The sequence below is a fragment of the Misgurnus anguillicaudatus genome, chromosome 19, assembly GCF_027580225.2.
Source record: "Misgurnus anguillicaudatus chromosome 19, ASM2758022v2, whole genome shotgun sequence".
Lineage (NCBI taxonomy): Eukaryota > Metazoa > Chordata > Actinopteri > Cypriniformes > Cobitidae > Misgurnus > Misgurnus anguillicaudatus.
In genome coordinates, this window is record NC_073355.2 from 26,129,102 (window position 1) to 26,265,900 (window position 136,799).

Sequence of the window (136,799 nt, forward strand, 5' to 3'; positions counted from 1 at the left end):
ATAAGTGTTCAGAATGTTGTGTGTGGTTTCTTTTTTCAAAATGTGTTCTGTGCCTGCTGCACACGCATCAAAACAGTTTATGATAAAAGAGATGCTCACGTTCACAAAATACACACAAGACATTAAATTAAATTAATTAAATTAGCCTTTGCTTTGTTGTTTCAACCCATGGGTCAAATGTGGATGATTTTATTGGAGAGTTTAACCTACCTGTTAGTATTGTCCATATTTTATCCAGCCATGGACTGAAACAACCCATTTAGTAACTTTTTTAAACTGAACCTTGTTATAGCAATTGCCAATGTGGTAAGGCAAAGGTAAAAATTTGTAATAAGGGAGCCAGGTGAACTAGGAGTAACTTTTTTTACTTTTCACACAATGTTGTCTAAAGTAAGAGAAGTTAAACTTTATTGTCCCAAAGGAAATTTGTTTTAGACACACAATATGGCAGCTGCACAAAGTGCACCCTATGGGCCTTAAAGGTATAGTTTACACAAAAATCTGTCATTTTCAACCTCAAGTTACTACAAACATGTATACATTTTTTTTGTTTAACTAAAAGACTTTTAGCAATGTCTGTAACCATACATTTTTTGAGCACAGTCTTTAGTATTTTTTTTTCTTCCTACTATGGAGGTCAATGGTGCTTCTGCTTCCTGCTTGACTACAAATATCATTGTTACTTCTGTTTTGAGTGGGACACTAGTTCAAGAAAAAAAAAGGTTAGATGCTAAGGTTTCAGACCAGCTTGCTAGTTAGAGATGTGTTGCAATCGCTAATGAAATACTTCTCATTTTGTGCAGATGAATGTCCCAATTATTACAAGTTTAATTTCAATTTTATTGTTCTCTATTTGGTGGGGAAGATAATCAGTTTTGGATGTTAGGAAAAAAGGCAAGTAATATTTAAGAACAATATATTTATTTTCCGGTAACATAGCCAATTCCTGTTACACTTGTCCAGAACCATATTGCTTGACTGCGATGGGTCCGACAGATACACTCTGCCACCGTGGGTCTGTAGAGTGGACAAACGGTAAGTACAAGGCATACAGTATGGCTACCAAACCCACATTGCCCCTTGCAAATTATTAACATGCCTTTGAGGGCTTGATCACTTCCAGTCCTCGTACCACAATTTGAGTCACAGCAGCCACACACTTGGTCAGATTCATCGGCAGACACCCACCTGTCAGAGAAACAAAGTGAAATTGTCACACACAGATTTATCCCAAAGAACTTCAATAGAAAGTCCACATACCTATTAGCAGCAAATGAGCAAGCCTTTTGCTCTGCATTAGTAGGGGTGGATGCTTCAGCCACTTTCAGAACACAAGTGATGTAAACCTACAAAGAGACACTTTTGTCAGAGCATCTCATGCAACAGGTCATCTAAACTTGTATACACATTCATGCATACCAGCCCACTGTTCTCTTGCTGGAACCTGAAAGCCTCTAGTTGGAACTGCAGCTTGTCGTTTTGAGTTCGGGGCAGGAAGTGAGAGCTGGAGCCAGTGATCTTAGCGTCAACCAGACACCTGGAAAGAAATGTGTAACTTGAACACACCTTGCCATATTCCTTTAGGGTCATTACATGAAGAACTTCTTACCCATTATTCTCAATAAAGGAGTAACTGGGCACAGCATTGATGTCAGGGACTCCTGTAGCCACACAGTTGTCCACAAAAACACGGAAAGGAACGTGGTTGTACAGCCTCACTGAGGCTTCAATGTTGATGAAGTCACCCAGGAAATACTGGTGAGAAGGTCTCTCAAATCTCCAGTCATCAGTCATGAGCTTGAGAGAAAAGATCAAAAGTTCTTCTGCAAACTTAGTAGCGGCATATGGCACCCAAGAGGGCATTAAGGCATTGCTGCTCACATCATGGATTCTGTAAATGGAGGCAGTAACACCATCTGTACATATGATAAATAAGCATATCTATAATCCAAATAAATTTAACAATTACCTTGGATAATGACACTCAATACCAACCATTGCGCTAGGGCTTCTAACAATCACACTACCACTTAATGCATCTTGAGGAGTGTAAGTGAGGGAGAACGTATAAATGAGCTCATTCTCAGTCACCTAAACAGAAGGATTAGCAGAGGAAACATAAGAAAACATACTAATAAACAATTACCGCTCTACAAAAGACTCACCGTTGTTTTGCTTCCACAGTCTTGCAGTTCTGATTCAAATATAATCACTTGAGCAGTATTGTCCTGGCCTACTGGAGCACAGCCTCCCAGTGTAAAACCAGAAACCATTAGTGGATGCCCGGTCCCAAAAAGGTCCTCCATTACTTCCACATACACTGAATTCTCTCCACATTGAGCTGCTACGCTGTTGATGGGGACAGGCTGCCGCAACTGAAAAGGAATTGCTGGCTGTTCAGGTTCTTCGGGTAGTTTTGGAAAACTCCATGTCAGTTTTTCTACTGGACCTTGTAAAAGCTGTTTGGACTGAACACCCACAGGATCCCGACCAGGTAATTGAGAAGGAAACCTCATTGGTGCAAGCATAGGGTTGTTGGACTTCTGGTTATTTGTTGAGCCTCCTCGCCATTGTGCATCAGAGAAGCAAACTAAGCTTATAACCACCAACTGAACTACTCCTAGCCTCAACCCCATTGTCAGCAATTTTAAGATCCTTAATGTTATGGTTTTACAATCTCTTTTTGTATGGTGGTTAGAACCAGATGGCTCCTCCTCTCTAACATCAGCATAACGTTTCCTTGCACTTATTAACTTACAGGCTCACGTGACAGGTGAAAATCTTTATCTCTTAATGAACTTGAGGAAATTGTGGGAGTGTGGTGTTTGTGTGGAAATGCAAATTGGAAAGCCAGGATGAACATTGAGGGAAAATAGCAGAGCAGCACATGTAAATGATTACAGTGAACAAAAAGCACATTTCTAAGAGCAAGCTCATCAGTCAAGGCAAATAATTTCCAACAAGCTAAACGGCAGCTTATTTTAATACGTTTGATAAATGAAAATGAAAATGGAAATAGAGAAGGTATATGGTTAAATCCAGAGTGGTGAAGCCACCTTAATTTGCAAATAAACAAAAATGAAAGATTATAAAGAGTCAAGATTTGTAAACCTTCAATTTAATGATAGGGTTCAGGCATGTAGTATTTGGAGTGTTCATGTTTATGGTTGGTTCATTTGAAAGAAAATGGAAAGATAGATCAAGGGATAACCCAGAAATGCTAAAAGCTTAACATACAGCTAGCTTTTTACTGAATCAATGATGTCTCTTGGCAATAATTTGATAGTATTTTTATTAGTGAATGAGGTAGAGAACACTAAAATTGTGCAAATTAAAAAATGCAGGATTCTTTCAAGCTGCTGTTTCTCCAATTTTTATCCTAACTGGTATTGTTGCATTAATAATCAAAGTGGATTATAAATTGTATTTAAGAGCAAAAAGCTCCACATTGTCTGATAAGGGTTAATGATCTTCACCTATGAAATGATTATGTAAGTGAGTGATTGTTAACAAGTTAACAATTTGCTTTGCTGTGACTAAAGAGGCGGAGCTATCTTGATCTAACCACTATTCAAAAAGCACACGTGGCAACTCACTGCTTCAGATTTTTTTACGTTTTTGATAATGGGGCAGAAGCAGGCTGGAGTTGGTTTAGTGGTGATGCTGCTTTTATTTTGCTTGTCTGAAGCAGAATGGCGAGGAAGATCAGCTCATAATCCGAGCCCAACTATGTTAAGGCTTCAGTCACAAATGAAAGTTCCTCAGCAGAGTCAATCTGGGATGCCTCTGTTTCCCCAAAGCAACCCTATTTTGGCACCACAGAGGCTTCCTTCTCAGATTCCTATTCAGACACCTGTTGTGAGTGGTGGAAGGCCTGGTCGGGATCCTTTGGGTGTGCAGTCCAAACAGCTTTTGCAGGGTCCAATAGAAAAATTGACATGGACCTTTCCAAGACTACCAGAAGAACCGGAACAGCCAGCAATTGCATTTGATTTGCGGAAGCCTATTTCTGCTAACAGTGTAGCAGCTCAATGTGGCGAGAATTCTGTATATGTGGAAGTGATGGAGGACTTCTTTGGGACTGGGAAGCCACTAATGGCCTCTGCCTTTTCACTGGGAGGCTGTACTGCAACAGGGGAGGACCACACTGCTCAAGTGCTTATCTTTGAATCAGAACTGCATGGATGTAACAGCATGTCAACAGTGAGGATCTTAAACATTTGTTCCTGTTTATTGGTCTTCTGAAGAGTTTCTGAATGTAACCTATACTCTCTTGTTAGATGACTGAAGGTGAGCTCATCCATAAGTTCTCCCTCATCTACACTCCACAAGATGCTGGACCTATTTTACGAAGTGGTGGTGCAGTGGTTGGTATTGAGTGTCATTATCCAAGGTGAATGTTTATTTTGTTCAGATCTGACAAAATTAATCATGCACTGTAATGAGTATTACTTTTATCATATACAACAGAATGCATAATGTAAGCAGCAATGCCTTAATGCCCACTTGGGTACCATATGCCGCTACTAAAGTTGCAGAGGAACTTCTGGTGTTCTCCCTCAAGCTCATGACTGGTTAGTATAGTGCAACAATCCCCAATGTCATGTGTGAACATTGGTTAAGATCTCTTTCTTCACAGATGACTGGAGATTTGAGAGGCCTTCTCACCAGTACTTCCTGGGTGAGTTCGTGAATATTGAAGCCTCTGTGATGTCGTACAACCACGTTCCTTTCCGTGTGTTTGTGGATCACTGCATCGCTACTGCAGTCCCTGACATCAATGCTGTGCCCAGTTACTCCTTTATTGAGAATAATGGGTAAGAAGTTCTTCATGTAATGACCCTACAGCAGGGATGGGCAACTTCGGTCCTGGAGGGCCAGTGTCCTGCAGGGTTTAGATCTAACTTGTCTCGGCACATACGCCTTAAAGTTTCTAGTAAGACCTTAATTGGCTGCTTCAGGTGTTTAATTATGGTTGGAGCTAAACTCTGCAGGACACTGGCCCTCCAGGACCGAAGTTGCCCGTCCCTGCCCTACAGGAATATGGCAAGGTGTTATCAAGTTACATTTCTATCCCAGGTGTCTGGTTGATGCTAAGATCACTGGCTCCAGTTCTCGCTTCCTGCCCCGAACTCAAAACGACAAGCTGCAGTTCCAACTAGAGGCTTTCAGGTTCCAGCAAGAGAACAGTGGGCTGGTATGCATGAATGTCTATAAAAGTTTAGATGACCTGTTGCATGAGGGATGCTTTGACAAAAGCTTCTCTTTGTAGGTCTACATCACTTGTGTTCTGAAAGTGGCCGAAGCATCCACCCCCACCAACGCAGAGCAAAAGGCCCGCTCACTTGCCGCCAATAGGTATGTGGACTTTCTATTGAAGTTCTTTGGGATAATTCTGTGTGTGACAATTTTACTTTGTTTCTCTGACAGGTGGGTGTCTGCTGATGAATCGGACCAAGTGTGTGGCTGCTGTGACTCAAACTGTGGGACGAGGATTGGAAGTGATCAAGTTATTAAAGGCATGTGCAAAATTCAAAGCTTGTGTTTGTTTTCATGTGCTTTTTATTGTTCTAATTGTCAGTCTCAACAGATCTACGATCGGAAAGCGCATCCGTTGGTCCTATCAGCGTAAAGGAATATGGCTTTGGCCATTTGTAATTTTAATGATTTCATAATACCAAATAAAAGTTCCTTAATCATGATTTGAACTACTGGATATGTTTTGATAATGTGCTATTCTACATGCTGTGCATTTCCCTTCAGAAAGTGAGTTTAGTTTCCCAACTGTAATGTTGGTGTCTTCCCACCAGATGGGGGATGTTGAGCTCCCATTTTCTTCCAACTACAGAAAAGTGGTTTAAAGCAGTAGTATAGTGCAGGTATATGGAGTATACAGACTTTATTAGGTGCACAGGGTATACCCACTTCTAATTCTAAAAATTAATTAATAATATTAATTTCATAATGAACCTTATGCTGAAGTTGAGCAGCAGTGACAATACTAGCCCACTTTGGAGTGAACTAATTAATCAAAACTTCAGACGTCTTATCAGCCGCACATGCGTTGTCGCATTGTGCAGAACTTTCGGTCTCAGTTTAATGGTCTGACTAGTAACTAAACTTAACTCTGGAACAAATACCTCCTTGAAAATAAGTTTTGGTTTTCTAAAGACAAGGGGAGATTGCGATCAAGGATCATTGCCAAGGGATGTTTGGCAGCAGATCTGTGGTTAACATTTGATTTCATTGTATAGTACACATTTTCCAAAGTAATATTAGCTCTGTGGGGTCTTTTTACGCTTTAGCTATGATGTATGAACTACGGTAATCTACTTGTCATAAATATACTATACTCTAGAAGGACTCTTGTTGATTATTTGCGGAGTTTACCAGAAGTTATGTTTGTTCCACAAAAGCCATTTATGTTATTGCTGAAACCATCTATAGTCTTACATGTCACTGTTTCACTGGGTGTTCAACTTTAGTTCGGCTTGGGCCGCTTTAAAAATGAGGGTGTAAATTGAAGAGTAGGCTATACCAACTTCTCCAGGCACAACTTCACTACTGGTTTACAGTACCACTTCCTTTTCTGAGCAAAAGGTGACTCCTGAACATCTGTTTCCAATTCTGCAAGCCATCACTAACTGCATAGTGGTGACCAGCTAATGAAGACATGCTGAGGGCATTCTCTTCCTGTTTCTGTTACTTGTGGTTTAAGATAAAATAATGCCTTTTAGCCATCTATTGTAACTTGAAAGAAACATTTAATATTTTAAACTGACAACCATATCCATTTTAAGGCAAAACACTTTTCAACATTGCTGTTGTATGGAGTATATTGGTAATGGCAACACTATTTAAAGTGGACACATCATGTAAAAAAGATCAACCCCGTAACTTAGTTTTGGTAAACCATCTCTGCAAGCGTGTGAGAAAAGGCTCATTCCCCTGTGATGTCAGAAGGGGATAATACCGCACCTTAATCTGCCCTATCCAACCACAGCACTGCCGGCACAGTGCAGAGATCAGCTCATTTGCATTTAAAAGTACACGCCCATAAATGGCACATTTTTCCTCACACCTACAAAATGCCAATTTTAACATGTTATAATAAATTATCTGTGGGGTATTTTGAGCTAGAACTTAACACATACTCTGGGGACACCAAAGATTTATTTGACCTCTTAAAGTCTTGTGAAATGTACTCTTTAATGTTTCTCCAAACTGTCTCATGACTGGAGCAAGATATTTGGACAGAACATTAACACTTTGCAATACATTACATGTAAACCTTTCCAACTGTTTTCACACAAAGGCGGTTGTAGAAATTTTGGGTTTGTTTGTAACACGGTGTTGGAGAATGAACTTGGGACTCAGAGGATTGCATGCTATTATTTGTAGACTACACTTACTGCTGTTTCCTTGCTTGTATGCCATCTCATTTGGAAGTCACTTTGGATATAAAGATCTGCCAAATGAATAAATGTCATGTAAATGTAAGCTTTATTACTGGCCACTATGAATCAGGCAGAAATTGTCTGTGTAATAAAATGTAATAGTGACCACTTTTAACAAGTTTAAAATGATGTCCTTAACCTTCTATATTTTAGCCCATGTTTAAGTAAAATCAACAAAACCAACAGCTTGGTTTAAATAAACCTATGCTGCGTTGTTTTAGTCTATGGTTGGGTCAAATAGGACATTTTCTAGGTTAACTCAAATTAGCTGTTGGGTTTGTCCATATTTTACCCAACCATAGGTTGAAACACCACAGCATTTGGGTGTGTGTGTAGGCAACATGTCAAAATTATAAATAATTATTCATCACCGATCATTCCTTTATTTGCCATAGTTTGTTTGACCACCATGTTATTGTGAATGTGAAAATTCTTCATGTTCTCCCTTTGTGGTCCAATAACAGCACAAAGGGAGATAATGAGTTTTGAATGACACCAGGAAAGGTAAACATGATAAGCAAACGTATGTTTAACTATTCCTTATCATGTATTACCCTCAGAGCAAAATACACACTAGCGTCAGCCAATTATGGTTTGGTTAGGCTATACATAAATTGAACTTACCTAGTGTGTTAACTTAGAAATTACTCAGGATTTGGAGAACAATGTAAAAACAGCAAGGGTAAGTATAACACGGAAACAACATCCTTGAGGCAATACATTTTCTTTCGCAAAAGTGCCCTCAGAAAAAACTGAATGCTGAGGTGGGAGGAGAGCGCGAAGACGCTGCTAGCGTCATCCAATCCCGTGCGACATCCTGCTGAATAAAAAAGGCGTAATGAAGGGGAAAAAACGTCCGTTGAAAAGAGTGAGGTGGGGGTAAACACGTCCAGACGGCTCGGATGATCACAGCTTGCGCTGGTCCGTGTATTCGGAACTGAAGTTCATCATTTTTACGGCATATTAACAGACTCGTGCACAGTGCACATTGAGTGAACGGCACCGGGCGGCGGATCTCTCATCCTCTTTCTCTTCAGCAGGCTGATAAGGAGACACAGATGGTGAGTTTGTCCGCTTTGATTCAGCAGCAGCCAGTGAACCCAGCGACCCCCTCCGCCTCTATTGTAGTGAGGTGCAGTACGCTAGCATGGGCGCTAACAGTGGGGTATTGATTCAGAAACTTTATGGTGTTACATTGATAACACCACATATGGATTTTCTGCAGTCGAGATGCTTTTCTGTGGATGTTCATATTGGATGAATAATGTAAACGCGGCAATTCATCCCACCTTATGTCATGGGGGGCTAGTTCTTCTCAGGACTGTAACGCATCTTCTTGGAGATGCATATTTTTAGGATATATTAAGGCTGGGAAAGCATGAGTCTATTGTACAAAACGATGTTCAGGTTTTTAACACCGTGTAGCAACTCGTAATGTAATAAACTAAGCATAATGTAATACATTATTAGTGCAATGAAATGTTCATAATGTAACTTATGTAATTTAATGTAATGTGATGTAATTTTTTTTCCAAAATGTAATAAAATCTTGGAGTCTTGGACTCATAATTTAATAATTATTTTTACATTATGAGAGATGTTACATTTTACACTCACTGTACATGGCATGTATATAAAAGGCATATGTAAAAGACATTTGGTTTAAAGAATATAAAAGATTCTATAATTTGAGAACAAAAAGTTATACTGTTAAATGACAATAACAACATTTATATATATATATTTGCTATTAAAGGAGTTAAAGGAGCTGTATGTAACATTGACTAGTGGTTTAAATTGATACCGCAGTTTTAAGTTCAAAATTTTGGACATGTTATTTCCTTGCCCCCCTCTCAGCTTGCCAGACACATCAGGGGCTCAACTGACATAAGTTTGTCTGCTCATTATTACGTTTGCAATGTTTTTGTTGTCTGCGGATTACAAACCCACTCGCATGGATTTTTATAAGTCAATATGGCTTATTTCAGATGTTACATCCATTGGAGGTCACATTTGGTTGTATTTCAATTGTATTTGTTGAAATACTATACTGGGTAAATGGCCAGTGGGCATGATCACACTGACCAAAACAAAAACAGACATTCTGGACCAAAAGGCGGATTTCAAAAAGAAAGTAACTGGCTACAGCAGTTTTTCAGAGATATGGAAACGTGAACTTGCCACGTTTCCTTACTACAAAATATCCATGGATATTATTTTATTTAGTACAGTCAAATACCTACATACAGCTCCTTTAAAGCAGCCACATCTATGGTATAAAGCCGAAGTATGGTCCCCTTTTTACGCGCATGTGAGGGTCTGCTTACAATGCGCGTGAAGCAATTTTCAACATCAGACTAGTGTGCGTGAGTTTTGAACGTATGTTGCGTATGCGCATACAGGATTATGTAGGCCAGGAAATGCATTGCATTTTGTCGCAATGCGCATGCGTCGAATGTCTGTATACACATGCGTGTACGATCGCATACATGTAAAAACAGACTATACTCCGGGGCTTAAGAATGGAGGCAACTAACATTGAAATAAATATTACATTATGAACATTTATGCTACTTTATTCAATATGTAAGTTTATTACATTATGCTTAGTTATTACATTATCCCCCGGTTTCACAGACAAGGCTTGAAACTAGTCCTAGACTAAAACACATGTTTGAGCTGTCTCAATTAAAAATAACTTGCCATTGATTTGTCTGAAGATACACGCCAGTAACGTATTTTTCTAAGGCATGTATATAAAATCACCTTAATTTACATAAGGATTAGTTAGGCCTTGTCTATGAAACCAGGCCCTTGAGTTGCTACATAGTTTAGAAGGTGGAGGGGGGGTCATCTGTGTTAAAGCAGTACTTTAACTCAGAAAGTAACCATAATATAATACAGAACCCATATATTCACACGACAACGAGTTCAGCCTCGTGTTTCCTGTCAGTGTTGCCGTGCATCACCGACTCTGTTTTGCAAGACGTGTCATTCAGCCAGATGGGTTTTAAGTAATGCTGGCAGCAGATTGTTACTGTTGGGGTCCTTACGTGCTTATATCATGCTCGATTTATTAAAAGTCTTTGTGTCGCTATTCCTGCTTCCTCCTGATTATTTGCATTTACATTTAGTCATGTGTCAGACACTTTTATACAAAGTGTCTTTCAGTAGACCCGATATGTGAATGTGTATGCAAATGTTTGATATGTATACCAATGATTCCCAACCTGAGGTTGTCACGGCGACATGGTTGTTGAATATATGCACATGATGATGGAAACATGTATGTAGAATATTTTTGGTGTAAAGGTTTGGACAATCTTCTTCATGAGGAAACTGATCTGTTTTTTTTTTGCTGTAGTTGTTTGCATGGGTACACTGTGGCTAAGCAAATGGTACAAATACTGTTGATGACATTCATTAATGTTGTCTTTAGAGACATCAGTCTCTGGTGCACCGAGCGGCTCAGAGCAGACGGCTGCGACAGGCCCTCAGGGTTTCGAGATGAAACACTGCCCAGGTGATTGTGAACACAGATTATTCACGTGGAGATGACAGCCTGCGGCATAACCTGTCCAGTTGTCAGAAGTGAATGTGGAGGCACGTTGATCCAGGTGTTTCAACAAAATGTTGCAACGTGTTGGAACGTAAAATATGAAGGTCTTTGTGAATGGCTCCAAAGATGTGTAGCCAACTTAGACTATATAAAGGACAACTCTCTTTACTTCACTAATAGGCCTGTTGTTGTGAGAAATAACCATTTAGTAAGTCATGGTGATTTGACGGTTAAGTTCTCTTTCATTCTGATCATCATGGATAAAGTAGTGTGCTGTTTATCTAATCATTCAAGTCGTTTCAAGTCTACCCATAGCCTTAAGCACAGTTTTTTTTCTCCTGTGCATGCATTTGTAAACAGCCTTTTCGAACTGTTAGCTGAAAGACACAGAACAGTCCTATGCATGGTCTACTCTTTGACTTTTGACTATTCTTAGAGCTTCATTCTAATGAAATTATGCCAACAAGGACTCTGGGACAGTCGCTGCTGAGTGATAATGGATCTTTTTCTTTGCAAAAATTTTACCTTATATGGCAACAGAGAAGACATTAGGCTTTTTTATAAGCTTAAATATAACTTTCCACTGAGCACCTAGCCACAGTGCAGCACCTGATGCACTTTGTGGTATTATATGTGTTGTATATTATGATACTCGTGTTTTCCCATCATATAATTCAGGTAATAATGCATTCATTCCTTTGCTGATGTCATTAAATCCATGTTTTGTGTTAAACTCAAGCAGTTAATAGGCAGTCTTTAATCCTCTCATATAGGGGATCTGTAGAGTTAGTTTAGTTTTTGTCTGGGAGGCAAACATTTTCCTGTGTGAAAGTATGCATGTGAAATGTCCTGCAAAAGGTCAAAGGAGGAAAGGTTGGCAGTGTGTATGTTTGTACAATCCCATGTAAAATGAGCAGTGCATCTTGGTTTTATCTGTTGGGTATGGTGGTTTATCGTTTCTGATTGCAAAACACTTTTTGTAGTGATAAGATCGCTGTGTGGAAGATTCCGCTGGCTGTGTTTTGTACCATCTAGTTTCAACTTGTGTCTGAACATGTTTTGAAAGTCTTCAAAAAGGCATGTGCCTGCTTTGCTGTTTCAAGTGAGTCTTTAATGTACAAACACTAAAAACAATTGCCTGAATGGTACAGACAATATACATTTTAAGATTTAAAGTTTAGTTTTATTTAGGGCTGTGCATATTAAAGGAAAACTGTGAAATGCGGAAGCAAGCTAAAAGATGCAAATTTGTAAAAAATTATATACCAACATATGTTTAATATTTCTGGGAAAAGAAACATTACAACTTCTGAAAGTGAACAGCTATGTTTTACAGTTGCACGCATGTAAATCTCAACTAGCATCCACATGGCAGATCGTATATTATCTGCATCTGCCTAAAACTTTGACCATACATTACTTTTTTAAAGCATTAAGATTAAATCGCTTGTTTATCGCAAACCACTGTGATATGCATATCACGATATTCACATTTGCAATATTTCTGTGATTCTGATATATTGGTCTGCCTTAGTTTTATTTTCACTTATGTTTTGTTAAAACAGACAGATCGGGTTGATGTTATTCTCTTAACGGTGCACTGTGAAATGTAACACAATGCATTTTCTTTTGGTCAAAAGCTTACTTGTGAAACATTAGACTGTTCCTCTTAACCCCTGCCCACAACCTTTCTTTCTCACACATACAGTACAGACACCTTCGTTTTTTCTGCCTCAACACATTTTGTTTCACATCCGTGTATTTGCCCCAATGTCAGCTTTTGTCTGCAGCTCAAGACTTAGGTTCTTCTTTGTTAAACTTTTAAACCTTACTGTTTTCTGCATTGTCATGCTGTCAGCTCATTTTCCTTGACTACTGTCACATATTTTCCAAGAGTTAAATCAGCTCTGCCATATGAAAATAAGTGCTGTAATGGCTAGATAAGCTTTTACAACTAAGGAAAGTGGCAACAAATGTACTATGAGGCATGAAACTTGAAATTCTTGAAACATTTAAATGTTACTTAAGATCTGAACAGGTAGCTAAGATTGGCTGAGACAAACTTAAGTCTTTAATTTAAATTTATGTAAAACAGTGAGAAAAGAACTTTGTTCGTTAGATGCGGCACAAGTGACTGAACCTATTGATGCAAGTGGAGCCAACAAGTTCTGATTCCACTTGCTAGATTAATGTCTTCTGTGTTTTTGGTGCTCAAGGGCTCATTTTTCTTCGTTGTTAGTTAGAAGGAGATCAATCATAACTTGACGTTTGCAAAAATGGCCCTCCAGCATTTTTTTTATGCAAGGAGCTTAAACTGATTCAGTCAAAATGGCTGAAATTGTAATTTTTCTTTAAATTTTGGTCTTTGAATAATTTAACGAGAATTGCTATAGTTCCTAAAGAATTTAAAGTATTTTTGGGATTTTATGGAAAAGGGATCCCAGTCCAAACAGTGTTTAATATAAAATGTGTGCCGTTTGTATAGTAGGGTGACCATACCTGCCATTCTTCCCGGACGCGTCCTGTCCAGGATTTCGGTGCGTCTTTCGGAAGTCGTATTTGTTGACCGCATATCCCATTCAGTTAAACATAAGACATACAATCGTAGTTTCATTCTTACCTTAAAATTTAACGGTTGCTTTTCTGTAAAAATAATAATAATCCTCTATGACGTATGCGGTCGACAAATACGACTTCTGGAAGAGCACCGAAATCCTGGACAGGACGCGTCCGGGAAGAATGGCACATATGGTCACCCTATGTATAGTGATTTGTGTGTTCCCTACTGAAAAATCCAGCTAAGACCAGCATAAGCTGGTGAGCTGGTTTTAGCTGGTCTCCTAGCTTGGTTTTAGCTGGTGTAGCAAGCTGGTCTAGCTGTGTTTTGGTCACTATTTAAGCTGGTCTAGCTGGACTTAGCTAGTCCGGCTGGAAGACCAGCTGACCCACCAGCATGACCAGCTTTGCCAGGCTGGGTGGACCAGCTTAAACCAGCTAGTGCCACCTTAAACCAGCTACCAGCTTATGCTGGTCTTACCGTGGGTTCACACCAGTCGCGTTTGAGGGGTCAAATTTGCGTCTACCGCGCCTTGTTTGCAGCTTGTACAGTTTGAGTTTACTAGCTTCATTCGCGCGTGAAAATTCTAGTCATCGAAATTCTAGTCATCTAATGAGGCGGAATCGTGTCTACCACGCTGGACTATCCTCCTCATTTGCGCCGCGAGACCTCTAGACGCGCGTTAACGCGTCTTTACATTGACTTAACATTGAAATCACTCGCGCTTGACCCCACATCCACGGTTGGTCTGAACCGAGGGGCAACCTTCCGATCTCTCTGATGAAGCCAATACGGAAGTGACTTAAACTGCAATTAATCAACTGACTGCTTGAGACTGGCTCCAAAAGGGAGTCAATTCCCACCATGTTAAAAGTGCCCAACTTTACAGTAGAAAATAATATGTTTACAGCCTGGTACAAAATGTGTTTTTGGTCTGTATAGCTAATTTTGCCCTTCATGAGGGGGGTGCATTTTTTTGTAACTCATCCGTTTAAATTATATTAAGCCTTAATTTTCTGCATAATTAAGGGCGTGGCTACTTGATTGAGGGGTAAATGGCCACTACTGTCACTAGAACCGAGATAGGCGGGCGTGGTTTCAGCAACCAGTCACCTTACCCCACGTTCAGACAGCCAGCGACGTTATCGCTGTGTGTCGCTTGTCTCTTTCAATGAGGCGTTTCTAAATCTGCTTGTCATAAACAAACGAGTACCATTCCACGCCTGTAACTGACGAGAGAAGGGTGACGTGAACTCCACTGCTTTGTTCTCATTGGTAGTCGCTCCCGAAAGTTGCTCGACATTTGCATAAAGTCAAACTTTTCTTAACTTTCTCGCGTCGCTGGACACGCCCATACGGTCACCAACGGTCACTTTCGCTCGTGTCGCCAGAAGTCCCAGGTTTCCATTGAAATGAATGAGATCGCGTCGCTCTGCTACTGCTTGTCGTTGGCTGTCTGAATGGGGCGTCAGCTTCACCCATGTCCCGCCTCTTTACCCATTTTTGATTTTCCGCAAGTGATTCATGGTGACGCAAGGCCAAGAAGGCGACGGCAGGCCACGCCCACTTTAAGCTTCAAAAGCGATCTTCACAAACCAATGGGTGACGTCACGGACACTACGTCCATATTTTTTTATGGTCTATGGTCTGAACGCAGCTTTAGTTGGAATTTTCAGTAGGGTTTATAATAAATGCTCCAGCATTAATATTTTAGTGCTCATCAACTGTATTCCTTTAATTATTCCCTAAACCAATTTAATATACATGTTGTTTGTCTTTAAAGTTGTACTTGGTCTGCTTTTTGGTGCATCATGCTTTTAATGTGTAAGGGAAGAAGTAGGTGGGTGAAGGGTGACCCCATGAGTGATGTTAACTCCTCTCAGTCCACTGAACTCCTGCACTGACTATCTGCACCCATGGGAGCAGCTGATGGGATTTTGTTCAGCTAATGACATTTAAGAGCGTCTGCAGTCTACTACAAGAGAGCGAGAGAGAGTAATGGAGAGTAAATAGGGGTGTGTGAGGCTGTGGGAGAGAGTAAAGTACTGACCTTTGGTAACAGCAGAACATTACAAATCAAACTGATCTGACAACGTCTGAGAGGGAAAAGGGTTCAAACATGTGCAGCCCTGGGTCACGGTTTGTCTCAGTGCCCATCTGGTTCCCTATAACTTTTTAATATTGTTTAAAAATATTGTTGATTCTTATTTCTGAACCTAAAATATGATTCTTTCACAAAGTCTAGATGCACACGTTTAAATTATAAAGGTAACCTTTACTGAGCATTGGTGTATTTAAAAGCCTTTTCTAGTATATTACATTCATAACTACATTGTGTGTGTATCTTATCTCTAAAGCCGAGATTGTGTACAGCAGGGTCTTATTGCTGTATATAGACAGCTGGATAGCTGTGAATCAGTGTATAAGTCATCTAATGGCTGATTTTGAGAGTCTCTATGGAGGGTAAATTGGTCCCCAGCATCGTAAAGTGCATCAGAGCAGAGCACAGGAAGAACGTGTCATCACTCCTTCCTGCCACAGTGCAGACGGTTGGGCAGCACTGCTATCTGCATGTGTGTGTTTTTCTCCATCTTATGTACAAATAAGGCAAAAAAAGGGCAGATGGTTTCAACCGAAACAGAGTCTTCCTCGATTGCCTCGCGTGCTTCACTCACGTCTTTGTGGTTGTGTGTGTTAACACACTCACACATTTGTAGTCTTGTTTTTGCCACCATTTAAACTGTGACTTATGGAGCATCTTGTTGTTTTGGGTTTAAGCAGTTTGTGATGTCATTTTGTTGCAGACAGATAATTTCGTCCTGAAATTTTCTAGTGAGATTTTTGTGTAAGGTTCTTTGCTGTAATTGTACTTGTGTAGTCACCACACACGCACTGTTTCGTGATGCTTTTCATCTTGGAAAATGGCATCCCTATGGAAATGATGTTTTGAGATATTTGTGTGTTTAGTGAGCACATGTAAATGACTGTGTCAGAACTACTCCTGTCTCTAAAACAGGAAGTGGGTTGAGGGTTGTCTTGCGCTTGGGTGTATACTGTGCCTTTATCAGATGAAGTGTAATCTTGCTCAAGTTCTCGTTTAAGTTTGTAACATTTGATATATAGTAAAATAAACCTTTTATTTATAGTACAAAGAATGACATTTATAGAGATTATGCAATAAAATGTTACAGTAGAGAAAAACACTCAAAATAACATTGTCATTTTGTAATTATTATTATTATAAATTATAATGATGAAAGATACTCGGTTTGTGCTGCCCTGTGATGAACTGGTCATCTATCTAGAGTGACCTCTGCTGTGACCCTGCACAGGATAAGTGGGTTTGGAGAATGAATGGAGGTTAATGCCTGACACTGTTGGCCATTTCAAAAAATTTACTTGTTTTTGGTTTTGGACGCTGAGAGGTTGTAATCTTATTTCAGAGCTTTGATAATGTTGTTTGTGTGAACATGTGCGAGCGTTGCACTTGATAATGGATTTAATTTGTGAAATGTGTTGCTGTCGGATCTCTCTGGTCTGATGGGCAGCACTGCTACGTGTACAGACTTTCAGAGGTGAGCAAATAAACCCGGGGAATATACACATTTGAAGGCAAGGTGATATTTTTACCTCACAATATACTGTTAATAGTTTCACACCAAAATGTTTCGTTTGCAGGTGAGAAAGATATTGAACACCATTCACAGCAAGGCTGGGAGAAAACACAACATACTATAGCATTATGTCAATACACTTATTTATTTCCATTTAACCAAAATAGAAGGTAATTGTGCCAATCATGAAGTAAAAGATCACAATACATCAATGATTTTAACAACTATACATCAAACATATACACCAAATATAGTTAAAGCGTAACTAAACCCCTGGTCAGAGCGTGACTCCACCCACTGGCAAATTGGCAATATTTGAAAAATGCAAGAAAAGTGGGCAGATCCCAACGGAGATAGAGTGGACAAACTAAGTGTGTGCTGAGATCATGACAAGGGCGTGGTGAGCTTGAACCTGCTTACGTCACGAGGCATTTTTTGGACCCAAAATCCAATAGGAAAATTCAACTGCAGTAGCCACCGTTCGACCTGTAGAGGGCAGCACTCAGACGTTTTTACACCATATATTGTAGTATTGAAACACTTTATATCCAAATATCAAAAAACTTACTAAAATCAATGAACAGCATAAAGCCCCATTCTTACAGATAATTAGCTAAAAAAACTTAGTTTAGGGTTTAGTTACGCTTTAATGGGCCACATTCATGAAACCTTCCTAAATATATGAGTAAATTCAGAGTAATTTTCATGTAAAACAAACCTTTCTGAAACCTTTTACAAATACTTTGTAAACATTATATATGTTAATACATTTCTATAAGGGGCGCACATGCACACTTACTCCCAGTTAGCATAATGCCACCTTTGCACTACAGCTACGCAAATTGAGTATCTAGGAATGCTGTAATCCTTTGGACTACATTCTCTGGTTTGACTACATTATGTTTCATAAGTGTCTGTGACATTACCCCTAGGTTTCTCTAGATCGTTTTTGAAGCCAACAGTAGGTGGTGCAGCCTGCTGGCACCATCTTGGCCGCGTGTCACCGCACATCACTCACGAATATCTGAAAATGGGTAAAGAGGCGGGATGTGGGTAAGGCTGAGGTGGCTGGTTGCTAAAACCACGCCCGCCTAGCTCGACACTAGTGACAGCAGTGGCTGTTCAACCGTCATTTAAGTGGCCACGCCCTTAATTATGCAGAAAGTTAAGGCTTAATATATTTAAACAGATGAGTTACAAAAAATTCACCCCCCTCACAGTTGTCATAAAGGGCAAACTTAGCTATAGAGACCAAAAACTATTTTTGTACCAGGCTGTAAACATATTATGTATACTATGGGAATTAACTGCCTTTTGGAGCCTGCCTCTAGCGGCCAGTCGATGAATTGCAGTTTTAGTCACTTTTCCGTATTGGCTTCATCAGAGAGATCGGAAGGTTTCCCCTCGGTTAATTTCAACTTCTCCATTGTTTAGTTGTACAAATATGATGGTTGGTCAATGTAGTGTTGTCCCGCCCCTCCTCTACTGTGATTAGACGGCTGTGTAAAAAAAGGATAGTGACGAGCTCTGCATTTTTCCCAAAGTTTACAAAATTAAAAAAGACAGGGCTAAAGAACTGGTGAAATATCATTATGATACATAGTGCATCAAAATGCAGTGTTATCAGTTTGTTTAAAAGAATACAGAACGTTTAAAAGTTTTACGCACCATTTTCACGGGAGCACGTGTAAATTTCTTTCGTACCACTAACATCCCGAAAATTTACATGAATACAAAAATTTACGTCAGAATGACTTTACGAGAAATTCACACACTAAATCATTCTGCTCGTGTTTCATGAATGAGGCCCATTATGTGCGAGGTAATATTGAGGTAATAGCAATTCACCAGGTCCCTGCTAATTCATACCAAGTCAATGTGTAAGCTGTTAAACCTGCAGATATGTCAGTTTCTAACTTTATACAGAAAACAAGGAGAAAGAAAGCTGCTGTAGTGGAGATGGAGAGACACTCTTGGCAAACCTAAGTAACCCTTAAATACAAATTTGTCTGTTCAGCATTTCACTCCATATGTGTGCTAGCTTTAAGAGTAAATCTATTAACCAGATGGTTTTTGTACTGCATTGCTATATGGCTCAATTTTGTTTGCCGGCCTTTTTAAACCTCTTCCATTCAAATTCGGACCCTGTCTTTAGCCTTTTGTTTAAAGGCCTTCTTAAATTCTTTGTTCTGGAGTTCATAACATGTAATTTTGTCGGACTGTAAATGTTGGCAGCTGTTCAGGCACACAGGTTTTTTAATTTAAGTGAGCTGTGTGTGGGACACGGGCTTGTGTTATGCAATGAATGTCATATTATAGCTTTAGACTATGTGTGTGTACACTGCCAAAATACGACCAGATGGATATGGGATATAGAAGGGTGTTGGAGGAGCGCAGAGGGAAGCTTTAGGAGTGACGTCAGATTGTTGTTAAAGAGCAGGAGTGATGGTGAACGGTGTGCAGGATTATATTTTGGTATTCACAAGGCAGTGCCTGAAATATTGTTGCCATGGGTAACCAATGTTACTATAATAACCATTGGCTTTTTTTGTTTCCAGGACAACAGGAACTCGTCTGATGATAAGCCCGTTCAACGCTCTAAGGTACATTTTCTTTCTGTACATATGCATCTGGTACTTTCTTGACTATATTCATAGCTTGTGTTTGAAAATTGACTGAACTTTTTTTTTCATCCCAGTCTTTCAGTTTCAAGACACAGAGCGAAACGTGCGCATCATGTGAAAAGACCGTGTACCCAATGGAGAAACTGGTGGCCAACAACCTCATTTTTCACAACACGTGCTTTTGCTGCAAGCACTGCAACACCAAACTCAGGTTTGAAGTTTTTTTTGCACATGCACATTGTGTCGAAAGAACAGTGAAATGTGGGTGTTGCAAATATAATGTGAGTTTAATGCAATGCCAATTTCAACATAGCCAAATTTGACCGTTTGTCAGCATAATGTAAATCTCCTTCCAGCCTCACTCTATTTATTTAATTTTTTAGTTCTTGTTTTTGTTATCTACAAGACTTTTTATGCAATATATCTTGCAACATATGGCAAAAACAGTGACTAGTTCTTCCTCTAAAGTTGTCACTATGTGAACCTTTTCAAACTCTTGTTTTGAGATAGAATGATAACAAGGAAGATATAGTTTGCTACGTTATTGAGTTTCCAAAAAACATTTCCAAAAAGCATTCTCACTTGTGTTTTTTTTTTGTACTGCAGTCTGGGATCCTACGCTGCCTTGCAGGGGGAGTTCTACTGCAAGCCGCATTTCCAGCAGCTCTTCAAGAGTAAAGGAAACTATGACGAGGGCTTCGGCCGCAAGCAGCACAAGGAGCTCTGGTCCTCCTCCAAGGATGCTGAGAGCATCACCAAGACGTCATAATCTTCAGTGATTTCCAAAGCTCAACTGTCCCCTTCTCCTAACCAATGATTACGGCCCTTTATATACTCTGCCCACGTACACGCTTACACTTATTTTGAGCACACGGTTGAGTCGGCACTCTTCATGATATCACAATCGCAGACGCCAACATTGATACTGTAGTTTATAAACTTATTTTATTTTTTGTTTAGTTTCTTCCCTGCTTAGGGATCCAGCTAGGACCAGCATAAGCTGGTGAGCTGGTTTTAACTGGTCATCTAGCTTTGTTTTAGCTGGTTTTGCTGGTGTAGCAAGCTGGTCACTTTTTAAGCTGGTCTAGCTGGAAGACCAGCTGGCCCACCAGCATGACCAGCTTTGTCAGGCTGGGAGGACCAGCTTAAACCAGCTAGTTCCACCTTAAACCAGCTACTAGCTTATGCTGGTCTTGGCTGGATTTTTCAGTAGGGTTCTCATTTTAATTACCCTTAGCTAGCATCATATTATGTTAATTTTTTTTAGTATTTCTTTTATACCTGATACTGTGGAGGTAATCCACTGTGAACGGTTAGTTGATTGTGACCAAACTCTTTTTAAATCTCCAATAGCATTATTCTTGATTTTGGCAGTACTAGTATTGGTTTGTTTGTTTTGTTGTAAGATTGGTTCTGAGATGAAATGCTTGCGTGGTTTAGATTTTACACTCAGGTAACAATTCTAGGGTGTTGCATCAAAGTGATTCTAAAATTTTGATTGTAAAAGTGTTTTTATGATTTTGTTATTTTCCTTTTACTTGTGTTACAGCAATCAATACTGATTTCAGACTATATGGCCTAACAGCTTTCATTTCCGGCTTTATTTTGCTTTGTTGGCGCAGGGTATTTTATCTGTAAATCTACAGGGTACAGTGTACTGTAATAACTCTCTTGAGTTTGTTTCATCCCATTCCCACTTTTTTGCCCTTTTCTTTTTAGATATATTTAAAAAATCATGGGGTTCATTATGAAATGTAATTTCGTAAGACACAACATTTCCTTGTGAAATTTGAGCCATTGTTATGCCCATATTCCAGTAAATGGTCATTACTTTTGGTTCTTCTGTTACTAAATGCTGAAACGGCAGCAGTCTTTTATATTTCTTTTCTGACGCCCTCTAGTGGTTTTGTATGATATTCCTTGTTGGACCCAACATCATTATGGTCTCTTAGCTTTAGTGTCTTGATGCCATCTAGTGATTTTATATGTCTGTACATCTGCTTATTTTACTCGTTTAGTCGTTTAGTTTGAGGAATGACCGCAGATAATTTCTGCCGACTGCACATTATAAGGTTTTTTGTTCTGTGTGATTTCTTGCACAGGCATTTGTACATTGGTACCACTAAGCAGAGTGAATGTACTTCGATGCACTGTACTGTACTTATATCTGCAGCATGGGACCAAGCTTGTACGACAAATTAAGATATTTACAGGGAACTAGGTCTCAGAGGAAATGACATTTTTAAGATGCTTCACGCCATTGCCTTTCCCCCCTTTCCACCCCTTCCTCTCATATATATCATGGTTTTGGCTTTTTCCTGCGGGCATCTCTGTGACAGGGTTTCGTGGGGACTTTGCGAGTACATACTTAACAGTGTGGCTCCTAAGCATTGCTCAGGAATATAGATGGATCACAATGATCCAACTGTGTAATCCTCAGTGTTTGTTGCTAAAAGCTGTTGGTCACTTGAACTTTTACGTTCAGATATTTTTCGCACTCTAAAATAGGCAAATTGTAAGTGCTCATCTGTGAAAGCTGGAGAACAGGAAGGGGGTTACTGTAAATGTAAATTTAAATGAACACTTCCACATGAGCGGTTTTATGTGCACATTTATATGTCAGCGTGAAACTGTGACTTTGCATCTCGTGATTTGTCACTGTGATCATTTTATGTGACTTTATAACCTGTGACCTTTAGTGGTTCGTGTAAAAAGAGCATTGATGTGATGTTTCTTTTAAAGATGCCTCTGTGTTTCAATTCTGTTGTGTTTTGTAGTAAGCCAATGGTAAAGACAGGTATTCTGATATGTTAAATGCCATAAGGAAGTGGTCTGTTGATAATTTTGTTACTAGTTTAGGTTTTCTGATAATGGGTTGTGAATTTGTAGTATCCTGTCTGCCTTCAAGTGCAATGGCCTTTTGTTTGTATGTTTAAGGAGATGCTATATTAGCCATTGAGAATCATCCAAATGTTTTCATCAAATTCAATGCTACAAAAGTCCCTCTGTATATATATATTTAGGATTACTGTGAAATTGATATGCATTGTGACATTTAGAGGAATTATCAGCAGGTCTTGAACAGGAATAATATTTTCGTATTAAGCCTTAATTTTAGTTTCAAACGCTTCGTGAGAACATATTTGTTGTTGTTCTTTTGGCTTCCTATTAATATTTTCTCTAGTTTTAAATTCTGCAGGTATTGAAAGTCCTCTTAACACGCTAAAGGATGCTAGTTTTTAATGATTTGGCCATATTTTCTTCTCTTTTATTCTATAAAACAAACTTTTCAATGGACGCACATCACTGTGTTTTACATCAATTTTAAATGTATTTGCACAAAAGTGTGCCAAGGTACAGATTACGCAATTCCCATGCACACACTTGGAGTCTTTTATAAACTACCAGAACAAAAAAAGTATAAAAGGTACGTTTCACTTTGCTGTTTTCTGATGGATTTGTAGTTCTTGAAATGTGTGAGTGTGTCTTTTTAAGCGTATGGATATGTAGGATTGCAAAAGATTATTTTCAAATGCAGTTTACATTGTCCTCATGCGTTGACTGAGTAGAGATCAATGCATGCAAAGTGTATTACTCCAAAACTTCATCAGCAGAACAGGTGGCCTTAAAGCAGAAGGAGGTCTTGGCTCTTTTATCCTCATCAGGTTTTATTTTTGTCTTTGTACTTTTATCGTCCCTCCAATTCAACTGCTGTTCTGCCCCTCCTCCCCATTTTATTCAGTTGCACAAATTTTCATTTTTGTACATGCTTTTTTGAGAAAATAAATAAATAAATGGTATGCTGGTGTTTCATTGGTCTTGTGTGTGTTCTTTAATCATAATGCAAGACCGTAATAATTATGTATAATAAACAAAAGTGACTTTAGTAATTGTTAGAAATGGTTTCTGGACTTATGACTTATTTGAAATCATTATGAAATCTTTGCACTGTAACTTAATTAAACTATAAAAGCTTTTTGAGTTCATTCAACTTTAGTGTTTAAAGTTGTGCGAAACCATATATATTAAAGTCCATTAAAACTATTGTTACATCAACTTTCCTTAGCAAGTCTGCTGAAAGAAGAATAAAAGGTCGGGGGGACTACCGGTCTTGGTCCAGGAATACAAATATATTTAAGTTCACTTAACTTAGTGCTTATGTGGACTGAACTTACTTTGGTGTTCATATAACTCTGAGAATGGAATGACTTCATGAATGAATTGACAAAAATATACATAAAACTGCATTGCCATGCATTTTTGTTACTGTGGAGAGAAATACAATGCGTTTAAATCTGTCCATGTTTACCAAAGCAAACACTGATCACCTAAAAAGTATCTTTACAAAAAACTATAATAATTTACAACAAAATAACATTAGTAAGACTAAAAAGAGCTAAACGCACTATCTCTTCTCAATTAACAACTATTAAGATGCCCTATCAGTTCTTATCCTTTGATAAAACGTAAAAACATTAATAATGACGTGCAAGGGATTATGGGTAAAATATTTGGAATTTTGGATTTTAAGTTCATTAAACTTAAAAGATTATGTGTAAGAATTGTGTGTTGAAAAATTTACTTTTAAATTAATAATTTTAATTATGGGTCCAAAATTAATTGTACACTCTTAAAACGAATGTGTTAAAATAATACATCTTGTGTCTAGTTAAGGACATAACATCTAGTGTGTTGTTCTAAATTTAACACATCTCTGTGTTATTTTTGGAACAACACGCTTTTATTTTTATTTGAACTTAAAATCAACACGAAATTACACAAAATGTGTTAAAATAACACATAATGTGTTAAATGGGATAACACAAAACAATGTGTTAAAATTAACACATACAGGATGTGTTTTGTGTTATCCCATTTAACACATTATGTGTTATTTTAACACATTTTGTGTCATTTCGTGTTGATTTTGAGTTCAAATAAAAATAAAAGGGACAACACAAGTGTAAAAAGTGTAAGTAATGTTTAGTCATGAATCATGATTGCTTATAAGTAGCCTACAGACAAAATTAGGGCTTACGTGCAAAAAAAACCCCAATTGAATCAGCTATTTTTGTCCTTAGTTTCCTATAGTTATTTGTCCTGAAAGTTATAGCTTTTAATTTTATGTACAGATTCTCATCAATATTTTTTTATTTTTAATATGATTTTATAATACAAATGCATAAAGTAAAGTAAAACTATTATGTAAATACACAAATAAGATTTACAGAAAGCATTTTTAAAATTCTGCAAAATTCCATATTCAAAAATATGATGTCAAAAAACGCCACAATAATAATAATAATAATAATAATAATAATAATAATAATAATAATAATAATAATAATAATAATAATAATAATAATAATAATAATTTATTTGTAATTTCAAGTATAGCCATGGTTTAATAGCTTTTTGGTTTCTTTGAATCAGCAAGTCTAAAAAAAGAAAAAAAGAAATAATTAGTCTTTACTCTGGATCTGTGGATATAAAATTTGCTTAATAATCACAAAAAATGTAAGAACATCGTTCAAGAGCTACAGCTCAACAACATAATTCAGTTCTGACTCCTACGTCACAAATGTGTGCACTACATCTTGCGCGTCATCAAGCATGAAGTAAAAAGAGGAATAGCGCGCCCCCGAGCGTACGCAAAGTCTGACTGTACCACAGTTGTCATCTTGAACATGTTATGGAAATTATTAACGGAATGCGATACAATTTTGTCACAGATCATGCAAAAAATCGTAAACGCAAGTTTATCCCTGCACGTGCATTAACACGACGAACTTTTGGCTGGTTTTGAAGGAAGCGAGTTTATGGTTCCGGTGACGAGCTGCTTTTCTCTGTCAGGAAACTCACTGCGCGAAAGATTCATTCTAGCATTTGCTGTTTATCACCATCACAAGAAAGCTTGGACTAATGTCGACTAAAGATCTTATTTGCCGCTTACTGTCACCCAGATAACTTCAACGGGGTTTGGATAGCATATTTTCGCACTTTCGCTAAGTTTTAACTTGTCATGCAAGTTGCGCACATCAACGGAAAGCGGAATTTGTTCTCGAAGTTCAAGTAGCCTCTGGCTGTAATGCGCAGCATTTCTTTTGTCCACACCATCGGCAGTGGGATTTATGTGTCATTTTTCTAATACACTTTTTTTCGATTTTAGTTCGATAAAGTGGATACATAAGTGCTTGTCTCACAGTCACATGCCTTCATTCAAAAAGATTTGTCGCATAATAATGCTGAGATTGTCCAAGCATCCAGCTGAGGCTCGTTTTCTTTTTCATGTGCTTGTACAAACTTATTACCCACCGGTGTTGGATTGATGCATTTGCACGGACAGTAATCGTCGCCTTTCACTAAAAAGTGAAAACTATATTGAACTGACCAAGCACATCGAAGAAGAAAAAATTTGCAAACCTAGCAGGAAAAGAAGCCATCAAAATTACGGAAATCGCTTCGTCCTTTTCCTACAGTCTGCTGTTACAAATGGATTTTATTAAAGCAACACGCTTACCTCTGCATCACTAGTGTTATTACAAGACATCTGGAGTTTATTATTCAGATTTATTTGAGACTTTTTTATACAACAGTTATGTTGCAAATCTATAATGATAGAGTCAACGAAGCTTACCTTTCTTAATCTGTTAAACACGTTGTTCTTTGTCGCTTCGTGATTTATTTCATCCATATGACTGTTACTGTCACTCTCAGCGTAAACAGGTGATTGCGCATTTTGTGTTTTTAAGAAGTGTCAGCTTTTACCCCAGGAGCATAAAGTCACGGATGATATGGGAGACCCTCAGGTGCCCGCGCACCTGGACGCGCTTTAGCGATGGCAGTCTGTCCACTTTGGTGGAGGGACTGGATATCTGTTCACTGTCCAACTGCATTAACTGTGACTATAAAGTTTCCAAGAGAGGACTGAAAGCGGCTGAGGGCTCCCTCATCTGCATCTGTACTTCACCCAAAGTTCAGGTGAGCATTTTAACTGAGAGTTATTACAAGGTGGTCCCTATTTGCAACGTTTTAATATGGCGTAAGAAACACATCATGTTCAATTATCATTTTTGTACACTTACAGCATTATATCATTAGCTCACAATTATCCCCATCTGTGATACATTGACCTACTACACTCACCTAAAGGATTATTAGGAACACCTGTTGAATTTAATATAATGGTGTAATTGTGTGTGGGATGTTTTCTTGGCACACTTTAGGCCCCTTAGTGCCAATTGGGCATCGTTTAAATGCCACGGGCTACCTGAGCATTGTTTCTAACCATGTCCATCCCTTTATGACCACCATGTACCCATCCTCTGATGGCTACTTCCAGCAAGATAATGCACAATGTCTCAAAGCTCGAATCATTTCAAATTGGTTTCTTGAACATGGCAATGAGTTCACTGTACTAAAATGGCCCCCACAGTCACCAGATCTCACCCCAATAGAGCATCTTTGGGATGTGGTGGAACGGGAGCTTCGTGCCCTGGATGTGCATCCCACAAATCTCCATCAACTGCAAGATGCTATCCATATCAATATGGGCCAACATTTCTAAAGAATGCTTTCAGCACCTTGTTGAATCAATGCAAAGTAGAATTAAAGCAGTTCTAAAGGTGAAAGAGGGTCAAACACAGTATTAGTATGGTGTTTCTAATAATCCTTTAGGTGAGTGTATATTCACTAAATTTATTAACATCAGTTGCACCTTTTTATTTGATGGCACCCATGTGACTAATAGCAGATGGTTACTGCAAGCTATAGCAATCACCAGTACTGGATATCTGTGCAATAAGCACTATTTGCCATTGACTTCTTGTGCTGGGACTAGTTACTCATTTTTATAGCTGCTTAGTATGACAACTGAATCAAAAAACAAAGTATAGTACAGTATTTAATGCTGTTTATCAATTCATGCTACAGTATACAGTAGAATACATTAACAATGTGTAGTAATTACTATACTGTGTGGAGAAAGCCACCTACATAGGCCAAAAACATGCAGGTTAGGTAAATTGGAGATGCCAAATTGCCCTCCCCCAACATGTGTGGATGTGCTACACAACTTGTGTGTAAATTAACCAGTTCTCGCCATGAATATAACCATAAATGTTTGAATGGCATTAAGAATAAATAAATAAACAAACAAATAAACTATACTGTATCAGGGCCCAACATAAAGCCGGTGGACCGGGCAAGCGTGAGAGACATTCGGGCCAGTAGAAAGTGTTGTCACTTACCCGATTGGGCCAGTGCTTCACCCTCAGTCACTAAAATATATTTTAATCAATGTATATTGAACATCTTGGAAGCAGACATTTACTTGGGTAATACCCCAGACGAAAGAAACGATGCAACATTTTGCAGAGTTTGCTGTCAGTTTACAGGTAAAGCAGAAAAGTTGGGAGCCTTTTTTCATTGGAACATGTCTGTTGTATATGTATACAATTATATTTGACTTTTGAATTATTATTTTTAAATATGTGACACGGACCGGGCCAGTATAAAAAATTATTTGCGTTGAGGCCTGTATATACTACAGTAAACAAGTGTTACTACTGTTTACTATAGTAAATACTGAAGTGTGCTACAATGTATGTTTTCATGTGTTGGTTTCCCAGTTGTGGCATTTTCAGCAAGTTGTATGTATAGTATAGATTGTCAACAAAAGAAAACATTTAGGTTATTTTTGAATTTTGGCAACCAGCTTTTTTCTTTACCAGTGATGAGAAAATCCCTCACACATCTCCGGTGTTACCTTCCCCTGCTCTTGTGTCACAACATTGGCTCTCATACTTCATGGTCACTAAGCCTAACTTATACAGATCATGTCTGATCTGTTTGTTTGTGATTGTATTGCAACATCAGCTTTAGGCCAGTTGCTTTGATAAAACACTGCCGTTTCACATAAAAGAGCCGTTGATCTTACCAATCATACCCCAGAGCTTACAAAAGCATTTTTAGTCGATACAGTCCAGAGCGTTGGGAAGCCTAGGTGGGATTTGTGCCGTAAACCCCCCAAATCTCTTGCCGTATGCAAAGGCAACAGCCTTAAAGCCAACACCATGGCTGGGAAAACCAGCCACAGACTAAACAGCTGAAAATCAGGCAAGAGGAGTTCAGGGGCGGGAACAGTAAGAGAAATTTGTCGAGGTTCTGGTGAGCACTGGAAAAAGGATACAAGCAAAACAAAGCGAGCCCAGCTGAAAGGACCGATGCATGGCCTTCTCCTCTTGCCAGATTCCACACATTCTTACCAGAAGTTAATTAAGAACGGCAGAAAAAATGAGACTAAGGGTCAGGGACTGAATGAGTTGACTGTTCTGGTGTCTGTTGAATATAGATTTATGTATAGAAAGATGTCATCTGAGGCCAGCGGCTCTTACCGCAGTCAGTGTGGCCACCTGCGCACCACTAAGAATATTTGTCCGAATGAGCGCAAATGAATGATGTCTGACCCCTGTAATTGCTCACGGTTCAGTTGGAGCCGCGTGGCCAGAGGCACTGAAACAAACGTGCGCATGGGCACACGCGCCACTTAACACTTTGGTTAATCATTTCTACCCTGACCAGAAGTTTGGAGGGATGAGCCGTTCTCAGCAATGCCCAGTTTGTCCTTTCTCTTCTGGTCTGGTTGTAATTGGATCAGAAGAGAGTTTTGCAGGTCTGATGAAGCCCAGCAGTGAGACACGGGCAGGTAATGTCATTAGAAATGATGAAATCCTGTCTCGGCTTTGCATTTAAAGGTCAGAATATACTGAGGGAAGCAATCTAAGGACACCTTGCTTCTGTGCATGGATCACCTGATCCGAAATAATAACAAGTGCTTTGTATTTTACATTGTGGTTGCTTGATATGCAATTTTTACATGTTTGTATAAGGATACTCAATCTGAAGTTTGAGCAGTAAAATGTGAACTAGAACATACAGGTAAATATTTGAATCCTAAGTTGCATAACTTGGAGGTTAACTATGACTGTATATAGATTTTCAAACATGAACATTTTAAGTGAAACTATCATTTGGATATTTTTCGCAGAAGGATGCCAGAGAGTCTCTAGGTAAAGTTCATATTTTGTTTCTACACTGTTATTTCAAAGCACCAAATGGATGGTCAGGGGGGAATAAGTTATTACAGACTTGTAAATGACTATGTGATCTTGTTATTTTCATTTTTTCTATGATCTGACAGGGTTTAATTTAGAAAAATATGACAAAACAATGGATAAAATACAAAACATCAATGTGCAAAAATGTGCAATGTTATGCAATGTGCATCATGCTGTAATAAAAGTCACCCGTATGCATAGGCAAATATTGATGTGAAGTTTTGAAGATAGTAAATTGATGGAATTTATATAAAGCTGTTGCATTTTTAAGGTGGACTTTAATAGTTGGATCAGGTCTGTGGAGTTGAAATCTGGCACTTTTTAAAAATGCTAAATATTTCCTTCTTATTTTTCCTTTCGGCTGGAAGCTTTGTGCCAGGTTTCAATGTGCCAGCGGTGATCGGGTTACAGGCTCTCTTCTGTTTCTTACATGCTCTCACATGCATGCACGGCAGACGTTCTCAGCGTCTTGTTGCACATTCCATATGTAGTTTATTTCATGTAGCTACAGTACACTTCATAGGGTCAAATGAAAACATAGGTGGTAAACAGCATGCAATTCAAATATGCTTGTAAATGAAATGCCCTTATTTTATTGTTTTGGAGGATAGCAGTATAATGTTCAAAATTTCATTATTTTGTTTTAATAAAAACATTTATTTTAACTTTATAAGGTATAGTTCTGCAGGTGACGATTAATGGATTCCCACTTATTTCGTAGGACTTTCTAAGTAACCTAATTATTCTTTTACTTTTAGGACATTGATGGGTGTCGCAGCAGGACAGTGTGTGTGAGGACCTCAAAACGAGAGCAGAAACAGTTACACTGCCAAAATGAGTAAGTGCCCATTCATGATGGATGGTTTATCAAAAAATGAAAATTGTCATTTCCTCATACAAAACATTTTGCACACAGTATTTTTGTCCAAAAGTGTAATGTAACTGCAATTTGATGTTGGCCATCATTTGCACTGTATACGCACAACCGGCGCAACGTCATAGAATGTCTCTGAGCAGGTTCACGCCCACTTTTGGGGGAAATCAGACTAGACCTTCCATTGGCTTCCATTCAAAATAGCGGAACAAAGCAACCTTCGTACACAGCCGGCAGGCGTAAATAACTTATGAAATCACTCAGATTAAACATGTTGAGTAATTATCTGTCCACCCTGCCTGCCATAGAGCGCGAAAGATACATTAACACATTTAATTTGATCACTATTAAAACATGTCCCTTTCATTCTCACAGTGTCAAATTTGTGTAACAACGCTCCCTATTGGCCAGAGGTGTCTTACCCGGACATTTACTCGTACCTCATCGAGTCAACAGGGAAGCAAGTGAATGATTTTACTTTGTATTTATTTATGTCTTTATATTTAGAGTAATGAGTGCACTTTTCCGTCCAGTCATACAACTAACTGGCTTAGCGATATTTCCAGCAATCACTGGATGGCGTTGTTACACAAACTTGACGCTGTGAGAATGAAAGGGACATGTTTTTATATTGACTAAATTAAATGTGTTAATGTATCTTTCGGGCTCTATGGCAGGCAGGGTGGACAGATAAATACTCGACATGTTTAATCTGAGTGATTTCATAAGTTATTTACGCCTGCCGGCTGTGTAAAAACGTTGCTTTGTTCCGCTATTTTGAATGGAAGCCAATGGAAGGTCTGCTTTTTTATCCCCCAAAAAGGGCCGGTGATGAAATTTACAGTCAAGTTCCCGGATGTGCCGGTAGTCCGTATTGTATTTAAAGGTGCAGTGTGTAGATTTTAACGGCATGTAGTGGTGACGTTCGGTATTGCACCCCTCCCTTTCGAAGCACATAGAGAAGCTACGGTAGCCGTCACAGGACAAACATGTCACTGTTTGAGACAACATGGGCTGTTTCTCAAGAATTTCGAGGATGCTACGTCACCGACATCCGTCGAAGGACTGTTCCAATGTCGAGGATTCTTGGAATTGCAACCAAGGACTGAGTCCTTCATTCGAAAAATATCCCATATCCAGGAAAGGATGCATATGTGTATTGTGTATCCTTCGCACTCTCAAATCACCCACAATCCTATGCGCGCAGAGCCGAAAGCACACCTTTTTACTGACGTAATGACGCAATGACGTGCACTTGCTAGCCTGTTCCATGTATGTGTTCCCCAAATTCTAAAGAGGAGCCTCGCCTAGCCTCTGAAGGAAGTGTCCTGCCAAGGAAGTATTTTTGACATTGAGAAACGGCTATAGTGATGCACTTTATAGAGCAGTTTGTCCGTTTAGGGCAACTGTAGAAACAAAATGGCGGCTTTCATGTAAGGGGACACGCGGCTTATGCAGATAAAAACGGCTCATTCTAAGGTAATAAAAACAATACAGTTCATTTTGTCAGGTCTTTAAAGACCACTAAAAACATAGTTATCTATATTATATTGCATTGCTGTTTAAAGATCCTTCTAAAATGTACACACTGCACCTTTAAGTTTGATGTCATATTTAAGGCAAACTCCATAGGAGAAAGTGTAAGACACTTCAGCCAGTTTGGTGTTGCGCTGGAAACCACTTTGATTCCTGGAATTAAAAAGATGTAGAGAGATTGATGTTTGAGAAAGTTAGGAAAACATGGAGACAGACAGTGATGGCTCATGTTCTCAAGTGAACAAACACCTACACCCAGACGTTCAGTGATTTAGATGTTGAGAGATTGCTGTGTTTAGGTTGGTCTGTGTCATGTTCTCCCACCGGTTCTTAGTCTTTTTGAATAGATGGGGCTTCACTGTTTCTTTGTCTCTCTGGAGGTTTGTGAAGTCTGTCCAAACAACACACTGCGAAATTTTTCCCTGCGTGTGCAAGCTTAGCCAAGACACGGCTCGTTCTCACATCAAACATGAGAACAAAGTTCTCGAAAACACCGTCTCCTTCTTGCAGGGGTCGCGACATTGCCGCAGGTCTAGCTGTTTCAGTGTGTTTGTTCACCAAATAACCCAGAACATCCTCGCAGTTCATTTGCACCTTGAATGTAACTGTATAGCAAATTTCTACTCTATGCAGAATAACATCTGTTTAGTTCAAAGTAAAGCAATGAGCAGGTCCAGATGAATCTATTTAACGTTGCTGTAGTCTGCAACTTTGTAGTGTTATCAAAGAGTCAGTACGATGAAAAACAGGGGTGTCCAATGCTGCTCCCGGAGGGCCGGTGTCTCTGCAGAGTTTTGCTCCAACCGTAATCAAACACACCTGATCCAGCTAATCAACGTCTTACTAGGCAGACTAGAAACTTTCAGGCAGCTGTGTTGAGGGAAATTTCGGCTAAACTCTGCATGACACTGGCCTTCCAGGACTGAGTTTGGACACCTCTGCTTTATAAAGTAAAATTTTGAGAGCCGCTGCTGGGTGCACTAAGTGGACTTGTATGGTGGTGCCCCAACCCCTTCAGTTAAAAAAAACAAAATCATACACACGACTAAATTAGATGTTAGAATAAAACTACGAACTACAATTACACAAACATATTATTAATACTTTATACTGTATTTGTACATGTATCGTGTGTCAGTGACTGTTGTTGTATAGCTGCTAAAATCTTTCTGAAGCAGTGCTGAACATTGACACTGCAGCTTTCCTAACAACATTCAGCATTGTCCCTGTATTAAGTACAAAACATTAGAAATGAAAGAATGCTTGTGTGACATGGATGTTCATTTAAATCCAAGCCATTTTATTACTGTATGCACCTTGAAATAAGCAGTTCGTTATATAAAAAGCATGTAAGTAAATAAAAATTCAGCTTTAAAGGACAAGTTCGGTATTTTACACTTAAAGCCTTGTTTTCAGATTGTTTATGATGAAACAGAACGGTTTTGACTGAAATTTGGACATATGATGCTGGCCCGAGAATTTTCGGGTGTTTATTGTATCACCTCCCACCTCTACAATGGCTCTATAGGTGCACTGGAACAATACCTCCCAAAATGTATTAAAGTTTCGTCTACAAAGACGTGAAACCCACCGAGTGGTCAGGGGCGTCCACCGACATCCCCACACAAAAATCGCCGCAAAAGATGCCCTCCAACAGGTGTTTTAGCATTCGTTGTTAACTTGTGGACCTATTTTTCCAAACGCCTCACACCCGTACATTCTTCCGTTGAGAGCTTGAATAATATACACTCCAGCCCAGTTGGTGGCGATAATCCACCTTTGTCAATTGCAAGAATACAAACAAAGTTCCCGGCGCGGAGTAATACCATACCTCACAGCACATCTAATACAAGTCAATGGAGTTGGACAAAAACTACAATAAAACCTGTTAGAATGCGTCTTTTGCAGCAATTTTTGTGTGAGCATATCAGCGAAGACCCCCGACCACTCGGTGAGTTTCACGTCTTTGTAAACGAGAGTTTAATGCATTTTAGAAAGGATTGTTTCAGTGCACCTATAGAGCCATTGTAGAGATGGGAGGTGATACAATAAACACCCGAAAATTCTCGGGCCAGCATCACACGTCCAAATTTCAGTCAAAACCATTCTATTTCATCATAAACAATGTAAAAACAGGGCTTTAAGTGTAAAATACCGAACTTGTCCTTTAAGAAAACAGCCTTTGAATGCAGCAAATATCATATGTCCCATGTTTATGTGCTTATTCATAAAGTTATTTGATTGAAATCACACCCAAGCATTCAGATAAGCAAGCTTTTTTACTTCAATAGTAATTTACAAAGAAGGGCATAGTCTTAAAGCGACACTCCACTTAAAAAAAAAACTCAACTCAACATAAGGCCTGAGATTTTAATAGATGTGCATACACGGGTGTTTTTATGTTGGGTTTAAACTTGAATCGCTTTTTAAGTTTAAACAACTTATGTGACCTGCTCTTCATTTAGAGTTAGAATAAAATGTCTCTGGTTTCTAATGATATTATGTTTATATTTCTAACCAATGCCGAGATTTAATCAGTTAAATGTTGGCTGAATCTTCCCTTTTCACTCGTGCATAAAACTCAAAACATCTTTAGTGGTCCAAAATATACTTGTGTGTGTTTTATATTCACTGTCACTGTCTCTTTATTCAGATGAGAGACAGGCTCTCCATTCAATTATGAAGGATCTGGTGGCCCTGCAGATGACTAGGCGCCAGCCTTCGACAACCTATGACACGGCAAAACCCAAACCTGTCAGCACCGCCGGCTCTTCCAACAGAATGGTAGCACACATATGCAAATTAAAAATGAAACACATGTCCCCTTTACGGCCCCCCATGATGACTTCACTCTTTTTTCTCTTTCTGCTCAGGATGATGTCAGAATTAAGTTTGAATTCTGCGGTGAAAGAAGGTGAATTTCTTGAACTGGAATGTGCATGCATGTGTGTTTTGTTCAGTTTTTACATTTTGTTTTAAATGACAGTAAAGCTCAAATAGCTGTGCAAATAAACATAAAATACAAATGCCTGTTTGGTTCAAGACATTTGCACACCAGAAGGAATCTTTTATACACAAACACTGATACACACAAGCATCCTCTCTCTCACTACTCTGGCTGCTATCTCAGTGGAAAGGAAAGGACTGTGCTGTGGTTAGTTTTTGGCTGCCAGAGAGAGACCACAGCTATGCTAGGTGTGCATTCAGGAATCTGTGAGCTCTGCAGATCCCACTGTGTGTGTGACTTGACTTGGCTTGCCTGCTCCGATTACACATCTAGAGAAATTTCAGCATCCTGTTTGATGTCCTCACTCCGTGTGTGTGGCGCGTGTGTATATTTATGTGTGTTTGTAGGATTCTGATGTTTGGGCGGCCTGTGCAGTTTGAGGAAATCCAGCAGAAAGTCAAAACATTCTTCGGTCAGCAGTTAGACCTGCATTATATGAATAATGAGGTATTAATTCAGATGCACTCACTCATGTCTGACTGCTTTACGATTAGCTCATATGTTTTAATAATTACACCTTTGATGAAGTATTAATGTGCACTAATTCATTTTTGGAGCATCACTTCACAATAAGGGTTTATCTGCACTGTAAAAGGGTGTGTACACCAAGGCGTTTACGCCTGCGACCTGTGTATGTTTTAGGACGGTACACCTCTCAGAAAATGTACAAATAATTATCAATTTAAATGCTTAACTCTTTCACCGCAAGCGTTTTTTAAAAAAGTTGCCAGCCAGCACCAGCGTTTTTCATGATTTTCACCAAAGTTTAAATATTCTTTAAATATATAAACATACAATATACCAAATGAAAGAACAGACCCTCTGCTTTCAAACAAAAAAAAACGTTTCATCCTACCTTAAGTGGTTCTTTTGCAATCAGCTTTTGAATATGGGTAGGTTTCTGCAAAAACACCACATTTTGAGCAAAAAACAGAGATAATTCCATTTTTGTGACGGACTTTTCATAGAGATCCCATTCAGAGCGATCTTTAAAACAACACGGACATGCAGCAGCTTGCCATAGGGCAATACTTCCGGGTTTAAAAAGTTGCAGAAGGGCGCCACCTTGTGGATAATAGCGGTATTGCGGAAAGACGGAAAATCTCGTCATTGGCGGGGAAGCGTTTTCTCTTAATTGACGAGATATCTCGAGAGATATCTCGTCAATGGCGGTGAAAGAGTTAACAACCATTAAGAGCATTGGATTCGCTAGACAAAAGCTTAAAGCAACACTATGTAGTTTTTTTTTACATTTAAATAATGTCTCTAAAATTATTTCAGTGATAGAACAACTTTTAACTGGACAAATTGTACTGTTGCTGCAACCTGAGCAGCCTCCTAGCTGCTACAAGCACACTTTGAAAGTGGCGGTGGAGGGTAGGAAACGAAACACAGCCCCGCCCCTCGCCCCGCCCCTCCCCCCGCCTGCAGAAGAGTGTCTGATACCAGGCACTGTTGCACTTTTCAACCACATGGGGGAGCTGTAAGTCATTTTTACATGGAAACTACATAGTGTTGCTTTAATGTTCTTATTTTTACGAAAACCTCATTTGGACAGCACATCTTTACTGTCTAAGCCTGCATCTCAATTTATTCAACTACGGGCTAGTGTCAACTGAAATTGTGCGTTGCATTAATCGCACGTTAATAAAATGAGTGGCGTTAAAATGAATTTGCGTTAACGCGTTAATTTGGACAGCCCTACTTTTAATACATGGTTTAGCAATCGTGCAACTTTAAATGCATTTGTTTGTTTTTTTGCTTGCATTGTTGTTTGCAGCTGTCAATTCCCCTGCGCAGTCAGGATGACTTGGATAAAGCCATTGATCTGTTGGATCGCAGTTCAAACATGAAGAGCATCAAGATCATGCTGCTGACACAGGAACTAAGCAATGTGAGACTCAAATATGTAATGCTGGATTTTAATATAGACCAATAGGCATAATAAATTGAATAAGATAGCGGTGTTTACCAGACTGGCCAGTGACTTAAAGATAGTGATTGTAAAATAATGATGCCTTTGCTGTTTTTTGTAATTGTATTTTAATATTAAAAACATAAACTATGAATTTCATCCTTTATACTATGTATAACACATTTTATTGTTTATACCGTATAGTTGGGATCCATTATACAGGGTTTGAACCTTAAGGGCCTTGCTAGGGTGGATGGGTAATAAACATTGTTCCAGCTGCAAAAGCATAATTCTGTAGGAAACACTGATTTATTGGTTTAATTTTGTACATCTGTCTGTGTGTGTTGTGTATAGGCCTCTTCTCCATCTCATCACACCGTGTGCAAGCAGGTCCGCATTAAAACCTCACAGTCCACTGGCGATGTCAGTACCGTATACCAGTCCTCAGAACCCAGAGGACGCCACCACTCGACCAGTAAGTCAAACACGTACAAACTGCTGTGCAAAATCAAATTTCAATCTGACTTGCTTTTCTTATCTATCTTCTATGCCCTGGTCTGTTTCTCTTTCATTCTCTCTCTGGCCTGCTCTCTCTCTCTCCTTCACTTTCTGTTGTTTCTCTGACTTCCTCTGTGAGAAGTGGGTCCTCTTCCTTTTCCTGTCCACCATCACTGGCTGCTCCACAATGGTTCGCTGGCTCCCGGCCAATCAGATTGCGAGACACTATTAGCACGGTGGACCAATGGCCTGTTTTAGAAATAGTGTGTGTTTTGGGGGAAGGGGAGGTTGTTGCAGCTTGTAGGGACGTCTGGAGAAAGTGCAAGTTCCTAGAGGCTCTTTGGCAAAAGGAAAAAGATGTTTGTTTATATTTGTCTTTAATAGCATGATTCAGCTGTTCTGCTTTTAGATCCTGCTATTGTATAACATTGCTGAAGTTATTGGCTAGCTTCTTTACTTTTGACTACAATTGCAGATTGTTTCGATTACATCATGCAGCCTGTGTTAGTGCGTCAGCCTGATCAGATTTTAGCGTTACTAAAATCAAGATGCTTAATATATGACTGCACCATTAACAATTATCAGTGACTGGATTCTAATATTAGTTTTTCCTTTGTGAATTATTTCAGTATTGCTATGTAGCTACGAAACTAATGAAATATGAAATTTCATTCTTTTATGAAATGTTATGTCTGTTCAACATCATCTTGATCTCGCACAGGCTCTCAGAACACTGGGCGCAGTTCTCCTCCCCCTGGTTACGTTCCTGAGCGCCAACAGCGAATTGCACGCCAGGGATCCTACACCAGTATCAATAGTGAGGGGGAGTTCATACCTGAAACCAGTGACCAGTGTGTGAGTTGACCAATACATATACAGATACTCAAGGGTTCACGTTTGGTTTGTGTGTTGCATGTTATATGTTCTTCTAACCTAGTTAATTTTACATCCAGTATTTCCAGTAATGTGTGTTCATAGAAAACAAAGAGACAAAGTCATTTGTCTGCCTATGTTGTGAGAAATCGGGTGTACTTTATGACCCAGGAGTAAGCTGCACGATATGCATGACCTGCGCTCACAGCAATCGCAGCAGAAACAAACAGAGTAAGGGGCCAGTCACACCAAAAGCGTTTATGGCAGTTGCAGGCGCCTTTTTTGAATGATATTCTATGGGCAGGGCGCGTTTGCGCGCTGTTTATGCGCGCCGAGCTCCTTGCGTTTTTTTGCCGCATGCTGCGCATGCGTTTTTGAAGGAGCGCTGAGAGCGGAGAAGTGCCCGACGTCATTCGTGTCTTTCCATTGTCCAATATCGAATGAGGGCAGAGGCGGGCCTTACGTTGTGGTGAGGGAAGTTTACAGTCTCCAGACTCCACTCGAAGAACCAGACTCCACTCGCTCACTCTCTCCTGTATGTTTGTGCACCTCTGATCCTCAAACAAGGTCAGAGCAAGCGTCCTCTTTTTAAAGTTTCTGCTAATATGACAGTTAACAGCAAAAGAGCGCTCACGCTTCAATATTTGATTGACAAAACAGCTGACTCAGTGGTTGCTTACCAATATGAAAAGCCGCGTCGCACTGCCTCTTTTTTTTAAAAAGGCAAGCGTTTAAAGTGCTTTTGGTGTGACTGGCCCCTAAAAGGAGATTTAAACTCATCAGATCACATCATTTTAATGGAAAATGAATAGAAAAGATGGACATGTCTGAAGAAATATTAAGTAAACATGCGTCAGTACAACTAGATTTCCCTAAATGTAAACATTTTTTTAAAATTTAAATTCAGTCAGTGAAGCACTGTCTCCACAAACACATGGGATCAGACGTGAATGAATGTGTTTGTCTCATGTTATTGCTTAAATTGGTTGATGCAGGACAAGGGATTTTGAGCTGTGACAATGGCACGTTTATACAGTAATCAAAAAATTACTTTGCAATACTAATTGTTGGACATTTTTATTCTGGTTAACCATCAGTGATGCGCAGGTCAATGTATAAACAACCCAACGTTTTCAATTAGCCTGCCCGTAACTCGGACCGCATAAAAAACACGTGTTGAGTGCTGCGAGTCAACCACCTCTAACTTAGCTAGCTACAGCCAGTTAAAAGATAGCATGGCAGGTGCAGGAGACACCACGCAAGCTGCTCTTTACATGCTCTTATCCGTTTATATGTGTGTATATACATATATATCTCCCAAGGGTTTTTCCCTCCTAGGACTTTTTTTTATTTCCTCTGCTAAACAGCCCGGGTTTTTTTTCTCCTAGGGTTTTTTTACCCCGGGGAGGCAGCCTTCTTGGGCTTAACTTAGCTTCCTCTTCTAGACGTTACATTAGTAATACGCTCGCTTATAATGTCGAGTCATAGCCTCAGCAAATGTGACTGCTTATGGTATCGTGTATTATGTTGTGCTATCTGTCGTTTTTTTGTGCTTTTACTGCTTCTATTAATGTAAAGCTGCTTTAAAACAATTAAGTATTGTGAAAAGCGCTATATAAATAAAATTGAATTGAATTGAATTGAATGGGAAACAAAAAACAGCACGCGCATTTAGCTGGACTCAATCAGAACAGAGCATGCGTGCGTGTAAAGCAGAGCGGCGTCTATGACAGGATCGGTCATTTTTTCTGAACTGAGATCCGTTTAAGTTTCACAACAACTTATTTCAGTTGCTTAAGAGTTATGAAAACAGCATTTAAACATGACTAATTTGGGGAATATTCTCACAATCTTGTCTGATGGTAATAAAAGCGCGTTTTTAAGGTGCAAAGTACTGACAGATGTTTATCTGACAGGAAGTTTTGTTTTATCAGGTATGTGCGTGTATCATATTTTTCCACTAGCAGCACGACTAAAATGGCAGGGCATCTCCGGGTTCAAGGTCAGATATTATATTTCATAAAAGTCTAGTCTAAAAATGGCATAGCATTTTTTTGTGCTTTAAAAAAATGTAAAAATCGAAAATGTAATCGAATCAAGGATTTGGAGAATCGTGACACCCCAAGTTAATATGCATCTTTATTTCAAACGACCCGACCGACCGCGACCCGAATATTATAAAAAAATATTTTTGGATGACTCGTTACCGGGGGTGACCGCAGGCACCCGCTCATTTTGGATCAACCCGCGCATCACTGTTTACTGGGTTATTCGTTACATCTCTAGTCATATACTGGATATCGTAGGAGTTCAAGCTCTTTAAGAAAATACAAGTATGGACTTAAGCCCAAAGTATAGTCTGTTTTTTATGCGTTCACAAACGTACGTGCATGGTTGAATACACAACCTTGCAAAGTATAGTTTATTTGACTTGTCTGTACTCAGACGTTCATCACATCCGCATTGCGACAAAATGCAATGCATCTCCTGTATGACTTCAAAAATCTGGCAGTGCCAGTACGCATGCACTTTCGATGACAAAAATTGCGTTACACACATTCAATTCAATAAAATTTTATTTATGTTGCGCTTTTTACAATTGTTTACTTGTTTCAAAGCAGCTTTACATTAATAAATGCAGAAGAAAATGCAAAAAAAATCGATGGATAACATAAGCAGCAGAGTACAGCAGCTTAGATTAAACCGTAACACATTGTACACAGACCCTCGCATGCTTGTAAAAAGTTTAGCAGACACCAGATTTACTTGTATTTCTAATTTGCCTGTGTTTTAAGGTGCTGGATCCCTGGAGCAGTGCAGAAAACTCTGTGTCCGGCAGCTGTCAGTCGCTGGACAGCAACTCTGAAAGGTAAGGAAATCCTGAGAGGTACAATGTAAGATGTACCTTAATGATGATATAATGATCAATGTTTAACTCTTGTGCCTCATAGCCCCTCACTCAGAAAACCTCGTACACACAGAATTAAGAGTTATCCTGACAACCGGCAGGACTGTTCAGGTGCGTTTAACAAAACACAGGTTTAAATGTATAGAGATCGATCTTGATCTGTGGTTTCACAGTCCTTTTACCCAATTCCCCTTCTCTCTTTCTCCTTTTTTAGACCGGGAAAACCATGTTTATGATAAGATTGTGGGGAAGGGAGGGACGTACCCCCGGAGGTATCACGTGTCCCTGCACCATAAAGACCACAGTGAAGGTACAACCCACAGTCTGTGTACAGTCAAATTTATCATTGCTCGAAAGCTGCGTTTCCTAAACTGTTCGCTCAGCGGAATCTCGTGACCTAAATAAATAACTTGAATTCCCCTGAGATTTGAAGACAGGGTAACTTATCTATAAATATGCTTTCCTGAAAGCATATGGTTTTAGACAAGAGCATGGGCTTATTCACAGGAAACAAACAAACTGATCAAATGTAAAAAAATGACTATAAACGTGTTGAGTCACTTTGAATAAAGCATTGATCAAACACATATTTAAATATGATATATTTAGCTATTGCCAATTATTTTAGGTACCTTATCTAAGTCAAGCAGTTTAATTAATAATTTTGATAATGTGTTTGAAGTTTATTGTTAATCCACGTCTGAAAAATATAAATATACGTTTGATAAAGTTCCGGTCTCAACTATATATACTATGTATAACACGTACATAATGTTTATGTATATAATGTAAATGCATAATGTGTAGATATAAACAGTACTGTGCAAAAGTCTTAGGCCACCATGCCAGAATTAGATTTGTTGTTGTTGCAATGTTATAGTGATCATATATAATTATTTTCAGTCTCTTTAATAGAATACATCCAGAAAATACAAAAAAAATGTGTATGTAGTATTAAAAACTGAATAAAAATGTAAACTGATGTGTTAAGTTTTAAGGGTAAACTCCCATTCCACTTGAGCAATAGCAGGAAACTGCAGGATATCTTAAACCTAAATAAAATAAAATCCTAATTTTAAAGAAATTAGTATTTTTACTTCATTCTGCTCAAAAAGATCAAGATGTGTTTAGTTTCAAGAGAGGTCACACGATGCCTAAAGAAGATGTTTAGTCCTGAAAATTAAATTTTTGTATTTTTTTGTACATAATTCTAGGGATGCACCGATATGAAAATTTTGGCCGATAACTCTTTATATTTGGGGGCCGATAACCGATATCTATAGGCCGATAAATATTCATATTAATTATACAATGAAAAACTCCCAGACCGCGGACATCTTGTCTTTGCGCTAGACTAGCATACACTTCTTAAGCCCGCAACATGTGTCATCTTCGTGCTATGTCACAGAAAGCACCAATCAAAACTCCACATGGCCAGCAATGAGCAAGTGAAGTGGTTCAACAAACCCAAATAATCCATCATTTATCGGCTTTCATTTATCTGCCTAATTTTGCTATCAGACCGATAACCGATAATATAAAAAATAAGCAGTTATCGGCCGATAACGATATGTCTGCCGATATATCGTGCATCCCTACATATTTCCTATATTTTCTGTTTGTATTTTAATAAAATAGATTGAAAAAGAAATATGGATGGGCCTAAGACTTTTGCACAGAACTCTATATAAACAAATGAAGAGTTTGGTTCCAAAACGCGATAAACGCCATTTTTTAAAAAGCGAGTTACTGCCAAAACCAGAATTATATCAGGTCAATATTTAAAAGTAAAATCTTAATTTTACCCAAAATCCAATATCCGCCGTGTTATTTTGTCATCTTTTCTCCCTTTTTTCCCCAAAACGCAATAAACGCCACTCCTCCTTTTCTGCAGAATGCAATAAATCCGCTCAACCAATCACAGCACACCATTTCACGCATTGAAAACAAACAATGGCGGCGCGTTGAGTACACAGAATCCTAGTTTTCCTCATCTACTTTGTACTTCGTGATCAACAAACGGAAAAGAACCGTAATCAACATCAAATAATTTTATTAGCCGGTTGCTTGTTCTCCCAACAGCATCAATCTTATGAAAAACTTTCCATTATTTTACATTATTTAAGTCAACGAATATCGAGCAGGACCAAAACATTTGAGCTGATCGCTGTCAAAAAAGTTCAGCGACATCGTCCCAAGTATAACCGGAGCAATGACAGTGTTCTTAATATGACAAAGTAAGTGTTGTCATGGATTTATTGCATTTTGGGGAAAAAATAATTTGTTTTTATAATAAATCTTTGAAAATCAAGTTAAGGATTTGAATTTTTTATGTTTTTATAACCTAAAGATGCTATGTGAAAATTTGTAACAGAAAATAGTGGTTTTCATCTTGTCACTTTCTTGGTATAGAAAACACGTTTTTACTAGGGCTGTGAATCGATTAAAATTTTTAATCTAATTAATTACATACTCTGTGATTAATTAATCTAAATTAATCGCCTACATAATTTTGCTGTGAAAGTATTAAATATTTATGTAATATGCTAAGGAAATAAAGTGCCTCAGGAAGATTATTTACCAAAAGTTTAACAGTGCCATATCAATTGCAGGGCTTTTTTGTGCAATTGAACATAAACCTTAAATAAAGAACCCGACAGGTGGATGACATCAAAGTACCGCGAGAGCATTTAGGAAGCAGTCTTCTGTTATGATTTCTCGAACTGCTCTCACGGGATTTGGATGTCATCTGCTTCTTGGTTCTTGTGGCGCCACATAAAGTGTACTCACTAGTTTAAAAAACCCGTTTTATCAGCCACTGGTTAGATCAACGTAGCAGTCAAAAACGGGACGCGAGTAATCACGTACTAGAGAAATCATTTACCCACAAAATACAGGACACCTATACTGTGCAAAGACATACGTTAATTGGCTGTTTGGTTTTCTGATCCCAATCTTCATCATTCCGCTAAGCCAAGTCAATCTCCATTGGTCCATACACCTTTATCGATCTCCAAAACATCGGAGCCTTCCTGCATTATAAGTATGTCCATGCTAGCTGAAATAAAGTTTTACCTCATCTTACGCGCTACAGCCAGAAAACCCGGAGTGGATCCGGTGCGTAGTGATTACAGAAAGCTTACAGTGGAGAGAGGAACGTGAGTTTGCTCCACTCCAGGCTTTGATCACATCCCACTTAAAAAGATGAATACACGTCGTCTTTATGAAAAGTGAATTTAATAATTTTGCAATTCCGTGTAACGACGGGGAACTTTACTCCATGTGCTTTGTATGATGTGGTACTTTAGAGTGGACAAACTCTATGATATGCAAATTCTGTGCTGCAGGAGTTGCATACTTTATTTTTATCATCACTTCCATCAGGCCGTTTTTTTTTTATAAGTAAATGTTCCAGTCAATGATCCAGTCACCGCCAGCGCGTTCTCGTCTACCTCCTTTATTTTACAGTCAAATGGTGGCTAGAATGTATCCAGGTTCAAAGGTCAATACGGAATGGATTAATCTGCGTTATTTTTTTTAACGCGTTATTTTTTCTCAGATTAATTAATCGAATTAATGCGTTATTTTCACAGCCCTAGTTTTTACAGAAATTAGTAAAAATGGATTTATAGCGTTTTGGAACCAAACTCTTCAAATATAAACAATGGTTATTCACAGGTCGACGGACATTTCCACGGATCCGCCGTCCTCAGGGTAACCTGTTTACTTTGGTGCCATCACGGCGATCGCTAAACGGCAGTGAAGAGAGTGTGGGGAGCTGGCAACTGGTTGATGCTAAGGCTAGACTTCGCCCACAGGACCGTCCAGTCCCTCATAAGTGTACGTATGATATAGATTATTCTGTTATTGGTACTTTTTAGTTTTGTGCTAAATATAAATGTTTAAACTGTTTAAAATACTCATCTATGTGAAATTCTGTGCGTGTTTGTAGCCCCTACAGCTCCGTTGACGTGGCGCAGAGGGAAATTGCTGGGTCAGGGGGCTTTTGGGAGAGTGTATCTATGCTATGATGTAGACACAGGCAGAGAACTTGCAGCAAAACAGGTTCATTTTGACCCTGCCAGTCCAGAAACCAGCAAGGTACCACACACACACACACACACACACACACACACACACACACACACACACACACACACACACACGATCAAACCTTTGAAGCTATTTTAGTATATTAGTATGGCCCTCTCAAACCCAATTTATATGTGTGTGTCAGTTTTGCCGTGTAGCCTACGTATAGATGCTACGCACACCTCTCCAATAATGCAAATGCAAGCACATTAATTGGTCTGCAAGAACCCCCCTATTCAGGTCAAAACAATTTGCATTGCATTTCCACTTGCAATGGTAAAAACTAAGTTGAGGAACTATATTTAACAAATCACTGCTGATGCTTCTCCAACAATGTACCAGCTGCCTCTTCTTGGGCTTTTTGCACTTCGACATGAACAGCAACTCAGAAGTATAAATGACAACCGACTCGTAACCTATGGTACAGATGGCAAAGTATAAGTCACGCTTTTTAGCCAAAATGGTTTTTAATATTTTGGTATTGTTATTTAATTTACCTTGCATTTAAATCTAACCCTAACAAAACCTGCCGCTATTAGATTTGAAGAAAACATGATTTGCATGACTTATAACATAAAACTTTCTAATAAATCATATTTTCCCCAGTGATCTGCTAGATTACAAGCTTGTTTTTTTCTCGTGATTCGTGTCTCTGTCTTTCTCAAACTTTCCCCCCCGCTTTAAATCTTTTCCTGTCTGCCATTGCAAAAACATGTAGTGTCACTTCCTGTATCTGTGCGTGATTGTGTGTGTAGGACTGGAGGGGGTTGCAAGGCGAAGGGAAGCGAGTAGTCTAACAACACATTTCTCATAACTCATGCCCTCACTTGACACAAGCACACACACACTTGGCTCAAAAGCAAACAATCTTAGTCTCCAGGATGTTCGTGCTCTCTTAACCCCAAAAAACATGGGCACAGAGGGCTGTTTGGGTTTTGTGTGCTGCGGTCTCAAATGTTTTTAAGAAGAACTTCCACCTACCTGCTGTGGTCACAGCCGTTGGGTCGTCGCGTGACTTTTGCCCCTCTTTCTGCAGGAGGTGAGCGCTTTGGAGTGTGAGATACAGCTGTTGAAGAACCTGCACCATGAGCGGATCGTCCAGTACTATGGTTGCCTTCGAGACCACAATGAAAAGACCCTTACCATTTTCATGGAGTATATGCCAGGGGTGAGTTTTGATGGCCATCAAGTGTTGTGTCATTGAAGGGTTAGATATATTGAATTATTTTCCCCCTGCCTTTCACTCCACAGGGCTCAGTCAAAGACCAGCTAAAGGCGTATGGGGCTTTGACAGAAAATGTGACGCGCAAGTACACCAGACAGATCCTGGAGGGCATGTCTTACCTGCACAGTAACATGATAGTCCACAGGGACATCAAAGGTACCGTTTACAAATAGACTTTCCTTTTAAAGTTTTCTAGTTGTTTGAAGAATCAAGTCAAACCGTTGCAGTTTTTAAACCTTCGATAGTTGCTGAGCATCGCTGTCATATCCTATGTATAATATTAGTAAACAGGATATTTTCATGCTAAGCAGATACCTCGTAAATCTTTGTGTACACGTACTAAAGGAAAGAGTGAAACCAAAGGCCCATTGCATGCTAACTGCGCTCCTTCCTGTTGATGATTGTGCATTCAGGTGCCAACATCCTGCGAGATTCAGCAGGCAACGTGAAGCTGGGAGATTTTGGCGCTAGTAAGCGGCTTCAAACCATTTGCATGTCCAGCACCGGGATCCGTTCTGTTACGGGAACACCGTACTGGATGAGTCCAGAGGTCATTAGCGGAGAGGGGTACGGTCGGAAAGCTGATGTTTGGTGAGAGCAATTTTATGTAAAATGAAGTAAATGTAAAAAAATAAGAAATGCTTGCATCTTAAGGAGGTTTTGTGTATCCCTGGCTGTGAACTTCGAGCTAAAGTCACTTTTATTGTGATTTGCTGTTTTTAAAGTAATTTTATATAATGTAAAGAACATTCTGCGAAAATAAAACCTTGATATCTTTAATATTTACTGAGTAAGATTAAAATCAAACTTTTATGCTTCTAATCTCATAGTTAGTTTATAACACTTAAGCCTGGATTTCACAGACAGGCAGTGGCGGCTCGTGACTGCTCATCCGAGGGGTGCAAATTTAAAATATGTGTTCAGAGTGGCGTGTCTTGCTTGTGTTTTCAAAATATATGTTTGTTGCGTCATGTGAAACAAAATACATGCAAGACAGTCCCTTAACAGAAAACTCTGATTACGCATGAGTTTATGCGGGTATCTGGCAAACACGAGCGTCTCTTTTATCATAAACCCTTTAGACGCGTCTGCAGCAGGCACTTATTTTGACAAGACACATGATGCACATAGGATCACTCAACGCGCAGAACACATATTTTGAAATTACCAACCACACACATGACGGGCTACATACATGATGTGACAAACTTCGCATCGAGTGCCCTCGAAAAAAGAAGTCACTGGCCGCCACTGCAGACAGGGTCACGTATTTAAATTATTAAGTGGTTATAGTTTCTAGTTCCTACTTTAGAAAAAGTGCACAGCATTTTCCGTTATTAATTATGGGAATCTTAAAGCTTCATACCTTCAAAATCTTATTTACTGGATTGGGGAAAACAGCTGGGGTATGTAGGAGTGAACATTTTGTGGTGTGATGTTTGGCATCATTACAGTAATATAAAACACACCATGTAGAGAATGAAAACAACGAATCTGCCCTGCTTGGATGCATGAATTTAACAACATGAGGATCACATTGTATGATAAATTGTTTATTAAGCATTTTGCATTAGAGCCACTATACTCACTTGTTTGTGATTTATTTTCAAATTTATTAATGTCCAATTCTTGGATTATTAAGGGCCTGTTTTTATGAAAAATGTTATTTTTTATTTTTTTAAATCAAGTAATATCAAGGGACACACTTGCACATAATTGGGAGTGGTTTACAATTGCTTAGGGATTCCCCAGACTAAACTGATTGGACCGTCTCCCATCAGGTCAAAGAGTGTTGTGATTGGCTAAAAGTCAGCTTGTAAGAGCAAGCTGGAAAGTTTGTTGCTGTCTGGGTCTGCGCACACACCAACCTCTCATTGGCTTTATCACTACTTAGCGGTGCAGGCACCAAAACCACACTTTAATTATCAACAGCACTAAATGTGAATGTTTCCACCAAAACATTCCTGCGAAGTTTCCATACTTACAGTCAATGGTTTGATATAGGCCGCATGGATAACATGTTTAGCAGTTTTATGTACTATATTCATTTGAAACGCATTTAATGTAATCACATTACTCAAATGGCGCTTTCCCGGATAGGGCTTGTCCTAGTCCCAGACTAAAATGCATGTTTGAGCTACTTTAATTTCAAAACACCTTGTACTGACATATTTTAACATATATTAGTGCCATTGTTTGTCTCAAGATGCACACCACTATAGATTTTTGTAAGGTACGTTGGTAAAAACGACTTAAAGGATTAGTCCATTTTCTTTAAAAAAATCCAGATAACTCACCACCATGTCATCCAAAATGTTGATGTCTTTCTGTGTTCAGTCGAGAAGAAATTATGTTTTTTGAGGAAAACATTCCAGGATTTTTCTCATTTTAATGGACTTTAATGGACCCCCAGGGTCTTATTTAGCGAAACATTGTCATTTTTGGCAAGAAAAATAAAAAATATTAACTTTTAAACCACAACATCTCTTCTTTCTCCGGCTGTTGGATGAGCCAGCGCGAACTCACGTAGTTGCGTAATGACGTTGGAAGGTCACGTGTTACATATATGAAACACACATTTGCGGACCATTTTAAACAATAAACTGACACAAAGACATTAATTAGTATTAGTATACAACAACATTGGAACGCTCCTCTTTCTCCACACTTGGGCGTAGGTTCGCATCCGTCATTCGTGACCTGTTGACGTGATGACGTATTACGTGAGGTCGAGCTGGCGCGTCACATGACCTGAGATAGTTGAGATGTTGTGGTTAAAAGTGCATATTTTTTATTTTTCTTTCCAAAAATGACAAAATAAGACCCTTATGCCTCATTTGAGATCGTTTAGAGTCCTTTAAAACTGTTAAGTGTTGGCATCCATTAAAGTCCATTAAAATGAGAAAAATCCTGGAATGTTTTTCTCAAAGAACATAATTTCTTTTTGACTGAATAAAGAAAGACATCAACAGTTTGGATGACATGGTGGTGAGTAAATTATCTGGATTTTTTTAAAGAAAATGGACTAATCCTTATAATGTCCTAAAATAACTTAGGCCTAGTTCAGGATTAATCTAAACCCTGTCCAAAGAGTCTAATAATTCAAGGTTTAATGATGAACTAACTGTAGAATATTAAACAGCATTATGTCATTTTTCCTAAATTTAAGGAGTCTCGGCTGCACTGTGGTGGAGATGTTAACGGAAAAGCCCCCATGGGCTGAATACGAAGCCATGGCAGCCATATTTAAGATCGCCACTCAGCCTACCAACCCTCAGCTTCCCTCTCACATCTCCGAGCACACGCGCGACTTTCTCCGCTGCATCTTTGTGGAGGCCAAGTACCGACCGAGTGCAGAGGAGTTGCTCAGACATCCCTTCTCCCAGATCTTGTGTTGAGGAGGTCAAACGTCTATCCAGCTGCTTCCACCAGTTAAAGGGCCTCAGAGGAACAAGTCTCTCTTTTTAGGGGTCATTAGAAGACTCAAGCCATGATAAGCTGAGTATCAAAGGCAATCGACTTTTCCAAAACATGTGGCCTGCTAGCACCCAGTCAGCTGTTGGCAGGATGAGGTCACGCAAGTTTTATTTATAAGGGTCTCTGCAACAGCAGGGGGCACTACAGGATACTTTACACATTTCTGTTTGAGGAATAAACAGATCACTCAACAGGATAAGCAGATGCAACAAATATAATTTTGTTGGACTGAGCGGCTTTAAACTGCACTCTTCATTATTATAATTGCCAGACTTTTCTCTTTTAAAGCCTGCATGGTTTATCTCTCACACTTAAAAGCAGACATCAAGAATGTCTCCCAGTAATGAATGTTGTACACCGGGACTATTCATCTTTGGTCCTGGAAGGCCACTTCAGAGTTTAGTTTCAAATAAAACACACCTGCTTGCAATATAAGTAACCCTGAAGACCTTGTTTGATGAGGGCTGGAACAAGGTAGTGATTCTCCAGGACCAAAAGTGAATAGGTCTTAAAGGTGGGGTGCATGATCTCTGAAAGCCAATGTTGACATTTGAAATCACCTAAACAAACACGCCCCTACCCTAATAGAATCTGGAGCTTAATTTGATAGACCCGCCCCACACATATGCAACGATAGAGACAGAGCGCAGTTATGCTAATTTGAGGGCCACACCCACCGGGGGGAACACGGTCCGGCCGTCTCCATTGACTTTGTGTTGCGAGGGGTTGCCTCCTTGTCATTTCTGGCTTGTAACAAAGGCAGAATGGTGCCTGGGAGCTGCTGTGTTGCAGGGTGTACAGCTAGCAAGCCAAGTAACCCAGAAATAAGTTTTTTTCGAGCTGTAAAACCCAGCCTTTTAGGAGAAAAAAGTGGATCGCCAACTACGTTTACCTCTAGTGGGTGCAGTTCTACTAATGGGAGTACTATGAAAAGTTGCCCGTTTTCCACTTTTGTGTTTTTAAACGCTCACATTTTAGGCTCGACAGCTTATAAAAACGTATTTCTGTTTTTTTGGCTTGTTGGCTGTACACCTTGTCACACAGCAGCTTTTATGGGTATTGTTCTGTTTTTGTTGTAAGCCGGAGATGACGGGGAGGCGGCCTCTCGCGGTGCAGGGTCAATGGAGACGGATGGATTGGTTTTCAGGTTATGACGCGTTGCGCTCTGTCTCTGTCTGTTAGTAGACACGCCCCTTACTGCTGATTGGCTACAAGTGTGTTTTGTTAGTCGGCCCGACTCGCTTTTCCAAGTGTTTTTCAAAAATCATGCACCCCACCTTTAAACAGCCCAGATTAAAATCCTCAAATTTCCCCTTTTATACAGAAATCACAGCTATTATCCTTTTGTCCCTCTGTCCCAATCTCCATGGTTTAATGTTATAGGAAATTTAATAAGTCTGCATTGAAGGTCCTATGGAAGTCAGTGTATCTGTTGCACTTAAATTTGTAAATGCCTCAGGCTTTTATCGACTTCATGTCGATAAAAGCTAGGATTGCTCGAGGTCAAGCTAGGATTGTTTTTCATAAAATTGTGTACCTCGATTTGTCCCTTCTCTGAAAAGGTTTTAGTCTGTTACAAAATGCAGATAACTCTTATTGATAAAGAGGTTATAGTGTTAAGAAGAGTTTTGTACATTAATGTGCCTCCTCTCCTGTAGAGGGCAGCAGTAAAGTGCTTATCATGCAGCTATTCTCACTAATAATATTCTCTCAAAGAGATTCCCATGGTGATGAAATGTTAAATCGGGAGTCGTGTAGGGCAGTGGTCACCAACCATGTTAATGGAGATCAACTTCCAACCCCAATCAAACACACCTGAACCTGCTAATCGAGCTTTTACGGCTACCTAAACATAGAGGCAGGTGGATCTACAGGGACAGGGTTGGTGACCACTGGTGTATTTTGTTAGTGAACTGGTTATTTTATCGAGAGCACGTTTAGGTGTACATTAGTTTTCTCTCAAACTCAGCCAAAGGAAACTTCGATATTAAGTGTTGTGCCTTAAACGTATGGCAGTATATTAGACTCATTTGGATCAAATGCACTTTTGTTAAATGAATGTTGAATTTATCGATTTTTTTTTTGTTACACAGAATGTGAAGACTTTTCACTTATTTATATCCCTATGTTCAGCCATTTTTATATACAAATATATATATATGTATGTATAAATCTATTTTTATATAGTGACTCCAGACCATTTGAAATCAAATTATGCTTTAGGAGCAAAAGATGAGTCATGGCTTAGTTAGAAACAAAATGAAAAAGCAGCTGGTTTTGCAGAGACTACAACATGGATTTTTACATGTGCTTATTTCTGGCTGGAAAACGAGCTCTGGCAATGTATGCAGTGCCATGATCTGTGCAACTCAGTGTTCAGTGTTTATTATTTTGTTTATTCACCAAAGAATTAGAGGCTTTTATGGTGCCCATTTGGTGCAGATATTAACAATAACTGCCGTTGACTTGCACAGACGTATGGCTTTTTGTGTTGTTCAAAGTTTCAGAATAGGGAAGAACTAAAAAAGTGTTATTGAGAGATATAGACTGAGAAGTGTAAAAGAAAGATTTAGATTGAGAATAAGAAGTATGATGCTATTACTGATGTATGTCAGAATTGCCCAGAATGTGTGGATTGTCATGAAATATGATGATGTGTATAAGGCACTAAGCTTTCTTTTAAAAGATATTACGAGGTATTGCTTATGTAAAGGGTGGTAAGATGCTAAGAGGTAAATTTCCAATCAGTTTGACGACTTTGTTTAGCTCAGGGTGCAAGTGACAGGTGTCCATCATATGGGGCCACCAACGCTGAACACAGGACCAGTTCTTGTTGTTTTGAAAGTATTTTGGCCTCTTTGAAACACAACACAAATGATCAAAAATATAGCTGCTAGTATTTTTTAGGCAGCTACAAATCAGTATTGTACCAAATGTCAGTCGGTATAATTCGCAACCCTGGGATAAGCAAAAGAACCAATAGGTTAGATAAACAGTATATGGTTATGGTTATGTATCTTGACGTGAGACTTGCAGTGCAAAGTCCAGTGTATCTATTATTTTCAAATAAAATAATATGCTCAAAAACTTTACAGAAGTCTAGTTGTGTACTTTTTATAACCGTATGCAGGCATGTATGTTAGAATCTCGTAAAGGGGGAAACAAATGTGTGTTTATTCATGATTCTGGCTTATAGTGTTTCTCAGCATCTGTCTCTGTCTATTTGGAGTCAGTCTAAACCAGTCACAATATTAACTGCTTTTCTCTGTGAATACACACCATTGTGCCATCAAGGAAAAGAGCAAGTGAATTAATGTCTTTTCCTCCCCCGCTCCAGCTCTCAGCAATAAAATAGTGCACATTGATGCAGAGAAAAACATTATGTTAAGGAAGGAATGAGGGCTATATAAAGAATTTAGTGATGTTCTTGCCTTATTTATTTATGTTTATTTTTATAATCATTATTACCATTCTTTGTTTTTTGTTTTTTTCACTAACTATCTTAATATATTTTCGCACTTCGTGTAGCTCACCTTGTAGTGCTTAAAATGGGTTCCCATGAAACAAATTAATTGATAAAAGTGTATAGAGTACATACGTTTGTACATTACATAATTTTGGATTGAATAGTCAGCTAAATGCATGAATAAATAAGTTAGTTCGTAACATTTTGTCCCCAATCAAGAGCATTTTATTTTATTTTTGGTGGAGTGAGTTATTACTTGATATGTTGTTAGACAAGTCGTAAGCAGGCAGGAATGCTGCCTTCAATTCATCTGTAAGCTGAGAAACTTGTCTTTTTAAAAAAGGACCGATTCATTACTCTTGCAGAATGTTCATGGCAGCTTTATTTGCTTCCTCATACACTGTTTTCACACTGCTCATAAAGTGAACAACACAAAACAGAATAGATAGACTTCAAACTTTCCAATATATCTCAACATCATCATAACAAGATGTATTTATTTAAGAAGCAAAATTATACAAGATTTTGTCTTGCTTGAAGATTTCTAACAATATAAAAGCTGTAATGTTTTTTCAAAAGGACAATATTTTTTTCATACCCATTAGCAACATTTTTAAGCTTAAACTTCTCAAAAACTAATGTTTTTGCTTTTTAAATAAATCTTGTTTAAAGGATGTTTAGATAAAGGTATGGAGAATAAGACGGAATTAGGGGGACATATCATGAAAATCTGACTTTTTTCGTGTTTAAGTGCTATAAATGGGTCCCCAGTGCTTCTATCAACTTAGAAAATGTGAAAAAGATCAACCCAGTAACTTAGTTTTGGTAAACCATTCTCTGCAAGCATGTGAAAAAATAGGTAATTTAAATTTGTGATGTCAGAAGGGGATAATACTGCCCCTTTATGTGCACTATCCAACCACGGCACTGCCATTTAGTGCAGCGATCAGCTCATTTGCATTTTAAAGGACACAACCACAACGGCACAGTTTTGCTCACACCTACAAAGTGGCAATTTAAACATGCTATAATAAATTATTTATATGGTATTTTGAGCTAGAATTTCACATATTTACTCTGGGGACACCAAAGTTTATTTTACATCCACTTTTTTAATTTTACCATTTTGGAATCCATTCAGCCGATCTCCAGGTCTGGCGCCAGCACCTTCAGCACAGCTCAGCACAATCCACCGAATCTGATCAGACCACCAGCACCATGCCACAAAAAATAACCAAAGAGTCTGGACACTTTTCCCACCTAAAACTTGACTCTTCTGTAGTTACATCGTGTACTAACTGACGGAAAATTTAAAGTTGTGACTTTCTAGGCCGATATGGCTAGGAACTACACTCTCATTCCTGCGCAACAATCAAGGACTATGCTGCTTTAACATGGCTTCAGCAGGCATAGTAATATTATGCACTGCCCGAAAATAGTCCCCTGCCATTGAAAGTTACTAAGGGGACTATTATATAATAATATTAATAATAAATATTATTGCGCCTCCTGCAGCCATGTTACAGCAGCAAAGTCCTTGATTATTACGCCAGAATGAGAGTATAGTTCCTAGCCATATCTGCCTAGAAAATCACAACTTTTCATTTTCTATTGGTCTTAGTTTTAAGAGACAAGTTTTAAATAGGAAAAATATCCAAACTCTTTGGTTATTTTTTAGCATGATGCTAATGGTCTAATCAGATTCAATGGATTATGCTAAGCTATGCTAAAAGTGCTAGCGCCAGACTCTGAGATCAGCTGAATGGATACCAAAACGGTAAAAATCTAATGTTTAACTCTAGGGGAGTTGGAAAATTAGCATATTTTAAAAAAAGTGAAGTGTCCCTTTAAAAAAGTCTTGTGAAATTTAAATAAGGGAAATGTCACAGTCCTGTTCTCAAAAATGTTAAATGTCAGGTGCGCATGATTGAATTAAGTTTTCTTAAAATGATTTTTAAAATAATTGTTGGATCTACATAATTTCTAATTGTGTACACCAGTTAAACGTGATTGAATCTAGTTTTCTTAAATGAAATTATTTTTAATTAATGTTAATTTCATTTTAATTTAATCATGTGCAACCGATGTCCAGAATATTTTTTATTGTACACCCGAGATCCCCACAGACCTAATTTGCATTCCTCACATCTGCGATACTGTGTACACATGCGCACACACACAAAACAACACCACTCAAATGTAGTCTGCCAGATGAGAGCAGTCTGGTTGTGACTTTGTCTTGGCAAATGATCAGTCTGTAGAAAGCATTAAGATTCTGCCGTTCTCTCTTGCTCCATTACACCAGAGACATGAATCAGCTGTTTGACTCCTCTCAAAGTGAGAGAGTAGGAGTGTGTGGACCAATGAAAAGACCGACTGAGTAACACTAACAATGAGGAAGATCTGAAGAAAAAACAACTAGCTGAGCGTAAGCAAAGACATATAAACACTCCTCATACAGCCATAGACTTCCCTCTTTGAACTTTACGCCTCCTGAATGCTTCGTCTAGGACAGACATTCCCCCAGTTACCGCGGCTCAGCAACCACACTCACCTCTTTAGACATTTACTAGGAGATTGTAATGATGGCTTCACCATGTTAGTCCTGACACTAAACTTACATAACATAAATAACAACCGGGCTTACAGTGGAACCACTATTTCAGTGAAAAAAAAGGTGCAAGTCTGTACAATTAAATGGTCATTTGTATTCTAGTCGCACGGTGAACTCCAGTAGCCAACAAACCAGATGATTTTATCCAATGTCTTGCCTAACCACTTCTCTAAAGCGTATAAAGAAATACAACCAATCAGAAATAATGAATGATGATTTTATTAAATGTTTAAAGTGCGTATGCTGATTTACTGATCAGTAAGGGATTACACTGTATTTAATTCGTTACAATTTCATTAGTTATTATACATGTCTCATTTTTATGTATAATAAGGCTGTGTGTAGACATGTTCAACCACAGAAGTCTTCAGTGCAGCAGTAGACATTGACCTCCGGTGTACAAAACTCCTCACATGTACGGGACAAGTAAGTCGCTGCAAAGAGAAATATATTATAAACAATGGCTGAACTGTATTGTTTTTTCCTTTATAATTATATATATATATATATATATATATATATATATATATATATATATATAATCCCATACATTTCCATAATGCACATACTGTAGTATAGAATCTATTACAATAAACAAGGTGCCTTGTGTATTCAATTTTGCTCCAGTTGACATGTCATATTGATTAATATTTATGTCTTTTTGTGTGATTTTTCCATAATCAAAACACAATAGCCACTATGATCTAGCTCTGTTTCTGTATAGTCTCAGATATTTTACAGAGACGGTGGATGGAAATATTTCGGCACTTACCGCTGGACACAGTCTTGCAGTAGTTGGCAGATGAGGGGCACTCGGTTTCAACCTTGCAGTCATCATCCTGACAGGTGAAGCATTTAAGTGAATGTACTGCAGAAACACCACCACAAATGAATGCCAAATACATGAGTACGCATACAAAATAAGTTAAACAAAACCTGTTAGTAACTAAGAAAAAGATTGATGTTTATTAGCAATTTCAGTATAATAGACAAATGAATATAAGCAACATTTCTGGTCTTTCTTGCTTTCCATATCTTTCTGCCCTTCTCAAAAAAATCCTCCTAAACGGATCTCTGTTCTCATGTTTATACTTTTCTATGAATTAAATCAGTTATTCTGCAATAAAATCACTCACCAGTTACACTGCACACAAGCATCACAACAAGAGCACAGACAATAGCCTTCATGATTTCAGCTTAAACAAGCTCTTTTGTAAAGCAACAAGTCTCAGGTTTGAATATCAGCCGTTTCTGGTAAACTGCAGGTGTGTCTTTTCATATATACATGGCTAATAATGAACCTGTACAACCTGTTGAGCTTATGGTAAGGCATGAAGAGCATGCTGTAATACAGGTCAGAAAAACTTAAAGAAAAAAAAAACTTCCTGGAAGATTTTCTTTTTAGTTTCTTTTTATTTCTGTGTTTAAGCATGATTGACAGCAAAAAGACTCATTCCTCAATGTGTTAAAGAACTATTGGCCCACATTACTAGATAATCAGCCAAACAACCATTACACACACACAGAAATTGTCTTTACTTAAACAATCAAGTAAACATCACTTAATATTTTCTGTTTTGAAGCCAAAGCTTATAAATTTTAGTTGATTTAACTTTTAAGCTACAAAATCCATTAAACTAAAACATTCAAGTAAAATGAACTTAAAATTATTAGTTCATGTTTTGAGGAATACCCATAATCCTTTGTGCTTGAATATTTAGATTGTTTTCTGCTTTTTCACAGAAAAAAAAACTGATAAGAACTTTCTCTACTCAAATATTTGTTAATAAAATGTCATATAGAGTCAAGCTCTTATATTATTGATGTTGTTTTGTTGTAAATTATAATTTTGTGAAGTCACCATTCAGGTGATCAGTGTTTCCATACATGAACCCTGTTCAGAACATTTTAGTGTATTTCTCTCCACAGTATGTATGTCAAAAACACAATTTTTGTGTGTTTCTGTGGAGAATCACGTTTATTCAATGATTGACTTAAAGTCAGTGATTAATTTTGTGTTATAATACCATTTATAACATTAAAAAGTAATATAAAGTGATAAAAACTAAACAACGGGTTTCCTCACAAATTTCTAGTAATGTCAACTAATCCAGGTTAAGAGTGCGGGAATATTGGAAGAAATTAAAACATTAAGTACATTAAAATTCATTGTTATTTCAACCAGGCAAAATTAACTGTTTTAGGGCAACGAGTTTCCATAAATGTTTTAAGTTCAATCAACCTGTATGGGCTTACAGTGAGATCCCCGGCACCCTCACTAAACATGACTGTCCATCACAACAAACCTACAGACTTCTGGTTATCAGTGGAGACCTCTGGAGAGCTCATGCACTTGGTGTATTTGTATTTTTGGCTGGCTCTGAATCTACTTTCCAGTGTTATAGAGTTCTATAAAAGTTACTGTTTGACAGAAGAAAGATAATCGTGGGTCAGGGGGAGTAAACTATTTCCATAAAAAAATAAGTTATTACATTTTTCTGGTAAGCATGAATCACATGCGCTGAAATGTCATTGTGTCATGTTCCCAAATCAGCAAGAAACACTAGACTAAACTATTTTTATAATAAAATATGCAATTATGTAATCAATCCAGTGTACCATGACATCATTAAATTTCCCTTCGGATTGGCAGGAATTCAGATAAAGGCCGAGAGGAACTCTAAATTAACTCACAAGAGGCACAAAACACACTTTAAAGTGAGTCGAGAGTCGAGACAGAATTAAACTAATGGGTAAATATCAGAGTTAAAGTATGACTCTCTTTCTCTCTCTCTCTCTCTCTCTCTCTCTCTCTCTCTCTCTCTCTCTCTCTCCCTCTTTCTCTCTCTCTCTCAGCAGTGTAATGAATAGGATTTTTTTGAGTGCGCCCCCCTGAACACACACACTGCACATCACACCAGTGACACAGACAGAATAGAATGAAAAGAGGCAGTCAGGAGACTGTGTGGACAAGCACAAACAATTTCAGGCTCACACACACGCACGCACACATGCACACACACACACACACACACACACACACAAGCACACACTGGCCTTTGCCCTCCCCATTGGACCCTTTCTCTTATCCTTTCTCCCTGTGCCATTCTCTCTCCCTTTCCCCCACCTTTCCTATAAAAGGCTGATTTCCACTCACCCTCGATCCCATTTCCCCATTTCTTACAGCCATGGACACCCAACGTGCTTACTCATCCTACCGAAAACGTTTCGGGACTCTAGGAGGCTCCCCGTCCGTGGGGGCCACCAGCCGTCTCAGCTCGAGCCGCTTGTCTCTCCACGGCAGCCCACGGCACCACACCTCCAGCCCCATGACCCTCTCCACCTCTCGCCTGTCCCTTGGCGGAGAGCGCCTGGACTTTCCAGCGGACTCCCTGCTGAAGGCCCAGTACCGAGAAACGCGCACCAATGAGAAGGTGGAGATGATGGGGCTGAACGACCGCTTCGCCAGCTACATCGAGAAAGTCCGCTTCCTGGAACAGCAGAACAAGATGCTGGTGGCCGAGCTGAACCAGCTGAGGGGAAAAGAGCCGAGCCGCCTGGGCGACATCTACCAGGAAGAGCTGAGGGAGCTTCGTAGGCAGGTGGACAGCCTCAATGCTGGTAAAGCCAGAATGGAGATAGAAAGAGACAACTTGGCATCTGACTTGGCCTCTGTTAAACAGAGGTAAGAACACATGCACAGATTCATTTTTATCTATTGTAAGTATAGAAAAATTGTGTGAACCACGGAAAAAAATGACTTAATTTAGTGCGTCCAATTGGTTTGCATGATTATCTGCTTATTGTAAAGGTTTTCATCCTCTTGACCCCAGATGTTCTTTTCCAAGCAGCAATAATGTTGGCACTAAATGACAACTGTAGATGTATACAACTGCACACTTACATAAATAAAGGTACAAACAGTGTTGGCTGGTGACTGCTCTTCCGAGGGGCGCAAATTCAAAATAAGTGTTCGGAGTGTCATGTGTGTTGCTCGTGTTTTCACAATATTTGTTTGTTGCGTCATGTGAGCCATGGGGATCACGTGTTTTGTCAAAATGGGTGCCTGCTGCACACGCATCAAAACCGTTTATGATAAAAGAGACGCTCACGTTCACAAAATAAACGCAATACACTCACTTAACACTAAACTCTGATTATGCATGTGATTATGCGAGTATCTGGTAAATGCGAGCGTTTCTTTTATCATAAACCCTTTAGACGCATCTGCAGCAGGCACTTATTTTGACAAGACACGTGATGCACATAGGTTCACTTAACGTGCCGAACACATATTTTGAAATGACGAACCACACACATGACAGGCTACATACATGTTGTGACGAACTTTGCATCAAGCGCTCTCAAAAAAAGAAGTCACTGACCGCCACTGGGTACAAAAACTGTCACTGGGCTGGTACCCTTTAAAAAAATACACCTGTGTACCTAAAGGGTGATATTAGTACCTCAAAGGCACATATTGGCAACTCAAAGGTAGCCTACATGATGTACTAGGACCATTTTAAGGGGGAACCTTTAGTGCACTAACAGTACTCTATAAAAGTCTTAGGCCACCATGCCACTATTAGATTTTTTTCTAGCAACTATATATCATTATTTCTCAGACTCTTTGTTAGAATACAGACAGAAAATTCAGAATATAATTATAAGCTAAAGTGTCAAATATTTAGTGTGACCTCTCCTTACACTTGAGCAATAGCAGGAACGTGCATATAAAATGAAACCCTTATTTCTTATTTTAATCTAATGACTTCAGTACTTTAGTCTCTAAAAAGATGTGCTTAGTGCCAAGGGAGGTCACACTAAATACTGAAAATAATTATAGTTAAAAATAGCTTTTTTGGCCATTTATCATCTTAACTAAGATAACACGTGAGCCAGGAATGTCTCTTTTTGTTAAAAGTTCAACAAAAAGAAACATAGTATTGTAGGTGTGCCTGGCTTTGGTGGAGAAAGACTATACATCACTTTCATGGCCACCCCCATGTAAATTAATAGGTTGAGTTATTTCTACACCCATTACCTGTTGCAAATTAAATCAAGCCTACGGCCATTTAACCTCAGAGATTTCTGTGAAATAGGGTGTAGTAATGAGTTAATTACCTTTCAACGTAGCATTGGTGTAGGACACTAAACTGAAAAAAAAGATGTAAAATCAACAAATATTTTTTATTTTACTTTAACTTAACAAATTAAGTTAAACAATTTCAATAATTCAATAATTTCAACAATTTGTTTTTATAAGTTATGTCAAAACTTAAAATAGTAGGTTGAATTGACTTGCAAAAACAAGTTGTCTTAACTTTTTTTACAATGTAGAAGTAAAATAGTTTACTTAGAAAACGGCTAGCATGCACAAAGCACGTACACCTGAACCCCAGTTCTTGGAGATTTTTTATAGCACCAAAAGGTCCTCCTTTCTAGCTCTTCATCTTTCTATCAACCTGCATGCTCTAGAAAAATAATAATTAAAAACCACATGTGGGTGGGGTAATTACTTTAAGATTTTTTGGGTCACACAGTGTGACGTGTATTCGATGTTAAATGCAGAGGAATGCTAAGAGCAACAAAAGAACAAGGTCACAAAAAAGTTAAAAGCCCCGTCAAAGAAACAACATATATTTTAAGTGTCTTTAAGGAAAGAACAGCTGTAATGAAACTTTTAAGCATCTCAGCGTCTAAAGCTTACACTGCAATGGTACCGTTGTAAAATGTGCTAAATTTATAGCTTGAAAGTGATTCATGGTTTCTCATTTCTCCTTTTCCCTCGCTTTCTTTCTTATTCTATCCCACACTGCCTCTCTTTTCAAAACTAAAGCTTGACACACAGAATGGTATGGGGGCAGGGAGGGGCACAATACATCAGGACAGCTTCCACAAAAGCCCCATACACCCCATGCAGTTGCCCTGTTGTTAGCCAGTAAGGGAGAGATGAGCCACATTTATAACCAAATTCCAAACCTGCATATTTTTAATCTTTTGAAACCTGCAGCAGTCATGATGTTTCCTATACCAAGAAATATAGCGACCTAATTTGGTTTGAGAACCTTAATGCAAATGAAAACATTTAATAGAAAGTAACTGAATGAATTTAAGCTATCAGCCTAGTTTACAGAGGATGTCACTAGTAAAGATCTCTTTACAGCTTGTGTTAGATTTTGACAAGATGCAAATTGATCATACATACATAACATATATGCAGATAAAACACTGTAGTATCTAAAACACAAATAAGTCAAAATTTGTAAACGCAACAAAGCTTTAACAAAATACCACTGGTATTCATGCTGGCTTGATGTCATTTAAAAAAAGGTCAGGAAATAAAACTGATTTTGAATTAAGACAGTATTTTGTTATGCTATATGTAAGTATAAGAATAGAAGAACACACCCAGATGAGTTTCAAAATTACTTTTGCACTGCAGATAGAAAATTAAAGAGCTTCTTTGTGATTTACTTAAACACTGTAAAAACTTTCAGGTGCCTTAAATGTATAAGTTTAATAAAATTGTCTGTGCAAGTCATTTTAACTTGACTACACTTAACAAATTAGGTTATATGCCATTTGAACTTGTGTTTTAATTATAGCAGATATCAAAAAATTTAAGAGATCCGTACACGAAACCTGGGTGAAAAAATTCAAAATAATTTATTGTCCAGCGGCCACACAAAGTGCAAAGAGTCTTGTGGATGTTAAATTCTTTTGAGCTTTTTGGCCTACTTTTAATAGAAGTTGTTTATTGTTTATGTTGATTTATATTGTAAGGCCTCTGTCAGGTGTATCTGTTCATTCTGGAATTCCTGCATCTCATATACAAGTGTGTACGTTTACTCCACCCCGTGGGAAACACGGTATCTGCAGGTTGTGTGTATGTGCGCTTGTGTGTGGCAAATGAAGCATGAGTAAACCATTGAACTATAGGTCCAGCCCCCCATCGCAGGTCTCACCACACTTTGATAGATTACCTCTAACCAAATACCTCTAACCATATATTAACCTCATTGTGAGCATTTTATCATTATGCAATATAAAGGCTGATGAACTTTATGACATCAGAACACTTATTAAATGTTTTTGTTATGTCCATTCGTCATCACCATTTACCACCACTGACACATCCTAACCTATATTCAAATCAGAGGTCAACCAATGTGGGTTTTCAATCGCTGTTTCAGTTATGCTACTAAATTGCTTCACCCCATACTTTTAGTTTTGAATGCAAGTCCTTTTCAGTTAGAAAAAGCTGACTTAAAGGGATAAATCACCACAAAAGGAAAATTCTGTTTTCTGAAAAGTTGAACATTTATTTGTTCTGCTGAATGCAAAGAACGATACTTTAAGCAATGTTTGTATGTTTTTAAGCACCATTGACTTTTCCTTTCCTACTATAGAAGTCAATGGTGCTCCTGTTTTCTGCTTGAATACAGTTCATCCTTTGAGTTCAGGAAAACAGAAATGTATACAGTTTTGTAACAACCTGAGTACATGATGACAGAATTTTAATTTTTGGATGAACTATCCCTTTAAGAATTATTAGCTTTCATATCATTCTTTCAGACTGCACGATGAAACTGCCCTGCGGCAAGACATAGAAAATAACCTCAACACCTTCAGACAAGTAAGTAACCCTCCATTTCCATCTCATTCATGTGAATCATAAATAAGTTTGTATACTGCTGTCATGAATCTGTCATGTGACTCTTGATTTTAGGATGTGGATGAAGCAGCTCTGAACCGCATCCAGTTGGAGAGGAAGATTGAAGCTTTGCAGGATGAGATCAATTTTCTGAAGAAGGTCCATGAGGAGGTTTGTTGGCTCTCTCACTCGTTCCTCACTACCTCCATCTGTTCAGTACATCAGTCACTTATATTTTTCTACAGCGTTGTTCAGACAGGCAGCCAAATCTGACCTTTTTGTGTATTGTCCGAGGGGCAACCATCCGATCTCTCTTATGAAGCCAGTACTGCAATTAAACAGCATTTCATCCACTGGCCGCTAGAGGCAGACTCCAAAAGAGAGTCAATTCCCATAGACCTCCATGTTAAAAATGGCCAACTTTACTGTAGTAAAAAATATGTTTACAGCATGGTACAAAACGTGTTTTGGTCTGTAGAGCTAAGTTTGTCCTTCATGACAAATGTCAAGGGGGTGAATTTTTTTGTAACTCATCCGTTTAAATTATATTAAGCTTTAAAGTTCTGCATAATTAAGGGCGTGGCCTCTTGAGTGAGGGGTGAACAGCCACTGTGGTCACTAGAATCGAGCTAGGCGGGTGTGGTTTCGGCAACCAGACACATCAGCTTTACCCACGTCCCGCCTCTTTACCCATTTTCGGATATCCGCGAGTGATGCACGGTGACATGCGGCCAAGATGGCGACGGCAGGCCACGCCTACTTTAAGCTTCAAAAACGATCTTCAGAAACCAATGGGTGACGTCACGGACACAACGTCCATCTTTTTTTACAGTGGCTGTTTCTCAATATGCGTTCTTCTGCGATCTTGCATCCTCGTGTTCTCGCTCTACGTCATCATCACCATCGAAGTTCAATTCCAATTCTCAAGAATGCAAGTACAGAGGACGCATGAAAATACCCGGATGTGTTCTTGATATCGAGGATGAATCGAGTGCAGACTTGCGCGCTGAAATAGCGTTACACCCCAGAAGTCATTGCGGTTAAACAAGGACGGAGGTCAGGTGACCAACAGGAAGATCGCACACATCTCAATTCTCACAAGTGCGTTCTGTGTTCTCACAACCTTCTGAGTTCATTCTTCCGAGGTCGCCTGGCAAGACCGATCTCCACGAGAACGCAAATCCGGTCTTTGCATTCTTGGAATTGAGAAACAGCCAGTCTATGATATTGTCACTAATCTCACAAAAGTAGTTTTAAAGGGGACATTTCACAAGACTTTTTTAAGATGTCAAATCTTAAATCTGGGTGTCCCCAGAGTACATGTGAAGTTCTACCTCAAAATATCATATAGATAATTTATCTTAGCATGTTAAAATTTTACTTTGTAGGTGTGAGCAAAAATGTGTCATTTTGGGTGTGTCCTTTTACATGCAAATGAGCTGATCTCTACACTAAATGGATGGATAGTGCAGATTAAGGGGCGGTATTATCCCCTTCTGACATCACAAGGGGAGCCAAATTGCAATTACTTATTTTTTCACATACTTGCAGAGAAACTAAGTTACTGGGTTGATATTTTTCTAGGTTGAAAAAAGCACTGGTTACCCAATTATAGCACTTAAACATGGAAAAAGACAACTTTTCGTGATATGTCCCCTTTGAAGGTGCAATGTGTAATTTTTAGAAGGATCTCTTGAAAGAAATGCAAAATAATATACAAAACTATATGATCAGGGGTGTATAAAGACCTTTTAAAATGATGTTTTTATGTTTTTATAACCTTAGAATGAGACGTTTTTATCTACATACAAAGAGGGTCCCCTTACATGGAAGTCGCCATTTTGTGCCGCCATGTTTCTACAGAAGCCCTTAACAGACAAACCTTTTTACTAAGTTGTCTCCGACGATGAAATGTTTGTCCGGTGGTGGCTACCGTAGCTTCATGCATTTCAAAAGCGAGGGTTGGGCAGTGGACTGAGCCGTTGGTTGTCATTCGCAACTTCACCACTAGATGCCACTAAAATTTACACACTGCACCTTTAAGCCTGAAAGGTCAGATTTCAGTATATTTAAAACAAATCAGATTTCTTTGCCGCATGAACAAAGCCAAAGCTGCTCACAGACAAACAAACAATTAATCATACACATCCCCATTATATTCACCTTGAAACTTTCTTTCATTCCTCTGCATGGTTTTGTTTCTGTGTATAGGAGATCAGAGAACTGCAGGAGCAGCTGATGGCCCAACAGGTTCACGTGGATTTGGATGTATCTAAACCAGACTTAACTGCAGCACTGAAGGATATCAGAGCTCAGTTTGAAGCCATGGCCACCTCTAATATGCAGGAGACAGAGGAGTGGTATCGATCAAAGGTTGTATAAACACGTTTCTCTCTAGTAAATTTAAAATAAGGAAGTTATTTATGTTTTGTTTAAAATGTAAAAGCAAACTAACATGTGCTAATACTGCATTTTCCCCTCCCAGTTTGCTGATCTGACCGATGCGGCCAGTCGAAATGCAGAGGCTCTAAGACAAGCCAAGCAAGAGGCCAATGAGTATCGTCGACAGGTTCAGAGCCTGACCTGTGACCTGGAGTCTCTCCGCGGGACTGTGAGTATTACACTTCACTCCTATATCAAACTTGTTGAGAACATAAGTGATAATCTGTCCCAAGTTGATCAATAATTCTCACAATATATAAGAATGAGTCTCTGGAGCGCCAGCTGCGAGAGATGGAGGAGCGATTTGCCATAGAAACGGCTGGTTACCAGGATACTGTCGCCCGTCTGGAAGATGAGATTCATATGCTGAAAGAGGAGATGGCCAGACACCTGCAGGAGTACCAGGACCTACTGAATGTAAAACTGGCCCTGGACATAGAGATCGCCACCTATAGGAAGCTGCTTGAAGGGGAGGAGAGCAGGTGGGGAGATCGAATTGATAATCAAATAAAGTGATCCACACAAATAATAATACTAATAAATCCATGTTCTTGTAGAATAACTGTCCCGGTGCAGAACTTCACCAATTTACAGTTTAGAGGTAACTGATTCTTTACTTAAGTTGTTATTTATATAACTTTAAAGGGATAGTTCACCTTTTAATTGAAAATACTGTCATCATTTACTCATCTCGCATGTTGTTTTAAACCTGTATGAATTTCTTTGATGAACACAAAAGAAGATATTTTGAGAAATGATGGTAAACACAAAGCAGATAGTGACCATTGACTTCCATAGTAGGAATAAAAAAATATGATTGAATTAATTTAATGGGTACTGTCAACTGTGTGCTTACCATCATTTATCAAAAAAAAATTTGTCATTTATCACAATACTTCCAAAATGTATTTTTTTCCTACTATGGAAGTCAATGGACACGATCTGCTGTGTGTTTACCATAATTTCTCAAAATATCTTCTTTTGTGTTCCTCAGAAAAAAAGAAATTCATACAGGTTTAAAACAACATGAGAGTGAGTCAATGATGACAGAATTTTCATTTTAAAGTGAACTATCCCTGTAATGTCTCTTTATTTAAAAAAATTCTGCATTGTTTTGTTAGAGACCAGCATGGACACTAAGCTGACTCCAGAAGCACACGTGAAGAGGAGCATAGTTGTGCGAACTGTTGAGACTCGTGATGGAGAGGTAAAGGCAATTTATTAAAGGACATCAATGCTTAGATTTCAACATTGTGTGCCCATGAATGCACCTCTGGTACATTACCAGCAGAGAGCAGTATTTTCTTTTCCAACAATCTATAGGACGTTTAATTTAATGACATATTTGTGATATTTTGTTTCGGCTAAAACTAACCAACGAAATCTCTCTTTCAAAGATTATTAAAGAGTCCACTACTGAGCGCAAGGATTTGCCATAATCATTCTCAGGCATTGGATTGGCTGCTTCTGGATGCTGTGATCAAGACTCACCATGATCAAATATCAGCCTTTTTTAACCTTTCCCGTTTATCCCTTACTAGTGTTTTGTTTCCTGCTTAGCATACAATACAATACTTTGAATTAGGGCAGTGCTTCTCAATTATTTTCTGTCACGCCCCCCCTAGGAAGAAGTAAACATTTCGCGCCCCCCCCAACTCTCTGCCGCGACTCTAAATAGTATAATTTATCTATAAAATGACACATCTGCAAAACATTGTATCCTTACATTAAATTGCATTAAAGAACATTAAACAACACATTAAAGAAAACACAAGAAAATAAATATCGATCAACTTACAGCAAAGAATAACTTTATTAACATTGTTTTTGTCTGTAACAGAAAAGACTTAAAATGCATCAATTTGCCTGAAAAAAAAATCAATCCTTGTTTAAAGTATAATATTTTTTGACCGTTTGATATTGAAAAATTAAATTAAATATAATCAATAAATAATAATAAAAACTCAAGCGGCTTATCAGCGTGTTGGGGTGTAATGTCTTTAAGTGACAGTGCAAAAAAATCACTTCCTGAAAAAGTATTTTTCCCCAGGGTCTCGCCCCCCCCCCCCCCCCCCGGTGTCGCTTCGAGCCCCCCCTGGGGGTCCCGCCCCACTATTTGAGAAGCACTGAATTAGGGCAACTATACTGTTTGCTTTGCTTTATCTTTTCTGTCTTTATCTGTATCTTTCTGGGTCTTAACATGAGAGTAGACTAGTTTATCTTTGATTGTGCCATTAAAAGTCATGGTTGGACAGATGAATGTAGAGTGTAGTTAGTGGACAGAGTAAAGGATGGGCGAGCACTTAGAGAACAGGTTTTGAAATGTATTGTAGTCTTAGATGAGGAAGAGAAGAATTGGAAATGGCAGTGAAGAAGTAAGGGAGAAGGAAACGGTAAAAAAACAGGTTATTGTTGATTTGGTCAGTGGTGCAATATGAACATTTTACCTGAAGTTTCTCACCACCTCACTGTGTATATACATTGTTTTCACACAGTGGTTAAAGGACAAGTTCGGTATTTTACACTTAAAGTCCTGTTTTCAGATTAGCGCCACCACCTGGGCTGGAGTGTCTATTATTCAAGCTCTCTACGGAAGAATGTACGGGTGTGAGGCGTTTGGAAAAATAGGTCCACAAGTTAACATCGAATGCTAAAACATCTGTTGGAAAGCATCTTTTGCAGCAATTTTTGTGTGAGCATATCAGTGAACACCCCTGACCACTCGGTGAGTTTCACGTCTTTGTAAACGAAAGTTTAATGCATTTTAGAAAGGATTGTTCCAGTGCACCTATACAGCCATTGTAGAGGTGGGAGGTGAAACACAAACACCCGAAAATTCTCGGGGCAGCCGCATATGTCGAAATTTCAGTCAAAACCGTTCTATTTCACCATAAACATTCTGAAAACAGGGCTTTAAGTGTAAAATACCGAACTTGTCCTTTAACTTTTGGCTTTTTGGACCCAGGTTTAAATGCTTTGAAATGCGGTGAAGCTTGTTTGAGAGTTGATTGACAAATGATAGATAAGTAAATTCTAACCAAATCTTACCATTCTCCTTACCATTTACAGTCATTTTACATCTAGTAACATACTGTTACCCTTCATGTAAACAGATGTGAAAATGATTTATGTTTAATTTGATCCTTTTCTGCGTATTGTGTTACTAATGCATTTTAATTGTCTTATTGTGAGATATTGTAATAATATGTTGTGTACTACTTTTGTGCCACTTTGTGTGACAGCTAATATTAATAACAATAAAAATGATTGTTTGTAGTGTCTGTCTGTGGACTGTTTAACATAAGAACAGCGGATGCTTTTTTTATTGTGTCATGGTGAATGGCTGTCTAATAATGTCCAATGAGTCAAGCCAATGAGAAGTGACAATGAATCTGCATTTACGTGAAGACCTCAATGTGTCAAGAGGTAAAAGACTTGAGTGACAGGTGTGTGTGATGGGGTCACTGATTTAAAGCTTAGTTAAAGGGGATTGCATGCATTTTTGTTTTGTCAGGTTTTTTACTGTCATGCAGTCATGAACTAGGCTTGATGTTATAGACCCCTTCAAGGTTTGTAAACATTGAATGACTATCGGGTGCGCACGCAGCATGGGGTCAAACTGTTCATACCATTTAGGCTTTCTAGTTTAATCTTTTCATTGTCCCAGTCTCCACGTTTGATTGCTTGCAGCCGCAGATGTTGTATTTTTTGTTTTTGAGATTCTGCAGGAATCCCGAAAAACTTAACAGCAGACCTGGTGCGATTTTCAAGTAGGCATTTTTGACTATAACAAATAATACTACGCAACTCAATCTGCTGTAATGACTTTTCTGACCCCAACATGCGCAGTGGGAACCGCCTGTGAAGTGAACCGTGAAGGGGTCTATTTAAGCAGTTATGCCAGGATCTAAATTAATATCATAATCCATCCAGGTTAAGTAGGTGGAATGCACATTCTCACCCTAAAATCTATTCACAGGTCTACAAGTGAAATACCTCACCTACACTTGCATAACTGAAGATATTTATTTGAGAGCAGAGATTCAGTCAGTTTGAAACCAATATGACTAGGAATGTGCAAATATCTGTGAAGTAACTTATTCAGTGGATATACTTGTAATATTTGCAATACCGCCGAGTACTTGTAGTTAAATTATTCTTTCTACAATAAAGCCAAAGAGATTAAAATGTGTAAAGCCAAGGTGACAGTACACTTTGAACGGTCAAATAATTTTGTGCAAAATGACCTTTCGACAGAATGTGCAGTAATAGCTTTATGTCAAGCACTATTGAGGAATACAAATTAACTTTCACAACTTAATTTCAAAAGTTCCAGCTTGGTTAATAAAAAAATCAAAATGTATACATTTACATGTCATTGAGGACCATCATGGTTAATGGCACATAATGATTTTACAGCAATGTTAGCACTCACAGTGTGTAATTTCGCTGCTAGAGGTCGCTATAACAAAGGTGTAGCTTGATGGCCCTGTGAAATTGCCGGCACCTCCATTGTGAATATAAATAAATTCAACAGGACTCACAAAATAATCATGTTCATGAATGATAAATAAAGTTTTATAACCGTTACGTTATAGCGTACGTCAACATATTGGTGTGCTAGACGGTATAAATACTACAGTCTTGTTTGACTTAATGCAGCGCCACAAGAACCGACAAGCGATTGACATCAAAGTACCGCAAGAGTGATTTAAGAAATCATACAGAGAAGTCTAATTTTGGCTCTTGTGGTACTTTGACGTCAGTTCTTGCGGTGCCTAATGAAGTCGAACATATGTTACTTTTACATTCAGTGATGTGCAGATCAATTGCTATATGATATTTTCCACATACTGTAAATTTTTGTAGCTTCAGATTTTACTTTCTTTCTGAAACGCATTGATTTTGTACAAAACTCATCGATTTGAAAAGCGCTGTGTCTCTGATTGGCCAGCTAATATGTAAGTTGTGATTGGCCTGAATACCTCTGACGTCAGCCAAAAACGTGACGCCTTACCATGTTTGAAAGATTCGGTCACAATCCAATGCTAACAGGAGTTAAAGGTCACATATTACAAGGCTTTTAAGGGTTATATTTTAGGTTATGATGTCCTTAAGAATATATATTTGCAGTGCCAAAAACAAGCTCTATGTATTTTTAACAGCTAATTTTTCAGGAGCTCTTCTAAAAACAGGTCGTTTTTAACCTTTAAAAAAGTTTTTAACCTTACCATGTTTAACTCATTAAACAAACATACACCAACAAGGCTGTAACTTAAAAAAACAAACAACGTCTGATTTTCAACAGATATTCTATCAAAACCGGTGGCTACCAAAGACTTTAATGTTACAAAACAACACGTAAGCATCTAGTTAGCAACATGTTAGCATCACGTTAGCGTTGCATAACTGTTTACAATACATAATTTCATTTTTCTCTGGCTCCATAATGTAACTTAAAAGTAAGGACTGCATGATAAATCGCATGCGATTAACATATACTAATACACACTTACACACCAAAGGAAATGTAAAATCGTGAATCGGACCACAGGAGCTCTTTAATGCAAAAATCATACATACTGTACCTTTAATAGAATCCTATACACTCTACAAATGGCTGGGTTATTTTGGACAGAACACGTGGGTTAAAAATTGACCTAATGCTGGGTTATTTCAACCCAACTGCTGGGTTATTATACCCCATGGTTGCATAACAACAACCCAACATTGGGTCATTTTTAACCCAGCATGTGTTCTGTCCAGTGTTTGCCCATTATGGCTCAAAAATAACCCAGCCATTTTTAGAGTGTAGGAAAACGATTTGGGCATTTTGAATGAACTGTTTTGGAACGCCACTATTGTTACAAGGGCAACTGAGAGAAACAATTACATGCTGTCCACGCTGATGTATTACAAAGAAGTTTTAAAGGCAAACAACATCTCAGACATCTTAAAGGGAATCCTTAACACATAACAACGTGTCACAGATACTCTAATAACATCTAGATGTTTAAGTGCTTTCCAAGTTAAACACACTGTATAATAAATCATTAGGCAGCTTGGCGTATTTCTGGATCAGAGGGTAACATGGGCATGAGAAACTCCAGTTCAGTAAGCCCCTGCAGTTTATCAATATGCCACCTCAGATTTATAGGAAAACACTGGCCGTAGCCTATAACCACAGGTTCATTTTAAGCATGCACAATAGATAATTTCTAATTTTTTTTGCTTTGTTAACAAAAATTGTTTCTAAAGAATTCAAAGCTAAATATCAAACCTAAGCTGTTTTATTATAAGTGCATGACTGTCTTCATTGGTAGCAGCAGCACTTCTAAAAGACATGACACTCTTGATTCAGGTTTGTAAAAAAAATAAGATAAGAACTCATTTCCCAGATTTGTGAGGAATAAAGGAAGGTGTCAGAAGACCGCTGTGCCAATATCTCTGTAGTACCCTTCAGACACCACTGGATGTTACACAGAAATGTGTTGAGAGAGATGGATTAGGGTGGTTGTAAAGAGGTCTGATATTGAATGACAGACTTGGCAGATTGCGACATGCTTCGTGCGGATTCTCCGGACCGGGTGCCTGGTGGCACTGAGGGATCAGACAGGTTAAATAGGAGGAGATGTTTGATTATAGCTCTCTCTGATTCACACGTATGTTAAAACTGCCATTCCCAACGTTTATCAAACGGTTCAGATGAGCTTATGTGAAAGGTGAGACTGAGAGACAGAGACTTTAACAGGACTTATTTGGTAGAGCTGCGCTGGTCAGCATACATGGAACATTTTTTAGGTGTTACAAGACGTAGCCTGTCATATTGTAAAGAAAGAAACAAGCTTGGGGTAGTAACTCAGTTGGTAAAGCAATTCACTAGCAATGCCGGCATCGTTTGTTTGATTCCTAAGAAATGGAGTGAAATGTTGCTTTGGTTAAAAAGCATCCACCAAATTTATTAATGCAACATGTGTGTTTTTTCTCTGAGATTACACTCACACGTGTGTATATATTTATATGGTTGGAGTTATCAGGTCTGGGGCAGAGGTTCAGGCCTGTGAAACTGGAAGTATGTGGGCCAGATAAAACACTTCAGTAGAGATGTTCTCATCTGGCAGGACACAGATGGAGGATTTTCCATTCTGTTACTGAAACTACTAGAGATGAGATGAGAAAAGGACTCTCACTGTTATCTCTGCTGTTACTGTGTTTCTACACTGTGGAACCTAACAGTTAACTTAACTCAAACCCTTTAAGTTTTGAGCACCTAGATTTAAGTACTGTGAACTTGAGTCATGTGCAGTTATGCACTTATATGTAAGTAGTGTGAACTTAATTATAAGTGCATAACTGCATATGACTCAATTTATTTAAGTTCACAGTACTCAAATGTATGTGTTTTAAAACTAATGCAACCGGTTTACTTAAATGGTCATAGTTGTGTTAACTTTTAGGTTTTACAGTGTATTATATTTTATATAAACGTCGATTGAGGGAGACATTTCATTTTGAGTGTCTGCTGACTGATGGAAGCCACTTAAATAAAGCAATACTGATATACAGTAAATACTGATTCACAACATATCTACCATTGTATCAAAGCATTACAGGAAATGATAAACAGACACTCTCTCACCTCTGGTGTCTCTGTTTAGCTCTCTTTTCATCAAACCCACTCAAATAATGAGGGTGCCCTATACACAAGACATAGATATACAGTACACTTAGGTGCTTTCTGAAAGCCCTACTAACTGTGTAACAGTATGTTTTATCTTTCTGTTTCACAAAAGGTTCTTCAGATTATTAAAACTTAAAAACCTTTGACTAATGGTTCTTTGAGGAGGAACCTAAATGCTTCTTCTTTGCCCATGGAACCTTTTAAGCCCCTTTATTTTTAAGAGTGTACAGTTTTTACTGAAGTTGATCAAATCATAGGCCTACTTAATAAGACAACAGATTACTTAGTATACATTTACAAATTGTAATATCTATAATATACTATATTTACTATAGTAAATACTTAAGAATCTGTAGTATAATTGGGATAAATTTAGATGTTACCACATAAAGGATCTTTAGATTGCATGCATTTTGCATGACTGTCATTTAAGTCGAAGCTGCTGAATGCGTTAAATGTAGTGAATGACATAAATGTTATTAATCTAAAATGATATGGGTAAATTGAGTGAGGAACACTGTTTTGCTCCCCTTGTAAACTAGATCCCATTGGGACATAACCTACCTTTCAGAGAGAGAGAGAGAGAGAGAGAGAGAGAGAGAGAGAGAGAGAGAGAGAGAGAGAGAGAGATATTGGCGAGCGCGCATCTGCCTTCCGTCAAAAGTGACAGCTGCGTCCAGCGGCTCCCCAGTGAACGCGGGCACCGTTATCTATAACACACTGAGCTTCATCATCACTGTGAAATATCGTCCTGTTTGAGTCAGTTTACTGCTTTTTAAGGTTTTTTTTTAATTGTTTTAAGATGTTTCGATTTTTTAAGTGAGCATCTCCTTGGGTGCGCAGCGACATTTTATCTGACTTGCGGCGTTTCTGATGGTCGTGAGAAGAACACGCGCAAATTATTCGCCTCACTTTCATTCAGATTCATTCGCATCATTCGTCTGTGTTGTTTAATGCTGTTTCCCGTGCACCATGTGTTGGAGCTCCAGCATCTCCTCACCTTTCTTTCTCAGTCATTGAAAGACCAATAGAGAAACCACGAGCTGCTCCATACAGTAAGTGTCTCGGCTCCGTCCACGTGCGAAAATGCCTGTGCGCCGTGGACACGTCGCTCTCCAGAACACCTATCTGGACACCATCATCAGGAAATTTGACGGACAAAGTAAGTGTAAAACCTTTTGTTTTAGTACTTTCGTAGTCTGTTAGTGGCGTATATAGTGCGCTTTGTTTTACAGTGTACATGATTATTCAATAATAATCGATTTTTGGGGCGTCAGGGTACGCGCGAGAAAGTTATTGTTATTTATATAAAGTCATCGGAAGCGTACATGTCAGACACGTGCTCATGTTAAACTGCGTGGCAGTTACCCGTCAGATATGCTCAGCTAACTGTCTGATTTTAAAGCATTGTGCCCATACACAGTAGAAAATATTCACTTATAAATATAGCACTTATTACTATGCTAATATAACCATCTGCCTGTTTTTCCATAGTTTTTTTATTTTGTGCACCTGCTTTCTCATGTTGTCTGATATGAACACAGAAAATCCGTATACAGTTTCACCATAAGTTACTTAATGTCTTTCTCTACATTTTCATATAAATGTTACAGGTGGGACTGGGAAGATTTTGATCTTTTTTTTGAACTGACAATGTACTTCTTGGGTTTTAAGAATAGGATATGAAGAAGTGTTCTTTGATCAAATCCCACCAAATCCGAACCCTTTCTCACATCCTAACCATAATCCATATCTTTGGTTGAAATCCCCTCAATAAAATCTCAACCTAAACCTTACTTTAAATCCTTAGCCTGCCCTATGCCTCCTCTGTAAGCCCCTTATCATAGGGTTTAATATTAACAATTATCTTGACAAAAGACCTCTCTTTATTTTGATCTTTGCATCTTTCGTCATTTCAGTATACAATATCTATGATGCCTCTGCTTTTGACTTTTGGGTAATTTTTGTTTTAAAGCTCTTGTTAGTTGCAGTTTTACAACTTGCATGTATCATAAAAAGGCCATTTACATGCATACATCAGTTATGTGTTATGTTTTAAAATGTTTGTCTTCATCTTTTAAGTATGTTTGCATATGTGTGCTAGTGCATGTAGACGTGTGAGCGGGAGTCTACAGCTCCTCCCCTGCTCTCTATCAGTTAAGGCTAAGTGTCATTTTGTGGCTGCTAGGCAACCATGTCAGTGCGTTGTGTTCTGTTCCTGAAGTAAAAAGGCGTTAATGAGTTGGATGCTGAGGGGCATTAAAGTTCCTGTCACCAAACACAATTACTATTCAGAGATGATGAAGAGATTTAAAATTGAGATTTGAAGATAAAAGGAAGCTAGTGTCCTTAAAGGCACAGGTCCAATAAAGATATTTTCTCAAAAATATCTTTGGTTTAAAGCAAAGCATCTAACCTTTCCACAGCCTGTAGATGAACTGTGTTGCTCTCTGGAGTAAATTGGAGAGGCAAAGTCGGTGTTTTTAACATGTTGATGATACTTTTGATGATAACACAGCTGTCAGCAGATTTCCTGTTTGCATAACACCAACCACCGGATATACTGATGTCACATGCCATGTTTTAACGGTAAAAGCTTTAAATAACGCTTATACTTTAATAGATATACTGTATGTATGTATATAAATAAATAAACTAAATATGCATATATATATATATATATACATTGCTGTATTTACCAAAGCAAATTTGTGACCCTGTCCATTCGTTGTGTTGAAGGGCTTAATGCATTAGTGATGGAACATTCTCAGTTCATGCTGGAATAACATCATCTGGTTTTACTCAAACTTGACTTTGGATTCAATGCCACCTCTAGTGTACACTGCCATGACAGCCAGCGCGACAGATAGCTAATACTGAGAGATTTTCATATTTGCACTCTTTTTGTCAGTGGTGTTTATCCTAGTCCTGCTCCCAATTAACCCCAATTTTTGTCTTCTTCCCATCACCAGACCGTAAATTCCTAATAGCCAATGCCCAGATGAAAAACTGCGGGATTATCTACTGCAATGAAGGCTTCTGTCAGATGTTCGGTTTCTCGCGATCGGAGATCATGCAACAGTCCTGCACCTGTCAGTTCCTTGTGGGGCCGGGCACAATGAAGAGCGCCCTGGCACAGGTGGCACAGGCCCTTCTCGGATCAGAGGAGTGCAAAGTGGAGATCCTCTATTACTCTAAAGAAGGTACGCTGAAAGAGATAACAGTGAAATACAGAGTGGAGATACAAAGAAAGAGATTACAAATAAAATGTAAGCAATGTAGTAAAAGACACAAGGTGAATACATGGCATGAGAAGATATATGACCCCGTGTGTGAATCCAAGTTTAAGGGAGCATTTCACCTGTAGAAACATTCATCTACAAATATTTGTAATAATTTGGTGCCTATTTGACCGAGAAAAGGGGTGTTTGTAGTCTCACCCCCTCAACAAAGATATTGGACTTCCTTCTTTCAATGATGCAAAATGATGATTTTGAAATGAGGGTCATTGAAAGAAGGAAGTGCAACACTGAAATCTGTATTTCTCCTGTCTCAGCGGCAACTGAGGAAATTATGCCTGACCATTCAAAAACATGACTGGGGTTCTAACTATACAAAGCTTAATGCAAAAGGGTGAAGTGTCCCTTTAAATCTTATAATCTAATTATGAGATTATGAGTATTAAAGTTTGATTTCAGTAATTGATTTCACTTCAATCTTTGACATGACCTAAATCAGTCAATATTAAATAGACCAAGTGTACGTGCACATTCATACAGTGATTATGCTAACAACAGTGCAAGGCTGTATAAGTGGCTAACTTATTTTACATGGGCAGTTTGACCAGTTGTAGTGCCCAAAACCCAACCTAGTACCCACACTGGCAGACTAGCTAACCAGACTGTTTTTCTCGAGAGAAAGAGGCCAGATAAGGTTGCACAGGAAGACCAGACGTCTGTCCGCCTCCCCCTTCCTGGCTTCTATCTTCTCATACAGAAACAGATGAAGAGAGTAGCTGGCACTCCACACATTGTTAAGCTTGTTTGTGTGTTGTAGCTCAAGCTAGAAAGTGGACAGGTGTTCTTTCGGCCGGGAAGCACTGATAACATTACCATGACAACAGGAATCCAAAGCCCCACACCCCTATTACTAAACTAATGCACTGAGCACAGATGTACGCATGAACCAACATGCACACGCTCGCTCTGTTTTTATCTTTAACGTATTTTTAGCGTATGAAACTTCTAGATCCGTGTCACGGTTGAGCTGGGGACTGAAGTGCACCTTTGTGTGTGATGGTGTATGTATGTGTGTCTTAGTGCAGGGTCTATATATAGAGTGGTTGATGGCCTGCTTTAGTCAAGAGCTGAGGGGGGTCTGGCTGACTTTAATCATGCCGTTCTTCCTCTGGTTTTCTGTCCTCCTCTCCGTCACTCTATTTGCATTGCCGTGACTCATTACATCAGTTTGCATCCCCTGGTTCTTCTTATAATCGTCTTTTTGTTGGTAGTTGTCCGTGGATTAAAAGTGCAATGCAGGTTGCATTGATTTCCTGAGAGCGGTGTGTCATTAAAGACGGTTTATCTTTTAGTGTCTCCTAGCCAAAATATAAGTGACCTCTAAATGTTCTTATACATCTGTGTGTTTATCTGAGAGGGGTTTAGAGCTGAAGGTTTTCTCATGGGTTTATATCTATTGCCTTGGGGAATTTGGGTCCCAGAAATGACAGCATCTGTGTGTGGGTGTCTTGTTGCATGTGTGTTTGAACTAGTATGGCCCTCTGGTATTTTTAACAGTTTTTCATGAAAACCTAGTTAGATTAAGCATCAGTGTTTATTTAAACATCTCACATTTCTATATTAGTAAGCTCTAGAACAGTGGTTCTCAACCTTTTTCACTTCAAGGCCCCCTTGTTGCCCACAACAATATTTTAAGCCCCCTCACTCATTTTTTTTTCAAATAAAATAAACTAGAGCTTGGTATAACTAAACAAATGTATATTCGCTACAAAAATGGCAAAAAATAAATTCTTTATTGTTGCATCTTTTAGCTTCTTTTAATGCTTGTTTTGTCTTATAATAATTTGCATAAAACACACCAAAACTAGCTCCATATAACTTTAGAGCAGTTGTCATATAAGGAAAAGAGCTCGAAAAGAAATCTATGATTTTATTTATTTACGGTAAAGTCCGTTTTGCTTTGCATTTTTTATTTGGGAGTTTTTGCTGTCCCTGGAGGAAGCCGTTGCTGTCCACCGACCGGATTAACATTAAAGAAGTATTGGATGCCTTAACAAATATGACATTTAATTAATTTGACAGAGACGCACATCTGTATCTAAAATAAAACAGACAGGAGATCAAGGGATTGATGTTTGGACTTCTCATTACATTTACATGACGTTTAGGCTACATTAGGAATTAAGCAGAGATTTATAGATATATACAGATATATAGAGATTTAAAAAGTGAGGAAGGAAAGCGTGAAGATTTGTCATTACGCGCATCTTCTTTATGGTTAGAAAAAATAAGTAGGCTATAATAATATATAATATAATGTATAGAGTAATAATAATAATATAGATTATGTTTAAAGGGGCCATGGCATGAAAATCTGACTTTTTCCATGTTTAAGTGCTATGATTGGGTCCCCAGTGCTTCTATCAACCTAGAAAATGTGAAAAAGATCAATAAAGTAACTTAGTTTTGGTAAACCATTCAAGCACATCAAAAAAATAGGTCATTGATTAATTTGGCTCTCCTTATGATGTCATAAGGAGCTCTTATTATAATAATATCACCCCTTAATTTGCACTATCCAACCACAGCACTGCCATTTAGTGCAGAGAGAAAGAGAGAGAGTGAAAATAATTCACAGCACAACTGAGTTTCAATTGCAACAAACCACCATCATTGTGATCAGTGTTTGCACTTCATCCGCTCATTTGCATTTTAAAGGGCACACCCAAAACGGCACATTTTTGCACACACCTACAAAGTGGCAATTTTAACATGCTATAATAAATTATCTATATGGTATTTTGAGGTAAAACTTCACATATGTGCTCTGGGGACACCAAAGATTTATTTGACATCTTAAAAAAGTCTTGTGACATGGCCCTTTTAATAATATATAATACAGAAAATATTATAATATAAAAAATAATCATGTGGATTTTATATATCAACATAATTATAAACATTATAATTATAGCCTAGCATTTGATTATAGTGTAAGTGATTATTGTGTATGAGTGGTCTTAGGTTTCTTGAATTTTTGCGTACATTTGGAAGAAATTTTGATACGAAAGTTTTTGTTGAATCACGATTTGTTCGTAAAAACATTCGTACGCACATCTCACGCACAAAGTTGTGAGTACGCATGCTTAGTGAATGAGACCCAATGATTGTAATCAAACTTTGATGCTCCAAATCTCATAATTAGATTTTAGGTTGAATTTCATAGACAGGCTCACATACTGTATGTAAAACGTAACGACTTTTACGTATGTAAATCATTGAGATATACAAATGTTTATGAGTTTGAGGTACTGTATGACTGTTGATATTGTGAATGTATTTACTGTCTGGCCACACCACACACACACACACACACAATATGTATTTGTATTATTTTTATGCAGATTACAAGCATAGTTTTGGGGATGACTTCTCTTTTTCTCTTTCAGGAACTTGTAGGCCGTGTCTGGTGGATGTTATTCCAGTAAAGAATGAGGAAGGAGTTGTTATCATGTTCATCTTAAACTTCCAGGAGCTCTTAGACCCCTCCCTGAAGAAAGGTGGCATCAAACAGCGTGTGACAAATAGCTGGCTACGGGCAGGTGTGTGTGCGTCCTATCATATCTCTGTGTGGGAGAGATTCTAGACCTTTTTGTAAAACAACCTTATAAGGTGAAGACAGACAAACACAGCTGTGACGGTTGGTGTGTAGGTGTAGTCATTTGATAAAGGTGGTGTCAGATTTTCTGTTGCATATGTAAAGTGTATGTGCAAGCTTGACTCAGAAATATTGTGTGGGTCAAGCCTAATAATAATTATATATTAACAATTGTAATGATAATTATATATATATATATATACACACCTCAGTTTGTTATTGTTAACATACTACAGTGTTCCTGTAGCTCAGTAGGTAGAGCATTCCGTAAGCAGCGCATGAGGTGTAAAATGTGTAGCTTGAATGCACTTTGGATAAAAGTGCCTGCCAAGTGCATGAATGTAAATGTAAATTGTATAGATAAACATCTGAATATCATGTTTTTAGTATATCCCACAAAAACATTAAAAGTAAAATCTTAAAATAAACTCATACATTTCTCCCTAACTTTACATCATGTTGAGCATTAAGAAAGTAAGTTTTGAGCTATTAAAATTTCACTGTGATTATGCGTTTTGTTTGTGAATCAGGTCAAAGGCGTAAAATAAAGTTCAGAATGCCTTCCCTCCGTGTCAGACGCCAGTCGTCTCTCCCAAAAGACCACTTTGAGGGCGTGGTGGTGGACTACTTACAGGTACATGGCTACATGCAGCTGTAATGCACATCCAAAATCACTTTCCTGATCTACACTTTCCCCTTTGTGTATCCTGCAGCCCTCTACTGATGAGGTTGTGCTGAAGGACCTCCAGATGTCATCTCAGGAGAGCTGCTTAAAGTCAGAGACCCAGGCCTTGATTCAGCAGAACCCCTCCGCCTGTGACTTCCCCTCTCCAATGTCACGGCCGTCAGATCGGTTAGACCCCAACGTACCTCAGCTCGAACACAGCCGCTCCAGAGAGAGCATCCGCAGTCTGCGCAGGGCTTCCTCGCTGCATGACATAGACGGCATGAGGGACCAATGGAACGGTAAGAAGAATAGATATTGCATTGGCTCTTGTAGCTCAACTGGTAGAGAATTGCATTAGCAGCTCTTTCTTTATCTATTTAAAAGGTGTGTAACAACTTTATTTGTGTGTTTTGTGATTGAGTCAAATGTGCAGACTCTGGCTCCAAACGAGAGCACCGTTCTTCCATATTGTGTCACCTGAAAAGTGATTTATTTTTATTTTAATTATTTTTTCTGGAAAAAAAATTATTAAAATAAAAATAAATCAGGTTTATTGCACATACTGCCACATACTATTAGCACAGATTATAAACACTATACCAACTTGTTTCTAATACATATTCTAGAGCATTGGTTCCCAACATTTTTACCTTGTAGCCCCCCAAGTGCATATGCAACAATCTGTGCGTTGACAAGCACGTTGAGATGGAGCAAGCAAAATTTAAATAATAATTTTACACAAAAGAATATCCAATTACCATATGATTTTTAATAAAAACATTTTTTACCTCAAAGTGTATCAAACCAACCAATTTTGGTGAGCTTGTGCAAATTGTAGCCTCTTTTTCCTATTTGTAGTGGAGATGAGTGGTTCCCGGTGGGGTCTTCTGCTGTTGTAGCCCATCCGCCTCAAGGTTGTGCGTGTTGTGGCTTCACAAATGCTTTGCTGCATACCTCGGTTGTAACGAGTGGTTATTTCAGTCAAAGTTGTCCTTCTATCAGCTTGAATCAGTCGGCCCATTCTCCTCTGACCTCTAGCATGAACAAGGCTTTTTCGCCCACAGGACTGCCGCATACTGGATGTTTTTCCCTTTTCACACCATTCTTTGTAAACCCTAGAAATGGTTGTTCGAGAAAATCCCGGTAACTGAGCAGATTGTGAAATACTCAGACCGGCCCGTCTGGCACCAACAACCGTGCCACGCTCAAAATTGCTTAAATCACCTTTCTTTCCCATTCTGACATTCAGTTTGGAGTTCAGGAGATTGTCTTGACCAGGACCACACCCCTAAATGCATTGAAGCAACTGCCATGTGATTGGTTAATTAGATAATTGCATACATGAGAAATTGAACAGGTGTTCCTAATAATCCTTTAGGTGAGTGTTTTGTGTTATCAGATCTCATTCCTAGCTGACGGTGCATCTGTTTGCTGTTTCCTTTTCTGTCTCGCTTAAAGGGGACATGTCATGAAAATCTGACTTTTGCCATAATTGGGTCTCCAGTGCTTCTATCACTCTAGAAAATGTGAAAAAGAACAACCCAGTAACTCAGTTTTGGTAAACCATTCTCTACAAGCATTTGAAAAAAAAGGTAATTGAAATTTGGCTCCCCTTGTGATGTCAGAAGGGGATAATACTGCCCCTTAAGCTGCACTATCCAACCACTGCACAACCACTTAGTGCAGAGATCAGCTGATTTGCAATTAAAAGGACACACCCAAAAATGGCACATTTTTGCTCACACTTACAAAGTGGCAATTGTATCTTGCTGTAATAAATTATCTATATGCTGTTTTGAGCTAGAACTTCACATACGCACTCTGGGGACACCAAAGATCTTGTGAAATGTCCCCTTTAATAAAAATCACGCAGACGGAATTCAAAACTCACGGATGAAAGTGTTCATTCACATCAAGAGTTATGTTTCTATTGATCCCTGAATACATTAAACCCGCAAGCTAATTAGCCTAGATAAGTAACGTTTCATGAATAAAGCTAGTATTGTTTTCTAATGGTGGTTATGGAGTAACTCCAAAATGCAGCACAATGCTCAGTGTTATTATGAGCATAACAAAGCCATCCACTTGTGCATGTTAAATTCTGAAATGTTACATCTCAGACGTGTGCAGTGAGACTTGATTGGTTCCCCAGTTAGACGGCACATGTAGGAGCCTGACGGGCCTATTTCTGTAGCTGCAGTCCTAATCAATGCTTTTGTGACTGTGATTACCCCCCAACCACCCCTGATGTGTCTGCCGTGTGTGTGCATGCTTTATAGAGTTTATTTCTGTTGCTGTACAGACGTCTGTAGAACTCAAAGATACTTAAAGCAATAGTTCGGCCACCCAAAAAAGAGACAATTCTGACATTATTTTCTTCATGAAACACCAAAGTAGTTCAATATAGACCCCTTCACGGTTCACGTCACAGGCTGTTCCCACTGCGCATGTCGGGGTCAGAAAAGTCATTACAGCAGATTGAGTTGCGTATTATTCGGTATCGTCAAAAATGCCTACTTACGTCGTGGGCTGTGAAAATCGCACCAGGTCTTCCGTTAAGTTTTCGCGAGTCATGCAGAATCTCAAAAACAAAAAAATACAACATCTGCGTCTGCAAGCAATTAACGTGCAGACTGGTACAATGCAAAGATCAAAGAGGCTTGTGTTTGTAGTGCTCACTTCATTTGAGGTAAGTCATCATTTTTCAGCACTGTTAGATTAAATTATAAAGCCTAAATGGTATGAACAGTTCGACCCCGTGCTGCGCGCGCACCCCGATAGTCATTCAATGTTTACAAACCTTGAAGGGGTCTATATCTCAGAAAGTCTGCAAAACGGGCAAAAGTTTGTGGGTTCAAGTCCTATAGAACACACAAAATGATAAAACGTATACCTACAGTACCTTGTGATTCAGTGAAGGTCACGTCTGCCAAAGGCATAAATGTTACTTTTCATGGTATTGTATTCATCAAGTGTACATACATCTATACATGTATTAGTTATAATTTAAAGGACAAGTTCGGTTTTTAACCCTTAAAGCCCTGTTTTCAGATTGTTTATGATGAAATAGAACGGTTTTGACTGTAATTTCGACATATGCGGCTGCCCCGAGAATTTTGGGGTGTTTGTTGTTTCACCTCCCACCTCTACAATGGCTGCATAGGTGCACTGGAACAATCCTTCCCAAAATGCATTAAACTTTCGTTTACAGGGGTGTTCACTGATATGCTCACACAAAAATCGCTGCAAAAGATGCTTTCCAACAGCTGTTTTACCGTTCGTTGTAAACTTGTGGACCTATTTTTCCAAACGCCTCACACCCGTATATTCTTCCGCTGAGAGCTTGAATAATAGACACTCCAGCCCAGTTGGTGGCGATAATCCGCCTTTGCCAATTGCAAGAATACAAACAAAGTTCCCGGCACGGAGTAATATCGTACTTCACAGCACAAAACTACAATAAAACCTGTTTGAGTGCGTATTTTGCAGGGATTTTTGTGTGAGCATATCAGTGAACACCCCTGACCGGTGAGTTTCACGTCTTTGTGACCGAGGGTTTGATGCATTTTGGGAGGGATTGTTCCTGTGCACCTGTGCGGCCATTGTGGAGGTGGGAGGTGATGCAGGAAGCACCCGAAGATTCTCGGGCCAGCATCATTTGTCCAGGTTTCAGTCGGGGCCGTTCTGTTTCATCGTGAACGGTCTGAAAAGAGGGCTTTAAAGGTGCAGTGTGTAAATTTTAGTGGCATCTAGTGGTGATGTTGTGAATTGCAACCAACAGCTCAGTCCACTGCTCACCCCTCGCTTTTGAAATGCATAGAGAAGCTACGGTAGCCGCCACCGGAAAAAAATGTCATTGACTTAGACAACTTAGCAAAAAAGTTTGTCCGTTAAGGTGGCATAAAATGGCGACTTCCACGTAAGGGGCCCCTCGGTGTGTGTAGATAAAAACGTATCATTCTAAGGTAATAAAAACATAACGGGTCATTATAAAAAGGTCTTTATACACCCATATTAATATAGTTTTGTATATTATTTTGCATTTCTGTCAAGAGATCCTTTTAAAAATTACACAATGCACCTTTAAGTGTAAAATACCGAACTTGTCCTTTAAGTAACTTGCTAAAATGAAAATGCATGTGCACAAGAGTCATAATGGCTGAATGGATGATACTATTTATCTTTCTCAGATCTGAAGCCCAGTAATCTAAATTCCACCTCAGACTCTGATCTGATGCGGCACCGCATCCCTCAGGTGACGATATCATTTGGCTCTGACCGTCTCAGACCCCCGTCACCCACAGAGATTGAGATCATAGCACCCAGCAAGATTAAAGATCGCACACAGAATGTCTCGGAAAAGGTTACGCAAGTCACCCAGGTAAGCTTTATAGTCTTTGATAGGTCATTATGATACATTACATCCAGACAGAGGTGTTGTTATGATACTGTGCATGATGCAGTGTGGTATCTCTATACGTTTTGTTTTGATATATAAGAGTATAGTAATATAATATATAATAAGGAATGTAATAGTAAACAGTGAATAGTACTTTTGCAGTTTAAAGTGCTAAAAGTATTACAGTCAAATAAATAAATGAAGTTACATCCTGAATCCGTTGGAATCTAGTGCTTTTTGTGGCACGTCTGTGCCATTCATGGTCTTGCCTGATTTGCATTTCCTTTAGTGAATCAAGTGCTAAATCAACACAGACATTGTGAGCAACTTAACAGCAAAGCTCCAATCTCAATGTTTTTCAGTCAAAGTGTAAATAAACAACACGATTGATTGACTGAATTTAAAGATCACCAGTGAAAAGGCTGTAGCCTAATGACATCATCTATATGATTAACTAATTTGAAAAACCTCACGCAGTTTGTGACCTACTTACAGTTTTGTAGGCAGTGTTTATTCAGATGTTCATGGAGTACACAGCAGCATGTATGGGCACACTTTCCTGCTTTAGTGACTTACTTAACAATATATGATTATTGGAGCAGAGTTTGTGCACCTGTATATCATATTTCATTATCACATATACTGTATACCATAAGTATATAGAAGACTGGCTTTAAAGTTTGAGGACTGCAGTGCAATAGAGAGAAGAAAGTGTGAAAGAGATTATTGGTGACGTCACTCTTCATGGACACAAATAGGAGACTGTGTGTGTTTCCCTACCAGTGGAAAAATCAATCTTGCTGACACATCTACTGCTGATTTAAGCTTGCACATTTTAGTCATAAACCCTGCTTGTGTGTTTGTGTGATATTGTTTTTCAATTAACTTGTATTTAACCACAATGAATATAGACAGGTGTACTGTTGAGATGTACTGTATGTGTTTTGGTCACTTGTATTAGGGGTTTTGATGTGGATTGTGCCCTTGGGGAAAACGTGTTTTGGCTGGGACATTTGCTCTTTATACATAAAGATTAAGAGTGATGTAAAAAAAAGAGTCTTTGAATTGTTACAGGTGTTTGGAAGGCAGTGCGTCTAACAATACAGCTTACATAGGTAACAATACTTGGAAACATTAAGATCAAACGAAACCAAAAAAGTATATTTTTTAAGCATGTACATTATACGTATTACATTAAACGTATTTTTAAGATGTTAAATTGGTGTTTCTGTAGCTCAGTTGGTGGAGTTCATTGGTTTGATTCCAGAGAATACACATACTGATAAATGTATAGTTTAATTGACTTAAATACAAGCATCTGCCAAATGCGTAAATGTTAAGAGTATTTTAATTTTCGTAAGCTTGTCATGTGTGTGCGCGTGCATAGGTGTTTGTTTGTTTGTTTGTGTGTGTGTGTGTGTGTGTGTGTGTGTGTGTGTGTGCGCATGTGTGTATTGGTGACCTTGGCCTCTGGGGCTAATGGATGTAGAGGGCAGTGACAACAGGGGTCAAATAGACTGTTTTATCTGCCGGTCTGTTTCTCTTTGCACATATACATCAAGAAAAGTGTGCATGCAATTTTTTTGCTTTCTCTCTCTCTCTCTTTCTTTCTCTCTTTGTAAGTTTCTTCTGATTACATCATTCGCTAACACACATTTATTTTGTATTTTAATAGTGTTTTTGTTTTGAAACTCTGAATTTAAGTATTCAAAGCTGATTGGCCAGAAAGTAATTTGTGGTAATATTATGGTAATGGCTAATGTTTTGTGTGTATGTAAGGTTCTGTGGTAAATTGTGTGTGGCAATTCCTGGCTTGATAATTGGACTTCGATTTGACACTAAGCAAGAAGCGAAATAATCATCTGCATTGATCTTTCTCACCATTGATTTGTCTACATGACGTATCTTGTTATGTGAACGGCTGTGCTGTATTTCACAGTCTGGGTAGGAGGTATTTTAAAGAGCATTTGCTTTATGAAGCAGATAAGAAGTTACGGGTGCAACAGGGTTTTCACGGCACAACTTGGAAATATCAAAATGGTTGAAAGAATCAAATCAGAATCTTCTAATTGGATTTCCAGGCCTGTATATCTATGGAAGTTATTTATTTCCAGGCCATAATTTCTATGGAAATTATGTGTTATATTAGATACCAACATTACAATATTCAATATACATTCAAATTCAGAGACTCTGCTTGGTATTACAAATATCACAGAGATCAACATGGCAATAGTGTAGTGAAGCCCAAAAACTATCTGTCTGTTAAAGGAATGGTCTACTCATTTTCAATATTAAAATATGTTATTACCTTAACTAAGTATTGTTGATACATCCCTCTATCATCTGTGTGCGTGCATGTAAGCGCTGGAGTGCGCTGCGACACTTCGATAGCATTTAGCTTAGCCCCATTTATTCAATGGTACCAAACAGAGATAAAGTTAGAAGTGACCAAACACATCAACGTTTTTCCTATTTAAGACGAGTAGTTATACGAGCAAGTTTGGTGGTACAAAATAAAACGTAGCGTTTTTCTAAGCGGATTTAAAAGAGGAACTATATTTTATGGCGTATTAGCACTTATGGGAGTACTTCAACTCGGCGCAGTAACACCCTCCCTCTCCCATTATGAGAGTGAAAGGGGAGTGGACTTTTCAGGCGAGTCGAAGTACTCCCAAAAGTGCTATTACGCCATAAAATATAGTTCCTCTTTTAAATCCGCTTAGAAAAGCGCTACGTTTTATTTTGTACCACCAAACTTGTTCGTATAACTACTCGTCTTAAATAGGAAAAACGTTGATGTGTTTGGTCACTTCTAACTTTATCTCTGATTGGTACCATTGAATGAATGGGGTTAAGCTAAATGCTATCGAAGCATCGCAGCGCGCTCCAGCGCTTACGTGCACGCACACAGATGATAGAGGGATGTATCAACAATTCTAAGTTAAGGTAATAACATATTTTAATATTGAAAATGAGTAGACTATTCCTTTAAAGGGATACTTCACCGATTTAGCATTCAGCTTTGTATCTGTAGAAAACCCGGCAGTATTACTGAATGACCATGTTTCCCTCCCTCATTTCCCCCTGAGAGGAGAGATATCGGCATTTTGGTTCTGCAAAAAAGTCCTCCGATGATGCAAAAATCGTCATATTACATAATCGGAGGACTTTTTTGCAGAACCAAAATGCAGATATCTCTCCTCTCAGGGGGAAATGAGGGAGGGAAACATGGTCATTCAGTAATACTGCCGGGTTTCTACAGATACAAAGCTGAATGCTAAATCGGTGAAGTATCCCTTTAAGTTTGGCTTGTACCTGTAGAGCTGTCACACTGTGATAGGCTCAAATTAGAACAAAAGGATGAATGTATTACTGTCTAACTTGTGCACATACAGTAATACTACAGTATCATACCGTTTAAAACATCATACATATATACTGTAAAAATGTTTTAGCTGCCTTAATACTTTAAGTGTAATTAAATTGGCTGTGCAAGTCATTATAATTTATTATTTAACTACACTTTAACGTATAAACTTCAACTTCTTTTTATGAATTGCAATGAAATCACTTTTTATAGTTAACGTAAAAATTACAAATAAGTTCATTTTACAGTGTATGTGTAGCGTAGGTCATCTTTTGCGATGACTTATATCAGCTCTTGTTTTGTCCACAATAGGGTAATCTTTATGCAAATCAGACGGCCTCCGTTCCGTACCTTTATCCGTATGTGTGTGTGTGTGTGTGTGTGTGTGCAGTACGAAGGGAAAAGGGCGTGTTTCCCAATGTGTCAGTGCTCTGTAGTTTCCTGTCTCAGCTCAGAGTGCCATCATGAGCCTGAAACTTAAACCGGTAAGTGCTGCTACTTGTCTTGATCTTTATTTACAGTTTATTCGCTTTATACACCCTGTTTTCTCAAAGCTCCGCTGCATTGGGCATCTCGCCAGCTCTCTCTGAACGTTTACATCGCACACCTGGTTGAAAAAAAATGGGTCAGGACCTTAATGGGCTTGAGTGACAGCTGATGCCACACATGTCTCTGTTGATTCTGTTGCGAGTAACACGTTTGACATATGCCAAATGATACGACTCTTGCTTTCTTTTCTTTTGTGTATTTATTGTTTTGTGTAGTTATTGTCTGCTTATTTAGTTATTTATTTACTGCTTATTTTTCCTATTTTGTGTTTAGTTAGTTGTTGTAGCCTCCCTTTTTTGTTTTATCAAACGAATAATATCGCTATTCACCATGGTTTTTTTTGTTATTATTGTTTTGTCTGTTGTAGCATGCAAACACGTCTCATCTTTTGTTTCACGTATTTTTTTTGTTTTTGTTTTGCATGTGAGGGTGCAGTGTTGAATGTGCTCTTCTGGAGAACGGGGGAATTTTTTATGTATTTTTTTGTTGGTAGAAAGAACACACAGTACCATCGAACACATGTCATGGAAATGTTACAATGAACTGAGATAAAGTTAGCAGTAAAGTTTTGTGCTGTATATCTGCTATCTTTGAGTTTGTGGCTGTGGTCGGCATGCAGACAGTCAGAATAGATTTGCTTAGTTTCACCATTATGAAACAGAGCGTTAGATTATATCAATAAGCACAGATATCTCGCTCCAGTAAATTCGTGTGTGTGCACATTAGGACATCGGCACATGGGTTTGAATGTGCATTTACTCATGTTAGTTTCATGAGTAGACTGATAAATAAAAAAACTATTGAGAGAAACATACTCTTGTCGTTTTTGTTAATTTGGTAGTTAAATTGAGGACACAGGTATATTGTTGAGTGCATATTGTGTAAGGGTGTGACTGAGACTGAGCTTCTCATAACTACTTTTTTTGCTGCCTTTCACTGCCTTCTTAAGAGGTCACGTAGCAAAACGAAGTATTTTAACTGTGTGTACTATGGTGGTGTCAGGAAAGACTGTTGTTTCTGTTACCTACACTATACAAAATGTTGCTGTAATTATGCAGCTGTTTGCCAGTAACTTACTGTAGATTTAAATTGATGTTATTTAATGCCAACAGTTTGTTCAAAGTTAAATGAACATTGACATTAACAAATATTTCTCTTTACACATTACATCTATAAAATAACAGCCTCATGAAAAGCATTCTAGGAACAAGAAATCCTCATCAACGTTTTTCATTTTATTCCTACAGATTTGGGTTCCCAGAATGCTTTTCATGAGCCTGTTTTTTATAAATGTACTGTATAAAGAGAAAGATTTGTTAATGTTTAATGTTAATTTAACTTTAAACAAACTGTTGCCAGTCAATAGCATAAATTTATTTCTACAGTAAGTTACTGCTAAAGTGCCAGTTATACTGTAATTTCTTGTGTAGGAGAGGCTGTTTAGAAATGTTAAATTTTTTTTAATTGTTTCTGCATACAGACAATGAATCTAGATACAATGATCAAAACTACTGTTAATATATTTATATTTGAGGGATTTTCCTCAATGCAAATTAATATGTAAAGGTCACTCGGGTGACGATCACGTGCTGCTTGTGACATTCATGGTGGAGTGGTACATTTTGACTGAAATTTGGGCTTCTTTGCATGTGATGGAGAATGAAAAACAAAAGAAATATATGGAGGAATAGAGTTATGATTTATACATAAATAAATAAATAATTATTTAATATACTTATTTCACGATTACAACCGGTGGCTTTGAAATATTTGAAATATGCAAATACACAAATACAGACCTGCTGTAAGGAAAAATTACTGTCTTTCGTTTTTAAGATAAGACAAGACGTTCCAATGTCACAAACACAATTTGGTTTAATCATTTGTAAATATAATGTCATATATGTTAATAAAACACATATTTTATTTAATTTTGTGAAAAAAATATAAAACTTTACCTGTCAAAATCATTTGCAGCATCGGGGTTCCCTGTGTTATTAGTTTTGAGCGGTTGTTATCTGGGAATAACAAACCTGTAAATGTCGCGACTGGCCAATCAGAATCAAGCATTCCAATGAGCTGTGTAATCTTTTTTTTTTTTGATGTGAAGAAACTTTTATAGCACGTTTAATATGAAGTCCAAAGTTATACTATGGATACTATTCAAGAACAATAGTATTCATAAGGAAAATGTGACTCAAAATTTTACATTGGGATAGTTTACAAGTGTTACTACAGTAAGAAACGTGTCACATGTCACTCAAATGATGAAGATGGGCTGCGGGGGTTAAACTCTGTCATCTGTATTGTCAAATGCTGTACTTTGACTACTATGTGTTTTCTGATGGCTTTTAGCTCTGGATTGGTTTGACCTGCTAAAAATGTTCCAAAAACCTTCCCTCACCCCCTACCAATCCTGTGTTACTTTTTTCTGTAAATTAGTGCATTTAACCGGCTAATCGTGTATGGTTCAGCAGTCCAGCATTTTGTCCCCTAGGTTTAGAGAAAGCCTCATACGCTGCTGCCTTCTGTATTTAGGGTTAGTTCAGGTGGTTGTGTACAGTGTTAAAGATGGCTGAGATGAAAAAGTGTTGAGGTAGAGAGGAAGGAGTTTCTTGCGAGGCACGTTGTGGATATTTTATGCATGATGACTTGGAGATTCTGGACATGAAGTCTCTTATTGTCGTACCGGTTAGTGCAGGAAAAACAGCCCTTAAGCTTTATAGGGATGCACACAGAGTAAATAATGTTTTCATTAATCTATTGATATGATTTTTTGATGGTTTCAGCTAAATGATTGTTCTTGCTGTGTTTGTCTTCTGTCTCTAGGCCAGATGCTGTTATAATAGACTGTTTATCATAGTTTTATTTAATATTCATATTTGATATATTTATTCATAATACATATTCTATGTTAATATTTGTATTTATTTGTGGAGTAACCTGTTCAAGAATATAAATAGTAATTCAACACCCACACGTTATCAACATTCAGACTGTTCAGTTATAAATAAGGACATATCCCGATGTGTTTTGACATTTTCTAATAAAAAAGCCAAAGCCATTATATATAATGCCATGTGTATGCACTGCTAGGTTGCTAAGATTTTGTTATCAGTAAAAGTATCTGTAGATGACGTCATTGCAGTGGTCATGTGTTCAATGTCAAATGGTCATTTTCTGCTTTTTGTTAACAAAATTTCTTCCCACCAAAAATTGAAAGGTTTGAATCGACCAACTTTTCCACATGATTGATATTTACTGTTCAACTTGTAGTTTCCATGGCAGCCTGTGGTTGCCATGGTCTTTTGTGCCAGCAGTGATCATTGGTTACTAATGGTGTATTAGTAGCCTAAGTTGATGTTTTATTTGGAGAAAAGAAATGGGTATCAGTGTTAAATAGCAGCTGTATACAGAAGAGACCTGTGCATTAAAGCTTCTTCAGTATATAAGTGCGAATATGATTTCTCTAGTTAGCTTCTTGTTGTCTCGGTTTGTGTCCAGAGATTGATCCGTGGCAGGGATGCTGGAGTTCATTGTGACATTGTGAATTGATGAACTGATACTGAACACGATGCAAAGCCCCTGAGTCACACAATACAAACTATATGTAAATGTTGTCTTTAAATCCACACTGCATTTACAGTGGCCAAGTGTCTTTTGTATTTCTTTTACTAGCCTGTTTTTTGTGTGTGTGATTTGACCTACAAGATATTTATAAAACAACTACTGATATATTTTATTCCTGGTTTGAAAGATATTAGGATGTGATCTTAAAGGAATACAGCAGTTTCTAAAAAAAAACTGATAAATTACTCAAAAATAAAAATCCAGACAGTTCAGTTTTAAATAAGGACATATCCTGATGTGTTTTTACATTTTCTAATAAAAAAGTCTAAGCAAACAAAACCATTATATATAATGCCATATGTATGCACTGCTAGGTTGTTGAGATTTTGTGTGTGTGATTTGACCTACAAGATATTTATAAAACAACTACTGATATATTTTATTCCTGGTTTGAAAGATATTAGGATGTGATCTTAAAGGAATACTTCAGTTTCTTTAAAAAAATCCTGATAATTTACTCACCCCCATGTCATCCAAAATGTCTTTCTTTGTTCAGGCAAGAAATTAAGTTTTTTTAAGAAACACATTTTAGGATTTTTCTCAATTTAATAGACTTTATTGGACCTCAACAGTTTACAGTTCATATGCAGTTTAAAATTGCAGTTTTAGAGCAAGTGAGAGAGAGATAGAGAGAGCGAGAGAGAGAGAGAGTAAGCGGGCGAGAGAAAGATACCTGTGTTACAATGTTATTGCCTCGGAAAATCGTCTGTCATGTTGTTTTTGTTAGTCCGTTATTACAGTTAATATGCGAAGTGATATGGAACTTTAATGCGGTCAAGACAGCTGCCTGGAACTACGTTCGCCATGCGTTTCCCAAAAAATAATTGCAGATCTCTAAACGTTCATTAGATTCAAGCATTCAACGGACCCGTAGTATAATACTAATTAATGTCTTTGAGTCAGATAATTGTTTGAAATGGTCCGCAAATGTGCATTTCTCATATGTAACGCGTGACCTTTCGACGTCCTAACGGATAAAGTAAGGTTCCACTGGCGTGCCACACGACTGGTGTAAGATGAGAAGTAATGGTTTAAAAGTGCTTATTCTGTATTTTTCTTGCTGAAAATGAAAATCGTTTTGCTAGATAACAGACCCTTATGCCTCACTTGGAATCATTTAGAGCAGAGGTCCCCAACCACCAGGTCACGACCCAATACCGGGTCATGGACAAGTTGCCACCGGGTCGCAAGAACGTCTTGAAAAAAATGTGTAATGTCCATAAAGAACCGACTTCAATAATTTCCACTTTCTCTGTCTCTCTTTCTATCTCTATATAAGCGCATCGGCGATCACATTGCTGTCATTAGAGTTTGAGCATACAGTACTTCTAAAACATAATCGATCCAAGAATTGCAGAGGTATGACTTTATGAATCATTTGCAAATGTACCTCGCAAATCACGTAAATTCGTGAAGACATTCTTTGATATCGCAAATGAAAAGTAATTGCAGGCTTCTGTAAAATTCAAAATTATTCAGCGATCGTGGCACCATGATCAAAATAAATAATATTTTAATGGGTACACTTTTAACGTAGGTTTAAAAGGAACCTTAACAGTCCTGTGTCAATCATCATTAAAATCGTATGGTAAACGGGAGTCTCTCTGTCTCCGTGCCCAGCCACAATTCTTCTGGCATCTCTCGTCCTCATTTCCTCCTTCATGCAACTCGGCAACAACCCCTCCAACCTCACCCACATCTGCAAAAAATTTTTTTAAGCTTAAACAGGTTCGCGGTGTAATAAAGGTTGGGGACCCCTGGTTTAGAGCCCTTTGACGCTGCATTGAAACTGTTAACTGTTGTGGTTCAATAAAGTCTATTGAAATGAGAAAAATCCTGGAATGTTTTCTTTAAAAAACATAATTTCTTCTCAAAAGACATCAGCATTTTGGATGACATAGGGGTGAGTATATATTTTTTTAAGAAAATGGAGTATTCCTTTTACAAACAGTATATTTCAGGCTTTCCTCATGTAAGCTGATAGTGGAAGAGCTATATTTGCATGACTAGTAACAGTTGCCTGGGTTTGTCACCAATGTGGAGAGAAACTGATTTTGCCTTGAAACTAAGCTCTATCATTTTAGATCAGTTTAGATATCAGATGAGATGAGCTTCGAAGGTTGTGTTTATTAGGCCTTTATTAGGCTATTCTTTGTTACATGAATGACAACATTATAAAGTCTGGTTGGTGGTTTGAAAAATCCAGTCTCAATCTAATTAAGTTTAATTTCAATCATTAATTTCAATCTTAGACATGACTTTACACCGTCAATATTAAAGATATCAAGGTTATATTTTCACTGAATGTTTGGGTTGAAACAACCCAGCATTTTCTTGAAAGTGTGTAATTTCTCATCCTCCCTCTCTTTTTTATTCTCTCAGGTTCTCTCACTTGGAGCAGATGTGCTCCCCGAATACAAGCTCCAAGCTCCACGCATTCACAAATGGACCATTCTCCACTACAGCCCGTTCAAGGCAGTATGGGACTGGATCATCTTGCTTCTGGTGCTCTACACAGCCGTCTTCACTCCCTACTCTGCGGCCTTCCTCCTCAATGAGCAGGAGGATGAGAGGAGGCGCACCTGCGGCTACACCTGCAATCCTCTCAATGTAGTGGACTTGGTGGTGGATGTCATGTTCATCATTGACATCCTCATTAATTTCAGGACCACATATGTGAATCACAATGACGAGGTGGTCAGCAATCCAGTTCGGATAGCCCAGCACTATTTCAAGGGCTGGTTCCTCATAGACATTGTTGCTGCGATCCCATTCGATCTGCTTATTTTCAGATCGGGATCAGATGAGGTGAGCAGATACTGAAGATATACTGCTATGTTGATGATATATACAATGCAGTAAAGCATAAAGTCATATTTATAGAGTCGGCTGTAATAGTATGATGGTTCCTATTAGTAAGAGCATGGACACTGAACATTAATTATGTTTGTTGGACTTAAAAAAAATTATGAATTAATTTCCTCTCCTCTTTTCAGCCTCAAACCACCACTCTGATTGGCCTGCTGAAGACCGCACGGCTGCTGCGATTGGTGCGCGTGGCTAGGAAACTGGACCGGTACTCTGAATACGGTGCGGCAGTGCTCTTCCTCCTCATGTGCACCTTCGCGCTCATCGCTCACTGGCTGGCATGCATCTGGTATGCCATCGGCAACGTGGAGCGCACCAGCTCCTCGCGCATCGGAGGTATGAAGATCGGCTGGCTGGACAACCTGGCCGACCAAATCGGCAAGCAGTACAACGAGAGCGATATCGCCTCTGGCCCCTCCATCAAGGATAAATATGTAACTGCACTGTATTTCACCTTCAGTAGCTTGACCAGTGTGGGATTCGGAAATGTGTCTCCGAACACCAACCCTGAGAAGATCTTTAGCATTTGCGTCATGCTCATTGGCTGTGAGTACACTGAACTCACAAAATGAAACATTATGATATAAACGACATAAAGAGTATAACGTACAATCACTTATACTTTATTTAAATATCTGGTATTGTCGTGCCCATTTGAAGTGGCCGACACATGATGATCTTGAATCTTTTTTCTTTCAGCTCTGATGTATGCCAGTATCTTCGGCAATGTTTCGGCTATAATTCAGAGGTTATATTCAGGAACAGCTCGCTACCACACTCAGATGCTACGTGTGAAAGAGTTCATCAGGTTTCATCAGATCCCTGGAGGGCTTAGGCAGCGGTTGGAGGAGTATTTTCAGCACGCCTGGTCCTACACTAATGGCATCGACATGAATGCAGTGAGTTATACACACACGTGATGTTCAAATATACCTGCAGTACTACATAAACATAACTTGGTAGCCTAGACGAACATTTTATTGCTCTGATGTTGCTCTTTCATAGCTCAGGCAGATCTCATTATTTAAGTATCAACTTAAACTCAAATGTTTCTCCTAAGAATGAGACAATTGATAAGAGCATATGCAAAAGCTGCTAAACACCTCCTCCATCACAAATAAAATTATGATATTAACCAAATGCTCTCTTTCGGCACGTATTATAGGTTCATCAAATACTTTCGCTTCAGATTCGCTTAATCTCAGCCTTACGGTGTGTTTACACCAACCGCGTTTCAGGCGTCAAAATCGTGTCTACCACGCCTAGTTTGCCGCTTGAACAGTTTGAATGCATTCGCGCATGTAGAGCGGAGTAGACGCGCGGAAAAAGCAAGCATTTGACGCGCGTTAGAGGCAAAGATAACTTATGTTGATTGTGCATTTTTTCAAGAGAGTTACCAGTTTGTATTTGGTAACCTTACTATAGGGGGGAAATAAATGGCGCGGGTTGATAAACGTCACGTGACTCAAAAGTGAAGTGTGTATTACAACTTACCACTATCAAAGTCCTCTCTGACACTCTTCCAAGTGAGGTCCTTTTTATTCCTGTCTCCTCTATAGAAATAAGAACTTGTGTCGAATAGCTCCGGGTGACTGCTTACGGACAATATCAAGCGTTGGTTGAATGAGTGACTCCGGGCGGGGCTGCCACCACAGCAGCAAGCAGGCTCCTGATTGGTTAATGTGGCACGAAATTCCGCCAAAGGTCAAAATTTTCAACTCGGGCGTCAGCTGCAAATTCGTGTGAACCGCAAAATGCACAAAAAGCACCATTTGCGCGTACCGCACACAACGCTCAATTCGCTGGAATGGCGCGCCAAACGCCTCTTCTGTGCCGCGGGGCCTCCGGACGTGCGTCAACGCATCTTCACATTGACTTAACATTTAAATCACTTGCGCTTCACGCCTCTACCGTGGTTGGTGTAAACGCAGCATTAGGTCTTCCTTAAATATCGTTTTGTTGGCAGAATTTATTAAGAGTCTGCTAATTTAATAAAAATGGTAATTTACAAGAAAACATGTCAGACGCACATAGAGCGTTTTGCATCTAAGCTCTCAGTTGTTAAAATACATTAAGAGTATGGATGTCATGTGTGGGGAAGGACAGAACCCAGTTGCTGACTGCTTTCGAACAAAAGACTTTAATTAAATAACAGAAACCCTCGAGGGGGCAAACAAAGACAATACAATCAAATAATAAACATGACAGGCAATACATGGTGCACACACAACAGCGGCAAAAAACAAAACAATCCAGCATGAGACAGCAGACACAATTAAATTAGAGCTGGGCAAAAGAGCTCTTACTACACAGAGCCGAATTTCACAGAGAAGGTCACAAAATCAAGTTCATAATTGTAAGAAATCGCCTTCGATATTGTATGCGATCTTCACAGTGAAATACTGCTCTGTGTAGTAAATACCACTCCATCTGAAAGCAGGTTATGGTGATTTACTACTTATCACCGAAACAGCTTTACTCGTGAGATATGCATGAGAATCGCAGGCGATTTTTTTGCCCAGCTCTAAATTAAATAGGGGAGAAGTAAACTAGGGAACGAGGACAGACAGGGTGTAGGACGTTAACTAATAATGAATAATTAACAAGGAAACAAGGGGGCGGAGTCAAGACTTAGGACAGGAGAGCATGAGTTACACTAGTTTCAGCCTCAGACTGCCCACAGATTGTTGGCTAAACGTCTGATGTTTTTCGTACACTTTTCTGGAAACCCTGTGGGAATGTCGAAGTCATCTTTGATTGGTTGAAATAAACCGGATTTCCAGAAGATGCGAGTGTTGCGATTAGTTTCGGTCCCTGGAAAACAAAGCTCTGACGTTCCATTGAGGAAGAGAATCAGTCGTGTTCACGTAGATATTAATGATCAGTTATCATGATCAGCTAAACATTGGATTCTCAAAAATATGCAAAGTTCGCGGCATAGACTTTTTAAAAGATGTCCAAGAGTTTTGCTTGAGGCAGTTAGTGGAGTCAAAAAGTTCAGTTCTCCTGAATTTCTTGTAGGTGTTAAAAATTGGAGAGATATACTTCAAACAGATGTTTAACGGGAGCGTCTCAATGATGTGGCTGTTGATGAAGTGCACAACGTTGTTCTAAAGTACGTAATGTTGTTTATTTAGATGCTATTCAGTTGGCTGGTTATTTCAATAGCTGGCTCGTTATTGTGAGGAGTCCGAAACGTGACGCTAGATGAAACAAACTGTGATTGAAGGTCTGGCTACGCGAGACTAGACTTACACAAACACAAAACACAGGCCACGTGACTTCCACACAAAACAAGACAACAATAGGGGATCCCATGATCCTATCACATGAAAAACATAAAAAGACATACAGGGCTGACAGGATCATGAAAATGGAGCTGTAGTTAATCTGTTTTAAATAGTTTAGGTTGTGACATTGTTTAGATATCTTCTGAAACTTTATTGTAGACATTTGTAAGATTTCTGCTTAAGATCATTTGCTGGTCTTGGTTTGTATCTGGCCTTGGTCATGGCTTGTATGGTCTTCTGGTTTTAGAGGTGTTTTGGGCACTAGAAGGGTGACCATCTGCTAAACTGTAATTTGCCCAGACAGAGGAACCAAGTGGAATGGAGTAAACCAGCTCAAACCAGTAAACCAGTCCTGCCCACATTCAGTTGATGGGTCATTGCCATGTTCAAGTACAGGCTATTAAATAAAAAGTGTGTTACTGTGTAAAACTAAAAAAAAGTATTTTTTCTCCCATCTGCTTCAGGTGTTGAAGGGTTTTCCAGAGTGTCTTCAGGCTGACATCTGTCTGCATCTAAACCGCAGTCTGCTGCAGAACTGCAAGGCCTTCCGCGGGGCGAGTAAAGGCTGCCTGCGAGCTCTGGCCATGCGATTTAGGACCACTCATGCACCACCTGGAGATACTCTAGTGCACAGCGGAGACGTTCTGACTGCTCTATATTTCATCTCCAGAGGATCCATAGAGATCCTTAAAGACGACGTGGTGGTGGCCATTCTAGGTTTGAGAAGCATATTCAAGTTATTTCATAGTTTACTTGGTTTCTCTGAAAGATGGTTTACTCCATCAGGATTGGATGGATAAATACTCATTTTAAATGTGATAATTGTTTTTAAGCTATGGCATACTTGCCCTTTAGAACACAAGCACTTATTTTAAGTATTACAGTAACTTTGGGTAAAATATAAAATTCATATGTAATTTCTTATGTTGCTAACTGTGTATTTTCTCTGTATCTCAATGCATATTTTTCTGCTTTGATGTGCCCAACATTGTGCGATATATCATTGATTCATTTTCATTGATTACTAACAGGACAGACAATCTGTCCCTGCAGCTCTTGGTATTGTAATGTGCCATGCGGATCAATACATAACAAAGCTCTTGCCATGTTTCTCAATACCAACAAAAGCTTACCACCACCTTACTTAATCTGGGTACACACCAAAAGATATTTGGGCTGATTTTGGGCCGATTTCCTCCCTTTTAACAATCCTGTCTCGATTATCTTGATGGTTCTACAGATACCGAACCTTGTTTTGTTTGGTGTGCCCCAGGGATCTATTTTAGGACCTTTATTGTTTCCCTTTATATGCTGCCTTTGGCCCACATTTTACAGAAGTACAACATTTCATATCACTGTTATGCAGATGATTCTCAGCTTTACCTTCCTGTAAGGCTTGACACCACTGCTTCATTTTATGTGTTATTGGAATGTGTAGATGATATCAAAAAGTGGATGACAAATCATTTTTTGCAGCTAAATGAGGATTAAACACAGGTTTTAATTCTTGGTTGTCCGGCAGATTCTGTTCCTGCTCTGAAAGCCCAGTTAGGTCCTCTCTCAACAAATGTATGCACTCAAGTTAAAAACCTTGGAGTAATTTTTGACTCTTCACTATTCTTTGACAAACAAATTAGTGCAGTTATTAAAGGAAGCTTTCTCCATTTAAGATCCATTGCAAAGCTGAAGAATCTTTATGCATTTGTAACATCAAGATTGGACTATTGCAACTCTCTTTATTGTGGTCTTCCTCAATCTTCACGATCTCGACTACAAACTGTTCAAAATGCAGCTGCAAGACTTTTGACTGAGTCTAGAAAGTGGAATGTTTCTCCAGTTTTGGCATCTCTTCACTGGCTTCCTATTAAGTTTCGAGTTGATTTTAAAATTCTTATGTTTATTTATAAGACATTGTCTGGCTCTGCACCAACGTATATTTGTGATCGAATTGTACCTTATTGTCCTGGTAGGGCACTTAGATCTTCAAATCACTTGCTTTTAAATGTGCCACGAAGTCGCTACAAATTAAAGGGTGATCAGGCCTTTTCTGTGGCTGGGCCCATGCTTTGGAATGCTCTCCCTTATCATGTGTGGTCTGCTCCTTCATTGGACATTTTTAAATCTACTCTGGAAACATATTTTTATTCTTTAGCTTTTGGACATATGTAATTGTTTGCACTATGTACAGCACTTTGGATAAATGTTTGTGTTAAATGTGCTTTATAAATAAAGTTTGTTGTTGTTGTTGAACCTGATCGGAAGAACCCGAGGACAAACGCGTGCACGCTCTTGAGATTAATACGTGAAACGAAACAATATCCAGATAGAAAGCGAGATGATGGAAGAAGGAAGCAGTCATGGTGCAGGCAGCGCACAGTGAAGTTGATTCAAAGTGAACCGCTGTCTCCATGACTTCACCAAAACTATTTTTTTTCCTTGAATATTCTGTGAAAAGCATTCCAAACACTATCATTGAGATTTCTTCCTGCATATTGTCCGCCATTCTTATTCTGAAGTCTTGCGAGATTTTGCGAGATTTCCTGGGTTCACAGTCGAGACTTTGGTTGAAAATCTGTTTGTGTGAGTTGTGCTGTCTTTGACACATTATGGCACACCACACACTATAGGAGCAAAACGGGTAAATCTAGGATTTTTTATCCTGATGTTTGTGGTCTATTACATTTTGGAAATCTTATAAATGTAAAAAATCTTTTGGTGTGTACCCAGCATTAACAAAGTTGGTACCTGTGCTTTCAAAAATCTCAAAGTGCAGGTTTACAGCACCCCTTGGTGGTTCATCTCTCACACCATCAGCTACATAGGATATTTTGTCTCAGTTTTCTTCTCCTGTAACTACTAGTAACCTCTTAACCCTTAATTTTCTCTCTGCAGGTAAGAATGATATTTTTGGAGAACCCCTCAGTCTATACACCAGGCCAGGCAAATCAAGTTCAGACGTGAGGGCTTTGACCTACTGTGACCTACATAAGATCCTGAGAGACGACCTGCTGGAAGTGTTGGACATGTATCCTGATTTCTCAGACAGCTTCTGGAGCAACCTAGAGATCACGTTCAACCTTAGAGATGTAAGCCACACCTTCACATACCTGAAATTATCATTGTTTGTATGTGGTATCCGCATTTTTACGAAAATTAACCATGGTTTTATTATAGTAAAAGTGTAAAACCATGGTTTTACTATAATAAAACTACGGTGACTGTTTAAACCTGGTTTAAGCAGCTGTTATATGAGTTACTGAAGCTTGTGTGTATCAGGCAGACAGAATCTTCCATCCAACCCCAAGCGAGGACTCACATTGTGCATACCGTCGGCGCAGAAACAGAAGGAACCCCTTGCAACGCAATCGACCTGGTAAAGATTGAATTGTTTTTCTAGTTAGGCCACAAGAAACCACTACAAGAGGAATGAAGCTTCATGCTTGTTCTGATCTCTGCTGTTACCCTATACAGACGGTATGGACCGAGATGGAATGAACACATACCCGGTTCAGAAGTGTTCTCCTGTGGGGAATCATCGGGAGGCGATACCACACTCACATTGGGATGATTTATGCAGTAATACCAGTGCTGCCTCCCTGTCCAGTCAGGAGGACATGAAGCCACTCGTATCTGGCCAAGGAGAGATGGATTCTCCAGAGTCCGAGAGGCAAGAATACTCCCCTTCTGCAGTCAGCCTTCTGCCACATAGCAACAATACAGCTTCTGGCATAGGTGGACCACTGGGAGTGCCACATCCGTATACAGGTAGAAATAGTATATTGATTTCATTGCCAACATCAGTGAATGGACTGACCCACCTCTCAATTTGGTTCTAAAAACTGATTCCTTTTCCACACAGCAGCTCCTCTCAATGTTTCTGGGTTATATGACTATTTGGCGGACCGCAGTCAGTTATCAGAGAGTCAGAGACGCTCATCCACAGTACAAGCCTGTTTTCATCAACACAGCTCTTGTACTGATCCTGAAAAATCAAACCACCTGCAGGTCCGCCTGGACAAATTACAGTCACAGCTCAACAGGTCAGAGACAAAACTAAATATACAAAGTCTGAATTAGTTTCTCAGATTGTTTTATTGGCTTCACATAAATTTGTTACATGTCAGAGTGTTGGCTGGTGAGTTGCATGCAAATAAAGCAAAGTTAGAATAAAACAATATATAATAATGGCCAAAAATGATGTCAGGGGAAAAAATTGGTACTAAATATGCTTCTAATGCCCCCTCAGGTTAGAAAAAAAATCTCAATATGAGGAAACTGATACAAAAAGGCAAAAAAAAAATCATATTAGGAAATCTAGGTTTATTTAGATATACAAAGAATGCATAGGAAATCAAATGAAGCACACACTGACTACAATTTAATTTGTTAAAAAGTTATTTAAAAAAATGTATTTTCTTTTTTGTGGTAATATTTTGTAGTTATTGTCGTGGGGTGTCTTTATAAATTTAGCAATTTTTTGCAATGTGTTGTCGTGTGTAGTTTTTGGCAAGCCTTCTTAAATTCTTTGCAGAGCAGAGCTTCAGTTTATCACCCAAACAGACCAATGCATCATTCATACAAAATATTTAATTCCTCTTTAATAAAATAATTGAATGAAGAGCAAAGATGTCAAAAGTTGGACATCTCTTTTGGCCACTACTGTATATAATTTAAGTATTGTAGAAAAAAGTAGGGCTGTCAAAAGATTAATCGCGAGTAATCGCATACAAAATAAAAGTTTGTGTTTGCAAAATATATGTGTGTGTACTGTGTGTTGTTATTTTGTATATATAAATATACACACACACATGGATGCATGTATTTAAGAAACATTTACATGTATATACATTTATTTTAGGGCTGTCAAAAGATTAATCACATCCAAAATTAAAGTTGGTGTTTACATATCATATGTGTGTGTGTACTGTGGTTAAATATTATGTATATATAAATGCACACACATTTATGTATATTTTTAAGAAATAATAGCATTTATATACTGTATATACATTTATATAATTTATATGATATATAAATATAAAAATAACTAATTTTTCTTAAATATATACATGACTCTGTGTGTTTTTATATATAAAAAATTATTATACACAGTACACACACATACTGTATGTTATGTAAACACAAACTTTTATTCTGGATGCAATTCATTGCGATTAATCTTTTGACAGCCCTAATTTATTTAGATTTTGATATAATTTATATTATATATAAAAAATATACATGATTTTTTTCTTAAATGTATACATGTGTGATGCGGGTTTATCCGAAATAAGTGGGTGCCTGCGGTCACCCGTGGTCACCCGCGGTTACGAGTCATCCAAAAATATTTTTAATGATATTCAGGTCACGGTCGGTTGGGTCGTTTGAAATAAAGATGCCAATTAACTATTTTAAACAATTACTACTTTTAAAAAATGCGAGCATTTTTTTGCGGTCCTTTGCGCGCGGGTTAGTTAAAAACGTCAGTCGGGTGCGGGTTGTTTATACATTGACCCGCGCATCACTGATACATGTATGTGTGTGTATTCATATATAGATAATAATTACACACAACACACAAATATATTATGCAAACAAAAACGTTTATTTAATCGTGATTAATCTTTTGACAGCCCTAGAGAAAAGATAATTATAAACATAAAAGTAATATAAAAAAGAGCATAAAAATAGAAAAAAAACAGTGCTAACAGATTCTATAGACGGTTTCAGCAGTAACAATATAAACAAGCGGCTTTTGTGGTAATCAGTAACTTTCTGTAAACGCCACTAAGAATAAATGACAACAAAGTCCTTTTAAAGTAGTTTATTTATATAACAAGCAAAATAAACAACACGTAGATTACCTAGAAAACCAAAACATTTGTTATTTTCGACAAGGTATTTGTTCAAAAGTTCAGGTAAACGCGTCTATATGGAGTTTCACAGTGTTATCGCTTTGTGTATTTGTGCATCCTGCCAGAAAGTACAGCTTTGCCTTTTGCCAGTTTTGCTTTGATCACAGTATGGCCTCAAACTCTCTCTCTCACTCTCTCTCTTTTCTGTCTCTAAAGACTAGAGACAAGGATGACAGCTGATATAAATGTGATCCTGCAGTTACTACAAAGACAGATGGCACCTGTGCCCCCTGCTTACAGCGCTTTAACCCCTGAACCGCTAGTCCAACCAACTCACCCTACCAGCCTATACACCACAACACCTCACAACGCTACACCCTCTGTACAAATCACTGACAGCCAAGCATCACCTATGGTAAGTTGTGATGTCAGCAGTAATACAGAGAGGTTGTGATATTATTTATAGACATGTACTTGTAAACCAGACATTCCATTAACCTTAGCATTTTTTATTCATGTCATTGGCAGTAAAATAATAAACACATCTTTTTGCATTTTTCTAAATAAATGTATTTTCCACAGAGTCCTGATGTGGATAGCTCCAAAAACAAATCTCCAGACTCTTTGTCCAGTGGGATCCATCTGACAATAGCCTCAAACGACACCATGTCCATGTCCCCAGAAACTGAGACAGATCTGACTGTGCCCACAGGAGCGAGTCCTCCCCCTCAGCCTCATCTTGAGCCCACCAGACTGCTGTATAGAAGCCTGCACTTCCCCTCGCTCCCAGAAAACCTGGAGAGTCCAAATACGCAAGAGGGCTCGGCAGAAATCCTTAGGCACGTGTCTGATCCAGGCTTACCTGGCAGCTAGAGGCCAAAACCAGACTTCTGTTTGTTCTGCTGTGTTTTGTTTGTGGCCTGAGCACAGCCTTCCTACAATGCATATATATTTTCCACATTTTTATGGTTTTCAGCTTAACATTGCACTATTTGCAATACATCTACGCTTGTCATGTAACTTGTCTTAGCAACATTAGGTCTAAAGACAATAGAGGATCCAACATGGTGCATTTCTTGTTTTTCTCTCGTTTTCTGAGATATTTTGTTTCATATCCCTTCTCATTAGAAGCAGGAGTTTTTCCTCGGATGCAGTAAGAATTTGGTAACAAATGTCAGTGTTTGTTATCGAATATGAAAAGAAACACAATGCGCAGTAAGACAAGATTACTGCATTAAGATCGACCATCATTTTCTGCTATTATAATTGTAAATGTAAAGCATTCTTTATTTTTAGATAGTAAATTCTGAGGCAGCGACAATGCTGAGACATTTCAATGACAGTTAAATGAAACATTTCTGGGCTGTTTTCAACACTTGTGTGTATTGATATATTACAGAAGTGCAGGAAATTTCTCAATGTATATATTTTTTAAATTATACACTTTTGTGTCACATTATGTATTTGACCCAAATCTAATGTATTGTTACATCAAATGACTGTACGACTGAAGCCAAAAAACTATAGTAACCAAATGGGACTGAAATCAGGGTAATGAAGTTGTATTTCACACTAAAGTGGTCATTGGATCAGCTGGACTTTATTCAGACTATGTGTGTTTGTGTCTGTAGATCCGTTACAGATGCGTCAACGGATGCGTGTTCTTCTAAAAAAGCGATAATTTTATTTGAAGGACCGTCAAGACGCTCAGACTCAAAGACTGTTTTTGTAAATCTAAAGTGTAAAGTTTCTTTTACCTCTGCAGTGTAAGCAGATGAATGTATGTATAATTCTTAAAAACCTTTATTGGACTGTAAAGGTTTCTAAAAGCACATTTTTTTTAGATTAAATATTATTTATGACTGAATATACTGGTTCAAGGTATCATTGTTCATGGTTTCTCTCTTTTAATTTGAGTTTAAAGGTGCAGTATGTAAATTTTAGCAGCATCTAGTGGTGAGATTGCGAATTGCAACCAACAGCTCAGTCCACTGCTCAACCCTTGCTTTTGAAATGCATAGAGAAGCTACGGTAGCCGCCACCGGAAAAACATGTCATCGTCGGAGACAACTTAGTAAAAAAGTTTGTCTGTTAAGGGCTTCTGTAGAAACATGGCGTCACAAAATGGCGACTTCCACGTAAGGGGACCCTCGGTGTATGTAGATAAAAACGTCTCATTCTAAGGTAATAAAAGCATAACGATTCATTATAAAAAGGTCTTTATACACCCCTGATAATACAGTTTTGTATATTATTTTGCATTTCTGTCAAGAGATCCTTCTAAAAATTACACACTGCACCTTTAAGGCATGATGCTTTAAAGACAGCACTGAAGCTTTATGAAACAACAGAAGTTTATTATTAATAGAAAAGCATTATGGCAGGACACACAGAACTACTTACATTATAAACACTCTATTGAAGAGTGTGATGAACTCACTTCTGATTTCAGTCGTGACCAAAAAATAGCGACATTACTACTACATTATATTTGTATAACAGAACAATTTATGGACCAAATGACTTGCGATGCAAAATTATTTTGAAAAAAGTGACACCTTCGTCCTACCTTGTACATAATATTTTATATATGTATATAGTTCACATTTCACTTCGAGCACAAGCATGCTGCAAGGGAACTGACATTTTGGGGGGGAAAACATGACAAAAGTTCAGAGAATCTTCTCACTGTCAGTGAGCAATAATATATCTTCAAATATAGTGTCCACTGACACCAACACTACAACTAAACTCTAGTGAGTATCTGAGAGATTGAGGAGCAGTTGTGAAGGTTTTGTATTTTAATCTGCGTTTTACCTAGAATATTTAACAGTTCACCCAAAACTTTTAACCAGGAATATAAAAATGGCACCTTCTTGAAATGACAAATGAAAAATATGTCTGATGTCAATTTAAAGAAGATCTGAAGTTCAGAGAACCCTTACGCCATTACGTGTTAACAACCTAATAAAGGTTGTTCTGCATTGGCAAATCTGTATATCTTCACAATCCTGATTGCTTGTTTAAATACCGGTTAAACACAAACATAACTAATCTTACCTACACAAATGGCCATAGAATAATAGTGAATTACATGTCCCATTATAAAGACTTTACATGGGACATCATCAAATAGGAAAACAGACCAATATGATATATTGTGCAGAAATACAGACAGACACTGCCTCATTCGTCCACACCAAAGATTCACACACATTGCTCAGAGCGTTATTCCCACAGGCCCGTTTATATCCTCTCCTGCTTGATACGCCGGACCTCAGGAACTTTAGAAAACAAGTCTTTACTCCGTTCACCTCAAGACTCGCCCCTGAACTCGGCGACCGGGAAACACAGGAACTGCTTTATACCCTCAGGATCTCCAGACAGTTGTTGTAGCAGATGGCGATCCAGTCGGGCTGAGTGGAGGCCCACTGCACGTTGTTGATCTCGCCCTCGGCCGTGTAGGCAAGGATGGGGTCTTCGATTGCCCGAGGCATCTGCTGAATGTCCCAGATCAGAGCCTGGTGATCGTCCGCTACAGTGGGAGTTAAAGAAAAGAGCGCAAGGTAAAGACGACTTATATGGTTGGGATTAGCGGTTTTATGAGTGTGCATGTGGCTGGGTTGGTTTCTAACCTGCTGTACATATGTGGCAGGAGGAGTGAGGAGCCCACGCAATGCCGTTTACACAGGCACGGTGGTTATTGAGACGAGCCACTGGCGTGCATGGCACACGCACATCCAGTATCACAACCTGACAATGATGCAACAACATTAGTAAATCGACATTAAGACATAGAAAGAATGACTTATTTAACCCTTTACCAGCACATACCAGAAAATGTGTTACAACTAAATCTAAATATACACTAAATATAAATCAGCATTATCAGAAAAATCACTATATATCTATATATAAAGCGATTAAAATAGAGACCTCCATGCCGTCCATGGCCATGGTGGCTAGGTAGTTAGGGTCCTGTTTGTTCCAGCAAAGGCGTAGAAGCGGGTGATGCTGAGGGTCCTCATAGATGATGGTGCTGTGCTCCAGGTGCCGCAGATCAAACATGCGCACAGATCCATCTGCCCCCACAGACGCAAACATATCCCGTCCACCACCCGCACGGCTGAACGCGATGTCATACACCTGCAAGCAGATACGAATGCATATACTGGGATGAGGGACACCAATCACTAAATGTGAATCTCGAGGATTAGGACAAAATCTTTCTCACCTCTTTGTCATGAGCGATTAGCTGCGTTTTGACATGGCCTGACACCAGGTTGACCCTTCCCAGCACCTGTCCTGTCTCTAAACCCCAGATTGTGCAGGTGGTATCAATACTGGATGTGCCTACATACATAAAATGATAGGGATAAAGTTTGACATATGCATGCATTAAAGGACTTTTTTGTCATACATTTGCACAGGCTAACGGCGTGGTCTCTTACCCAGAAGATTAGGGTCCACTTCATTCCAGTCAAAAGAGGTCAGAGGTGCGCAGAAATCGGAATTCTTGTTATTATTCAGAAGGCATTCCAGTCGGGTCTCTGTGTCATTTACCTGATCACAAAATAAAATTAAATTAAATTATTAAATCTATCTATATGTGTAGTGGGCTTTCTTAGGTTTTTGCATAGTTTTGTATCACAATATTAAAGCTAGCGAATGTTAAATGGATTTTCGTTGCCCTTTTAATACACTCCGGCTTGAAATGTTAATGAATCACCAGGCAGTGCAATATTTTAATGAAATGCTTGTCTTTACAATCTTCATTGAAATGTAATAACATGCTTTGTCCTTAAAATGACTTTGTTTTTTGGATGACATCCAACCACCCGTTACATAGAACCCAACTTGTCGTCATCCCATTTCCGTTCATATAATCATTGAGCTTTTCCTTATTAAAAGTTATAGATCTTTAAATTGCACACCAATTTACGTATTAAAATCTGATGTGATACAACAGCTTTGAATGCATGGTTTTGTCCTCTGCGTACCCTCCATATGCGCAGGTAGTCTCCACTGGTGGCCAAAAGGTCTGGGTAAACTCCCTTGGTGTCAGGAATCCACATGATCTTGGTAGTTGGGTATGGGTGATCAAAAGTGTTCCTGCATACAAACTCTGAGCTCTCCTCCTCAAGACCCACCAGCTGGACCTGAACATCGCACAACAAACATGATATAGTCCACATCAACTTCAATTTCACAAAGAATTAATGACCCGAATAAAACAAAAACCAAAGATAAACTAATTAGAGATTCTGACAGTTGTCAGTCTTGGGGGAAAAATGTATGTATTAAAAAATAAAGTGTTTATTTATTTAAAGTGGTCAAAGAAGACCTTGATTACTTTTTTGTAAACAAGCGTTACGTCACAGTACTTTGAAACAATATAGATTTCGTTTATGTCAGGTTCATTCCTGCTGACTGTCAAATATTAGAGCTATAGTGTAAATATATGTATGTTTAATGGTGTATTTTACCAAACTATATTTCTCTATAATCATTTTGAGGATTCTGTGCCCATTTTGAGTGAAACTTCACTATTATAAACGAACACACACATGCCGCATTCTGTAATTGCATCACGTTCTTATGCATCTGACATGTTACTATAAATCGTCAAGCTAGGACAGTTGTTATGATACGGACACGGCAGCAACTAGACTACAAAACAAATTAAAGGCATAATTCATGAATATCCGGGATTGCCTCATGTAATTGTTTACCTTGTTGTTATATTCCTCGACGAAGCTACCGAGTGCCAGCCGAAAGCGCTTGTCGGGTCTGACGCTCCAGTTCATGGCATAGACGGTCCATGGCGCCTCGTATTTGTAGATCTCTTTTCGTTTCCCGTGCAACGACATTTTCCAGTGCCTTGATCAGATCGGTAGGAACAAAAGAAAAATTGGTCGTTAAAAATAGCTCGTTTGCACAGGTCGCTGATAGGAGGATATTTCAGCAAGGGATATGCTCTCGGGTTCGTGCAGCGCGAGACAAAGAGAATGTCATAACAATCTCCCTCCGCAACGGCCGCGAATCCGACGAGCTACCGTCTGATACAACACAAAACCAACGCGAAAAACCCCCTGATCACGATTGATCATGCGATATTATTTGTAACTAAAGGCCCATGATTTGCTTTCTCTCGACGGTTTAAAATCTAACTTTAGAAAGCCCTAAATAGGCCCGACCGCTCATCTGCACATTTGTGCCGAAGATGTGTGCATTTCAAAATAAAAGTCTGATCTAGAAAATGGGGATGGACTGTTGGGGTTATTTATAGATTCTAACATATGTTTTAAATGCGTACATTTAGATATTTTAGACTCAGTAACTTGGTTTGCTTTTCATCGCATTGGGAATTTATTCGCAAACATTTCGCAGTTCCTAAAAATAGCAACTCACATAGGGTACATTAAAGATAGGTCAAAAAAGCCATCATGATGCCCAAAGATCTAAAATACAGAATGATTTATAACATTCTGAGGGAAAAATAATGCAACTAAAATGTTCAAATCAATGCAATGTAAAGTGTTTAATTCAAATCAGACTTTATTGAATATTTTAAACCATTAAAACACCAAGTTATAATTTAATATATTAAATATACATTACAAATATTATAATATAAATATTTCACTTTAATTTATGATAATCTAACTAAATAACAATAATTGCCTAACTAAAGGATTATTGTATAGTTCAAATTTAATCCACTACTATCATACATATTAGTTGCAACAGTATTTAAATTTAATAGCGTTTATTATTATGCAGTTAATCAATAGCGCACTAAACCTTTTTACTTATCCTTGTTGTCAGGCTGTGCAAAGCATTATGGGTAGACTCGATCAGATGACCCTCGGCTCTCCCGTGAGAGCTGCTGCTGCTTCTGTTACACTGCTAGCCACCAAGAATATCACGAATATTTAAAGGTACGTGTTCATAATTTATTGTGTATTTCTTGATTTTTTCCGCATTTAACGTGTGAGATGACACGATCAACGCTGACAGAGTGGAGCAAAAAAGTTGTGTTTGTAATTTTAAGGTGATTTGTGTAGCGACCGTTGCTAACGAGCTAATACGCTATTATCAGCATGAATGTGTCATATGGGGGATGGGTGGTTAGCTGGATAGCTTCTTTTCCGTCAAATGTCTGATATGTTTTTCTATAACATGTTACATGTGGAAAAAAATGTAAGTTAAGGTTTTTTAACCAATTGTTTTTTCTTGTGGATGATATAAGAAGTGTTTAGTCTGGAGATAGATCGGCGCTGGCACGGGTAACACCCCGCTCTGCCAAACATTTCCTAACCTTTGCCAAGTTTAGAGGTTAAAGTCGGTTAAAATTTAATAACAAATCACAATCATCACCCCTCTGAATGTGCAGCTTACTATTTCGAGAACTCTCTCCATTACCAGGCTGTGACAGATGGAGAATGACTTGACAGCCTGTCATAGCTCTGTTAACTGACATTACAAGGTGCATGAAACTGGTTGTCTGGGAAAAGCAATGGCTGTGAGACATCTGCTCTCTCAACTTATTCTGTTCTGTCAGCATTTGCACTCAATGGATTAACTGTTATATGCTAAAATCCTATTGTTTACATGTTTAAAGTATTCTATAAATAAATTATGTTTCTGTGTGGAATTGATTTTATTTTTGTGAAGTAGGCATTGCTTTAAAGTGCTACTTGGTGTTTAATATGTTTGCATATAATTCATATAATTTATTTCTTGTCAATGCTTGACAGTCTCACACTTTTTTAGTGCATATTGTCATCAATAAGAAATGAGCGAAGCAGCTTAATGTAAAACAAATCAGACTGGGTCATGTGATTAATAAAGACTTTCAGCCAATTAAATGCACTCATTTCAGTGCACATCTGAGGCTTAGGCTTTAGCTATAAGCCTATATAAAGATGGACAGTCTTCCTGAGACCACTCTTAGTCTTTGTTTATTTCTTATATGTAAAGGAATAGTGATTGTAGACTTAATTCGTTTGCAATATAAACAGTAGCTTTTCTTTCTGGTTATAAATGAAAAACTAGAAAGCCACATTTTGTTTGTATGTGCTACATCTGGCCTTAAGCATTAAATACTGAAAGCCCGTTGACTGCTGCTTGTAGGCTGAAGTGTTTATGTACAAACATCCTTTAATGTATTGAGGTGTATTATCATCCATCAGGCTATTCTCACATATTTAAGTTGTTTGTTTACACCCACATTTTTGCTTGTTTACCAACACATACTGTATGACCTGCTATAAACAAAGCTGAGAATGTTGTCGAATTTAAACACAAGGGTTCAGTTTGGTTGTCATTTCTGTTTGATTCAGGCTGAGCCATGAGGCACCTGCTCTTTCTTCTCCCGGCCCTGCTGGTGCTCCTGGCCCTGCCAGACACAAGGGGGCGCTACAACGATGACTTTGATGATGGCGAGGACATCGCAGAGTTTGATGACAACGACTTTGCCGAGTTTGAGGATGTCAACGAGGACCCGGGAGTTGATACGGAGAAAGAACCACCTCAGCGAGCGGCCCCTTCATCTACACCTGTGGAGGACGATGAAGATGAAGCTACAGTGGAGAACGAGGACGGGCAGGATGAGTTTGAGGATGCTGATGGGCAGGTATGGGGTTAGCTTCATAACACCGTACTAGGAAAACATTTTGAAGATTGTGCAATGAAGCACGCATGATATTTTTTGGAACATGCTGGGATTACATGTTACAACTTGGAGATGCTGTGCATGCCATTGTTAATATTTTTTTTAAACTTGAATAGTTATGGTGATAGTATCATTTAATTACAAATTCGTGTTTTATTCTGATCTACCCTGGTTATTTTTACAGGATCAAGACATGTACAGCAAGTATGACAACGAGGAGTTTGAGGGCTACGAAAAGACCAACCCATCTTTTAAAGACACACTAATATACAGAGAGGTGAAAACTCATTTGCATTCATGTGTATGGATAATGTGTTTGGGACGTGGACTGACTTTGTGTCTGCTACAGGTCCCAGCACACCTTCAAAATAGCTGGGAGAGTTACTACATGGAGATCTTGATGGTCACGGGTCTCCTTGCCTACATTATGAACTACATCATTGGAAAAAACAAGAACAGCAGGCTCGCCCAGGCTTGGTTTAATTCCCACAGAGAACTTCTCGAGAGCAACTTTGCCCTTGTGGGTAAGTAGGCCTCCTCATGTGATCTAGTTTTTATCCTTTTTAGTCTTATTCTGTGTCCTTAAATGTCTGTGTTTCCAGGGGATGATGGCACCAGTAAGGAGGCCACCAGTACAGGGAAGTTAAATCAGGAGAACGAGCACATCTATAACTTGTGGTGCTCAGGACGTGTCTGCTGTGAAGGGATGCTGATCCAGCTTAAGGTAATGTGCGTGTGCGATAATGTTAGAGAGAAAATGTTTGGTAGATACTTGTGTATTCACCACCACCATGATATATTTTGTTCTGCAGTTTCTGAAAAGACAGGATTTGCTTAATGTGCTGGCAAGAATGATGAGACCTGTCTGTGATCAAGTGGTAAGTACACATGAACCCTCACATACACTCAGGCCTGGTTTTACAGACAAGGCTTAGCTAAAGCCAGGACTATTGCATCATTTATAAACATGCCTTAGAAAAAGATGTTACTGGTGTGTGTCTTGAGACAAATCAATTGGACGGGGATATTTTAAGACCTGTCAGTGCAAGTTATTTTCTGTTTAGACAGCTCCAATATGTGTCTTAGTCTAGGACTATCCTTAAACCTTGTCTGTGAAACCGGGGGTCAGTGTTACTGTAAACCCAGGGGCACGGGTTCGGTCCCCTGAGATTTTGCATACACTGTTTACACATAATTTAAACAAAATGTAGTAGATATTGTTTCTTTGAATTGAATACCATTTTCTGCCTCTGAAACAATTTGACTGGCATTTCATTCTCTTCACCTCATTCTCCACAGCAAATTAAAGTGACTCTGAATGATGACGACATGGACACTTTTGTTTTTGCGGTTGGGAGTCGGAAGGCCATGGCGCGGATGCAGAAAGAGATGCAGGACCTGAGTGAGTCATTAGTTTCTCCTCTTATGTTCAGGGTTCCCACAGGTCCTTGAAAGTTTGTGAATCTGGGGGGAAATTCAAGGTCCTGGGAATTTTTTGAAAATATACATATACATAGATACAGGTCATTGAAAGTGCTTGAATCTATTTTATGCTAGAAGTTTTGGGAAAAAAATCCATATTATTCCGTGTGTAGTGTAGGATAATGTCATACAAATTCTAGACTTTTTAAGCACACGTGCTAAACTGTTCGCTTTAAAGGAACACGCCCACATTTTGGGAATTTAGCTTATTCACCGTATCCCCCAGAGTTAGATAAGTCCATACATACCTCTCTCATCTCCGTGCGTGCTGTAACTCTGTCTGACGCAGCCCCCGCTAGCTTAGCTTAGCACAAAGACTGGAAGTGGGTGGCTTTAGCTAGCATACTGCTCCCAATAAGTGACAAAATAACGCGATCATTTTCCTATTTATGTGTTGTGATTTGTATAGTCAAACCGTGTACAAACAACAAGGTGATATGAGACACAGCGATCCCCCAACAGTATACATACTGAGAACTACACTCTCCGAAGACGAAGCACCGCCGCATGGGCGGAGCGATTCGCACAATTCTGACCGAACTCTCTGCTCCTCACCAGGGGCTTCTCGTGTGCTGCGAGCAGATCACTCCGCCCATGCGGCAGTGCTTCGTCTTCAGAGAATATAGTTCTCAGTATGTATACTGTTAAAAGATCGCTGTGTCTCATATCACCTTGTTATTTGTACACGGTTTGACTATACAAATCACAACACACAAATAGGAAAATGATCGCGTTATTTTGTCACTTATTGGGAGCAGTATGCTAGCTAAAGCCACCCACTTCCAGTCTTTGTGCTAAGCTAAGCTAGCGGGGGCTGCGTCAGACAGAGTTACAGCACGCACGGAGATGAGAGAGGTATGTATGGACTTATCTAACTCTGGGGGATACGGTGAATAAGCTAAATTCCCAAAATGTGGGCGTGTTCCTTTAAATGTTTATATCTTCTGTATGCGATTGTTGATTCATACCAAAATGCTTTTTTGCATAGTTGTGTTTGACACATGAAAACGTATCGGGTTACGCATGTAACAGTTGTTCCCTGAGAAGGGAACAAGACGCTGCATCTCCCTTGCCATACTTCCTGCGTCCCTGTAACGCCGTTTTTGGTAATATTTCAATATACTTCCTGGCTCCTGCATCACCCTTGCTGCGTCCGAAACCGCCTACTTCATACTATATAGTATGACATTTAGTCCTTGAATTTGAGGGTATTGCACCTGGAAAGTCCTTAAAAAGGTCCTTGAATTTGAAGTTAACTAAGGTGTGGGAACCCTGTATGTAGTTGTATATGTGTTTATGGGTGTGTAAGCATACTAAACTTTTTTCTATCTTTTCACAGAGTGAGTTCTGTGGGGATAAGCCCAAGTCGGGGGCAAAATATGGCATCCCTGACTCTCTGGCCATCTTAGCGGAGATGGGAGAGGTCACGGATGGAGTGATGGACAGCAAGGTGAGAGCTGAATTGCTTTAGTTTTAACTAGCTGTGTTTTAATTTGCTCTACATTATTTATATTTTGTATATTTTTCCTCCATTTCAGTGTTCTGGTTCCGTGTTTTCATTTTGCTTTGTCTTTTCAGATGGTGCATTACCTCAGTAATCACGCTGACAAGATCGAGTCCATCCATTTTTCGGACCAATTCTCTGGTCCAAAAGTTATGCAAGAGTAAGAATTGTTTAATGCATTTTAGTGTTTGTCATGTTCATGAAGTCATTATGATAATTGTTTATTAATGATTTTTAGGGAGGGTCAGCCCTTAAAGCTGCCTGAGACCAAGAAAACACTGCTGTTTACATTTAATGGTAAGACCGATTCATATTCTACAGATGGCAATTTATGTATTTACGCAACACGAATCCGTATATTATTCACTTTACTGATATGATTTCTGGTTGTCCTGTGTAGTGCCTGGGATGGGTAACACATCTCCCAAAGATATGGACAGTCTGCTTCCTTTGATGAACATGGTGATCTACAGCATTGACAAAGTCAAGAAGCTTCGTCTCAATAGAGAGGTGAGTGCACAATATTACATAAGGAGAAACAGCCACAAAGGCATCCGTTCAGTGTCACATGAACCAAAAAAGATCTTTTATTGCACATCCCTAATGTTCACCCGTACTTGTGTGTTTAGGGCAAGCAGAAAGCCGACAGGAACCGTGCTCGTGTGGAAGAGAACTTCCTGAAGCAGACTCACGCTCAACGCCAGGAAGCCGCTCAAACTCGCCGGGAAGAGAAGAAGAGAGCGGAAAAAGAGAGGATCATGAATGAGGAGGATCCAGAGAGACAGCGCCGCCTAGAGGTGTGTGTGTGTGTGCTTAGAGGTGTTTTGTGGCATTGTCTGTTTAATTTGGTTTAATGCTTAGACTTTTTTTGCTCCCTTCATCATGTAGGAAGCCGCCCAGCGTCGTGACCAGAAGAAGCTTGAGAAGAAGCAGATGAAAATGAAGCAGATCAAAGTAAAAGCCATGTGAAAAGAGAGACGCTCACAAACACTCATTGTCATTAGAGACATATTGTACTACTACTACTTCCGTAGTTCATGCTTGCACCTGCCAGTGTACACTCTTATACAAAGTCTTACATGAATGTGCATGCCATCCTATTGGCTGCTACTTTACCAGTAGAAAATAAATGCATTCTCTGTTCAATCAGGAGAAGGCAGTTGGTTGTTAAGGAGTAAATCTGATCTTTAAAAGACAACTGGATTGGCGATCTGTTTGAAAATGTTTTACTGTAGCAGTAATTTAAAGCATGGGTGTTGGTAAATAATTGCATGGCAGATTTTATTTCATTAGGATCAGTGCCAAGCATGTTGCTTTTCTCGCAGGCTTTGCCATAATTCAACATCTTCATCAACCCAACCTTTTCCAATCAGTTGTCTCCTAAAGTTCAGTAAGGATTCTCCATAGCAGGGTTTTGTCAAGAGGACCTTTGTGTCATCTGAAGTTTCATTGAATTTCTTGTCAAGAGTTCTTTTAAAAGTAAAATCAGGAAGTGTTTTTAAAAGGAAATGAATTCTAAAAAATGCTGGAATATTTTAAACCTCTAGTTGTGCCATAAAGGGACACCCAACCGTTGGGTTATAAGGTTATTTATTAACCTATGCTGGGTTGTTTCAGCCTATGGTTGTGTCTGATATAAGGTTTGTCCCTTTTTGACCGAGTCATGAGTTAAAAGCAGCATTTTTTGAGAGTATGGCTGGATCAGAAACCTTTTTGTAATGCAGTGCTTCCTTCTTTCTGACATTTCATGATTGCAGCTTTTTTATAGATCAATAATAGCCACATTGTTATGTAGTCTCTATTTTTCTCCTTTTTTTATTGAGCAAAAGTCAACGGTAAATTGTCACTAGGCAGCACAAACTCCTTTATATGTATTTAAAAGTGAATTTTTAATTTATCTATAAATTAAAGGTCGATCAGACCTGAACCATGAGCTTATGTCATATTAAAAAGTGAACATTGACTGTAACCCTTTTCTGTAACATTTTCTGTTCATAATACGGTGCACAACTTAATAAAACTGAAAACGTTTATTGATTGCTTTAGTTTGCCTGTATTTTTATACAAAGTTTAGTTGCATATTTATGTTATAGGGACATTCATATACTTGGGGTAAATAAATGTTTCTTCAAACAATGTTATGTTGCAATGTCTGAGAAAAGAAGTCCTGAATTGGGAAGCATGTAGCAATGTAATTTAACAGACAGTGAGTTTATAATTTGGTCACACATCTGTATCTGCTTTTAAAGAGATGAGAATTTAAATGCATAGTATTAGTATTCTTATGTATTAAGTGTTACATTTGTACAATTGAATTGAACAGGGTTAAAGCTATTTTATTTACAGCTTCAATTTTGTCAATAACATTTATGAACAGCAGATTACTAAAACAAAATTGAAATAAAGTGCAATCCACATCCTTTAAACAGTTAATATAATACAACAGATTAACAGATATGATTCTGAAATACAGATGAACAACGTGTAGCAATTACTTTAAATCTTCCTGTGTTATAAAAAAAGAGTGGGGTTGCTAAGAATTCAGCAATCTGGACAAATAACAAAAGAGGGAAAGCCTGACATGGCAAATTTTCCCATTCAATCTTATTTATTGCAGTGTAAATTAGGAAACAGCTGAGGGGAACGATGTAAAATGTTAATGCAACCAGGCTGTACAAAATGAACCGGATAGCGTGCTGTTTGGTTTTATCCATTTTTGAAGTTTGACTGCTTTTTCCAGGCCCAGAAGTGCGTAAGGTTACCACCATAAATATGCAGCAAAAGATGCTAATTGCGACTGTGACGTAAAAAGACGTTAGGGTTAATGGATCATACATACTAATATTAAAGATGACTGCTACTATTCCCAAAGTAATGGAATACAGCCAAATCAATGTACAGTATATGTGTGCCATTATTTTCTTTGTGGAGATCTTGTAGCCCACGTACACTATAGGATGAACCACAGCCATGTACATATCTACCACCATGCCAGCAAAAAAGAAGCTTGCTCCGATCAGACTGGTGTTATGAAAGGCCATGATGTATTCCTGTCTGATTCCTGTTACTTCTCCAACGTTACGAACAATCGTGAGGAGATTTCCAATGTAATAAAAAAAATGAAGGCAGCATAGATGGAGTAAAAAGATCTCACTCATGGAAAATGCGATGAATTTGAAGGTGCCCTGTATTGTCTCAGTAGTAGATCTGCAATCACACAGAAGCTTATTGGGAGATTAACAACAACCATTAGGATATCAAGAACAGCAAGGGCTGGATGGTAAGATCCTGTGCAAAGCTGGTTAGGAGATGAAATGTTTGACAAATTCCTATTTACACCCAAAAGAGTGTCGATGGAAGAGTTGTTTGTTGTCCACATCTCCATTCTTTCATCTGATGCCAAGTGTGTCGCTCCATGAAGGTGGAGTTGAAGAGACAGATTTTTATAGCAGGACATTTGTCCATATTTTGTCTGTCACCTTGGAAATGTTGTAGATTTGCATTATGGAGATCAATCGCCCATTTGCAAAACCAGATAATTTACAACTTTCTGCTTCACATAATACACCTCATTCATTTATTCACCATAATTTGACTTAAAGAGACAACCACACTGAGACCGCCATTAATGTTGATTAATGTTGGTGGACCAGAATATCTCATCCAGGTCACTCTTCCAATAGACAAACACATCAGCTAAAAACACACAAATAATTCAAGTTTCTTGTGTCTTTTTTTAAACATTCACAGTTCTGAAAGAAAATATAAGTGAACCTATAGAGTAATTACTTTAATGAAAGCTAATTTGTATCAGAAGCTGGCAAAATCTCCAATTAATAAAATGAGTTTAAAGGTGTGGTTTAGTGCTACTTTGACTGATAAAAAGAAACTCAAACATTGCCGATTGCTGTCCTCAAGAAGCATGAGCTTTTATGAACCAAACCTCTCTAAAGATATCTAATCAAAAGTTGTTGCACTCAATAAGGCTGAAAATGGATACAAAATAATCTTAAAATGTTTAGACATCCATCAGTTGACAGTTAGACAAATTGTCTATAAATGGAGACAGTCTAATACAGACAGATCTTACGGAAAGTCTTGTTAAAGTCTTGTTAATAGTTTTTCGTGTCCCTTGCACGACTTTCTTTTTCATTTCATTTTATGTATTGTTTTCTCAATGTTTTTTCTTATTTTATTACCATTGTCGCTTGGGGTTAGAATTACTTTCTGTTACATTTTTTGACATCCAAACCCAAACGCCAACTTTAACCCCAACTTCAGGTGAGAATAGTTTTAAAAGCATAAGAAAAACATGTAGAAACCAATGCATAAAAGTATCCTGACCCAAACCCCAAATCTAACCCCAACCCCAAGCGACAATGATTTAAAAATAGGGGGGGGGGGAGAGAGAAAACAATACATAAAATGACACAAAAAAGAAAGTTGTGCCATGGACACAAAAAATATTTATAGAAATTTGTGCAAAAAAAGACATTTGTGCTTAAGGCATGAAAAAAAGCTGAATTTCGGGCTATGGACACAAATAAATTAATCAAATTTTTCATGACTATATGATGACTTTCCTTGAGATGATGTTGGTTTAGTACTATACCTGTCCTAGAAGTGGACACACAGCCAAGATGACTCGTAACCCTATAGCCCTTATCCTGTGGAAAGACCTCAAGAGACATCCTACAGATGTGTCTGAGTTGAAGTGGTTTTGTAAAGGGGAATGGGCAAAAATTCCTTCTAAATGATGTGCAGGTCTGATTTAGAGCTTGCTTGAAGTGATGGCTGCCAAAGGAGGTTCAACAAGCTATTAAATCCATGGAATTACTTACATTTTGTTTTCAAAAAAGACGCAAGAAAGTAGAATTATTTGTGTATTGTCAGCCCATGCACATTGTGTTTGTCTATTGTTGTGACCTAGATCTTGTATTACCACTGTATATGTTACAATCCAGGTGGATGTGGAGGAACAGTCGTGCCAATATTCCAGCACTACACAATGTAATGCAAATATTAATAATACTAATCCTAAAGGCCAGGGAAACAGATACCGCTAGAATCAGTGGTTATGCTGCACCATAGTAATGTTGATGTATTACTGTGGTTTATGACCCACGCTCACACTGAGTTTGACATGGCAGTGATAAGTCTACAAACATTAGGATAGACCATATTGCTTTTTGTCCTGCACATTGCTAATGCAAATTGTGTATGAATTTACATGACACCAAATGACAGGTCATGGAGTTTAAAATGTAACTTATGTGTTATTAAATGTGTTTGAATCATATGGAATTATGATTTTACAGAAACAAATCATCTTTATAATATTTGCGGTTCTGGCATGCTGACATTTGAATTTTATTTAATCTATTTTCTTTTGCATAAAACCAACTCATTGACAGAGCTTGGTAGATTACTTATGAATTGTAATCAGTTACTGATTATAAATTACATGACAAAATTTGTAGTCAGAATCTAGATTATACATTGTTGTTAACGTAATCAGAGTACTTTAGGATTACATTTAGATTACTTTTGACAAATCTTATTTGATTTCAAATATATAAAGAGGAAAAAAATATGTTCAATTCTTTTTCACTAACAAGAGCCTTAAAAAAATAATTTTTGAAGAGCAAGAACTAACACCGATTTGCTATTAGTTTCAACTTATAGTAACACATTGAATAAAACAAAAGCAAACTTCATGAATTTAAAACAGTTAATTTTAAGTAAATAAAAACAAAAACAGTAACATTTCAAAAACCATACTGAATTTCATGAAATTCACTGCAACAACCCTGCTATGCCTAAAATTCACCTCACAAATAAAACTGAAGTGTTTCTTTAAACCACAAGTTTCTTTAAAAATGAAGTGGTGTCTATATATCCAAACAGTGATCAAACGCTGAGTGCTGCTCCATTTTGCATTTTGTCTCGTCGTTGCTTCTCTCCTGTGTGATTCCACACCCCTTCCCCTCTACCCCGGAAAAACAAGAGTAATCACAAACATATATAAGCTGTAGGTAAATTTGAAAAATGTAAAAAAAATAGGAGATTTACTAAATTGTAAACATCTTTGCTATAGTGTGAATAATATGTAATCATGTATTTCATAAAAATTAATGGTAGTCTGATTACAAATATTTTAAAATGTAGTTTAATCTAATTACAAGTACTTGATTTCTGGAATCTGATTACGTAATCCAGATTACATGTAATCCGTTACTACCCAGCTCTGCTCATTGACATTCAATATATGAAAATATATGGTTGCATTTGATTATTTTTTACTATGCCTGAATACTACGAGATATTGTGGCTTTAAGCAAATACTGGCCACAAAAGAATGCAACATTTAAGAGTTATGGATATAGACAAAGCTTTATATGCAAATATTGGTTGTTAAGTGACCACAACACATACATCAAGAACATACAGTTTTTCTCATTCTCACGAACTAATACTCTCATCAGTTTAGATAAAAGCGTCTGCTAAAGGAATTTTTGTAAATGTACTTTAATAATTCTTCATTTTATAGTAAAAAAAATTAGACAATTTATTGTAAAATGTATATACATATATATGTACTCAAATTTATAATTGTAGACTACCAAAGGTCTAGTTCAATATACAACCAACACTCACTCCTTTACATTTTGTACAGATGTTTAGTAAAAATAAAAGTTTATAGTAATAAAAATACTGACTTTTATTGTCAATATTACAGAAAGCATTTCATAAATTCATAGATAATAATGTGTTCATCCTTTTTTGAATGTTGATGTCTTAGAAAAGTCTTTTCAGCCTTAGGACAGAATTCATAAAAATATTGAACATGGTTTTTAAAACCCTCATACTAACACCACGGTTACATCTAAAACCTAAAAGCTCTTGTGACATAACCCTAGCATAAAGTCTGATGGAGACACACTGACATTTCTTAAAATAAATTTGCTTGTTTGACTCATATCTGTCTGCTTATTTACTGAATGACTACGTTGTGTGTACATCAATCTGCAAGTAAGATAATATAATGATATTAAACCAAAGTCCAATAATCATTTAAACTTAAATATGTTATATTCTAAGACTTAAATAAATGCTTATAAACAAATATATAAATCAACTTGAAAGTTTTTGCATCAATTTATTACATTTTTAACACTTTATCCACAATAATATCACATTATATTATATCTGGTGTGTGTTTATACAGGGAGTGCAGAATTATTAGGCAAGTTGTATTTTTAAGGATTACTTTTGTTATTGTACAACTACAGTGCTCTTGGTCAATTCAAAATGTTAACAAACCCTCAAACCTGAACATTTAAATAGTGAAAGTGAAATTTTGGCTTTCTTAAGAGAATATTTCAATGTACATCATTATTAGGCAACTAATAGTGTGCAGAATTATTAGGCAACTAAATGAAAAAAAAAAAATATTTTATCATCTCACTTGTTTTTTTTCACCTGTTAAAGTGAGAATAATAAACAAACTCTACATTTACAAAAAAATAAAACAATAAAAAAAATATATATATAGACTCAGTGACCAATATAGCCACCCTTCTTTTCGATAACAGTCACAAGCCTTCCATTCACGGATTCAGTCCGTTTCTTGATCTGGTCTGAACCAACATTTTGTGCAGACGCAACCACAGCCTCCCAGACACTGTTCAGAGAGGTGTACGGTTTACCTTCACTGTAAATGTCCTGCTTAAGAAGAGATCAAAAGGTCTCAATAGGGTTTAAGTCAGGTGAAGAAGGGGCCATGTCATCAGTTTTTCACCTTTAAGGCCATTACTGGCCAGCCATGCAGTGGAGTACTTTGATGCATGTGCTGAAGCGTTGTCTTGCATAAAAAAGTCTTATTGAAAGATGCAGATTTTTTCCTGTACCACTGCTTATTAATTTATCTATAAATTTTATTATTTTTTTATTGTTTTATTAATTTTTTTGTAAATGTAGAGTTTGTTTATTATTCTCACTTTAACAGTTGAAAAAAAAACAAGTGAGATGGTAAAATCTTTGTTTTTCATTTAGTTGCCTAATAATTCTGCACACTAATAATTGCCTAATAATGATGTACATAGAAATATTCTCTTAAGAAAGCCAAAATTTTACTTTTACTACTTTTACTACTAAAATGTTCAGGTTTGAGGGTTTGTTAACATTTTGAATTGACCAAGAGCACTGTAGTTGTACAATAACAAAAGTAATCCTCAAAAATACAACTTGCCTAATAATTCTGCACTCCCTGTATGTATATATGGTTTGTGTGATATCTATAAACATAATTTTTTTTATTGTATGCTTTTTAAAAATGATGGGTTATTTTCAACCCAGCGTTGAGTCAAAAAAATGACAAACCCAAAATGTTGTTGGGTTGTTTTAACCCATTGTTTAACCCAACGCTGAATTGAAAATAACCCAGCATTTCAAGAGTGTGTGTTGTGTGATATGTATGGACACAATGTATGCATTATAAAGTTGTAAATGTTTGCGTAAACACATGTTATATGCGCATTGTAAACACAATCAAAGTAAAAAAAAAAACAGAAAGAATGGGACCTTTAAGCAGAGTTAGTGTGGATGCATGTACATTATGTTGCAGTACATTACATGTATTTATGAGATAAATGATTGACCTGACATCTTTGCTGAGCAGAGAGCTAATAAAATCCTTTGCTAGGTCAGTGATATCTTCGAAGCTCTCCTCATCAAACTCCCATTGTGCTGCTGTTACAAGAGACAAAGGGATTCACCACTCAGCCTACATTGGGGACAAAATCAAAGACTGAGATCTATCAAAAACAATGCAATTGCATGATTAACCACTAGGGGGCGGCAAGTGCTTGACTGCTTTAAGCACAAAACCTGCACTACAACATTCCATACAGACGTTGTGTGAACTCACAAGAGTTAACTTTTGAAAAAGAGTTAACTTAACTTAAATAACATTTAGTATTTAACCACAAGAAGTAGGCATTTCATTTGATATTTAATTCATTTGATATTCATTTGATCCAGCAAGACATCACTGGTGAACTGCCTTCGCACAGGTCAGTCGGGCCATCTCTCTAACATGGACCTTCAAACAATCTAATGGAGCTACAAACTGAGGTGGAGCCGTCAAGAACAAAACATTTGAAAAATTACACATAAGAAATTTGGGTAACACTTTATTTTACTGTGTCTTTGTTACACATGCTACACGTAATTATTTTAGTAATTACAGTTAATTAATATGCATAATTACATGCAAATAACCCTAAACCAAACCCTAATCCTGACCCCAACCCTATAGTAAGTACATGTTGTTAAAGCGTAACTAAACCCCTGTTCAGAGTCTGACTCCACCCACTGTTAATATTTGAAAAATGCAAGAAAAGTGGGCAGATCCCAACGGAGATAGAGGGGACGAACTAAGCTCATACCAAGTGTGTGGTGAGATGGTAACAAGGGCGTGGTGAGCTTGAACCTGCTTACGTCACAAGTTACTTTTTGGACCCAACATCCAATAGGAAAATTCAACTGCAGTAGCCACTGTTCAACCTGAAGAGCGCAGCACTCAGACGTTTTTACACCATATATTGTAGTATTGAAACACTTTATATCCAAATGTCAAAAAACTTACTAAAATCAATGAACAGCACTAATAAAGCATCATTCTTACAGATCATTAACTAAAAAAAGTTGGTTTAGGGTTTAGTTACTCTTTAATGATTTTTACTTACTACTTAAATGCTTAATTACACTGTAACAGTAATACCATAAAATAAAGTGTGACCGAAATTTGTCATCAATTGTAAGTGATGTTTAAATGGAGTTTTTTGCTCAGGTCTTCTGCTTTCCTTTAAATATGAGATTTGAAAAATATGAAATTTCTTTTTAATATTTAACGCTTTTTAACACTTGCAAATTCAAATCAGTACAGTTAAATTCATTGAACTGGTATTGATTTTAATCTGCTTATACTGTTGATAACCTCAAAGGTCAATTGTTAGACTGCGAAGAATGACCACAGATGGTAAATGGACTGCATTTATATAGCGCTTTTAACAGACCTATGGCCATCCAAAGCACTTTACAATTTGCCTCACATTCACCCATTCACACACCGACGGCGGTGTCAGCCATGCAAGGCGCCATCCAGGTCGTCGGGAGCAGCTGGGGTTAGGTGTCTTGCTCAAGGACACTTCGACACTTGGTCCGGTGGAGCCGGGGATTGAACCACCAACCTTCCGGTTTGTAGATGTCATGCCCAGGGGCTGGCGGGTAATAGGCTAAGCCACGCCCCTTCTCAACTTCCACCTCGAGGAGGTCCCCAAAACCAGCCCAATGACCAGACAACAACGAGGACAGGTAAGTATAAAATAATATTTATTTATTAAATATTTAAAATGTACTGGGGATTGGGGAAAGGGGAATTAAAACTAAAGTCTGGCTCTGCCCTCCAGGGGGGCCACGGCCAAGTGAGTGACAGGGGGAGGGGACGTCGAAGAACAGGCTTCTGCCTGGTTCCTTCTGCCCGTGGCGCCCTCCTCTTCCTTCCTGGAGGCAGAATAAAAGTAAAATGAGTGTTGGCGTTAATTTCTCCTGTCTGCGTACCTGTATTGCGCTTCGCGGCACTTCACCGCTCGGACTCGTACAACTCTTTGTCGTCTGCTCACTCTCCTTCCCTCTCTTTCCCAGGCAGTGGCTGGGACATAAAGGACACGATTAATCTGACTGGATGGCTCTCACCTCTTCGCTGGCTACAGCTCTTGGTAAGTGCAGTTTCTCTCACAGCTCGTTCTCTTAGTGCTCACTCTTGTTCTCTCTCTCCACAGGCAGCAGCTGGGACACAAGGACACAATTTATCTGACTTGGGTGGCTCTCACCTCTTCGCTGGCTACAGCTCTTGGTAAGTGCAGGTTTTCTCACAGCTCGTTCTCTTAGTGCTCACTCTTGTTCTCTTTCCCCACAGGCAGCAGCTGGGACACAAGGACACAATTAATCTGACTTGGATGGCTCTCACCTCTTTCCGGGCGTAACGTACTGTAAGTACGGGGTTTCAACAGTGGCTCCTCTCAGGCCAATGTACACAGCACACTCTTCGTCTCTGTCGATCAACGGGCTTAACAGGTTAGTATACAACTTTACAGGGTGGCGGACTTACGACAGCTCGTATCCACAGTGTGTCAGATGGGCAGTGGTTCCTATATGACGCCGGGGACAAACCCTCTCAGCGAGCACGTTGGTCTGCAGAGGGGCGGGAACGTCACACCGTCTCACCGGGTCGAGCGCTGCCCTTTCCTCGCTACCCGTTGGGCGATCGAACACTGGACAGGGGCGCCCTTTCGTAGAGACCTCGGGGCGGCGGATCTCCTTCGCCTCTAGCTCTGCGACAATGGAAAATCACACAGTTAAGGTATCAATGTTAATAGCCCGAAGTCATACTCACACACTACCAACTTTTCAGTTCTTCACCACCACTCTATAAAGTCCGCCAAGTGTTCAGCTGGGAAATCACTCCAGGATACCACACCTTTGTTTAAAGCTGAAACACACTCACAGCATAAATATCTACAGGTTTCTCTAGGGCCGTTAGCCTCTTCGTCTTGCCTCGACGAAATGAGTGAAGGCGGGGGTACGTCTGACAAGACACACAGCAATTGCACAGCAATCCACAGCAATACACAGCACCACTTCAAAGTGAAAGTTTCTACAGCACAAGGACTCACCCACCACACTCAGGTGCACACAAGGGACGCCCGTCTTCCTCTACTTCGCTCTGGCCGAATACGGCGATGGATAACACGGCCTAATTGTTTGTTTCGTCGCTGTAGTTGCTTCGTAAAAAGGACCTTTCGGCTCACCCACCACGCTATCTCAGGGGTAGGGCCGCCCTCCTTCTCCTGGAGGTACTCAGAGAAATTACAAGTCAAAATATACAATTCGTTCCAATGGAATAGTTTTGTTACTCACGGCTGCTGCACTTCCTTCGTCCCACGTTTCTCTGCGTGGATCCACGCTGCAAACACTCCAAATGCACTGACAGGGCGGGTTCGTTCTCCCACCGGTATGCCACACTTCCGGTAAATCACCACTTCTCCACAGGTGTCTACTCACAACAATACGTTTCCTTCTCCTTTGTTTCTCTTCCTAGATGTCGGCATTCGTTCGTTCTTCAACCTATAAGGTTTTCTGTATCTCCATCAACATCCATCAACAGCACAAGAAAGAGAGAGAGAGCATAAATAGCTACCAACAGCGTACCGGGCGAGCACAACTCAGCACTTCAATACACACCAACAGAACCCCTCTTCGGGGTGCTCCTTTAAAAGATCCACAGCTTGCCTTTCTTTCGCCTCCTGTGGCTCTGTCCTCTTTCCGCTCGCTTCCAGCGATCCCCGGATCAACAGAGCCTTCAGGCTCTTCAAAAGGTGCGTGTCTTCAATCTGCCCTTGGCAAAGGAGCTTTCCCCGTGTCAGTCGCTTCTCATTTGTGTCTCTGCAGAGCTATTTATGTGGCTCATCCTCACACAGCCTCCAATCACAAGTTGCTGCCTTAATTCCTTGCACCTGTAGCTAATAAGGTCCTGATAGCGTTGCCCTGGAAACCAGGAAGTACTGGTGTGCCCTTAAAAATTTGGTCCGGGTGGAAACCATCTTCGGGCGGAACCAAGTTTCGCCAATTTCGGTTCCGCCCTATAAAAGTCACCCTGTGACATAGACAACCTACATGAACCACTGAGCCACTGCCGCCCCAGATGTGTTATTTAGTCTCTATTTTTCTCCTTTTTTATTGCACAAAATCTAACGGTAAATTGTCACTGTTTAGGCAGCACAGACTTTTTTATATGTATTTAAAGGCGGAGTCCACGATTTTTGAAAGCCAATGTTGATATTTGAAATCACCTAAACAAACACGCCCCTACCCCAATAGAATCTGGACCTTCTGCTGATAGACCCGCCCCACACATACGCAACCCGGCAAGGATCACGGTTAGTAGACGCGCACCATACTGCTGATTGGCTATAAGTGTGTTTTGGTAGTCGGCCCATCTCCTTTTCCAAAGCGTTTTTCAAACATCGTGGACTCTGCCTTTAATAGTGAAATTTTAATTTATCTATAAATTAAAGGTCAATCAAACCTAAACCATGAGCTTAACCAGTAAACAATTTGATCTCTCAGTGAAGTCACTATGAGCTCACAAGATCCTCATAATGTTGTCACAATGTGTGGGTCACAGTGATCTAAAAGCAGAGGTGTCAAGTAACGAAGTACAAATACTTCATTACAATACTTAAGTAGATATTTTGGGTATCTATACTTTACTTGAGTAATTATTTTTCAGACGACTTTTTACTTCTACTCCTTACATTTTCACGCAATTATCTCTACTTTCTACTCCTTACATTTTAAAAATCGCCTCGTTACTTCTTTTAATTTCGGCTTGTTTTCTTTTTTTACATTCCGGCTTGTCATCGTTAAAAAAAAAAAACCTATCTTGATAAATTGCATCATCCGGATGAATGCGAATGTGGTGGGATGAGAAGTATAAACAGACACCAGTCCGACACGTTATTGGTTTGTACGCAATCCCCGCCTTACGCAATCCCCGCCCCCCCCAGCGGACTGCAGATGATCTAAAGTTTGTTCGATAGCGCTGCAAAGATAAACTTAAAAGAACCGCGAGAGCGATTAGAAAGCATGCGAAGCAGTTGGAGCAGTTTGCTCTCGCGATGCTTTGATATCATCCGCCATCCGTTTGTACAGTAACAGAACGCGGCATTCTGCCTTCAAATGGAAAAGGACGAAATAAAACTCGCGGATCACTTTCAGGTCAGTTCACATTCACAAGCCTGTGTAAATGTATAGCTGGCTGCTGACACCAACGCATCTGTGTGATTTAAATAGTATAACAATGTACCAATTTATATCATGTAACTTCAGTTGTTCAACTTAAATGACATTGTGCTGCGTTGCGTTTTGAAGCATGGCAAAGATATCTATGCTAAAGACATCTGTTGTTTTGTAATAACTGCCCTAAATTTTATTTGCATTAACAAAACCTACTTAGCTAAATGCTTGAGTGTTAAATCAATCAAACAAATAACCATACATACCAACTTTTGCTTTTGTTACTAGACATCAGCTGTTTCCTTAAACCTGACTTTTAATTTACTTACAAGAAAGACAGTCTTCAAAATTACTTGGATTTACACTGACATGTAAGATCAGCTTTGTCACATTAGATTAAGCTGAAGTCCATTAGCTACACTGGTACAGATGCAGAAATATAGGCTTTAATATATAATTGCATATGTGTGTAATTGTAGATTGTATTGCTGTCAAAATACAATTATAAATGATAACAATAGCATATTTCTATCCTCACACATACTATAGTTTGTTGTTTTTTAACTAGAGAGGGCACCACTGTAAAAGTTTGGCCAGCAGCGGCCCTGCTCTGAATTTTGACTTTTTGCACCATTATAATATTTGAATATTTATATATAATGCTCAGTAGTACACATATAAGGTTCTTTAATGCAGTGGTTATGAAACCATTTTTTTTGCGGCCTCCCTTGTGTACAGTGGATTCCTTCACAGCCCCCCCCCCCAAAAAAAAATGTATGACTTAAATCATTCTAAAACATAAATTTTGAGTTAAACAAAACATGTTAAATTATACAAATGTATTGATTTTGTTTAGTAGCCTTATTGTTCTGAGGTTTAATTACACAGAATTTATAATAAAGTAATGTATTTCATGAAATATTATAAAACTGGGGCCCCTGGCACCATCTCGCGGCCCCCAGTTTGAGAACTGCTTTAATGTACTTGTTTGCATTGTACTAAAATGCGTTCATTTTTAATGGGCATATACCGTATGCAGTTGAAACAGATATAGCCTAGTGCAGGGGTAGGCAACATGGAGTTCTGATGTCCTGCAGAGTGTAGCTCCAGGTCTAATCAAAAGCCCCTGAAAAAGTCACCTGAAACTACAGGTAGCCAAGGTTTTGTAAGGGTTGGAGCTAAAATTTGCAGGACATCGGCACTCCAGGACTGACATTGCATACCCCTGGCCCTAGTGCATCCCACGTTTTTTAACATTAACATTTTAATATAACACTATAGTTATTATGGCCTTTAGAAACATGTTTTAGAGGAGATAGGGTAGTACACAAAAGGCCCCTGTGGTGCGGCCTAGGCTTTTTTCCGTAATGACATTTTTTTCCTTACATTACTTTTACTTTTATACTTTAAGTAGTTTTGAAACCAGTACTTTTTCACTTTTACTTGAGTAAAAAGCTTGAGTTGATACTTCAACTTCTACAAAAGTCTTTTTAAACTCTAGTATCTATACTTTTACTTGAGTAATGAATATGAGTACTTTTGACACCACTGTCTAAAAGTGTAACCAGACTGCGCACTCACTGTGAGCTCATACTACACATAAAGCACATGATATACGAAGTTCCAGATGTCGCTCAGAGCGCTAATATAGGTTTGCTAAATGAAAACATGTTGCCGAGACGTCAGCATTTAATGCAAATGATATCCAGCCAATAAAAGAAAATGTGAGAGAGACATGATTGTCTCTGCATTTAACCCATTCACTGAACAGTGAATCATCCACTCAAATCATGAACAACTTCTGTCAAGTCTGACTTTCTAACCACTAGGCCACAATGCTTCGACAAAACTAATTTGTGAGTCCCGGTCACTTTTACCTCCAATCTGTGTGAGCTTTCTAAAACCTTTATTTAGGCTTCTTGATGTCATAACGTTGTTGTTGACATTTTATATTGTATTACACACCATGTATATGACTGTAAAAAACGCTGTGTAGAAAGTGTCCTAAATTTGATCCTATGATCATTCCTATAATATTTCTTAGAAATCATAGGTAAGAGGGGTGACGTTCTGCTCTTGGGCCAACATTTTCCAGACATGTGTGCTGTCCTGGTATAACAAAATGAGTGTGCCGTTCCCCTAAAATTATGACCATAGTATGAGCTCACTGTGAGTGTAGAACGACTTCACATCATGACAGTATGAGCTCACTGTGAGTGTACTGTGACCTCACATTGTGACCATAGTATGAGCGCACATGCACAGTGAGTGTGGTATGACCTCACATCATGAGCTATTGTCACTATGTGAGGTCACGCCACACTCACTGTGCACTCATACCATGAACTCAACATTTTAAATTCACAATGAGCTCAAATATAACCGACACTGCGATTATCACGGTATGAGAATGGTGTGACATCACTGTGATCCTCCAGTATCCACCTTTCCCTAGTGAGATATAAAGAAGAATTCCCCCCTTTAGTTTTGTATTGCCTCCTTTTAACCTGCTCAACATTTTAAAATAAAAATAAGCTCACATATAGCTCATACTGTGATTATCACGGTATGAGAATGGTGTGACGTTACTGTGATCATCGCATGATCTCACGTGTTGACTGGGTATGTCATATTAAAAAGTGAACATTGACTGTAACCCTTTTTCTGTAACATTTTCTGTTCATAAAACAGTGCACAACTTAATAAAACTGAAAACCTTTATTGATCGCTTTAGTTTGCCTGTATTTTTATACAAAGTTTACTTGCATATTTATGTTTTAGGTACATTCTTGGGGTAAAAAATCTCCAAACCATATTGTTATTTTTTAGTTGCAAAGTCTAAGAAAAAATAAAGTCCTGAAATGGGAAGCATGTAGCAAACATGTAATAGATATAAAACTGCTTTTAAAGAGATGAGAATGTAAATGCATATTTAGTATTCTTATGTATTAAATGTTACAATTGAACAGGGTTAAAGCTATTTTATTTATAGTCCCAATTTTGTCATAATTTAAATGAAGTGCGATTCACAGTTAATATAATATAAGATTAACAGATATAATTCTGAAATACAGATGAGCAACGTGTAGCCATTATATTCAGTCTTCCTGTGTTATAAAAAAAGACCAGCGGTGCTAAGAATTCAGCAATTTGGACGAATAACAAAACTGGTAAAGCCTGACATGGCAAATCTTCCCATTCAATCTTCATTATTGCAGCGTAAATTAATAAACAGCTGCGAGGAAGGCAGTAAAATGATAATATAATCATGCTGTTCAAAATGAACCAGACAGCACGCCGTTTCGTTTTATCCATTTTTGAGGTTTGGCTGCTTTTTCCAGGCCCAAAAGTGCGTAAGGTTATCACCATAAATATGCAGCAAAAGAAGTTAATGGGCATTGTGGCGTATAAAGACGTCAGGGTCAACGGATCATACATACTAATATTAAAGATGACTTCTACGATCCAAAAGGTAATGGAATACAGCCAAATCAATGTACAGTATATGTGTGCCATTTTTTTCTTTGTGGAAATCTTCTGGCCCACATACGCTATGAACCACAGCCATGTACATATCTACCACCATGCCAGCAAAAAAGAAGGCTGCTCCGATCAGACTGGTGTTATGAAAGGCCATGATGTATTCCTGTCTGATTCCTGTTACTTCTCCAACGTTACGAACAATGGTGAGCAGATTTCCGATGTAATAGAAAAAATGTAGGCAGCATAGATGGAAAAAAAAGATCTCGCTCATGGAAAAGGGAGATGAATTTGAAGGTGTCCGGCATTGTCTCTGTAGTAGATCTGCAATCACACAAAAGGTTATTGGGAGATTAACAACAACCATTAGGATATCAAGAACAGCAAGGGCTGGATGGTAAGATCCTGTGCAAAGCTGGTTAGGAGATGAAATGTTTGACAAATTCCTATTTGCACCCAAAAGGGTGTCGATGGAAGAGTTGTTTGTTGTCCACATCTCCATTCTTTCATCTGATGCCAAGTGTGGTGCTCCATGAAGGTGGAGTTGAAGAGACAGATTTTTATAGCAGGACATTTGTCCATATTTTGTCTGTCACCTTGGAAATGTTGTAGATTTGCATTATGGAGATCATTCGCCCATTTGCAAAACCAGATTATTTACAACTTTCTGCTTCACATAATACACCTGCTTCATTTATACACCATAATTTGACTTAAAGAGACAACCACACTGAGACCACCATGAATGTTGGTTAATGCTGGCGGACCGGAATATCTATATGTGAAAACCCAGCTAATGTCTTTTATCTAATTATTTTTTATTAACTGTTTTCTACATGAATCCATTCTAATGGTAAAATATAGCCTTGATATCTTTAATATTGACCAATGTCAATTAATGTAAAATCAATGAGTGAAATCAAACTTTGATGCTCCTAATTTCATTAGTAGATTGAGACTTTAGTCTGGATTTGGTCACCAGCATGGACACAGAACAACATGACTGTTGAAGGGAATAAGGAAGCATGCCAAATGAATTCAGCCTGTCTGGATAGCATGTTGCTAGTTGGGTTTGGGTTAAAAGAGCTGTCTCATTGTTACAATCCAGGTGGATATGGAGAAACAGTCATGCCAATATCCAAACACTACACAATGTAATGCAAATAACAATACTAACAATAAAAGCCAGGGAAACAGATACCGCTAGAAAAAAGTGGTTATGTTGCACCGTAGTAATGTTGATCTATTACTATGGTTTATGACCCACGCAAACACTGAGTTTGACATGGCAGTAGTAAGTGTATATTCATAAGGATAGACCATATTGCTTTCTGTCCTGCACATTGCCGGTGTAAATTCTAGATGAATTTACATGACACCAAAGTTTAAAATGTAATTTACATATCAGTAAATGTGTTTAAATCATATGATTTATTATGAATTATGATTATACAGAAACAAATCATGTTTATAATATTTGCTGTTCTGGCAAGCAATTATTAAATCTATTTTCTTTTGCATTGAACTAACTCAATGACATTCAACATATGAAAATATATGGGTTCATTTGATTATTTTGCAATGTCTGATTATTACGATATATCGTAACTTGAGAAAGCACATTTAAAGCTTCCGTTTTTAGGCAAATACTGGCTACAAAAGAATGCAACATTTAAGAGTTATGCATATAGATATAGCTTTTATGCAAATACTAAGTGACCACAACATGTTCCTGTAGTTAAAGTGGCACGTACAACATCAAAACATATTGTTTTTCTCATTCTCTCGATCTTTGCAAATAATACTTTAATTTTCAAGTTACTTTGGTTAACCGATTGTAAATGTACTGTAATACCAACATTTTATTTTTGTGAAAATTAGACAAATTACTGTAAAATGTCTGAGCTGCCAATCGATTAAAATAATTATTTAGATTAATTGCATGATTGTCATGAGTTAACTCCTGATTAATCACAAACTAATCGCACATTTTTATCTGTTCTAAATGTACCTTAATTTAACACTTTTCAAGTTTTTAATATATTCTAAACAACATGGGTGTGGACAAATATAGAAG

The 136,799-nt window shown here is 38.4% G+C and overlaps 9 protein-coding genes across 13 annotated transcripts; 6 read left to right on the plus strand and 3 right to left on the minus strand.

The window, feature by feature from the left end:
- Window positions 1-904: 904 nt before the first annotated feature.
- On the minus strand, window positions 905-2,727 carry LOC129436084 (zona pellucida sperm-binding protein 3). Its single transcript, XM_055193976.2, has 7 exons — window positions 2,166-2,727; window positions 1,970-2,091; window positions 1,610-1,891; window positions 1,420-1,537; window positions 1,261-1,346; window positions 1,100-1,188; window positions 905-1,017 (listed from the first exon to the last, which is right to left on the minus strand). The coding sequence occupies exons 1-7, from the start codon at window positions 2,634-2,636 to the stop codon at window positions 950-952; spliced, it is 1,236 nt and encodes a 411-aa protein (XP_055049951.2). The 5' UTR covers window positions 2,637-2,727; the 3' UTR covers window positions 905-949.
- An 858-nt stretch (window positions 2,728-3,585) lies between these two features.
- On the plus strand, window positions 3,586-5,632 carry LOC129436083 (zona pellucida sperm-binding protein 3). The gene is made up of 8 exons (XM_073856648.1): window positions 3,586-4,203; window positions 4,281-4,393; window positions 4,471-4,574; window positions 4,640-4,817; window positions 5,080-5,197; window positions 5,273-5,358; window positions 5,431-5,509; window positions 5,582-5,632. The coding sequence occupies exons 1-8, from the start codon at window positions 3,625-3,627 to the stop codon at window positions 5,630-5,632; spliced, it is 1,308 nt and encodes a 435-aa protein (XP_073712749.1). The 5' UTR covers window positions 3,586-3,624.
- A 2,646-nt stretch (window positions 5,633-8,278) lies between these two features.
- On the plus strand, window positions 8,279-23,624 carry limd2 (LIM domain containing 2). Its single transcript, XM_055193977.2, has 4 exons — window positions 8,279-8,518; window positions 19,746-19,790; window positions 19,886-20,022; window positions 20,418-23,624. The coding sequence occupies exons 1-4, from the start codon at window positions 8,516-8,518 to the stop codon at window positions 20,578-20,580; spliced, it is 348 nt and encodes a 115-aa protein (XP_055049952.1). The 5' UTR covers window positions 8,279-8,515; the 3' UTR covers window positions 20,581-23,624.
- Window positions 23,625-25,415: 1,791 nt separating this feature from the next.
- map3k3 (mitogen-activated protein kinase kinase kinase 3) lies at window positions 25,416-50,792 on the plus strand. 3 transcript variants are annotated; one of them, XM_055193980.2, is made up of 17 exons: window positions 25,416-26,792; window positions 30,688-30,767; window positions 34,993-35,123; window positions 35,213-35,253; window positions 35,694-35,793; window positions 37,127-37,240; window positions 37,616-37,736; window positions 38,481-38,614; window positions 41,428-41,501; window positions 41,584-41,651; window positions 41,755-41,850; window positions 45,219-45,380; window positions 45,493-45,641; window positions 46,669-46,800; window positions 46,884-47,013; window positions 47,271-47,448; window positions 50,027-50,792. In XM_055193980.2, exons 2-17 carry the CDS (start codon window positions 30,764-30,766, stop codon window positions 50,253-50,255), a joined length of 1,863 nt encoding a protein of 620 aa, XP_055049955.1. In that variant the 5' UTR covers window positions 25,416-26,792; window positions 30,688-30,763; the 3' UTR covers window positions 50,256-50,792. The 3 variants fall into 3 exon arrangements, with proteins under 3 accessions (XP_055049955.1, XP_055049954.1, XP_055049953.1); XM_055193979.2 differs by lacking the exon at window positions 25,416-26,792 and adding an exon at window positions 29,853-29,881; XM_055193978.2 differs by lacking the exon at window positions 25,416-26,792 and having other exon boundaries at window positions 30,281-30,767.
- A 5,825-nt stretch (window positions 50,793-56,617) lies between these two features.
- LOC129436088 (uncharacterized) lies at window positions 56,618-57,729 on the minus strand. The gene is made up of 3 exons (XM_055193981.2): window positions 57,551-57,729; window positions 57,187-57,282; window positions 56,618-56,848 (listed from the first exon to the last, which is right to left on the minus strand). Exons 1-3 carry the CDS (start codon window positions 57,600-57,602, stop codon window positions 56,766-56,768), a joined length of 231 nt encoding a protein of 76 aa, XP_055049956.1. The 5' UTR covers window positions 57,603-57,729; the 3' UTR covers window positions 56,618-56,765.
- Window positions 57,730-59,510: 1,781 nt separating this feature from the next.
- Window positions 59,511-68,439, plus strand: gfap (glial fibrillary acidic protein). Its single transcript, XM_055193986.2, has 9 exons — window positions 59,511-60,099; window positions 63,993-64,053; window positions 64,147-64,242; window positions 66,283-66,444; window positions 66,557-66,682; window positions 66,775-66,995; window positions 67,071-67,114; window positions 67,635-67,720; window positions 67,911-68,439. Exons 1-9 carry the CDS (start codon window positions 59,603-59,605, stop codon window positions 67,950-67,952), a joined length of 1,335 nt encoding a protein of 444 aa, XP_055049961.1. The 5' UTR covers window positions 59,511-59,602; the 3' UTR covers window positions 67,953-68,439.
- Window positions 68,440-74,826: 6,387 nt separating this feature from the next.
- kcnh6a (potassium voltage-gated channel, subfamily H (eag-related), member 6a) lies at window positions 74,827-107,110 on the plus strand. Of its 2 annotated transcripts, none has more exons than XM_055193983.2 (16): window positions 74,827-75,356; window positions 77,167-77,397; window positions 80,883-81,035; window positions 81,622-81,725; window positions 81,805-82,057; window positions 85,949-86,139; window positions 96,089-96,514; window positions 96,703-97,120; window positions 97,274-97,473; window positions 100,329-100,581; window positions 102,757-102,950; window positions 103,141-103,237; window positions 103,336-103,629; window positions 103,727-103,904; window positions 105,936-106,134; window positions 106,302-107,110. In XM_055193983.2, the coding sequence occupies exons 1-16, from the start codon at window positions 75,281-75,283 to the stop codon at window positions 106,590-106,592; spliced, it is 3,558 nt and encodes a 1,185-aa protein (XP_055049958.2). In that variant the 5' UTR covers window positions 74,827-75,280; the 3' UTR covers window positions 106,593-107,110. The 2 variants fall into 2 exon arrangements, with proteins under 2 accessions (XP_055049958.2, XP_055049957.2); XM_055193982.2 differs by having other exon boundaries at window positions 74,828-75,356; window positions 103,724-103,904.
- dcaf7 (ddb1 and cul4 associated factor 7) lies at window positions 106,998-111,965 on the minus strand. 2 transcript variants are annotated; one of them, XM_055193989.2, is made up of 7 exons: window positions 111,452-111,965; window positions 110,720-110,878; window positions 110,171-110,282; window positions 109,954-110,072; window positions 109,656-109,865; window positions 109,355-109,472; window positions 106,998-109,254 (listed from the first exon to the last, which is right to left on the minus strand). In XM_055193989.2, exons 1-7 carry the CDS (start codon window positions 111,587-111,589, stop codon window positions 109,082-109,084), a joined length of 1,029 nt encoding a protein of 342 aa, XP_055049964.1. In that variant the 5' UTR covers window positions 111,590-111,965; the 3' UTR covers window positions 106,998-109,081. The 2 variants fall into 2 exon arrangements, with proteins under 2 accessions (XP_055049964.1, XP_055049963.1); XM_055193988.2 differs by having other exon boundaries at window positions 106,998-109,257.
- A 558-nt stretch (window positions 111,966-112,523) lies between these two features.
- On the plus strand, window positions 112,524-119,419 carry ccdc47 (coiled-coil domain containing 47). Its single transcript, XM_073857281.1, has 13 exons — window positions 112,524-112,660; window positions 114,065-114,357; window positions 114,581-114,673; window positions 114,746-114,920; window positions 114,999-115,120; window positions 115,209-115,274; window positions 115,696-115,796; window positions 117,217-117,328; window positions 117,457-117,542; window positions 117,621-117,679; window positions 117,783-117,892; window positions 118,012-118,179; window positions 118,271-119,419. Exons 2-13 carry the CDS (start codon window positions 114,073-114,075, stop codon window positions 118,349-118,351), a joined length of 1,458 nt encoding a protein of 485 aa, XP_073713382.1. The 5' UTR covers window positions 112,524-112,660; window positions 114,065-114,072; the 3' UTR covers window positions 118,352-119,419.
- The last annotated feature ends 17,380 nt before the right edge of the window (window positions 119,420-136,799 follow it).

Bases quoted from the DNA above. Each gene is read 5' to 3' on its own strand.
- dcaf7 (XM_055193988.2), bottom strand. From the start codon at position 111,589: ATGTCGTTGCACGGGAAACGAAAAGAGATCTACAAATACGAGGCGCCA. The intron at 110,879-111,451 runs GTAAACAATTAC...TGCGATGTTCAG, and splicing joins TCGAGGAATATAACAACAAG to GTCCAGCTGGTGGGTCTTGA. The intron at 110,283-110,719 runs GTACGCAGAGGA...TTTTGTGATCAG, and splicing joins ACTACCTGCGCATATGGAGG to GTAAATGACACAGAGACCCG.
- map3k3 (XM_055193980.2), top strand. The intron at 47,014-47,270 runs GTACCGTTTACA...TTGTGCATTCAG, and splicing joins AGTCCACAGGGACATCAAAG to GTGCCAACATCCTGCGAGAT. The intron at 47,449-50,026 runs GTGAGAGCAATT...CCTAAATTTAAG, and splicing joins GGTCGGAAAGCTGATGTTTG to GAGTCTCGGCTGCACTGTGG.
- ccdc47 (XM_073857281.1), top strand. From the start codon at position 114,073: ATGAGGCACCTGCTCTTTCTTCTCCCGGCCCTGCTGGTGCTCCTGGCC. The intron at 115,121-115,208 runs GTAATGTGCGTG...TTTGTTCTGCAG, and splicing joins GGATGCTGATCCAGCTTAAG to TTTCTGAAAAGACAGGATTT. The intron at 117,680-117,782 runs GTAAGACCGATT...TGTCCTGTGTAG, and splicing joins ACTGCTGTTTACATTTAATG to TGCCTGGGATGGGTAACACA.
- limd2 (XM_055193977.2), top strand. The intron at 19,791-19,885 runs GTACATTTTCTT...TTTTCATCCCAG, and splicing joins AGCCCGTTCAACGCTCTAAG to TCTTTCAGTTTCAAGACACA. The intron at 20,023-20,417 runs GTTTGAAGTTTT...TTTGTACTGCAG, and splicing joins CACTGCAACACCAAACTCAG to TCTGGGATCCTACGCTGCCT.
- LOC129436084 (XM_055193976.2), bottom strand. From the start codon at position 2,636: ATGGGGTTGAGGCTAGGAGTAGTTCAGTTGGTGGTTATAAGCTTAGTT. The intron at 1,347-1,419 runs GTATGCATGAAT...GTCTCTTTGTAG, and splicing joins AGCAAGAGAACAGTGGGCTG to GTTTACATCACTTGTGTTCT. The intron at 1,018-1,099 runs GCATGTTAATAA...TCCACTCTACAG, and splicing joins AAGTGATCAAGCCCTCAAAG to ACCCACGGTGGCAGAGTGTA.
- gfap (XM_055193986.2), top strand. From the start codon at position 59,603: ATGGACACCCAACGTGCTTACTCATCCTACCGAAAACGTTTCGGGACT. The intron at 64,054-64,146 runs GTAAGTAACCCT...TCTTGATTTTAG, and splicing joins ACCTCAACACCTTCAGACAA to GATGTGGATGAAGCAGCTCT. The intron at 67,115-67,634 runs GTAACTGATTCT...TTGTTTTGTTAG, and splicing joins CACCAATTTACAGTTTAGAG to AGACCAGCATGGACACTAAG.
- LOC129436083 (XM_073856648.1), top strand. From the start codon at position 3,625: ATGGGGCAGAAGCAGGCTGGAGTTGGTTTAGTGGTGATGCTGCTTTTA. The intron at 5,198-5,272 runs GTATGCATGAAT...TTCTCTTTGTAG, and splicing joins AGCAAGAGAACAGTGGGCTG to GTCTACATCACTTGTGTTCT. The intron at 5,510-5,581 runs GTTATTAAAGGC...TCTAATTGTCAG, and splicing joins CGAGGATTGGAAGTGATCAA to TCTCAACAGATCTACGATCG.
- LOC129436088 (XM_055193981.2), bottom strand. From the start codon at position 57,602: ATGAAGGCTATTGTCTGTGCTCTTGTTGTGATGCTTGTGTGCAGTGTA. The intron at 57,283-57,550 runs GTGAGTGATTTT...GTGTTTCTGCAG, and splicing joins GCTTGTGTGCAGTGTAACTG to TACATTCACTTAAATGCTTC. The intron at 56,849-57,186 runs GTAAGTGCCGAA...TTCTCTTTGCAG, and splicing joins CTGCAAGACTGTGTCCAGCG to CGACTTACTTGTCCCGTACA.
- kcnh6a (XM_055193982.2), top strand. From the start codon at position 75,281: ATGCCTGTGCGCCGTGGACACGTCGCTCTCCAGAACACCTATCTGGAC. The intron at 86,140-96,088 runs GTAAGCTTTATA...TTATTCTCTCAG, and splicing joins AGGTTACGCAAGTCACCCAG to GTTCTCTCACTTGGAGCAGA. The intron at 103,238-103,335 runs GTAAAGATTGAA...TACCCTATACAG, and splicing joins CTTGCAACGCAATCGACCTG to ACGGTATGGACCGAGATGGA.